At 36.7% G+C, this 144,179-nt stretch overlaps 2 protein-coding genes and 1 non-coding gene across 4 annotated transcripts; 2 read left to right on the forward strand and 1 right to left on the reverse strand.

Annotated features, from left to right (window-relative positions):
* Positions 1-8,203: 8,203 nt before the first annotated feature.
* On the forward strand, positions 8,204-73,423 carry LOC134744018 (homeobox protein unc-4-like). 2 transcript variants are annotated; one of them, XM_063677651.1, is made up of 4 exons: positions 8,204-9,008; positions 56,159-56,328; positions 70,737-70,876; positions 72,541-73,423. In XM_063677651.1, the coding sequence occupies exons 1-4, from the start codon at positions 8,795-8,797 to the stop codon at positions 73,046-73,048; spliced, it is 1,032 nt and encodes a 343-aa protein (XP_063533721.1). In that variant the 5' UTR covers positions 8,204-8,794; the 3' UTR covers positions 73,049-73,423. The 2 variants fall into 2 exon arrangements, with proteins under 2 accessions (XP_063533721.1, XP_063533722.1); XM_063677652.1 differs by having other exon boundaries at positions 72,550-73,423.
* Positions 73,424-90,937: 17,514 nt separating this feature from the next.
* LOC134744015 (uncharacterized) lies at positions 90,938-91,852 on the forward strand. The gene is made up of 2 exons (XM_063677648.1): positions 90,938-91,071; positions 91,151-91,852. Exons 1-2 carry the CDS (start codon positions 91,023-91,025, stop codon positions 91,498-91,500), a joined length of 399 nt encoding a protein of 132 aa, XP_063533718.1. The 5' UTR covers positions 90,938-91,022; the 3' UTR covers positions 91,501-91,852.
* A 48,038-nt stretch (positions 91,853-139,890) lies between these two features.
* On the reverse strand, positions 139,891-139,962 carry Trnaa-ggc (transfer RNA alanine (anticodon GGC)). Its single transcript has one exon. It is a non-coding gene; the product is annotated as a tRNA-Ala (tRNA).
* Between the last annotated feature and the right edge of the window lie 4,217 nt (positions 139,963-144,179).

Consider the following 144,179-nt stretch of genomic DNA (forward strand, 5'->3'; position numbering starts at 1 on the left):
TGTCACTTGTTTTGAAGTAATTTCTGGAGAAAATTGATTTCGTCTAACTTTCATTTACACTACTTCAAAGTCATAATAATAAAAATGTAGTCTGATAAACGTCAAGTAGAGGATATGTGTAATACAAAATTACCATGATTAGCCGTCCAAACTTTACGAAATTTACAAATAAGAGCGACAAAATCAGTACTTTACGCGCGTTTACCTAAACGTCCATCAGAAAAGCAAACATTACTAATTTAGTGAGTCTGTTTTCAAAAAATTTATCTGATAAAAGGTAAGATAAAAAGACGTGCTAATAGAAACCAGTACTTGTTATTTCAATTAGGTAACAAAAGGTGTACAATTTCACCGACTAAATCTATCAATTTTACATTTTTGCGACTAAAATCGACACCGGCCTCTTAACTATGTTTTAGAAAGTTGGTCACTCTGGTTTCCATAAATATTTAATTCAACCGGCACGTGTAGCTTCTGAATCTGGCAGTCACAATAGACACACGAAGGGCACTTTTTATTAGTGTTAAATGTACCCAAGATTGTGTAGTGCAGTTAGAAGTACTCAATATTTCACTGTTCCCAATTACCCGCTATTCTCAACGCCCTTCTTTCCCCTGTAGCATATAAGATATCGCACTTAAACTATCGTGAGACATATTTCAAAATATTTATCAGTACGGTTTTTACTCACTATTATTTTTAGTCGCTTTTGGCGACATGTTTCGGATTCTTTGGGAATCCATCCTCAGGCACGAGTGCAACCGCCGCGGACACTCGTGCCTGAGGATGGATTCCCAAAGAATCCGAAACATGTCGCCAAAAGCGACTAAAAATAATTGTGAGTAAAAACCGTACTGATAAATATTTTCATATAAGATATACTTAATGCGTAGTTACCCGAAGTGGATCTTGGCCTCTGCTCCGACACCAAAACCGCCATGCTTCTCTGTCCAAAGCCGTTTCTGTCCTGTCGACGCCGCCGAGATAAGATATAATATAAGCAAAGATAGATACAACTCCGTAATAGATGGATACAGTCTTAGTAAAAAACGTGCCTCGAAAATCAAGAAAATTTGATTCTCGATCAGATGGCGCCACTAATTTTGGCCTACTCTCGTATAGAGGGCGTTGACGGTTTCGTTTGTTATTTAACAATTTTAAAGCATATCAGTGAAAGAACATGGGTCAAAATCATAATAATAATTAATGCAAATAAAAAAAGTCATTTATCCATACTTAAATACATTTTATCGTATTTTTATAAATCTTTATTTTTAGTTTTAAAGTGTGTCGATAGATGGCAGTGAATTTACTGTGGTTACAAAATTTACTATGACAGTACCGCTCTATCCCATTATATCCTCTTTGATATAGAGGGGCCCACTGACTATCAGTCCGCCGGACGATATCGGCCTGTCAGTTGTTCGGAACTGTCAAATTTTTGTTCTAACTGACAGGCCGATATCCTCCGGCGGACTGATAGTCAGTGGGCCCCTTAAGTAAACATAGTAGGTACGTTTCGGTGTCTATTTGTCTCGTGTAAAGACGGTAAAGTAGTTGTAACGCTAAACGAAGGTGGTTAAAAAGCGGTCGCGTTCATAATCTTGTTAGCGCTCAAATTTGCATTAATTAAGGAGGCTGCAAGAGTGGGGGGTGAGGGGGTGGAGATAATATTCAAATGGTACATGTAACGACACCCGACGCCGACAGGCAATATAGAAGGTACGCTCGCGGAGAAAAGAGTTTATGGCATGTTAAATACATAAGACAATTGCCAAGTGCCGCAAATATGCATTTCTAAAAACTAATTATATATTTGCGGCACTTGCGATTGAAACTTTCGGTCCTTAGTCGTCAGACACCAGAAAACTAGTAAAAGAAATTTCTACCAAACTAGTCTGGGTGTCTGGCGACCTACGAGCGGGCGCATTTTTTGCGCAAAAGCTCAGCCTCACTGTGCAGAGGGGGAACGCGGCCAGTGTGATATAGTGCGACATAATGATTTATTGTAACTTTAATTCTAGACATAGTTTGTTTTCATTCTCAATTATGTGATGATAATAATTTATATTCTGATATTTGACATGTAATATTTTAAGAATATTATGAATAAATGAGTATGAGTTAAGGCGTTTGTGGAAGTAAATACTGTGAAGTTTCTGATCCCTTGTGGATGATTCGTGATCCCTCCACGTCGAAATCTCATATTAATCATTCATATGTGTGTGGTGGTCAAAAATCGTGGATTCAAACCTCGGATGTGCTGTGCTGAGCAGATTTTTTTTTTTCAAAAAAATCGCTAAAAGATTACTAAAAATTTGATTAAGATCTACTAGACGACTATACAAAATATAGGTAGAGAGATATAGATAACTACTTAAAAAACAAGTTAAATTTATTTATCGTAAAATAATATTATGCTTTAAAGTACCTATCATAATTTTACAGTGTAAATAGCTAACATATAAAACTTAAAAACTAAAACTAAAAATAAATAAAACTAAGCTTAAAATAAAATAAAAACTAAAAAATGAAAACTATTCCCCACTACTTAACACTACTTAAATACATAGAAAACATCCATAACTCAGGAACAAAATATTTATGATAAACACACATGTAAATATCCTTACCAGGATTGAAACCAGGCTGGACCGGGCAGGGTCACTACCGGTAAGACATTTATTTTATTATAATTATTACCAGCACAGTATCATATTAAGTAAGAATTCCTGATTATTTACCCAAAATATGTAGCTAGCTTGTATAATCAATATAACATAAGTAAATAAATCACGTCGTTTCAAGCATTTCGCCCGCGCCAGTCCTCTCTCCGAGCGTCGAGGGTGCCCGACAATTTCCTCCTCGGGTAATTCACTAGGATTTAATTTAAATTAGTTTTGGCTTGGCTTAATAGCTTCCCCACCCCCAGGTGGAGTGGGGGGTGCAGCTGGCTGTATTCTGGAGCGTCTCGAGTCTGTGTGATGGTTGGAAATGTATAAATATCTTTCTAACCTATGACTGGGTCAGCAAATAATTTTGTTCAATGAGGGCTAGCGTTTTTCTGCTCACCAGTTGGCGCCACTCTTGATGGTGGTCCAGAAAAACAGATCTCAAAATTCTTCTATGCTTATTTTTATAAAATCTATACGTTGTAAAATACACAAAGCTATTTTAACGTCTAAATTTGCCGTTTTTTTTTCAACCTGTTTATATTTGGATATAGTTTAGTTGGCACTTTTAGACCACACTAGCGCCGCTAGCGGCGAAATTGAGCGCGATAGCCCTCATTAATTTGGAAACAAAATGAAGAAAATAATTTTACAAGCATATACGTAATGAACCTAACCTGAACTTTCTATAGGATAACCTTACGAAAATCCTGTCAACGGTTTCAGTTTTAGGACTAATGATAATATGTATACATTGACTTAATGTTTTTGTGAAACAAAGGGACCCAGTAATAAGTTCGATTGCATAGTGGCGGCTAGGTCCGCGTGACTTAAGTTTCCAAGTCATTCATACATATACATATGGTATTAATACTTCTCTTCATCGTCTTGTAATTAAACAGGTACGTATAGAATAGAATAGAATTTCATTTAATCAAGTAGGATTTTACAATCTCTTTTGAATCGTCAAATTACAACTAAATACCCTACCTACCTACCATACCTACCTACCTACCTACCTACCTACCTACTATACCTACCTACTATGTATACCTACTTTAACCATAAATTTCTGAAACAACCGAATAAATATCAAATTAAACCCGTATTTTCATCTATCCCAGAATACGGCGATCATAAACGAACGACAGCCACTAAACAGTTGCCGAAGGTAATTATTTGCGCTTAGCGGAGCCAAATTATATAAATAAGGACTTTCCCCACCCGCTGCCCGGGCCCAAAGTAACTACTTTGCGCCCGTGTTATTAAATCGACCTGAGACAGTGTCTTTATTGTGATTGCGATTGTCTGATCGAACATTTCATTCAGTATTTTTTAATTGCGGAAGTATCTAAGGCACTTAAATATAAGGCATTGTTGGTAATTAAGGTCTGCTTTTTTATTCCGTAGACTAAAATGACGTTTCATGTGTTAGACATGACATTTCTTAGTACTACATGAAATTTCATTTTAGTCTACGGAATAAAACAACAGAATAAAGGTAAGAAAATTATATGAATATAAGCATAAGAAAATTATATGAATATTAGCATGCATTTTTTGCATTTTTTGGCAATGTGTAACTATGGTAAGTACTTACCATACCTTATTTTTTATTAGGTACCTACCATATTTTTATAAAGGGTCTACAAAAATCTAATATCTCGAAATATAATACTTTATTGAGTATTGTTTCAACAAGTCACCAACTTTATAGCATACACTCGTTCCAAGACGTGTTATGTGTTTCGGAACGAGTGTGTAGATATTTATAACACTTGCTAGTGTTGGTAGCAACCCGAGTCTTTTGAATTAAATTTGAAGAACCACTCCTTTTTAAGAGACTAAACGCTTAAAATCTAAAACTAAACTTCAGTTTTTATAAGTCCTGGGTCGAGTCCTTTTTAAGGGATCTAAAAGCACTCTAGCCTCCGAATAAAGACTCCGTTAACAATTTTATAGATTTTATTTAAATAACAGTAAAGAAAATATGCATTATTGTATGATTTATGACCTTGACCCACAGAAGTTTCATGATGACAATGCATTTTATACAAAAATTTAAAGTTCTCTGAAAAGTACTCAAGCTCTACAAGAATCGAGTCTGAAACAAGTTGAAAATTCGAGTTACGACTTAATTATAAGTCTGAAAAACTGAGTTGAGTCTTAAAACAGAGGACTCAAAAGACTGCTTCCAACACTCTTGCACATGAAGCAAAAGGCTTGCCATTCGCGGTACGTACGCGGGTAATGAGGACGGACGGCGCGCGCGTGCTTGGCCTTAATGCACGGATGCTCTTTTATTCTGTTATGGCGTATAAGAAATATTCGACGCTTTTCACGCTTTACGACGAATACATTTCAAATGGAAATGTGCTTTGGTTTATTTATATTAAGATATGGAATCTAATTGACTGTGAAAGAGCCCTTGAGACCTACTTACAGAATACATTTTTGAATTTTGAGTTACGAATTTTGAATTTGAATGATGTTTTTTTTCTGGATGGGTTAAATATTTCTAATTGTTGTTATTCTATCCCGTAAGCAAGGGAACAATGGTTGCATAATTTATTAGAAACTAGCTGACCTATTGGAAAAGAGCTTATCACTACAAAGAAATTAAGCTATTTAGTTACTAATTCAATCTATTTTTATTTTCAAGGTCCCAGAGATTGATCGTAGGTAAATCTCGTAGGTATTTGACCACTACATACCCACCTGCATAAATTGTAATAAATTACGAGGGCCATTTTATATAAGTTGTACAGTGTACACAATTTTTTTTTTTAGATTTGGGAATTTTTATGCTATTTCTACTCAAAATCACGAGCTTTTTCGATTCTATTTTATTATTATTAGCCTATTGTGTGTATTCTTCTACCAACTCGGGTAGAATACGGGCAATGGTGTTCCGTGGGTCCCACTCAGTAGCCATTTTGGCCCATCTTTCTATGCATATCCAGCCTCGATATAATAGGAGAAAATAAGTGTCCCAACATTGGAATGGAAATATCTTGGGACATTTTTTTTTCTTCTAGTAGGATGGATTAAACTCGCGATTCTGAGTAGAAATAACATAAAATTTTCCATTTAAAAAAATTTGTACAACAATAAATGGCCTAAGTATGGCCTTTAGGTATGTACCTAAATAAATAAATGGTAAACGAGTTCCATTTTTTCTATCAACATGTTTCTATAAAAAAATAAGAATATAATTAGAAAAATACTAACAGATTACTGAAAGATTAAACGAATTAATAAAATATAATGTCCTGTAATAATTCCTAATATTTATTCCTATTGTTTGTCTTATAATTTGTTTTGTGTAATGTTATAATATTTATTTATTTATTATAACATCTGTTTCAAACTTATTCTCATTATTTTTGCTCATGAAAATTATTTTAATTTAATTTTTTTTTTGGAATTATCAATTTGGAATTAAAACATTTTTTTAGGTACAGGTACCAATTAGCCACTAGGCCTAGGCCACTAGGTACTTTAAAGTTATAGAAACCTATGTCATAAATATAATATATGAAGTACTTATTCTTAAAAAAAATACTACTATTCTTTAAATAATCTGTCAACTAACTTAGCGATTTCACTCACGTATTTACGCTAAGTTAGTTAAGTTAATATGTCTAACGATAGTTTAAACTAATAAATTAGGAACAGGTGATTACCTATTTAGGAACGAAAAAAATAGATGAGACTCAAACAAATATTTTGAAGATAAATCTAGAACGTAACCTATCCAAAGTAGGTAGGTACATAGAAGTACATAGAATAGAATAGAATATTTTTTTAGAGAGATCAAAAAGATTCTTTCTCAAGAAACTAAAGGTAAATAAGTAACTATCGCGACCCAACAATTTATAATGATTTTATTTTAGTAGTTAGAAGAAAAAACAAAAATCTATCTCTATCTATCTAGTTACTTATTAGAGTTACTAGTACTTATAGACGTATTATTACTTAAATCGTTGAACCGATTTAGATGAAATGTGGAACGAAAATGGTTTGAGGCCCAAAAAGGACATAGGATAATTTTGATCAATCAACATCAAACATCAATCATTTATTCAGCAAATAGGCCACAGGGGCACTTTTACATGTAAATTTTTATAAACAATAAAATTAATCCAAAATGACAAAAAAAAACAATTACATAAATATAAATGTCAAATTACACAAAAAAAAACTAATAAAAAATATACAAACAACAGAAGTACTAAAGTTGTTTAGAGATGTAAAAGTCTCTAGGTGTCAGAGATGAAATGTATATAATAATAAAAAAGATCATCAAATTATCCACAGATGTAAAGGGTCTCCAAGACTTGAATTTTTATATAATTAATAAAAAGACAAGATATTAAATCAGACAAACAGACAAGAACCGAATGAAGTGCCTCACGTTAATGCCACTCAAAAGTAAAGTTACATAGGTAAAATGAAGCCCGTGTAAACTTAAACAGACCGGTCTCCACAATCATCATTATCCCACGCAGATGAAGTCGCAGACAGAATCTAGTATATAATATACCTATCTTAAATAAAAAATAAAATTTTAGGAATAATTGCAGTATAATGTAGCTTGTTCGTGTTTAAATAGGCATCCATTACAGCTAAGTTACCCCACAGTGTTGGTTATAAAAGATATGTACTTAAACCATACAGTAAAGTTAACTTCAGTTAACTTTAACTACAGAAACAAAGCTCGCTGAAAGCTCAGCGCCCAACTAATTACGTCCGCTAATTAAAAACTAATTAAATCCGAGAAAAACCGACATTAACTGATACTAATAAGATCGTCAAACAATTACCGCGAGAGCGGGACGGCAAACCCTATTTAACTTTTAATTTATACTCATTCCTTTATATCTTTTATTGCTTCGCCCATCGCTCCTAATGCGAGGAGCTCGTACTAATTAAATTCATGCCACACTAAGCCCCCCCCTCCCTAAAAAGGCCCCGCCTAACCCCCCACCCGCCGCAGCCAATGGCGCGCGTGCGCACCGGGCCGGCGCGAGGGGGCGTGGTTTGCTCGCAGTCGGCGCGCGATCCCTGATAGAGCTGTCACGTCTCGTTCCACCGTCTTGACATATTTATTATTATTTATGTCAATTAGGTTATTACTTTTTTGTTTAATGGAATAAGGTATTGGTTGTGAAATTGATTGCCTTTCAGTCGCTTATGATTCATCAATGTCAGGAATATAATCTTGTACGTGTTAATTTTGTATGATTGATTGTTCGTGAGTCATTAGGGAGGGAGGGGGGGTAATCTAGTTTTACGTAAGGCTATTGTGGGCGCCGTCAGCTGTCATGTCATGAGAAGATGACCACAATCGGACCGTTAGCTGCGCCTCATAATTCAATGTCATTATAATAGGACGATCACAATCTAACATAGCTTCTATTTTGTAACTGTCATAACGTAATATTCCAGGAAAAAAAACTATAGTTAGTAAATTTTCTTAAATAATACATTAAAATACAAATACCGCGTCATTCTCGACTCTTGACGCACAAGGCATATTATTGTGAACAATTTCAAAACACCTATTACTGTCACCGTTTCTAAACATTCAAACAACAACACAAAATCGTAAACGCATTTTACCTCAAAACACATATAACCTTTTATCACCCAGTACATATTCACAGTTTGCGGTGAACATTCCGCTCGCAAGATTCTTATTTTCTATAAGTATTTATGGTTCTATATGTCTGGAGCGCGCCATGCGGCTAAAAAAGATTATGACATCCCTCGCGAAGCGACAGCCCTATAAATCCTACTTACTTATTGCATCCAATCAAAAATACACCTTAAACAAACTACGATAGAGTTGGGTTTGATTCCTCACTTGAAATAGATACGTCGTCACAAATTCAATGATGCTCAGCTTAATTTATAGCCCGCTATTCAATATCGATCTGTAACTCCCGAGCGTATGGTTTATTATCGTTTAGCAGCGAAGTCTATCCTACTCGAATAAATCTATAATATGAAGGCGGGAGCGTGGTGGGGTTAGCGCCGCCCAGCGCTCGCCATGGCAGTGAGGTGCGAGCCGGCGCCGAAGGACCATGTGTTGTAGTGTTGTGTTCCGTGTGTGAACGATGGTGTTAGAAGGCGGGCTGCCGGCGCCGCTGCAGCTTTACGCGGCGGCGGCGGCGGGACTCGCGCCGCGGCCGGCTTGGCCGCCGTTCCTGCCATTTTTCGGCGTGCCGCCGCCGTTTCTGGCGCGGCCGAGGCTGCCGCACCCGTTGCCGGCGCGCGCGCAGCACGGGCCGCCCAGTGAGGACAGCAATGAGGATGGCGGGAGCAGTAAAGGTGGGTGGATTAATGCTCAGGGTGAATGGAAAAGTTAATAGGCCAGAAATGAGGCACATATGTACCTACACACCGTAAATAAATAAAAAAACATGACGAATATTATTAAATCCATTGTAAACGTTTCCAGTGCTTAAGGCCTTATTTGAAACACCTACGAAATGAACACACCTAAGTGTTCTTGACAGTGAGTGTGTTAAAATATCAAACCAATCAAATAAGAAACATTGATTTATTTCACAAAAAAGCCTGTGCACTGAAAAAAAAGACTACCACATTAAAAATGCACAAAAAATAGTAAACTACACTCCTAAATTCAATATTAGGTAATAATCACAATTAATTTTCAAAATAATCTCACAATAATATTCTACAAAAGACACAGAACATCAAACATTTATTCAGCAAATAGGCCACAGGGGCACTTTTACATGTCAATTTTTACAAGCAATAAAATTAACCAAAAATTACAAAAAACAATTATAAATATGGAATCAATCAAATATTAGATACTTTGTTAGATATGTAGGTATCCAGGTCTCAATGTCGAATTACACAAAAAAAAACTAATAAAAAATAAACAAACAACAGACAAGTACTAAAAGTCTGTAGATGTCAGAGATAAAATATATATAATAAAAAAACGATCATCAAATTATCCTTAGAGGTGTAAACGATCTCCAACACTTAAATTGTTATATAAGTAATTAAAAGACAAGAAATTAAATTAGACAAACAGACAAGAACCGAATGAAGTGTCACGTTAATGGCACTCAAAAACTAGATCACAGCTAAATATTTACAAATAGCAATGCACGTTTAATACACGATAAACAATGCAGTGCTACCAAATCCGATATCCATTAAAAGTCCAATTGGATACTTATGTTATGGTGTTATTCATAAACGCGATACTGGCTTGAATTTGCTATGAATCGTTTGTCTCTATCTGTCATTTAGACTTATGTATTTGTAAGAAAGGGATAAAACATGACTTAACTAAATCAGGCACGTAAAGTTTTATGAATAAAGGGGTTAGTGGTTAACAAATAAATAAAAATAAATAAAATAAAATATCTTTATTTCAGAACATTCAAAATTCCATACAATATTGTTAGTACCATCGTTATAGCTATGTGTTAGTAAATACATTAAAAATAAAAACAAAACTTTTAACAATAAAATCAAAATCCAATAAATTTAAAAATATTACATTTTGTTAAACTTACCTACATGAAAGCTTTAAAATAAACCCTGGGTACTGGTACCTACCCAGAAAAGTATTCGATCACATTTAAAAGGTTCCGTAGGTCCAATAAAATTTAGAAAAAAAAATAGATTATAGGATGTTGATTTGTGATACACTCAGCGTCAAAAAAATCCCGTCAGGCGTCAAAATCAAAATTATGCCCGTCCAGAATTGCACAACAAGAGACCCATTAAAATCGGATTACGGCCCTTTTTTAAACAAAACGCCTACAATATGTCTTCGGTTACCGCGATAGTTACACATGAAATAAAACTGAAAACGGATTATATCGCGTATCTTTACTTGAAAATAGTTGTATTGTATAACTAGCCTTATGCACCGATTTTGCATGTACAACCAGCCTTAAAGTTTGTAGTTTATTACGGTTCATGATTTTTGTATGTTGATATTTTTGCACATTGTATTTTTTCTTCAGTCACCCGTTGACCATGAACGCTGGGTTCGAAACGTCGGGATATAAATTCAATAAAACGCCGTTTGGCGATGGTTATATTTACGGATAATTGGGATTTATCTTTTTAAAGTTCATTTATTGCGCTTTCAAATGATACCAATATTGACAGGGTACAATACAATTACAGTTGTGCCATTCCCGGTAACATTCCCCATTTTGTATGGGGAAATTTCTCGCTCGGTAACATTCCCCATACAAAATCGGTAATGTTACCGGGAATGGCACAACTCTAAATAAAATGCATAAGATAAGAGCTATATTTGCTTAAAACTAATTTTTGGCGAGGTGCGATTTTGTTGACGACGAGTGTAATATGATATCCGGGGATTGAAAATCTGTTGCATGTAGGGCTAGGGATTATTATGGCGGGTATTGAAAGATGTTTAGATACCTACACTTAAAGGTTATCTGTTTTAATATATCATATTGTAGAGTTATATAGTTGAAAAAACAGGAAAAAATTGGATGAAACTAGCTACAGATAGAGAACAATGGCAGGGACTCGATTTTACTCAATAGGGATCAGTGAAATTAATAAATAATAGTCACATAAAAAAACTAAAATTATATTTACCAAAAACAGTACATTTATAAATTGTACAAAATTTCGCTGAAATAAATAAAGCTGTAATAATATTGTAGAGAAATGTTAAAGAGTTTAAATGATTAAGTAAAGCATGAAAATGTTTCGCCTAAAATAATGAGACGTTGCGAAAAAAAAGCAAAGTTAAACGAACTCCATTGACCGATCGATTACCAATCGAAGCGAAATTGTTAAAAAAACTTAGAGCGTGACTGATCTTACACTGATTAGGTACACTAAACAGAACCAAAAAATAAGCTATTATATTAATTTTTAACAAGCAGAAACGTCTGCGATCGATGCTATTAAGCTTAGAATAAATTTAAAAGTGGAAAAATTACTGCCTTGGGTGAGACTTGAACCCACGGCCTCTGGATCGGAGGCCGTGAGTTCAAGTCTCACCCAAGGCAGTAATTTTTCCACTTTTAAATTTATAATAAGCTATTAGTTTAAACAAATTCATGATAAAGGATAAAGTATAACATGTCAATATTTATCAATATTACGCTAAGTGACCTTGATGTTTAATCACGTGTATCTAATTGATTGTATCGGCCTTTATAAATATAATTAGTTTATATTAGTTCTATTTTATGATAAAAATATTTATTGATAGAGAAAAAAACAATGGGTGATTTGTAGGTATATTGTATAATTACTTGTTGTAGGCATACAGATAGAGATTTAAGAGGTTTTCATTTCTTGCATACAAAACGGAATTTAAAATAAGAGATAAATTAGAAATAATAATTAAATAATCTTGAATGCAAATAATATAACATTTCGGTACAAAGGTCGATTGAAAGGACATTTGCCTGAATTAATTGTCAATATTTAGTTATTTATAGGGTAATATTATATAATCCTCGTAAATATTCAAGAGTAGGTTAATTAATAATATTATGTGTTATTTTTTAAACAAACAAAAACAATCATGTTAAAATAAATGAGATGTGGCCTCGCTCTGCATTTTCTATCGCGTGTATAACGGGGAGTGCTCCGAGGAATTGTTCGGATAAATACCTGCCGCTTCTTTTCGCCATCGCCCTACGCGACAACATTACCATCCTCACCACTTAGATGGTTGGCAGTCCTCAACTGTGCGTTTCTCTAGAAACTTCCTGCCTCGCACAGCTAAACTGTGGAATGAACTGTCGCCTGCGGTATTTCCGCACCGATATGACCTTCAAACCTTTAAGAAAAGAGCGTACTCCCATCTTAAAGGCCGGCAACGCACTTACAACCCATGTCCATGGGCGGCGGTAATCGCTTACCATCAGGTGATCCGTCTGCTCGTTTGCCTCCTATGACAAAAAAAAAGCATTTTCATTTATTTTTGCATAAGATTTCTGCTTAAAATATGCCTAAAAAAAGGTTTTTTTTTTTGTTTTAAAATTACTGTCAGTTTATCTAATAGGTACTGTATATGAGTGTAGTAATATTTGGTAAGAGAAGGCCGTCCCTTCCAAATAGGTCCCGGCGGAACGAACATAACATCCACAATAACGATCGTTCAAGTATGATCTTGTTAAACTTGTTAGAGTCGTTTTTTTTTCGTTACATAAATGATTTTTACAAAATACAAAAAATACAAAATACAAAAATCTTTATTTGTTTTTAACACAAATTGCCATGATTTAGGTGATGGAGCCGCCCGGTAAGCAAAAAATTGCCTGTGTCGGGAGGCACCGCTCTTCCCTAGGTTAAAGCAAACTATTTGTACAAATAAAAAATTAAAATCTAAAGATTATTTTTTTACGTAACAGGAGCATTAAATTAAGCTGTAGGCTGTACTCCTCAAACTTGACTAACTCTGGATAATTTGATGATCTTTTTTATTATTATATACATTTTATCTCTGACACCTAGATACTTTTACATCTCTAAACAATTTCAGTACTTCTGTTATTTGTATAGTTTTTATTAGTTTTTTTTTCTTGTGTAATTTACATACATGCATACATATAATCACGCCTATTTCCCGGAGGGGTAGGCAGAGACCACGGATTTCCACTTGCTACGATCCTGACATACCTCTTTCGCTTCCTTCACTTTCATAACATTCCTCATACACGCTCGCCGGTTTAGGGTGCTCTTGTGTAATTTAACATTACATAAATATATGTAATTTTTTTTGTAATTTTGGATTAATTTTATTGTTTGTAAAAATTGACATGTAAAAGTGCCCCTGTGGCCTATTTGCTGAATAAATGTTTGATGTTTGATAAAATCTAAAAATTTCATAATTTTAAAAAGTTGTTGAACAAATGTTGGTCGGTTTGAGGCGTACAGCCTCCAGTTTAATTTATTGCCCCTGTTACAGGAAACACCATGTATATCCCTTACACCGCTGATTGGTTAGCACTGTTAGCAGAAGGTACTTTATTACCGATACAGTTGATGAGTTGACTGGTATAAAATACTGTACATATATATTAGTATTGATTGTAACAACTTTCAGAAGAGAATTTCTATAGGAAAAGTTCTCAAAAATTTAAATTCAGCTAAGAATGAAAACATGTAAAGAAAATTATAGATGCAGACATTATTAGATATTTCTACTGCCTGTCTAATAAATACTTTTTTAATTACCAAAATAATCTTACTAAGTGGAAACTTACATTAAATTCTCGTGTAAGTTTCCGAAAATTGTGAGAATGTTCCTGCGTTTTTTTAATGTTCTGTAATTTGTACGTTGCTTTATAATTTTTAAATACGAGTATAGACGGGGCATATTTTTATTCAGTAATTAATTTGGGGCATGTGGCTAATAATGAAATAAACAGACACATGTTATATTCTAGCCATAGTATTAGCAAACAATAGTTTTTTTTATTATTTCAAATGTCACAAGTTAATGTAGGTTAGTTAATTAGTGATATGTTTATTGTGTTAAGTTAGTTCAAAATTAACTATGAAATAAGTTTAAATGCAAAATTATTTTAAATATATTTGAAAGTGCCTATATGGTTCTATGATTTAATGTTAATTTTTATGTACAAAAATCTTATAAAATTGAATTATAAATAGGTAACAATGAAGGAATGTTAATTCCCTGTTAAAATGTTGAGTATTTTTGTACTATGCTCAAGTATTGAAAACCACATTAATGTTAAATCAAGTGAGTGCTAATTAGGAAATTATTTTCTATAAAAATAATTACATATATCTAGTTGTAGGTTAAAATAATATATATGTATCTACATTTGAGTTTATATTGTGATATTTACATATGCCACAAGTATTGATTTGTCTTCTTTCTTTTAATTGCTTTTATATACATTATATTTATTAATAATAACTACTGGAGACCTCGGGTGACCCTAGGGCTGGCTCATTCCTTGGGCAAAGAATAGGCATAGCCATCCAGCGGGGTAATGTAGCCAACCTCATGGGCACCCTTCCGCAGGGGACAGACTTGGGGGACCTTTCATAGGTGGGTATTTATCTATATTACTTTAATTTTTAAGTAGTTTTATTTTAATATTTGTTTAGTTTTAATTTGTTTAGATAAATAAATAAATATTATTTATATTATTAATAGGGAACATTCTTACACGAATTGACTAAGTCCCACGTCCCACGGCACGGTAAGCCCAAGAAGGTGTTGTGGGTACTCACTCAGACAACGATATATATAATATTTATACAAATACTTTATTAATTGTTATTACCATAATAATAAACTAACACTAGCTCGAGAGTCCCAAATCGCAATACAATCATACCCTCACTTGAATGTAAGACACCCGAGGGACCGCCAGAACATTTCAAGTTCAAAGCACAAAAAAAAAAATTTTTATGTGTTTAGGTATACTTATAAAAAAATATACAATTATTTGATCCCTGTTTTCATATTAATCTACCATACTATACTATTTATACCTGAAAAAATCCGCCCATATTTATTATAAGTAATTTTTTTTTGTAACTGAGGTAAGTTGTTTTAGTTATTTTATTTAACTAACATTAACTGAATATAATTTCTTTGAATTTTTTTCTCAATAGTGTCACATGACATAAGTACCTAATAGTCATATCTTAACTCTGTATGATAGGTACATATTTTTGAAAAAATTATAGTACATCTGCAATAATGATAGTGCATATACGAAAAATATGTCCCATGGTGTTTAAACTAGTCAATTTGCAGCACTTAAGCACGAGAATTTATGTACATAGGTAAAGTGTGATGTTATAACCATGACAAGCGTTTTTGCAAATGTCATCAAGACACTTTTACAAATAATTGCTCATGCAACATAATTACAAGAATTTAATCATTTTGTAACAAGAAATGGGGTTAAAATTATAATAATTAAGTGGCAAATGAGTTTGTAGTAAAATATTAAACTTTAAACAAAAAGTGAAGTAAGTATTTTTTTTATACTACGTCGGTGGCAAACAAGCATACGGCCCGCCTGATTTTAAGCAGTCTCCATAGCCTACGTAAGTACGCCTGCAACTCCAGAGGAGTTACATGCGCGTTGCCGACCCTAACACTCCTCTCCCTCGAGCTCTGGCAACCTTACTCACCGGCAGGAATCCAACACTATTAGTAGGGTCTAGTGTTATTTGGCTGCGGTTTTCTGTAAGGTGGAGGTACCTCCCCAGTTGGGCTCTGCTCTAGATCTGGAATGACATCCGCTGTCCTGTGCCCTACCACACAAAGCGAGATGTCATTCACAGTGCCCATACCTCTCTTTTGGACGTAGTTTAAGGACATACCCGGGTCCGAAAGTATTACTCGTATTACTTAAAACATTTGAAAATAAATAAATATTATAGTACAATTTTTCACAGATCGACTTAGTCCCACAATATAAGCTCAATAAGGCTTCAATTGTGGTGGGGGTGTGGATGACGATATATAAAATACATAATTATATATAAAAACATATATATGTACATAGAAAACATCCATATCTCAGGAACAAATATTTGTGATAAACACACAAGTAAATTACCAGTTGAACCCGAATAAAGCCGCAGCGCATGCCGACGGAAACAGCAGGCGTCGATTTTAGAAATATGATTTTGATATATCTCAGTGAGTCCCTCTTACACGTATCTGTACTACATGTGAGAAGCAGTGAGACTCATATCTATTATGTAAGTATATCTAATTCTAATCAGAATCTAATCTGATCAGATCGGGGAAATCCTGAAGAAAGACCAGGTCAAGAGCACCCGCCTAAACCGGCGAGCGTGTATGAGGAATGTTATGAAAGTGAAGAAAGCGAAAGAGGTATGTCAGGATCGTAGCAAGTGGAAATCCGTGGTCTCTGCCTACCCCTCCGGGAAATAGGTGTGATTATATGTATGTATGTATGTATCTAATTAAAAAATCTAAAAGTGCATATACATAACGCATAATTAATGTGAATTAATTATTAGGTATATTTAGAGCGCGTTGCACAGACATGTAATTCAGGTAGGCATTTTATTATATGGGATAGTTTATTATATTTAATAGGAGAATTTTTACTATCTACGTAATAAAATTGCATAAATTTATTAATCTTTTTACAATAACATCTGTAACCGTCTAGAACTTGAAATAACATCATTAATAATTATCAAGATTTTTATGAGTCATAAAATAATATAGTCTTACGTATTAGTTAGGTCCTAATTGTTGTACATCATTATTTAAAATTTAAGTACCTAAATACCTTTTTATTTAAGTGTATTGCACGAAAAAGTGAAGACCTCATATAATTTTACCATTAAAAAAATTACGGCCAAGTAATTTAATGTTTTCCCCTCAGAACGTACGTATAAATAGTACCTAGTGGTAGTACAAAGCATCTAAGTAAGTATTTATCATATTTAAATATTATGGTTATGTTACTAATTATATAAATAAATAAAAAGAAATAAATATTATAGGACATCATTACACAAATTGACCAAGTCCCACGGTAAGCTGAATAAAGCTTGTGTTGTGAGTACTTAGAACAACGATATATATAATATATAAATACTAAAATACATAGAAAACACCCATGACTCAGGAACAAGTATCCGTGTTCATTATTGAATAAATGCCCTTACCAGAATTTGAACTCAGTACCATCGGCTTCACAGAATTCAATTATGATTAAAATCATAAAAAATAGCATTTACACTTTATAGGTACACCATAAAACTATGTAATTAATATGATAAATGAAAGAAAGAAAGTACGTATAAGTATTTATAGTAGTGGTAGTACAAAGCATCTATGTAGTTACCTATCAATCATAATTTAATATTATGGTTATGTTATTAATTATAAATATATTAACCATGTTTAAAATCATAAAAAAATTACAGGACGATCGTGAGACCTGTTGTAATGTATGGATCAGAATGCTGGGCGACGAAAGTGACGGATGAAAGAAGAGTGCACGCAGCGGAAATGAGAATGTTGAGATGGATGTGTGGAGTGACGAGGAAGGATCGGATTAAGAATGAGTATATTAGGGGAAGTTTGAAAGTAGCACCAGTAACGGAGAAGATAAGAAGTAGTAGGTTAGCGTGGTATGGGCATGTGATGAGGAGGGATGAATGCCATATAGGCAAAAGAATGTTAGGGATGAATGTTGATGGACGGAGAGCGTATGGTAGACCCAAAAAGCGATGGATGGATTGTGTAAAACAGGATATGAGAAAGAAAGGAGTGAGTGCTGAGGTGACGAAAGATAGAGGAGAATTGAAGAGAAAAACATGTTGTGCCGACCCCACATGACGTGGGATAAGGGTAGGAAGAAGAAGTTTAAAATCATAAAAAACAGCATTTACACTTTATAGGTAAGTACATCATAAAACTATGTAATTAAAAGTGACGTTTTCAACCAAAAAGTACCACATTATAAGTTGTTGATAAGGGTGATTTTAAGTTAAAGCTATATGGAAATAGCGCCTTATTGACAACCTACAATTAGCACCCTTTTGGTTGTAAATGGCACAACAATATTTATTTTTTCACCAGCAATTCCATAATATTACACAAATGCTACTAATTAGTCTGAAAACCAGTTTATATAATTAAATTCATTACAAGCGCAGACACAACTTTTTACAATTATTAATGAGAAATACTTTAGTAATTAATAACTTAATTACAAATGGTAAAGGGGTAAATAATGTTTTTATTGCATTTTGCTTGTACCTCACTATTACTGGATTATTAGAATGTGACTAGCGAATGATATTAATTCATAATATAATTAAATGAACAATTATAGGTAAGTAGGTAGGTATAGGAATTATTCGATAATCTTAAGTGCAACATCGAGGGGCATTCAAGTACCTAAGAATTTTCATGAAATTACTATTGAAACCTAACTACCCCCACCAAATTATACAAAGTAGGTAATTAAGATTGTTTACTTTGGATATGTACATGTTATACTACTATCTCATGTTTTTATAACTACTATACAAAAACAATCTTTTTTAGGGTTCCGTACCCAAAGGGTAAAAACGGGACCCTATTACTAAGACTCCGCTGTCCGTCTGTCTGTCTGTCACCAGGCTGTATCTCATGAACCGTGATAGCTAGACAGTTGAAATTTTCACAGATGATGTATTTCTGTTGCCGCTATAACAACAAATACTAAAAACAGAACAATATAAATATTTAAATGGGGCTCCCATACAACAAACGTGATTTTTTGCTGTTTTTTTCCGTAATGGTACGGAACCCTTCGTGCGCGAGTGCGACTCGCACTTGGCCGGTTTTTTTTAAATAATAATCCTCTACCATACCTACTTCGTTATGTTTTCGACATATTATCTCAAAAAATAAAAAAAAATCTAAATAGTTTATTGATACAGTGAATCTTATGATTAAAACAAGGTTAAGTAAATTTATTCTAGTTAAACACTGCTAGATGTTGTTGTAAGATATAGAAATTGCCCGTGACACCTGCACTAGACTGCACTAATTGCACTATCCCTGTCTCGCAGGATGGCACTTTTCGTAGTTTGTCAGTTTTTCATAAACTCAAAAAAATTGCTATTTTTCTTAGTTATTTAGTCATCTAACTAATATAAGGACAATTAATTTCCTTCTTTTACAAATTTTAGAAATATCTTGAACGAACAGACACGTCAACAAATATTTCAATTTAAACCAAACGCATTATTTTATAATATAGAATATTTTGGAATGTATTCATATTAAACATACATCATCATCATAACTCTTAAGAGCCTGGCTCTTGTCGGTGGAGTAACCGGCACTCCGTTCTTCTTTCTGCCACTGTTTTGAGCTCCTGATACGTCACTACGTTGATTTTCTCTTTGACTTGGTCCAAAAACGCACGTCTCGGTCTTCCTCTGCCGCTCCTTTTTTTCTATTCTTCCTTCTATTATAGACTATGTAAGTATCGGTATGGTATAAGCTGGAAGGAGAGGAAAACGAATGCAGAAGTATTGGATTTGGTAGGTGAGAAGCGATCTCTGCTGAGAATGATTGAAAACAGAAGGGGAAACATGTTGGGGCACCTGATACGGCACGATTAAACATACAGCCACATTTTATCTTTAGCAAACCACAATCAACCGACACAAAAACACACTTATCCTAGACATAAATAACGTATTTAACACAATCCGTATTATTCCCGAAAAATCCGATCTCGTTCGAAGAATTTATAATAAAAAATATTGGAAAGGTGCGAAGAGCCTAACGAGGGTAATCCTTGGTGTAAGTTATCGCGCCGCCCGCTGCGCGCGCGTCGATCCTACGCCGGTGATTTTATCGACCTTTTTATCGAGCCTTTGTCGGCGAGCTGAGGTGTTACCCACGAAATTAGTATATTTTGTGGATGACGCATGGCTTTCGGGAATAGACTCGTCTACGATTATAAATTAGATTGTATGAAGTTGTAATGAAATTGAGCTTTGCTAGTAAGTCAAACAAGAGTAACCTCTATATCGATATCATGAGGGGTATCAAAACCGTATTTTATTTTATTATTGGTTGTAGGAAGCGTGTTGCAATTGGATTGAGGTACCAATGGATGTTTTTATTATGACAATTGGTTAGTTATTTAGTCAATCGTTTTCTGGATTAGTGGGAATATGAAAACATGGTAGGGGTGTAAATGTATACGTCAGTTATTTCAAAAGCAATAATAGGTTTGGTGTTTGTTTATAACTAATCCAAAAGTTTAAATATTTGTTAAGAATTGAGGACGCCAGAGCTCAATGTGTACCTTGCGGCAATCTTTATACTATACTTACATATAAATTATAAATATCTAAATTCATTTATCGTGATTACTAATGTGTAAACCAAGTCCTACGTTCTTTTTTTAACTGAGATACTCACTTTTTTTTACAAAATACGTTTAGTCCTTTAAATTAATCAGATATTTGAAAGAAATTCCAATTTATTTGAAAAATTCCTATTTGCGATTTTTTCATAATAGGGTAGTATGGTACCTATATGTTTTCATTGATCTAATAATGTGCATTTCGATGTTTTTATAATTGAATATCTGTTTTAATTGTAACACACGTGACATATATAAACCCCAAAGTTAGTAGGTTATAAAAATAAAATTATTGACATTTCTATTGTGTAACGAAAATGTATCAATAACTGTCATGTTTGTACCTAAGAGTGACAATAAGGCTCTAACTGTACCTTCTTTTCTAATAAATTATGACCTTACTTTTGAATGGAATACTACATAATTGTCAAAGTAAATAATAGGTACATGCAACAACATTAGTAATTAGATATCAGTCGGTCCTCTTGAAATAATTATCTTTGTCAATAAATTGATTGTTTTATTCGCCACTTGCAGCGATACGAGTGATTTGTGAATAATGTGAATTTAGCGATAGGTACCGCGCTTATTATTGAGGAAACATTATTATTATCAGTACCTAATTCATAATTAGATGTGTAACTGGATGCTAATTCATTTGGTTTGTCGTCGTCTGAAGAATAAATTCTAATTGAGATTGTAAACAATATTGTTAAATATTATTGTATAGTTAACGCTATCTCTACTGAGCTCGTTCACTTACCTGTACTAACAATGGCATTCTGTTAAACAAAAGCCATTATTTCTTTTGTGTGAGCGCGTGGCCTTTGTGCCTAAGCGCGTGGCCATTGTGTGAGAGCCTCAGACACAAAGGCCACGCGCTCACACAAAAGAAATAATGGCTTTTGTTTAACAGAATGCCATTGTTAGTACAGGTAAGTGAACGAGCTCAGTAGAGATAGCGTTAACTATACCAACCTACATAATAACAAATTAGCAACAATTGAATATAAAAATAATATTAGGAATTAAAACATTACCAGTGAAAATAAAAAGGATAATCAAAATCAGTTAGCACAAGGCAATGTATAGCCTTTATTGAAAAGATATTTAACAAAACATTTTACATTTATTTTATAGTAAACACATGTAAAAAGACCAAGATTAAGTTGAAGTTTTAATTTTGCTCGCCAATAGGCAAATAATAATTTACAAGAAATACTTTTAAAAAAATGCCGTCATTTTAAAATTGTGTACTTATTGTGTTATTATCAAATTATCATAGGTAAGTAAGGTAATTTCGTCTCCAATAACCTAGATCTTCATAATAAAAAACGAACACACCTAATTGTATAATAAAACTTACCAAGATTACAAAAACGCATTTAAAATTACACCAACGCGTCGTCATAAAAACAATAATTATCGTAAAACGTCAAAATGGCGTCCAACGCGCAAGTAATTTCTTAAAAACATAAAAAACCTAAATGTTCCAAATTTGAAACAAACGGTTAGCTTCCTTTAATCGTAATCGGGCGACGACCCGCCCAATGCTCTTTTAATTTTCCCAGTTCCCGTTTTCAAAAGACGTATTCACCTAAGCATTTATTTCTAAATAACAACCTTATATTGTTTGTGATAAAGTTGACAATTTAAAGGAAAGGAAAAGGAGATAGGAGGATGTGAAAGTAATAGTGAGTGGTCACAAAGAACGATTAGAGACAAAGAAATTAATTCGGCCGATCGACCGGAACGGGCGCTGTGGTCGCAGACAATATGGCGCCGGTTCAAGGGGCCGATTCGACTTGTTTTAGTAACTGCTTGTGATTTGACATCATTTACACTTGGATAGTTGAGAAGTATGTGGATTATTCAAAAGTTGCTATACAGACATGCATTACGTAAGTTATGGATGTTTAAGAAAAAGTTCGACAGCAAAATATAGTTGGTCAAACCAAATTGGCAGTAAATAAGGACAAAGAAAACTATATTCATCCTTTTCTTTTGGGTGCTAGTACTAGTGTAAGACAAAGATAGTATGATACTCTCTGTCTATGTTTGAAATGAGACAGTCCTTTGACAAACTATAGTTAGCTCTATATTTCACCATATGTTTTCTTCTTCTTTTTCTTCTTTTCGTCAAATTTATGATGATTTTGCCACTGTCAAATGTGTGCTCGTAGGGCATGACGTTGTTCGGTAGTTGAAATTAAAATGAAATGAGAAAATATTTATTTGCACACACAAAAATGGGTTTCACAGTATTGAATATACATGAAGTCGAGGTTGCATGCATACAGCGGTACTTTTATAGAGAACAGTATGAACAGGGGTTGGTTGGTTGCGGTAGTTTATAGAAGATTTTAATACACATCATGTGTGGTCCGGAATGAAATATTTTTAAGCTAGAAGTAGGTAAGGAAAGGTAGTTATTTTGGCGGAGATTTAATGGTTTTACATGGCGGTCTTTAGCTTGCATAAAGAAAGAGCTGTGTATTTTGACGAAAGTGCAAACTTCAAAAATATATAAGCAGGTTAGTGTTAGTATTCTACACAACAACACAACACCAAAAATACAAACAAAGACAAACACAAACCATAAACAAACAACCACACAAACCAAACACAAACAACAACAACGCAACACTTATAGCTTGATTGCGGATTTTATCTTTTACATTTTTGACGAAGCATGTGGCTGATTATCACTGATGTAGATTTGATGAAGTTTGTTGCGGATGCGGTTTAGTACCTACGCTTTTCACGAAACCTGCGCTGCGGATTTAGATGATGGTATGTGTGTTAGATTAATTGATGTTATATATTTTTCTGACATTAACTAAATTAATAACTTAATTAGATACTTTATGGGTGACAATGATTCTGGCGCAGGTCAGGGCTAATGTACTGTGGCTAAATGTACTACCTAACAGATTTTACCTTCTTTTCTACTTATTTTTTGTAATAATCGATCATATTCGTATCGATCCTCTGTTCTTGTGCTGTATGAACTTGTACATGTGTAATTAAGTTGGGCAATAAGCTTGTTATATTTTATTCCGTTTCTATAAGTGAAAACCTATAATTGGCTATCTAATTCTATTGTAGTTTGTTGATATGTTTAGCGCTGTTGGTTTTCCATGTACCAAAATAAAATAAAATAAAATAAAATAAAATAACATAATAGTATAAATCTTTTTTTTTATCCGTGCAATATTTCCGCCCAAGAATTCATGTTAACTCGGCCAATTATGACACGTTACTTCACGTAACTCCCATTTAACTGGAAGTACACTCAACCAAACCGCAAACTTTAATGCACTTTATAAAAAATGATCGCATTAAAGATAATAAACAATACATCATTGGCTACTTAGTTTATGTCGTGACAGCTGTGCCGGGGTCTTGGTTTTGTTTTAAATTGAGCGGGGGGTGTGGGACGAAATGGCCCTTGAAATTGGGTGAAGTGTTCACAATGTAGGAAAGTTGGACGTCAATGCAAACCATTGTATTGTGACATCGGAGACTATACAAGTTCTTCTGGAGCCGGACAAATATTTTAATAATGTATTGAATCTCCATTAAAAAGGTATGACATCCCCTCGCATGTCTTTTTTCCATAGAGTATTATTTTGTTTATAGTTTTATAATAACATACTCTAACCTACTTTAGATATAAACTTAATTTGTACAATACAGGTACACGTCAAATACAACTTTGTACAATAAACATAGAGATGACACAATTACAGAGTATTTCGACAGAAATATACACAACATTGTAATGTCATCAATTCACTTTAGAGATATGCATGCAATGCATGTTTTCATTGTTATTTAATGTTTATTTGAACATATTATTCAGAAATTGTTAAATAAAAATGTTTTATGTCTATGTTTATGTCTAAATTATATCTACATGCTTATACACAATATGTACTTGGTTCCTGATTATACAATTGTACAAACATGTTTAGCTGAAAAAAATTGGAGTATTTTATTTGCCTTAAGTGTCACAAATCACAATTGATTAAGAAATAAATCAGATAATGTCTCGAATCTTTCCAATCGATCCAAAATACCTAAGTCCTTATACTGGTCGGTTTTAAGGATCGACTCGCCTTCGCCTTCGCTCGAGGATTGTAACAACCCCCGACTTGCGCACCTTGCCTTACATTTTACATTACAACATTTACAACAGCCCCCATTACTAGCGTTTTTGGCCTTTTGTCACTTGTTTTGCGTAATGAGCTCGTTTTTTTTGTAATTTAAAAGGTTTAAGTAATGTTGGGACAATATTACCTGGGATATTTCCCTGTACTAAATGTTTTAAGCAGATTGAGCGTTGTTTTCTGTACAGCCACTATTAATGGTTTATTTGATTATTTTGTTAAATGAGCTTGTTTCTTGTGATTTTAAAGATTTAAGTGAAGTTAAGGCATTATTTATCTATACATTATATTTTAGGTGATTGTGATATTGACACTGAAATTGCAAAAATAATCTTGTCTCTCATGGTTTAAAAAATAAGTATGGTCGAGACAGTATTTCCCTGTTCTGTACATTATATTTTAAATTGTTTTAATATTTAGTATGACAAAACAAACAGACATTTACAAAATAATTCTTAAAATGTGAACATAAATTAGTTTCCTATATTACTGTATAAACTTTTACAAATAAGTAGATGACGATTATAAAATAATAATTACCCATTAATAATTTATATTATATGCAAATAGAGTAACAAAACATACAAAGAAGATTGCTAGAATTTATTATCATATAATTTATTAAAAAATCCATCATATAAATTGCACACCAATGACTTTGTTATACTCGTTAGTCCATGACTTTCAAGATCGCAATATCTTATCGTAGGGGAGAATGGGCTAATTTATGCGTGTTCCATTACGCGACCCCTCTTTATTGATGCTCTTTTGACTAGTTGTGATTCCTGATTATTACTACGTGTTGCCCGAGCCTCCCCTCGTGAATCAAAGCTGAATTAGTGTGGGCGTTAAGTGAGCTAAATTTTGTATTATGACAGGTGATGAAATTTTATTTAGTTTTTGTGGAAGATATTTTTGTTTAGGTTGGTGAATAAAAACAATTGCGAGAATGTTGAGAGCCTATAGTCGGTACTGTCAGTGACAAAAATATTAAAGGCTAGCTTCTTAGCGCGCTAATTCGTCTCTGTGGAACGATGATGATGATTAATGAAAACTAATCAATGTCCTTCCTGAACCTTACACTATCTCAAGACCAAATTTCATGTAAATCAGTTCAGTTACTTTCTCATTTATAATGTTAATTGTAGAATATTTAAATAAAAACATGACCGCCTTAATAGGTACTAGCCATTAGTACGAGCAAAGAGAATAGTGTATAGAGGGTCGCTTTCTAGGGCAAAATAGAACGATTTCACGGTGTTATGTTTGAAATCCACAATCACAGTGTCCCCCACTTCACCAGACTTTCTGAACAACTGTCATTTCAAGGCAATTTTCTCCTCAGCTGTCAGACATGTCAAACTACGACGTCTACGACTAGTCGCGCGACTAATCGCAGCTTAGGTCGCGTGCCCCAAAACACGCATTAGTCAAATTCGACGCGCTTTTTTAATATTTACTTTGTAACACCCCTTTGGAGGGATTAGACACGGGAAGCGGGTGCCAATATGTCGTTTAGGACGAAATCGGTCGCATAACCTACCACCACCTTGGACAAACCAATAAAAAATGTTATTACAACATCTGTGAAAATTTCAACTGTCTAAGCTAAGCTATCACGGTTCATGAGATACAGCCTGGTGACAGACAGACAGACATACATCAGACAGACGGACACTGGAGTCGGGACGGGACCTTAAAACACGAAAATATATGTAATTTACATCTATTTTCATTTGCATATCGATACCCTGTATACCATAGCAGTATAATTTTACTATAAAATATCTAGTGATATAGCCGAGGGATCTGACGAGCAAAATTTAGAGAGAAGTATATTTTCTAATTGAGACGAAAGGCGGCTATAGGATGGCTATACGTATCTTCCGTTACTAATTTCACGCGGCGCGGCATATCTGTTGTTTCCTTCTTTAACTATTTCCAGGCTTTTTATTATTATTTTTTATTAGCCTAATTTAGTGTCCCACTGCTGGGCAAAGGCCTCCCCTCGTTTCCTCCACTCGACCCTGTCGTTTGTAGTTCACCAGTCCGGATAAAATGCGTCCAAGTCGTCCCGCCATCTTTTCGGCCTGCCTGCACCCCGGCCAGCACCAGCTATGGTGTTCCGTGGGTCCCACTCGGTAACCATTTCCAGGCTGCCTCTTAATATAAAGCTATGAATAGATATGTATATGTTAGAATTTACGAAGTACCTACAGCACTAGTTATTGGTTGGTGTGATAGTTTGATGGGCATGTACAAGTAAGCTGACGTCGGGGAGTTTCCAGATTTGCGTGCCGTTATCGTTACGAGCAATGAAAGTTATGTTAATGTTTGAGTTGATTGTACGGATCATTTCTTCGTTTAATTATTTTGGTAATTTTGTGTCTAATACAAAAGAGATCTAATTTAAAATAATACATTTATATTTTAAAAGTCCCAAATCTAGGAATCGTTATAACTCAGGTACTGTTAGTGCTTGAAAATGGAGACCTAGACTCTCCGAAACATGTCGCGCGAGTGACTAAAAATACGTGAGTGAAACCGCTAAGTTAGTTAAATCGTTATAACTTTCGATCCAGGATATAAAAATAATAATGCAAATTATATTTTCCTGGTCGTCAAGTTTTAGTGTTATATGTATGCGTGTGTGACTCACAGGAAACGATTTTGATTACAAAATCGCTAATCGAAATACTTTTTTAATGCCTAGTTCGAACTCAGTTCTCAGACAAACTCACAAGTTTCTTATACACAGGCAATAACAAAACCTTATGGCATTAGCCGTAATTTTACGCAAATTGTCACGCGAATAGGTACTTCAACTATCTTAATGCTTTTCGAATAGCTACAATCGCTAGTGATATTACGTTTACGTTTAAAAAAACACTGATCGCAATGTCACGATCTTATCATACAAATGTAACTGTGCCATTATAATCACAATAAAAATAATAAAAAAACATTTTTTCACAGTACAATTACTATAATCAGCATAACTTTCAAATGAAACAAAGCATTTTAAAATGTTAATTAAGATTTTTTTTCTGTCGTAACCAATTGATTAAAGCCCGCGTGGGATTCCAACAAAAAATGTCACCCACGTTTTTTAGAACAAGAAAAAAAACAAACAACTAATTTCATGCCCCAGTATTTTGCATGAATAAATTATTGCGAGATTTTTTTGTCGTTTTTGCGTGGTTATAATTAATTGTCGGTATGGCGGATGTGTTTGGATGAGTAATGTGTTCGATGCGTAAAATTACAAGGTGTTTAGCGAGTGCTAAGTATGGATTATAAAACTATTTCTAAAGGCTTCTACACAAAAAAAGAGGTTGCAACAAATGGAATGCGATTATAGATAATTGCCGGCTACGTAGGAGCAATGAATTCAATCGATAAAATGCTGCAATATATCGCAAATAACATGCGATTGTCGGTGACGCTATTTAACACGTTTGTAACAAAATAAGATAACGTCTGGACGAGTTCCCATGTTCAACTTTGTAAAGTGTTTATGTGCATGTAAATGTAATGAATAGGGGATCGGAATAATCCAATCAGCTACTTTGTTTAAATGACTAAACGATTCGCTGGTAGTTAAGGAGTTGACAGAAATAATGTATATTATTGGCAAGGAATCGTAGGGATGGGCGTATGGCCACGCGTTGGGTGGACACCGGATAAACTAACTTCAGAGACTAAACTACGAGTAATATGGGGCAATTTCTATGAAAAGGGACCTTATTGTCGATGGCGCTTCCACCGCACAGTGTCGCGCGGCAGTGTATTTATATCGGAGCATCGTTAATAATGGCGTAAGCGCCCCATATAAGCCAACTTTACAGGCTAGCATACACCGCATTTTGCTGGGACATCAGTTTACCGCGACCACGACTCGCGATATACCCGATTTTAAATGTGATTTAATAGCATACATCGGGCTCAACGGCCCGATTCGAACTTTAAGAAACACCAAATATTACGTCTAGATATATGGATTAGATATGTCAGTGACAAAAGTGACGTTTTTGTTTGAAGAAACGCCGTAAGACAGAGCGGCTTGGAGAGCACTAAGTGAAAAGTACGACAAAGAAGAAGAGATCGATTACATAAAAGAAATCAAAATGATTTTACTGTTAATCCAAAAACGTATGAAAGGTTATTTCAAACAGGTGGATTTTAAGTGAAAACAATCCTAATGTTCAAAAATCTTTGTATACATAATGCCCATAAAATTGCACAACTAGGAGTTAGTCAAGATTATAATCGTTGATATGAATCGAAACTTAAATTATGTAAGGAAATAATCACGTAATTTTTCGTAGAATCTGCCATCGATTCCGATTTTCCGATACACATTTGTCGATGTACAATTGTCTTTTTGTGTAGGCCCCCAGGTATCCTGTATAACGAGTACTTACCTGACTACAATACAAAATCCTTTGCTAGTTGTTTTGGTACACTTACGTTTTGAGTTTTGACACCCACTCTGGGTATTTTTTTAAAATATTAAACTGATCGGCAATTGGCCCTAGTCACAACTGATGAAAAGTGAAGATAGTGCCTAAAATGCTCTATCTGTGGAAACTTCACTGCTTCTATGTTATTACCTAACGTGTTACTTCAGCTGTAAGTTTTCCTAATAAATAAAATAAAAAAATGGAGCTCAACGGTTCAGTAATAGCCTATTTCACTCTTACAAATATTTTTTCTTTTTCTTTTAAGTTTCTTTAAACCGAGGTCTTATTTGTTCTCCACCAAATGGCTAAAGACAGAGACAAGTGGAAATCGATGGAGGAGGCCTTCACCCAGAAGGGGTCTAACACACAGAACAAGAATATTTAAAAACTTAAAATTATTTAAAATAAATGTTCTTCATACAATATATGTAACTAGGGAAATTTAGTGCTTAGAATTTTATTGCCTTTTTTAATTTTATTTCAATTTAATTTATTTGTTTTTCTACAGAGCACATTTAAGTATAACTATACGGTGGAAACATATGGGAGTCAGTATACGGTTATTTTAGTGTCAGGGCATGCTAGTTCTGTACCCAAAAGACTCTTGTTTGCCAATAGCATAGTTTACCAACACAATGCTGAATGATTGGCGGCCCGCCTCCGGCAAATTGGACATTGTTGGCCGGGTGTTAAGGGCCCAGTCTAATAGTTGTATAAACGACCGAGCATAAACACTGTGGTGAGCTGTGCTTGTAGTTTGATGTCTCAAGTCTCAATGCTGTTAACATGGATCGAAGTGAGTTTAAATACATAATAAACATCTTAACTAACTTAGCGGTTTCACTCACGTATTTTTAGTCACTCGCGCGCCGCAGTACGTGACGCCCACCCGTTATGACCGCTACTCAGGCCTTTTTGCCTTCGACTGTACCTACGTCAAACAGAGGAAAAAGATACTTTACAATCTGCAGATAACCTTGTCATCCATAATCCTTGTCATCCTTATTATCCATAATAGTCCAGTTTTAACGTAAGAGACTTTTATATGACCGCCTAACTTTTATTTAGTTTCCTTTGAAAACAAACAGCCATTTACAAAATACGTCGGTACGTGACGCCCATCCGTCGTTGTCTGTGCTTGAAAATGGAGACCTAGGCTCTCCGAAACATGTCGCGCGAGTGACTATAAACACGCGATTGAAACCGCTAAGTTAGTTAAGTTAATATGTCTCACGATAGTTTAAATTCGATCATAATAAATATGTTAGCAGAAATAATAGATAGAAGGGGTAACGAAAATATAAATTTAATTATGTAAACACTGCCTATTCACTTGTTTGCAAATTCAGTTCACTTTACAATATTGATCACTATACGATAACTCGACAAGTAATTACTTAATGTACATTATGTTTGAAAATTGTATTGAGAGATAAATAAAGTAAATTAATCTAAACTTTATACCAATTATTTCGATACCTATTTACGGGTAATGTAATGTAGTATAGAAAGGAATATAAAATTACTTTGTACCTGGGTAGATCATAATTTAAGTGGTGTTATTTAAATATCATAAAATCATCATTTTAAGCTGTTTTACCTTAGACTACTCACCATAACCACGCCAACGAGTGAGCATATAACGTTGATATTGATACACCAACTTACATTTTATTTTTAGGGTTATTGGTTTTGTATCGGTATATTTACATACAAAAAGCTGAATTTTTACTATAATTAAAATTAATAATGACCAGATTTTTTCGTACCACATTGGTTACCACGGTACCAAATGCGTTAATTTCATTCCAAATCCACAAACAAGGTTAGTCACGGTGGGGCCGAATAAGCCCAATATGCCGCGGTCGAGATCCCTCGCGGATTACTGGCCATATCGCGGGATTGTGTGAGGCGTGACTTCTATTATCTCTATGATATAGGATTAGTTTTAATAGCTAGTATAGATTGTCTGATTTAGTTGGATATGATGGTTTTTATTAGGTTGATATGACTAATGGATATTTAGGTACTTATAATGAGGGAAAAATGGAAAAGTATGCCACATATTATTGTTAGTCCACCCTTGTATTGAGAAATGCTAAGAATTTTATCCTAAATTAATTTTTAACAAGCAGAAACGTCTGCGATCGATGCTATTAAGCTTAGAATAATAATCCAGAGGCCGTGAGTTCAAGTCTCACCCAAGGCAGTAATTTTTCCACTTTTAAATTTATTCTAAGCTTAATTTTATCCTAATTTAAAATGATAACCTGATAATAAGTTATTTTCTATGTTTTGTATATATTAATATCATACAGCCTGCTGCTGGGTTACATTATTTAATAACAATTTATGAAAACAAATTATAGACTAATACCATAGAGTAACTTATACTAGAGCGGTACTGTCATAGTAAATTTTGTAATCCCAGTAAATTCACTGCCATCTGTCGACACACTTTAAAACTAAAAATAAATATTTATAAAAATACGATAAAATGTATTTAAATATGGATAAATGATTTTTTTTATTTGCAATAATTATTTTTATGATTTTGACCCATGTTCTTTCACTGATATGCGTTAAAATTGTTAAATAACAAACGAAACCGTCAACGCCAATACGACAGCTAGTAGCGCCCTCTGAACGAGAATCAAATTTTCTTGATTTTCGAGGCACGTTTTTTCCTTAGACTGTATCCATCTATTACGGAGTTATATCTATCTTTGCTAATAATTTGTAACTATATCTGCATTTTCAATATTGATTTAAAATTGTTATCAAGGTGCGCTCCATTTTCTTTGAACAAAAAAATCTATCAAAAATGCCAGATGCTCAGTACAAGACACACACCTTCCCTATCCTATAACAAATATAATTTCCAAAACAAAAGGCTCATAAAATAAATAAAACAGTACATTTTATAATATTTTGTTAAAGCTATCGTATTTCGAGCAACCCCTTCGCCACCCTTCCTTAATGTAGCGGAAAATTAAGCGACGCCCCGTGGGGTGCAAACCGAGCAACCGAGCCTGGTCAAAAGGGCAAAAAAGGCAGTTTGCCTCGCGCCCTTGGTTAATGTTTGATGGAATTGTAAGTGGCTGGAAGTGGCAACATTACACCTTTCTTAGTCGGACAAAAAGTGCGTACAGCGGTCAACTTTCCAGAATGCTTTCACTGCAGATTTTTCTTGTTTGTTTTCGGTGGATTTCATATTTATACAAGTTTTTTTGGGAAATATTTTTTTTTATTATAAACTGATCGGCGATTGGCCCTAGTCACACCTGATGGAAAGTAAAGACAGGGCCTAAGATGGAGCTCACCGGTTCAGTAACAGCCTATTCACTCTTGTTTTAAAGAGACCGAGGTCATATTGATCAGGGAATACAGATGGCGGGAGCGCATTTCATTCCTATAATAATAAATAAGAATATAATATATATATATAATTAAGAATAAGAATAAGAATTGTTTATTGCCACATTATCAAGTACAAAAGAAAAAAACTAATTAATTGAGGCTTCAACGATTGTATACAGGTGTTTGATTATCCTTTTTATGTAAAATTATATTTAAAAATGACAGTTTTATCGACGGTCAATTTTGAAATATAAAATGGGTTCAATTGTTACTTAGCGCCACTTGCACCATTAACTAACACGGGGATAACCGGTTAAACCTGGAGGTTCATGTAAAAATAGGGTTTATTTCGCCAGAGTAAATGTTTTTTAGGGTTCCGTACCCAAAGAGTAAAAACGGGACCCTATTGCTAAGACTCCGCTGTCTGTCTGTCTGTCCGTCTGTCACCAGGGTGTATCTCATGAACCGTGACAGCTAGACAGTTGAAATTTTCACAGATGATATATTTCTGTTGCCGCTATAACAACAAATACTAAAAAAAAACCGACCAAGTGCGAGTCGGACTCGCGCACGAAGGGTTCCGTACCATTACGGAAAAAAAAGCAAAAAAATCACGTTTGTTGTATGGGAGCCCCATTTAAATATTTATATTATTCTGTTCCGCGGCTCCGCAGAAAACCAGCGCCGCGCCGTTGACAACGCTAGTCGTGCCAACTGCAATGCTGAGTGGAGGCCATTTCAGCCTCATATCTTTGTCTTTATCTGTGTTTTGTATACTTCTTCTTTCACATTTTTGTTTAAATGCATTTTGTAATGTAACTAATGATGTGTTGCCTGAATAAACATTATTATATTATATTCTATTCTATTCTATTCATTCTGTTCCCGTTTCAATCTCAGCCTCCAACAAGTCTGCTTTGTCTCAATCGAAAGTTAAACAAGCCTGATTAATACGGAGCTCGTAATTATTTCCCGTCTGATAACCGCCATAAATCTGCAGTAACGTGGCCCTCGTGTATCAGCCCTCACAACTTGCTAATGATAATTTGCTTTGTTTATATTGGATGCGTTTTGTGTAGTTTGATAAACTTTTGAACAACGCATTGAAGGAAAAATGAAAAAATTCACCGCTTTGGGTAAGACTTGAACTTGCGATCGTTCGGAACACCGGAGCCGAGCGCTCTTAGGCTTTTTCCTTTAATATAAAAAAATTAAGTATCGCTCGCAGACGTATTTGTTTGATAAAAAATAGTAATCACACATGACCAGGTAGCAAAGTGACGTCAGCGACGTCATAATGACGTCATAATTACGTAATTATGGCGTCATTATGACGTCACTGACGTCATAATGACGTATAAATGCTGTTAGGGTTGTTTTATAAAAGGGAATCCCACTACAAATGTGTACATATGGATTTTTGTATATGTGGTATTTTGTGTAAAAAAAAAACCTTATTGTCGATGGCGCTAACGCAATTATTAACGATGCTCCGATATAAATACAATGCCGCGCGAGGCTGTGCGGCGTAAGCGCCATCGACAATAAGGTCCCTTTTCATAGAAAATGCCCCAAATAATTACAACCATATTTATAAATCAGTAAACCGACTCATCTTTAGTACAGATCCATATAAAGCAACAACATGAGCTTAAATATAATAAGCACTCCTTAAAATACGCTTTTAACTGCTATTTTATGTAGAAAAAGATGTGGCGTCTCATAAAAATTTTATATTGTACGGAAATATTGATTGGCTCGCCTTGGAAGGTAACGACCAGTTTCGAAATGACTTTTTAATTGAGAAGCTTGATTTTTCGGCATGGAAATTTAAAAGAACTACAATAGGTTAAGTCCTCTTTATTCCGGTAGCAAATTTTTGTACAGTCACAGAATTTGAAGGTTTGTCACTTTTCTATTACTATGTAATGGAGGAGGCCTTTACTCGTCAAGAGGTCCTTAATAATAAAAATAATTAAAAATATTGTATAAAATCGCTACCGACTTAAACATGCATGTTAAATAATTTGATAATATTTAATTTAATTTATTAATGTATTACAATTATTATATTTTGAATTTAATAATGGAATATAAATATGTGTATAATTATTAAGGAATTAAATGGCTTAAATAAAATAAAAAAAATGTAATGGCATTAAGGTTTAAAGGTGACAAACCTTCAAATTCAGCGACTCTAAGTAACTGTATGTAGAATTTGTGTACCGAGCAATGCGCGAAGGGGCAACCAATGGAATTGGCCGGTCGAAATAATTAGCAAATGGCGCCAGCATAGCTTGCCCTGTCAAACCATAGAATTGTGTCAAATTTTTGTTTTTTTTTTTTAATGCCCTTTAAGCCAAATCTCATAGAAAACGGGGCAAGCTATGATGGCGCCATCTCTGCCTTCAAATCTTTGACAGTTGCCAACCCCATTGGCATGTTGACAGCAACAGAGAATCATGGAAATGATGGTTTCAAAGAAACTTATATGATTCTAAAAAATGGCCTAATTTCAGCATAAACATTAGGATTATTAATATTTTTAATAAAATAAATGCAAAATTCTCCAATCATTCATTTTGACTTTAACACCAATTAGAAGCGAACCAAACCGTGACGTCACCATTCCATGACATTTTTCTTTGAGCACAGACAAGACAACCTCATTGACCGTAATCCATACGTCCTCATCCTCACCAAAGAAATTGAATGTTCAAACGTACAAAAAATATTATTACACGATATAAAGTAAATATTTATTTGTTATTATATAAATAAAATGCTAAATAATAAATACGATATTTTAACAAAAAACTTTTTTAATTATTTGGCTGAATGAAAGTATCATGTTGGCTGTCGTAAATAGAAAAGTAAAAAATAAAAAGTAAAACCGGCGCCCGGTATTTTTACTTTAAATTTACATGTATATGGGGACTGTACAAAGTACATATGTATATATCTATCTTTACGGATAAAATCGTCCTTAAACAAATATCATGAAAATATGACCCGTGAAAATCTTTTTTGTTACAGAATAGTTGATTGTTTAATAAGTAAAGAATAAAGTCAAGTCTTAATTAACGGCGAGAAATAATGTATTTATTGAATTGTAGTGATTTAAATACGAGATATTTGTAAAACAGTATTGAGTAGGTAAGTTATAAAAATCTACCTGATTTTATATATAATTATAGGAATTTGGCTGCCGAAGTTTTTTCTCTAAAAAAATCGCTAGCGCAGGGTTTTTCTTCAATTTTCACCGAAAATCCTAATTTTTATCTTGGAAAAAAAATTCTAGCGCAGGGTTTTTCTTCAATTTTCACCGAAAATCCTAACAAACATCTAAACAACAAAAACACATAATCAAATACACATTAGAAACTCAATCAAAACATGAATCCAACAACAACGAACCAGCTGATAATTCCACATCTGCAGATACCGGAGAGTTATGGCCCCCGAGAGACCTACTTCTCTAGAACTAAATGACGTATGATAAAACAATTTCTATGGCGCTTAAGCCCTTCTTAAACGATTTATCAAATAGAAAATAGCGTATGTGGTTAGATAAGTCGCGGCGCTTAAGACCTTTTGTATAGGAAATGCAACCCTATGAATAACAAGCGACCCTGCCACGGGGTTTTGTTTAAGTTTGCCAGAGCACTTGACTTTTTGAACAAGTTGGGATTTGGTTTTATATGTTTTTTTTTGTTATCGACTTCAAAATAGGTGGATATTTTATTGGGGGGAAGTGTTATGCTTTATTTATTAGTATTATTTATTTTTTATGTTAAATATGACATATTGTGAGTAGAGTAGACTTGAAATATGCATGTTGTGTGTAAAACTGGCTGAAAATAAAAACGATAAAACGAATGAACGAAAAACTAAATCGGATGTACGAAAAAGACAAGCTAAGAATTTGTTGTATAATGGGTTGGTCAATTAATATATTTCGTAGGTGTATTAATGTAATTGTACTTATTAAGGTTTCTAAAGTAATCGAATTTAAACTACCGTGAGTCATAAAATACGGTTTAACTCTTTTCTAAAGTACTTACCTAAACAGGCGGCCTAACCAAGGTGACATTCGCTATCGCTTCGCCATCGAATCACTTTGTGTCTCTCTATCACTCTTCCATAGTGTGACAGCGACAGTGGCGTTTCGTTCGCTACGGAGCGTTAGCGATTGGTATCTTGTCTATGGGGCCTAGTATTATATGTGGTATTTTCTATAAAAAGGAATCTTGTCGATAGCGCTTACGCCATTATTAACGATGCTCCGATATAAATTAAATACAATGCCGCGCGAAGCTGTGCGGAGTAAGCGCCATCGACAATAAGGTACCTTTTCATAGAAAATGCCCCATATTTATTTACACATCTAGGTAAAGTAAGTACTCGTACCGACTAAAGTAATATGTAATATCTCCTTAATGTCTATCATCATGAAATTCCTTGAAAATATCCATCTTTGTCGGTCAAATACAGTTCTTATTATTAATCAGCATATACGCGATTTCCATACTTAACATAAAAATGCGAAACCTAAAGGGGTACTACCTAAAAAACATTAAGGGGATCCCATGCCCCAATGACCTTCGATTTGAATCCCTTAGTTTTCTAATGTTTTTTGTAGCTTATCATATTAACAGCAACGGATTTTAGCAATATAGTATCCCATATTTACTTCAAAGTTCATTGTTTTCGAAATATTTGGCATCAAAGTTGAACAATTTTAGGCCAAAAAATTGGTTTTCTGGCCATAACTTTTGTGTTAATTAGTTTAAAATTAAAACCTTAGACAAATTTTTAGAGACGTCTAAGACGAACCCAAATATGTAGATTTCGTATAAGTAAGATCTTTCACAGCAATCGTGATACGAAAAAAGTGTTTTTTTAGACAATGTTTAAAACAATCATAAATAAATAAGTATTCATTTTTTTTACAATCCGGTAGACAAAAATGGAGATAAAAGATTGAAGAACCGATAGCCGCTTGTCTTATAATTCTATATGTAGTGCAAAAGTAGGAGATACTATTTAAAACTTGTCAAAAATCGATGAAAACCTCAGGTAGCCCCTTAACATTGACATTGCTTATGAAAAACAATTCTTTTAGTTTTGGCAAAGAGGATATAATAGGATAGAGCGGTACTGTCATAGTAAATTTTGTAGCCACAGTAAATTCACTGCCATCTATACACGATTAAAACTAAAAATGAAGATATATAAAAATACCATAAAATGTATTTATATATGAAAAAATGTTTTTTTTATTTGCATTAATTAGTCTTATATGATTTTGACCCATGTACTTTCACTGATATGCGTTAAAATTATTAAATAATGAACGAAACCGTCAACGCCATCTATACAAGAGTAGGCCAAAGGTAGTGGCGCCCTCTGATCGAGAATCAAATTTTCTCGATTTTCGAGGCACGTTTTTTCCTTAGACTGTATCCATCTATTACGGAGATATATCTTTGGTTTTGGAAAATAAATACGGTCTATATCGTTTAAAATCACTAATAGGGCGAATTTAAGAACTTATTTGGTACTCTAAATTAAAGGCGTCACTTATTAAATATGCTTGTTACGATATAAATGAATTTGAAAACCTAAGTGATAATTTGAAAGAAAGAAAGAAACAAAGACATTTATTCCATAAAACACACATACACAGGACAATACAAAGAAAGAAAAAAGATGTTTAAAAAAGGGAATATAAAAATAATAGCAAAAACAAAAACAAAAATTAAATTATTTACACATTAAAAACATAAAACATATTTGCAGTATTAAGTAGTGGATTTTTGTTGCATGCATCTTTTGTTTGTAATTTAATCAAATCGATGACACTGACATTTTGTAATTATTCTATGATTATTAACTTGAACCAATAACTGACATATAGAAATTGTATTTAATTATATCTATCGTACATTTAAGTCTAATCTTAAATCATTAAGAAATATGACGTTAAAATTGTATTCTTTTTACCAATAAATAATCTGAATCTGAATCTGACTCTCCAATACCCAATAGTATCTGCCATATCCGTATACCTAATTGTCCGGCCGCATGTTCAGCCGTCACCGCCGGATTTATCCCTCCCCTGGGGCTAATCCGACCATAATGCAATCAATGCGCATCTTGGATCCTTGCCAACTTAGCTCGTTAACATCATCATTATTTATTGCTAGTTTCGGATTTACATTTATGGCGGCGGGTGCTTAGGTTTAAAACAGATAAACAGGTAAGTGGCAATTAAAGTTGTGTTAATTGTAATTAACGTTAGATTACATCGTTCAATATAAAGTAATTGTTTATCGTAAATTTTCTTACTAAAATTTGCAAATTGGCCTGATGACAAATTTTGAAATCCCCTTTTTAATATTGTCGGTACACTTGCATTGGTTCCGAAAAACATAATATTTCAGCTATGCTCATAAGTTTCAACATAAATAATTGCATTTTTATAGCCCAATGTAATACAATAAAATATTCTTTATTGCACACCAAAAATATGTATTTTATATTATAGTGAAACAGACAATAGGCGGTCTTATCATAGCCCGACCTTTGCACAATGTGTTGCTAGTTGCTACTTACCTACAATTATTGCAGAAATCACAACTTATTTAACCGAAGCCGTGCTAATTTGATACAAACTGCCATCTAATTAAACAAATTAACATTTATCTTAAATTAATGCTTAGGCAGCTTTGAATAATAACCATAACCTAGTCTACAAATTATGGCAAAAGCATCACCTAAACCTATAATTTCTCCATAGGCTGTTGTCATAAAGTTATAATCGGCAACTTAATGCAAGTGTAATAGGCGCTAATGCTTTAAAAAATGGTATGTATATTGGTAATAATTCTAAATATGGCGTAATGGTTGGCTGGCAATTAGTCGGGTGGGGCTGATAATGAGTCGTCTTGAGAAATGCCACTGGTGTACGACATACAGTGCGCGAAGAAACGAAGACATTTAATATAAAAAAATACAAATACAAAAAAATACAAAATTCTTTTATTTTTGAGTTACACGATAAATACGAATATAAGCAAAAAAATGGTTCTGTAAAGTCTGTTTACGGACCATAATTTTGCGCGATAACGTTATAAGAAAACATTGGTGAGAAAATGCATACAACGTGGCCGTAACGTTACCATGGAGATCTGTCCACAACGTTACCATGGAGATCTGTCCACAACGTGACACTTTTTCGTGCATGCTACTGGTATTCATCGATTTATAAGACGTTATCATGTCAAAAACTTGTATTGGGAGCCTCCGCTCTTCCTTACGTAACATTAGGTAAGTATAAATAAAGCAATGAATTAATAAATATATAACGATATATAATATACAGTTATATGTAAATACAACTTATATACCTACATATAAAGTGTTAGACTTTGGAACAAATATTTGTGACACAAATAAATGCCCTTACCGGGGTGTGTTGATGATAAACTATTATGTAATATATAAAATTATAATAAGAAATTGGAATTTGGGAGACTTTGATATGAGCGCTCCTAATGTTTTTCGTTCACTAGGTTTTCATTAATATCAAAAAACACCATTAAAGGTTAATTTGAAATTTGTTTTTGTATTCTGACACCAAAATATCGACTAGTTATGTATTGACTACTAGTTATGATACGACTAGCTATATTTTACAAATTTTAATTAGAAGTCCAATTTTAGCTTTCTTACTCGTAAATAAACAACCTACCTAATATACTCTAGAACCTGTTAAAAGATATATATATTTCATTTTTTCGTTTATTCGATTGATTTTATCGTTTTTCCGATTTAGGTTTTCGTCACCGATTTGTTCTCGATCTTGATAAATTAAATTAAATTTAAACTATAAATACATAGGAAAATGGGCTAAAAGTCCTTTTTTTGAACACATAATATGAAACAGGAATAACTTAATAAAAACGAAATTATTAGCATTAAATGCAACTACTACTTAAAAATTAAATTTATATTACTTAAATAAAACTATGTATGTAATATAAACTAAATTAAAGCTAACAGTCAAAAAGAATACTACAGATACTTATTTATACTTTAAAATAAAGTTATATGGTTAAAAAAAATGGCGTCTTTTTTAGATGACCTTTCGGTTCGCCTTGATAATAGTACTTTTATTTAAACGAGCATAGCTAGCCTACTGTCCCAGTCTACGGTCATACGCGGTACAGGTTTTCAAGCTTATGTACATAAAATCAATTATGGCGTATATCGCTTCGCAGAACCGTAATGAAGCCATTTATACGATGTCTTCATAAAAGTTCAGGCGAGCCATAATGACCCTTATTATGGATTTATGTGAAAAATTAATTATATTGGCGGATTATGCCAATTGAATTCTTAAAGCGTTAAATTATTGTCTGGTGGCCGGGTTCAGGTTGGTATAGCGGTTTTAATAATCGTAAAATAGTTATTTTTGGTTAGTTCATTATACTTGAAGTGGCATTGGCATTTAAAGGTGAAATATGGAGTTTACTTTTGTTGTTAATTAAGTAATTAACTAATTAATAAAACAATTTCATATAAGATTATATTTCTCATTCGGTTGGTTGGGTATACAGACTAAGAAATCATTTCGACCATTGTTCATGTGAGACCATTTCGTGGCACTTTTTCTTTTTTATATTTCTCTGTTTTGTATAATTTTCTATTTGTGTGTGCTATCGAATAAATTATTTCTATTCTATTCTATATTCTTTTCTATAAACTATCGAAATTATTTATAGATACATAACTACAGACGTAGTGTTTGGCCTCTATCCTAGTGTATTTTTGTAAAATTGTATGGTTCCTGTAAATGAATTGCATTATATAGTAAACTAGTATATTAAAAATACTGCGGCTTATTAATAGCGATATTCATAGCGACAAAAGGTCAATTATTCCTCGCTACTAAACGTATTCCTGCGCCAACGCGTGTCCCGAAAAGGCAAATTTCGGGCCAAATTATAAGTTGCTGATTGCCGGTGATTTTCGGAATTAATTTCTCGGGATCGCGGGCAAATTGCAGCCGGCGGTCGGCAATGTTGGCATGACGGTGTCTGGTTTACTACAAAAGTGCCAATACGTACATCAGGGACGTAAAATACCTATACCGAAGGACATGATAATGTCAATTTGATCTAAAATTAATTTTGACAACATGGGATTACCTATTGACTATACCACAGAATAAGTAATAGTATTATCATACAGACGGCCACGCACCGCCCCGCCCCGACTCGAATTACCTCGCCCCGCGACAGAAATCGGGCGGACTTCTGGCGTACTCTCAGTACTATTTTTAAGCAACTTACTCACAGGCTCACACTATGATGCATGACGCGTGTACAGACGTGCCGTTCACACATAAAAACGCAAGTGATTTTTGATGTATAGCGTGTCTGTGTCCTCCCTGTGACTATACTGCCTATCTATTCCATAGGTAGACAAAATAGAGTAGGATAGACCTCAGGGATAGACTCGGTGTACCGAGTTGTTGCTACCGGGATATCTCCGCGGTACCACTAATGTCACCTGGCTAATCTAGAGGGCGTTGTTTTCAGTTATTATATGGCCTTTACTCTATACTGTATGATATTCGTATTTAAATACACAGGTTATTATTTGTATCTCCATTTTGGATTTGACGGGCCTATAAAACCCGGTCTTTTGAAAGGCTTGCGTAGATCTATTGCGATATAGATCCAACACGTAGAGCCCCTTTCGAGAGCTTTAATGTTATGTTATTATGTTTATAGGTTATAAGTACCTATAAGAGTTACTTATATTTCTCTATGATAGTACCTAAATACTTACGTATAAATATGTGACGTTTTTAACCAAAAGGTACCACATTGTCGCTTGTCGATAAGGTTGATTTCTAATTGAAGCTATATGGAAATAGCGCCTTATTGACAACCGACAACAAGTACCCTTTTGGTTGAAAATGGCACATATGTTAATAAAAATACCAGCGGGTGTATGATTTTCAACAGTGCGCTTGAAAGAAACTGTTACTGTTACTATAATAATTATGCTGTCACGTAGACAGGTGCGATCAGTATATCGATACAGGTGACAATTAAATAAAACTAGTTGGTCTACAAACGCGACGTGTTCCTAAATACAGTAGGTAAATACCGAGTTTAAATAGATATAAACACCTGTAAACATGAATTGAGCGAGTGTACCGCTGCGCAGTGTGCGCTGTGATACTTGAATTAAGTCATTAGCGGTGCGCCTGCGCCGAACAGGTTCGGACTCGGCACACAATTATTTACGATTTATTAATCCATTTGCTGTGTTCAAAATGCGTCGCCAGGGAACTAAAAGGGATTACAAAATATGGATACTTTGTTGTCTTGTGTAAAAATATATATTACTAGATAGTATCTTATGTATATCTTGCTCGTTTGCTTGGCTGTTTGGTGGCTACTTTTATGCGTGTAAATCTTTGAATTAAACAAACACTATCACAGCTACGCATTTTTTTTGCTATAAACATGAGGCCAGAATTATTGATTTTGAGGTGGACCAGCATACTTTTTAATAATTGAATACTCAGTTTACCTATAGTATATAGAGAAACAGTGTTTGAAGTCCGTTCAAGTCACGCGACCACGTTACATTACAATCTAAAGCAATTAAATAAATTATGGTTTATTACGACAATAAAACCATCAACTAAGTGATATTTTTAATTTGTAAAAACGTTTAGTAAAACTGCACCCACGAAGCGATCAAACGAAACACGTGTGAATTTTCAGAAATCAACTGCAACTATTTTAATTCGATTCCGAAAATCCGGTCATTGGCGTGAACATTATACCTCATTATCGGGCTTGTTCCACATTAACAAAACAACGGTTTTAAAAGGGTGTAAGCTACTTTAAATTAGTAGGTTTATATGGCTTTTTAAATCGGTATTGTGATACAATTTCCCGAATTAAATGAGCGCGGTCAAGCCCGGTCCTGGGCTCGATTGATTCTTGGTAATATTCGCCGGGTTTCGTGAGACATGCCGTTTTATTGACACTTTCGGCGAAAACGTGATTAATACGGTTTCAGGAAATTGCGGTTTAGTTTCGAATAACTACAGTACAGTCAAGCAATTTAATTTCCTAAAATTTTTGTACTTTGTCACGGTGACAATAATATGAGGTCTCAAGCGACTCATATTGATTGCCACTGAAAAGGTACGAAATGATACTGAATTTTAATTGTTGGCGGTGTCGCTTGATATTTAACAATTTTAACACATATCAGTGAAAGAACATAGGTCAAAATCATATAAAGTAAATGCAAATAAAAAAGCATTTGTCAGTTTTTTGATATTTTTATACATTTTCATTTTGTTTTAATCGTGTGTCGATAGATGGCAGCATATTTCTTGTGACTACAAAGTTTACTATGGCTAACCCTCTATCCTATATATTTTCTTTGTTACTACCAAACCTTAACCTTTGTTAATATAAACATGTCACTTTCTATAGGTTGTTTTGGAGTGTAGGTCCTATCTTATGAACTTGAAATATTTGTATAGAACCCGCCCCTACTCTTCCATGTTTTATTATACTCTAGAGATGTAAAGTCATTAACTATATTCGGGGTTAAAGTTAAAACTATAACGCCGTCAGGTTAATTCATAATTTAGTGTATTAATTGTAATGTTTATCTAATGGCATAATACAGCCACTACACTAGTACAGAACAGGCTACGCACCGCCCCGCCCCGATTCGAATATTTCGAATTACCTCGCCCCGCGACAGCAGATTGACGATCTTTCGCCGACCGCTCAGTACTGTTTTTATTTTAAGCAACTTACACTATGACCGATCAAAATGGCAAACTTTGGAAGAGGCCTTCACCTGAGAGGGGTTCCTGTTATATACAAATTATTTAGTAAATATTTATAAGCAACCAAAAACTAGTATTTAAGCAAAAAAAAAACATTTTTTCTTTTACTAACCATCATAAAGCAAGAAATCGTTAATAATGTATCTGTAATAATTTAGCGGGAAATAAAAGGCTTTTTATTTTTATTTTATTTATTTATTACACACATGCCGTTCACACATAGAAACGCAAGTAATTTTTGATGTATAGCGTGTCCGCCCTGTGGTACAGCCTCAGTAGATACTAGAAATAAAATTGTGAAAGGTCAGAGACAACATATATAAATATGCTTTATTGAGCAGGTTTTACGCTTTCGGCACCAAAAATTTTCGTACGGCCGATTTAGTTTTTCGTTAATTTGTTTAGTTTATCGTTCATAAGATTTTTTTAGTTATATGAGTTAAAAATGTTAAACGTAAGATATTTTTTAGTAATAACAAACTATAGATAGTAAAATATCACGATTAAAATAGAAAACTTCATTAAGGCACGTTTTAAGTAATTTTTATGTAAACTTTTCGAATTGGTAATTTTTATATTATTTCCACTCAGCTCGTGCTGATAAAAAATTCTTATAAAAATTGCGTGCGTGCGAAAAATTCTTACAGGGAACGAAAATGTATTCAATTTTTTGTTTTCTTTGGTTACATTTTCAAATTTTTCAATTCAACCTCCCATAACCGTATCAAAACGGACAAAAAAAATTTGGGAACACTTTTTTCTCGTATTAGGAGCGAGAGAACTCGTGATTCTGGGTGGAAATAATATAAAAATACAAAATCTAAAATGCAAGTTGGGGTACCACTTTAAAAAAAATCGGCCAAGAGCATGTTGGGCCATGCTCAGTGTAGCAGCAGTGTAGCACTAACGATTATGGAGCAAATCCGCGGACGGATAGACGGACATGGCGAAACTATAAGGGTTTCTACGAAACCCTAAAAATGCCCTAAAACAAAGCAAAGTTAGCATTTAAAATGAAGTCAGGCGCCGTGGCTAAGTCAATTACGAAAATCTCCACGCCATAACCCGAAAGCGCGACCAGGGGCTCATAAAAAACAGATAATCTACCAACCGTCGACCAACTTTTTGAAAATAGAATATAATTTCTAATTCTCCCGCTCTCCCGATGATTTTAATTAAAAATGGTCTCCAGAGAGAGATGGGTATACGCGCGGAGCGGGGGTGGGACCGGGATGGCTATAAATTACGGAGTTTGGCTCGACTAAATAAATTAGAAGTGATTAAGAGAAAGCGCTCCTGTTTTGGTAATAACTGCTTTAACGTAACGTGGGTAATTAAAATAATACAATGTACTGAAATAACACGAATTTTGTGTATGGACGATAGGTCATTGGTAATAATTTGAAAAGGGTTTTAAATGAGTTTTTGGTGGAATTTTATATTTTTAGACAAAAACAAAGATTTCAGATTAAAAATACTATAGAAAAGTAAATTGTTATGGTTTAATTAACACAGTTATGTAAATATTATTTTGTCTAATATTTTAGTATGTACCTATCTATGCTAGAACTGTTTTTTTTTTACTTGTCCATTTTCATTGAAAAAAAAAACTACAAGAGTTATTTAGGTAATAAATACAATGAAATGGGGCCTGTCTTCTGTGTGTATAGGTAAAAAACTTATAAAATGATACACAATTGTACAGATGTCTTAAATATAACTAACGTATCAATATCATATCCGTGAACCTAAACGCTTCCAAATGAATTTTCCAGTAAAAACATCCCAATGCGTTACGGGCTGTCGCCTTAACAACCAAATTGGGCGCGAGCGAGACGACACTACACGCCCACCTTCAAGAGCGAACAAGACGAGAGACATTGTATTAAAACAAACGACTGCCTTGGGCAGTCCGCAATTCTAAAGCAATACTTCACTAAGACTAGACCAGGTTAAGCCTGACCCCTGACTACTCATAGTTGTAATGTAAGTAGAGTTCAAAATGTACTGGTTATTGAAGTTAGGCAGTTTCGGCGCGGTTTAATTTGGTCTGACGTTTTAGGAGGGGGCGAAAGTATCTATTTGGGGGTGTAATGTGGTTAATAAATCCGAACAGTTAATTATAACGCTTTGTTTTTGTCTGATAGATGATTTTTAGGGTTCCGTACCGAAAGGGTAAAAACGGGACCCTATTACTAAGACTCCGCTGTCCGTCTGTCCGTCCGTCTGTCACCAGGCTGTATCTCATGAACCGTGATAGCTAGACAGTTGAAATTTTCACAGATGATGTATTTCTGTTGCCGCTACAACAACAAATACTATAAACTGAATAAAATAAACATTTAAGTGGGGCTCCCATACAACAAACGTGATTTTTTTGCCGTTTTTGCCGTATTTTGCGTAATGGTTCGGAACACTTCGTGCGCGAGTCCGACTCGCACTTGGCCGGTTTTTTAAGTTGATTTGATAATACGAGGTACCTACTTTAAAGTTATTTCTATGCCAGTAAAATTGAATAAGTACCCTGGGTAATTAATTAATTAATTAATTAATTAGAAATATATATTGGTTTATATTATTATTATAATTTTGGGGTTTTTGTCAAGTCAATAATTACAGCAATGTAGATTTTTAGATTAATACCAAAAACCTCGGTGCTGTGTATTAAATATTACATGTATTAAGCTTTTCAGATACATTTTTCATTACTTTGTTACATAATAAGGAACATATGTCTTATGTCAAATAAAACGTGATCAGATGCATCTTTTCCCAATTTAAAACATTACTCTTACCATTACTTGCCATTACGATAATTTTCTTATGCCCGATTCAAATTGTCGTTGTCTGATTTAGTTTTTCGTTCGTGCGTTTTAGTTTTTCGTTAACTCGATTTCGTTATTTCGTGTTTAAGTTCGATTAAAAATAAATAAATAAATAAAATAAAATATCGTTTATTTCAGGCTTTCAGCCCATAATACAAGCACATGACGACACAAAATAATAATAAGAGCAAAATAAAAAGAAGAATGTCGACAATGATTACTAAATTGAAATTGAAATTGAAAATATTTATTTCAGGCACAGAACAGAATCCATATAGTGTTAGTACAAAAAATATAATATGCTACCTATATCTATGTTAGTCTGTACACTATGTAGTAAAACAATAAATACCTAAAAAAACTGGGTACCCTACCGGACGGCACAGACCTGGGGCCAATTTTTTATTTATAGGACTTTTTAGGTAGTTTTAGTTTAGTTTGTTTAGTTCATAGTTTCATTTATTTTTGTTAGTTTTAATTTGTTTTTATTTATTTTATAAGGTTTTAGTTTTATTTTAATTTAAGATTAGTTATTGTATTTTAAATGTAATTTGTATGTGAAATAATTGTTATTTAGTATAGTTAATTGTAATTTTAGTCTCAATCAGTAAGTACGAGGTAATAAGAACTCTGTAAGGCCGATTCACATCGTGCCGACATCATAGTCACCCTAATGAGTTTGACAATGTTTTCTTGTATTTTTATCGTAAACTAATTATTTCGATGATGATGATGATGATGTGACTAAAATATAACTTAACTAAGTATATACCATACGTCATTTAGCCCAGTTATGGGACACTGGTGCATGCAATGACAACCAGTGTCCCATAAATGGACCGTCAAGCCTGTCGGCGACGACTGCCAGCGCCCTCTTGCGCATGGTGGCGTAAAAACAATCCACACGCGCCTCCGCGAACATTCCCGAGGCGCTGCAAAACCTCGGCAAACGCAGCAGCGCCCTTAACGCATTATTGTATTGAACACGGAGAGCGTTGTATGCCTTCTGTGTGTATTTAACCCACAGGCTGCTCGTGTAAAAAGTGGTACAATATGCACGGAAACGTGTAATTTTAACGTTTAAAGAACAACGAGCAAACCTGCGGTCTATCATATTGGCTCGGACTGACAACGCTATTAAAATTGATAAAAGATCAATGTTACTCAATAAAAACCGTACTTGAGTTAATAAAAGGCGTTAAAACATTGGCAATTTAGATTACAGCACAGTCAAAGCGTGACTAAGTCCATTTTGCAATACAACTACTGTAACTGTAACAACACAAATTGGCTCACAAACACGAAACTGTTTATATCTGGGCTCATTTTTTTTTAGTTTTTTTGTCCGATTTCGATAAAAGTTGGTGTAAAATTTGGTGGTGTGGTGGTTTATTAGTTTTATTACCTATTTATTTGTGCCGCTTTCAATCAAAAGGGTACTTATTGTCGCTTGTCAATACGGCGCTATTTCCTTAGCTTCAATTTGAAATGAACCTTATCGACAACCGACAATTTTAGTTAAAAACGTCACATTTGTCAATTGTCTACTGGATTATTTGTTTCTCCTTGCACCACTTTTAGTCTGTTCTCCCTATGGCTTACTGGTAGAGAATGCCTTTTGGCATTAAGTCCGCCATTTGTATATAATTAAATATCTTTTTGGGGTTCATCCTTTGATTACGTCACACGAATTTTGAGGTTTTTTGACCCCTCCCCCCCTCCTTGTCATTGTCACACTTGGTCACATTTGGCAAACCCCTCCCCCCTGGTGTGACGTCACATTTTTTCAATGAAATCGGCAAATTGAATTAAGTATTATTAATATTTTATCAAAATATTTTTGACAAAAGAAATATTAATAATTTTATAATCCAAAACTGATTAGGAAAGAAAATTAAACGATTAAAAACGATTATCGTTCCAAAAACTTTTTATATGACTGTACAGCAAATAAAATAATTTAACCTAGATTACGGTCTAATATATTGTTGTATGTCCTCACAGGACGTCTTGGACTGACTTTCAGAATTGATGTAACACCTAAATTATAAAATGTATGTATAGGTACATGACTTTTCAATCAATAAATGAATGAAATGAAATGAATAAGTTAATGTGACGTCACAAAGGAAGGCATGGATGAACCATTGCGATCAAATCAGGTCCATACCGGAAGGCATGAGACTTACAAAAGCGTTAGCCACAACGAAGTCAGTTCCGCTCACTTCAGTTAGAAGAAGTGATGGAGGAATGACTGAAACGGGGTTAGAAACCCTAAAAGTCATGTGTAACACACACTTCCCAGGCTCGATAATACACCAGAGCGTAACGGACGATATAGTAACTAGTGTGGTGGAACAACCCACTAGCACTACCAGGTACAACTGGGACACGTCTAAAAAGGTAGTAGATCACGATAAGATACAATGGGCACTATCAACATTTCAGCCATACAAAGCCCCGGGGCCAGATGGAATCTACCCCATACTACTACAAGAGGGCGCCAATGTACTAATACCACACTTAGGTAGACTGTACAGAGCGTGCATAGCCTTCGGACACGTGCCACGTGTGTGGAGGATGGTAAAAGTAACATACCTGCCTAAACCAGGCAAAGCAGATTACACAGAAGCCAAATCGTACAGGCCGATAAGTCTGTCATCATTTTTCCTCAAAACATTGGAGAAACTGGTAGACAGACATATAAGGGATGGTCCTCTTAAGAGACATCCACTGCACCAATTGCAATGTGCGTACCAGCCGGGTAAATCGACTGAAACGGCACTGCACCTGGTGACAACCAAGGCAGAGCAGGCGATAGAGAACAAGGAACTATGCCTAGCCACTTTTCTAGACGTGGAGGGGGCATTTGACCGCACCACGTATCAGGCAATCAGCACTGCAGCATCTAAACATGGCATAGAACCGACAATCTGTAGATGGATTGGTACTATGCTAAATAGCCGACTAATAAAGTCCACCCTCATGGGAGATAAAATATTAGCCACGGCCACGAAGGTTTGCCCACAGGGGGGGGTTCTTTCACCGACTCTCTGGAGCCTGGTAGTGAACTCACTGCTGGAAGAACTAAACAAAGGCCCAATATACACGGTAGGGTATGCAGATGATTTAGTGATTCTTGTAAACGGGAAATTCCCGGGAACGGTATCGGAAATCATGAATACAGCACTGAAGCAAGTGGAGAGGTGGTGCAACCATCATCAGCTCTCCATCAATCCTGGCATAACAGTAGTAGTACCGTTTACCAGGAAAAAGACCCTTAACGGCATGAAACAGCTGAAGCTTTATGGAAGGGTTCTGGAAATGTCCGATGAAGTGAAATATCTAGGTTTAACACTAGATAAAGAACTGAACTGGAAAAAGCATGTCGAAACTACCATAACCAAGGCACTGAGGGTGTTTGGAATGTGTAGAACGGCATATGGCAAAACGTGGGGTTTAAACCCAAAGGTACTGAGATGGATCTATACCATGATGGTAAGACCTATCATTCTGTACGGATGCCTGGCATGGTGGCCAAGGACACTAAAGAGCACATGCAGGGATGCCCTTACGAAAATACAAAGAACGGCGTGCATGGCTATTACTGGCGCGTTTAGAACGACGCCAACAGCGGCGATGGAGGTACTACTAGACCTCCCGCCGCTGCACCTAGTGATACAATCTGAGGCGCGGAAATCGTTACACAGGCTGGCTTTGACAGGCCTCTGGAGCGATAACAAGCCAAAGACTAAACACACAAACATGGAATGTGACAATTTCATGAAAAGGATTACGAATATGGGCTGCGATAAGATGCAACCCAAGTTTGTGTTTCGTAAGAATTTTAATGTTAAAGTTCCAACAAGGGCTGAATGGACCGAAGGTCTTGAAGCACCGATGTCTGATGAAAATGACATCATATGGTACACAGACGGGTCCAAGACAGATTCTGGTACTGGGGCAGGCATTTATGCAAATGACTTTAGTAGTAGCATAAGCATGGGCAATTACGCCACTGTCTTCCAAGCCGAGACATACGCTATAATTGCCTGTGCACATGAGAATATAGTTAGGCAAACCCAAGGAAAGAATATCTATATTCTCAGCGACAGTCAAGCTGCACTCAAAGCGCTTAAGGCGCCTAGAGTGGACTCTAGACTGGTATACAATGTCATCCAAGCTCTGAACAAGCTTGGAAGGCAAAACAAAGTGCAACTGGTGTGGATCCCAGGGCACGAGGGATTCATGGGCAATGAAAATGTAGATGAACTTGCCAGAGCCGGATCTGCAAACAACCTTATAGGTCCGGAACCATTCGTGGGGCTCTCACAGGGAACCATCACAACGGCTATCAAAGACCTTACTAAGACCAAACACCAGGAAGAATGGGACAGTCTGACGGGTCTAAAGCACTCAAAGCTCTTTATACAAGGGGTAGACTCTGGTTGGAGCAAAAAGCTTTGGAAACTTAGCAAACGGCAACTCCAAATAATAACGGGGGTGTTTACTGGCCATTACGGGGTCAAGGGAATCCTGGCCAAGATGGGGCACGCTGACAACACCGATTGTCGTATGTGTGGCGAAGAGGAAGAGACAATAGAACACCTTATGTGTGAATGTCACGCCCTCGCCAGACAAAGAATGAAGGACTTTGGAACAGGCTACCTGGTACCAAAGGAATTCAAAAAGCTACCCATAAGGTCCATCATCCGGCATATGGAGATGGTGGGGAAGGCTCTTGAGTAGCGGACGGATCTTTCCTAGGGGGTAACTGCACAAAAGATCCCTATGGGTCGAAGTGTATCCGTAAGGGCCCCCGAAACCATAAGATAAGATAAGATAAGACGTCACAAAGTTTGTGACTCCCCCCTCCCCCTTGTCACAAAATGTCACATTTTCTTGACCCCTTCCCCCCCCCTAAAACGTGTGATGTAATTAATGGATGACCCCTTGCAACAAAATGTAAATAAATAAATACTGTACAATATAATCAAAATTTCACCGTAAGTATGTCCTAAAAATCATCAGAATTGAAAAATTCAACCAAGTAATTGAATTTTTCAATTCAACTACTGTATCTAACTACAACTTCACAAATTAACTCGCAAACACAAAACTGCTTATATCATGTATTTCAATAAAAGTCTGATTCATATTTCTATTAGATACAAGCGACTGATAGCGAACAACAGCGAATTATTGTTATTTATAGCCACAGATAACATCTTTATTTGTCTCTGTGCGATTGCTTTTTCATAGACAATGTATATTGATATCTATTGAATTGAGTTGCCGAAATATTAGAAATATAATAAATAAGCTTGAGATATTTTATGGTTATCGACGTATATCTTAATTGCTTTGATTTCTGTAAGAAGTTGGAGCCATACAAAATTTGTGTTTAGTTTCGGAATAATAAAAACCGGCCAAGTGCGAGTCGGACTCGCGCACTAAAGGTTCCGTACCATTACACAAAAAAACGGCATAAAATCACGTTTGTTGTATGGGAGCCCCACTTAAATATGTCTATGAAATTAAATGTTTTTATTTTATATTTGAGTTGATTGAATTGCGGTTTACGATTTATTACGTTTTAAAAAAAACTACTTACTAGATCTCGTTCAAACCAATTTTCGGTGGAAGTTTGCATGGTAATGTACATCATATATATTTTTTAGTTTTATCATTCTCTTATTTTAGAAGTTACAGAGGGGGGGGACACACATTTTACCACTTTGGAAGTGTCTCTCGCGCAAACTATTAATTTTTGAGGACCTATCTAATTATCTAGATATTTTTTTCGAGTTTCAGCTCTAAGTATGGGGAACCCCCAAAATTTATTGTTTTTTTCTTTTTTGTGTGAAAATCTTAATGCGGTTCACAGAACATCTACTTACCAAGTTTCAACAGTGTAGTTCTTATAGTTTCGAAAAAAGTCGCTGTGACATACGGACGGACAGACAGACAGACAGACATGACGAATCCATAAGGGTTCCGTTTTTTGCCATTTGGCTACGGAACCCTAAAAATCGTGTCTAAAGTCGAATAATATTTCGGTCAATATAAGTCTAGTGAAACTAACCGTGAATCATTCAAAACTGTTATCCCGTCATAGTTATTCTGCATGGCACTTGCAATGACATTCATGTGGTAATTGTCATTATTATTAATATCACATTTCTATGAAAATACGATAATGACACTCCGCCACTTTGTCCTATTCAATTGGGGCAAAATAATCTACGTAACAAAGAAGCCGCCATTTTGAAATAGTACATTACGAAATTACGATACAAGTGCGAAAAGTAGGAAATGCGCAACGAGCGATAAATTAAAACTCGACCTAAGGGAGTGTTTTAAATCGACACGAGTTGTGAATTACCTTTTCGCACGTGTATTGTACAACGTTTAACAGTACATTGGCCCTTTAAATTTTCGACACACGCACGTATAGTGCTAGTTATCGCACTAGGGCGGTAAATTAGCACCATATGTACTTACTGTAATAGTTATTTACGATACAAGTGCGGAAAAGAGGAAATTCGAAACGAGTGGCGATAAATTAAAACACGACCGCAGGGAGTGTTTTAAATCGACACGAGTTGCGAATTTCCTATTCGCACGTGTATCGTACAACGTTTTACAGTACATATGGCCCTTTAAACTTTCGACATATGCACGAAAAGTGCTATTTGACGCACTAGTGCGAGAAAGTAGCACCATATGTACTGTAAAAAGTATTTCATTCTTTTGTTCATCATACCTAGATTTTAGGGTTCCGTACCCAAAGGGTAAAAACGAGACCCTGTTACTAAGACTCCGCTGTCCGTCTGACCGTCTATCCGTCTGTCCGTCTGTCTGTCACCAGGCTGTATCACACGAACCGTGATAGCTAGACAGTTGAAATTTTCACAGATGATGTATTTCTGTTGCCGCTATAACAACAAATACTAAAAAGTACGGAACCCTCGGTGCGCGAGTCCGACTCGCACTTGACCTGTTTTTATAAGACATAAGGAATCAAACACACTATCAAGTCATTAAAACCGCGTTGTTATTTTACAATTATAAATTATAAACATTTATTTACATACAAGATATATACAGTGGTACTACGTAAACGAAATTAATAACTAGCTTACATCTAAAATAGGCCCTTGAGGCATTGTACCAAGGATGCTGGCGGCATTTCCCCGCTGTATCGCAATGCTGATACGTTGTGCGAGAAAGCCGCCAGCTCTTCGGTCACCAGTTACGTCAACCAGACGCTTCGCGATTTCTGCAAACAACTTATGCGCGCTGGGACCCCATGGACCTAGAGTTTCAACTCCAAATGGAACGAAATGTCAAGTCATTAAAACCGCGTTGTTATTTTACAATTATAAATAAGAATGAGCTAGTTTAATATCAGTAGAAACGTGTCATAATCATAAAATCGTTTTATGACTTGATGTTATTGAATAGAACGGGCATTAGGTCGCTAGTATGGCGTTAGATAATGTTCATATTGTTTATTTTATTGTTTATTTCATTATGAAGTTCAACAGCGCTCATGTGAAATAACAGCATACATAATCAGCATGTATTGTATACACATTAGGTATTATTATATTGAAATTGAAATTGAAATATTTATTGCAGACCGTGGTTAGTATAGGTACAATTAATATTTACATGTAGGTAACATAGGTAATTAAATTATGGTTAGTTATTACATAGGACACAAAACAAAACAAAACAATTACAAAACAATTACAAAAAAATACCTAGACTGGGTAGGCGCTCTAACATGAAGCTCCATCCAGTGCTTCTGAAAAGGACAGTCTAGTCTATTGCTCACTACGGCTATATTCATATATAGCCAAAAGTTGAACTTCCCTCAAGTAATTTGAATTACCCAGAAAACCCTGGCTCGTACCATCTCGTACCAATCAGTTTTTCGGGGCTTATGTAAGTACCTATACGTGTAATATCATATGATATTTACCACTCGCTTTTCGGTAAAGGAAAACATCGTGAGAAAACCGGACTGATCCCGATAAGGCCTAGTTTGCCCTCTGGGTTGGAAGGTCAGATGGCAGTCGCTTTCGTAAAAACTAGCGCCTACGCCAATTCTCGAGATTAGCTGTCAAGCGGACCCCAGGCAAAATGCAGGGACAACGCGAGGAAGATGATGATGGAGTCGGACCAAGCTAACTCTGCATAAACACAAAATGCACAAAATGAAATGAAATGACAATGATAGTGTCACCAGGAAAGTCAAATTCCTATGAATTATGACGTTTCGAAAATTTGTCACTGCAAAGTGGATGTACCTCTAAAGTTCGTTTAGACCTGGGCATATGAAACGATGAAATAGCCCAGCCAGGCTAGCACCATGCTGAGTCGGGACCATTTCGTGGCTTATATTATTTATGTTGTGTTTCCTATGTACGTGTTTTCCTCTTTTTTGCCACGAATAAACGCTATCTATCTATCTAAATACGAGTATCCTGACAAAAGTTCGGACTCCAGCCTGAAAATCCTGTCATTTCCTAAAAGATAATTTCTCCTACCAATATGGTCTCTTTAAATAGATCTCCGTATCTCGAAGTTTTTCTAAAAACTTTTAGCTCTGCCAAGAAGACCTATAAAAACACACTCGCCCAGTCCCCCCAAACCTGACAAAGGATCAAAACTCCTGACATATCAGGAGAAATCCTAACATATCAGGGGAAATCCTGTCATATCAAGGGAAATCCTGATGTATGACAATCCTAATTTAGATAGAACAAGATTCCCATGTTTCTCCGAAAAAAAAGCAATTGTAAACAGTAAACACAATCTAAACTCGACCTATTCCACACCAGGTGGCGTGGACGACGACGGAGACAGCGGCAAGCGGCGGCGCTCGCGCACCAACTTCAACTCCTGGCAGCTGGAGGAGCTGGAACGGGCTTTCCTTGCCTCCCATTATCCTGACGTGTTCATGAGAGAAGCCTTGGCGATGAGGCTGGACCTTAAGGAGAGCAGAGTAGCCGTAAGTACTCTTTAAATAGCTGGAACGAGCCTTCATTGGCTCCCTCTACCCTGACGTGTTCATGAGAGAAGCCTTAGCTATGAGGCTGGACCTTAAGGAGAGCAGAGTAGCCGTAAGTACTCTTTAAATAGCTGGAATGAGCCTTCATTGGCTCCCTCTACCCTGACGTGTTCATAAGAGAAGCTTTAGCTATGAGGCTGGATCTTAAGGAGAGCAGAGTAGCCGTAATTAAAGAGCTGGAGCGGGCCTTCCTGGCTTCTAACTACCCTGACGTGTTCACGAGATAAGCCTTGGCTATAAGGCTGGACCTTAAGGAGAGCAGAGTAGCCGTAAGTAAACCTGGAACAGCTGAAACTTTTCTTGGTAAAATTTTAACACGTACATGAGAATTGCAAGCTATTCAAAGCTTGAGGGAGAAGTACGTGGATGTAAGTATACCAACAGCAGGGAGGCCTGGAGCGGGCCTTCCTTGACTTCCACTACCCTGACGTGTTCATGAGAGAAGCCTTGGCTATGAGGCTGGACCTTAAGGAGAGCAGAAAAGCCGTAAGTACACCTGGAACAGCTGGTAGGTTAGCCGTAAAACATTATATCTCTAAATGGCAAATTAAATTAATTTAATGATTAACATAAGTAACATGGAAATAACAAAAAATCCCGATACAAAATATGTACTGTCGACCCGCCCCGGCTTCGCACGGGTAGTTCATTTAATTTACACAAAACCTTTACAAATTATACATATAAACCTTCCTTTTGAATCACTCTACCTATTAAAGAAAACCGCATCAAGATCCGTTGCGTAGTTTTAAAGATCTAAGAATACATACATAGACAGACAGCGGAAAGCGACTTTGTTTTATACTATAGTGAATATAGTGATACAATATTTTAGGGAGAAATAAATACCTTTTCTAGTATCCTCTAAACAGCTTCACTTTATATTAGATTAGAATGTAAGAAAGCTTAGATAAATATTAAATTAATAATTCATTTTATTACCTACACGAGTCAGCCGCGAAACTAAACGGCCATAACCCTCGGACAACAATAGCCTTCTTTACGAGTGCAGTCGGGTAATTAAGACATAACCGCTAATACGAGACGCAGTAACAATGCGTAGAATGGATCGCAGACGTTTTGCTACTCCAGTCAGTGGGCCCGTTGACTTTGACACTAAATCATCCAGTGAATACTCCGACCACTACTACACAAACAGCACACTACTAGCACAACTACACAAAGTAACAGCTACTTAACACAAAGCAAAGACTATGTAACTCCGTATTAGATCCGACCCCTACGAGTTTTGTTTGGTAAGTAGCAGCTACTTAACACAAAGCAAAGACTATGTAACTCCGTATTAGATCCGACCCCTACGAGTTTTGTTTGGTAAGTAGCAGCTACTTAACACAAAGCAAAGACTATGTAACTCCGTATTAGATCCGACCCCTACGAGTTTTGTTTGGTAAGTAGCAGCTACTTAACACAAAGCAAAGACTATGTAACTCCGTATTAGATCCGACCCCTACGAGTTTTGTTTGGTAAGTAGCAGCTACTTAACACAAAGCAAAGACTATGTAACTCCGTATTAGATCCGACCCCTACGAGTTTTGTTTTGTAAGTAGCAGCTACTTAACACAAAGCAAAGACTATGTAACTCCGTACTAGATCCGACCCCTACGAGTTTTTTAAAGACAATTCACTCACGTTTCACATTAAAAATGCATTGTTAAAAATTGTGTAATATACGGAACCCTTGGAACGCGAGTCCGACTCGCACTTGGCCGGTTTTATTTATGAAAAGTGTTTATATACCATAGATTTTATTTTTTAATATTATTTTTCCTTTTATTTTTATTATCAATTTAATGCGCATTGTTTTAGTTTTGATTACATATTATTGTTGACATGTAAAATATAATGTTTATTTTAATTAGAAATAAATGAATTTAATCTAATAGGAAGCTTGAACTCGACATAAAGCTGAAATGTGACCTTTTCAACCAAAAGGTACCACATTGTCGCTTGTCGATAAGGTTAATTTCAAATGAAAGCTATATGGAAATAGCGCCTTATTGACAACCGACAATAAGTACCCTTTTGATTGAGAATGGCACAAATAAACTCGGAGTACCTGCTATCCGCTGCGCTCTAACGCCATATTGCACCTAAAAAGGCACAGCAGGTCTACGGCAAGAGGTCTGAAACTTCAAAAGCTACCCGTATAATTTATACAGTTCCGAACACTTACAATATCCTCTTTTACGAGTGCAGTCGGGTAATTAAGACATAACCGCTAACACACAAAGACTCGGCAAAGCGTGGAACGGATCGCAAATGTCCGATAGCCCAGTCAACGAGACGAAAAATATATAATTGTCAATAAAATAAAAGTCGGCGTTTTTATACTTTTTATAGACAGTGCGGGGTGCCTAGCCAAGATACCAATTACCAATAGTTTGCGCTACGTCAACGAAACGCTTTTTGTATCTCTATCACTTACTTATTAGTGCGATAGAGACAGATAGCATTTCGTTGTCATAGCGCAAACGATTGGCACCTTGGCTAGGCACCCCGCTCGCATGACGTGGAACTCTTGTCTTACCTAATTCATACCCTATATAAAAAACCGGCCAAGTGAGAGTCGGACTCGCGCACTGAGGGTTCCGTACTTTTTAGTATTTGTTGTTATAGCGGCAACAGAAATACATAATCCGTGAAAATTTCAACTGTCTAGCTATCACGCATCATGAGATACAGCCTGGTGACAAACAGACAGTGACAGTGCTCCGAGGAATTGTTCGGATTAATCCCTGCAGCTTCTTCTCGCCATCGCCCTACGCGACAACATTACCATCCTCACCACTTAGATGGTTGGCAGTCCTCAACTGTGCGTTTCTCTAGAAACTTCCTGCCTCGCACAGCTAAACTGTGGAATGAACTGTCGTGTCGCCTGCAGTATTTCCGGACCGATATGACCTTCAAACCTTCAAGAAAAGAGCGTATTCCCATCTTAAAGGCCGGCAACGCACTTACAACCCCTCTGGTGTTGCGGGTGTCCATGGGCGGCGGTAATCGCTTACCATCAGGTGATCCGTCTTCTCGTTTGCCTCCTATTTCATAAAAAAAAAAGACAGACGGACAGCGGCAGTAATAGGGTCCTGTTTTTACCCTTTGGGTACGGAACCCTAAAAACACAGGTGAGTATCTTTCACCGGGTTATCCAATTATTTTTTTCAACACTGTGTTGATTGGCGCTAATAGTAACATCATAACATAACGCCCTTGTAATTTCCTGTGACGTTTTATGTCGTCATGCTGACTGGCAACATTTGGTTCGGCAAATCTGAGGTTGTGTTCGGAAATCAAAATATAATATCAATGTTATACCGATCTGGGCTACAATTGGGAATAGTTTTTAGTTATTTATTTTAAGATTAGTTTTATTTATTTTTAGTTTTAGTTTTTAAGTTTTATAAGTTAGTTATTTAATTTAGAGGTGAAAATGTATATGCAAAATATAATATTTTCATTGAATGATTAAAATATTTGGAAATTAACACACAATACCAATGTAATACAGGGCATCTCAAAAATAATTTGACAATAGTGGATAATTTGAGTAAAGATTTGTGTTTGTGTATCAAAGCTCAACGAAAATGTTTTGAACATAATACGTTTTGTTTTAGTTAAATGATTGTAATTGTTTGTAATGAATGTTCAATGAAATTTGTAAAAACATCTAAGTAAGAAAAATATTCCTAAAAATATTTTAGTCAACGTATATTTGGGCCATCCTTTATTCGGAAACGAAAATATGAAGAACGAAACGAAACGAAAATACGAATATTGGTATATTGATTCAATTCGAAAACTAATTGGTTGAAATAGGTATTTTGTAATTTTGTGCTCTTACTCATTTAATAATAAAATTTACAAATTTTACAAGTGTATCATTCATAATAATATACTTAAATATGAATTTAAATTTATGTATGCAAATTCGGGAGGTACAGTTCTAAATCTATGCAAAGCTAAACAAATGTATTATCAAATTATTGAAACATTTCAACCAGATTGTCAATAAATTAAAATTTATTAGTTTGTAAATAATGGTAATCGGACACGTGGTAAACAGTTACAACAATAGAAATAGCTTATTTTATTGAAATGAGATTTAAATTATTGACAAAGACGATTTTTTTTAATTTTGAACTACATATAATGGAATATAAATACATTTGTTAAAAACGAATTTATCTATAAAATAAAAATAAATTAAAACTAAAACTTAATAAAACTAAAATACATATAGAAAAGTGGCCCCTTTGGCAATTAATAGAAAATGAGCAATTAATCACAATGAATTAAACGCAAAAAATTAAAATAATGCCAAAATACAACTCAAAATTTAAGTTTCTTTTTAACTTCCAGAATAAAAAATAGCAGGTCCCATTTTGATTCCTCACATTGAACTTTTTAATATCTCTTGAAAAACTTCCGAAACGCACAAGTCACAAACAAGTACCCAACTAACCCAACAAATATATACAGTATCTTTATTGTCAAGGTGTCAGGAGCGTGTTCGAATTTCGAACCCTCTATTCAACGTATTCACCGTACTTGTTAAAAAACTTGTACCGAAGCGTCGGGAGGGTGACGTGTAAACATTTGCTTCGCATCATTTGTTGTAAGCAATTTTATTTTATCGCTCGTTTTGGTTGTTAAGTCACTTCCGAAAAGTTTATAAGTAACGGTTTCTTTACGTTACGTGGTTCCATTTTTATTTTGTTGTAATTCGTGAAATTTTGATAAAAGGTAAATAGATAGAATACCCTATTGTAGCGTCTGTCGTCGTCCGCTATCTGTCGAGAACTAGTCGTCAACTGGTCTTGTTGGCTGTCATGTGTAATTTTGAATTTAGATGTCGGTCGTTCCAATATTCCAAATAATATGTATGTTAGTCAGCCAGTCAGTCAGTCGGTCTATGTCGTTAGAAGCCCCGACACCTATTATGTACATATAAACGCAATTTCACTATATGTTCTACAAATCTTCCTGAAAGTTACAAAAACGTATGAAAATTTTGTTACTCAACGGAAAATTACGTACATATTTTTTGTCGCAAATTGTAGAAATAACTACATATTTAAATAACATCCCTAATAACAAACATTCGTGATAAAAAACACAAATCAATTATTTTAGACTTAGGTTTGATCTTAAATAACATTACTGTGATAAAATTTGCTGAAATTGTTAAACAACACACCAACACCAATGATTCATCCTTCGATTTTTTTTAGGTCACCTACATTTCGAGACGTCGAAAAATGTCAGTTACTTGACAGATCAAACTGACAAATGCGTCTAGACAGTGCTAAAGGTCAAACTGAGACCGTGAACTTTTAATTAGTAATCACAATGAATTATAGTAATTATTTGTTTAGACATATCACTGCGATTAGTCACGTCATGCACGCAAGGGATTGAAATAATCATTGGTTAAGATAAGACTATTGTACCCTAAAGAGATGTCAGTCATTTTGATTTATAAGAGCTATGAATTAGATATGATTGTGCAAGATAGTGCATGTTCTATAAATAAATATAAATATTATAGGGACATTCTTACACAAATTGACTAAGTCCCACGGTAAGCCCAAGAAGGCTTGTGTTTTTTTTTTTTTTTTTATTTAGTTATTTACGTGTTGTGGGTATTCAGACAACGATATATATAATACTTATACAAATACTTAAATACATAGAAAACATCCATGACTCAGGAACAAATATCTGTGCTCATCACACAAATAAATGCCCTTACCGGGATTCGAACCCAGGACCATCGGCTTCACAGGCAGGGTCACTACCCACTAGGCCAGACCGGTCGTCTTCAAGTCGTCAAGTTCATAATTTAAAACTAATACGGGACTTTATACGGGTTTATTTATGGCCCGACGTTTCGAACGTGACGTTACGTTCGTGGTCACAGGCAGACTGGCGAGGAATTGTATCAACATCTTCTTGCCGCGCGGGTTTTGCGAACTACCCGCACTTGATCTTGATTATTAACTTGTACGCTAGGGTTGTGACTTTGCCTACACAACACTTACACTTCCAATGGTATGTGGCGGGATGTTTTTTCCCCCTTACATTTGCTAATTACTGGATTCTACGAAGACGAAAACAGGGGATTTTGATTGAAATTTCGATGTTTTCTGATTTCAATTCCTTCACGTCCCGTATTAGTTTTAAATTATGAGTGAAAATCGTGTTAGTTTAAATCAGTATATAGTGCAAGTTGTATAAGTATGAACATATTATCAGGTTTTATTTATTCTTAAGAATGTCAGGCTTTGTTTACTTTAGGTACCTACTTTGCTAAAATATAGCAATTTTAATAGTTTATCAAAAGCTTGTAGCTTAATTGTAATATAAGTAAACGGCTTAACACAATCTCAAAAAGGCATGAATCATAAACAGAACTTATATTCCTTTAAGCCCCTTTTCTTCTCGTTTATTGAAGGGTCCCTGTCCCTTGCCAACCTTAACCGTTCCATTCTTCGGGGACCTTCGGTCAGGAGTGTTTATCTAAAACCAATTTTGTAAATCTGAAAAATTGGGGATAAGTCCGCAGCAAGCTCGGTTTTCCATACAAACGTAGTTACTTACGCTTTCATTATAAAACGACTAGCTAGATTGCTCTGAAACTTTGTACTTACAATAGGATAAGGTATATCTATGCCTGTAATCAGTTTCTGTAGCTTCAGGTATCATAGTTAAAAAAATACAGCGAAATTAAGTTTTTCATACAAAACTATTTTTTGCTATATTTCGTTTGTTTTATAAGCTGGAGCTATATAAACTAATTACAGGCATAGATATACCTAATTTCATTGTATGTGCATAGTTTCATTACAATTCAACACTTAGTTTTAAAATGAGAACGCAACTCCGTTTGTATGGGAAGGTGCAATTCGGCCCAGCTTGCTGTAGGTTAGGTACCTAAAATTTTGGAAAAAAACGTTATATTTGGGTCATACACAGGCAAAAAAAAAGGAGAAACACAAAAAATGTTCTCTCGGTACGTTAAGGATATAAGTAGCCTAATTTCTGGTTGTGACTTACGAGTACTGCAATCATCAGTCCTGTCCTGACGAAGTTTTTGAGTACTTATATCAATTGTTGGCATTTATATCAAAATGTCCTTAACTTCTCGGTAAAGAAAATGGAAACACTATGTTAAGGTTCCCTGTGACCTTCCCTACTACCGTTTACATACTTTATTTCATCACCGTTTTCAGAGGCCCAAACCTCTTATTAATACAAGGTTTGTGCCATAGCCTCCACGCCAACCCAGCGTCGATCAGTGACTCACACGCACAATAGTAATTTATAACGTTAAGTACTGCCATCTACTAATAAAACAAGGAGTCAAATGAAGCGTTACACCCACCAATACCGCAACTGACAAATGAAAAGAAATACCTCTTATTATTTAGTTCATTTGTCCGTAAACATGCTCTTATACAGCATCAGTATCAGTATAACCATTCGTATAATAAGTACTAACGCGAACAGTATGCAACAGAACAGTTAAAACCGAAATGGCTTATCTTCTATACTTAAGGCCGCATACTCTGCCTCTAATGTAGTGAGCGCTACACACTTATCGGCAGATCTCGTTCGAGAGACAGACTATCCCGCCGCTCTCCTAATAGTTGGTATAAATCAAAAGATTGCAATCTCGGTGGCACCCCTGAGACACGAGCGAGACGGCACGATTGAATAGCATAGATTTAAATGCGCGGGTCAGATAAGGACGGCTACAGATCGCGCGGCTACCTCCCCGCCGGCGAGCAGGGACGTCACAATTCGATTACAGCTCAATAAAGTTAAAGTGAGTTGTTTGCGTCTGTAAAGTGGATTTTTTCCTCTTTCGTTTCTCTATTTTCCTGCGTTCGCTCGAGGTCTAGAGGTTACTTTGCTATCCTTTTTCTGATATCAATTTTTATAGTTTCGTTTGATGTTTTCATTTTTCTGACCGTCGATCTTGTCTGATCATTTATGCCATAAATTACTTATAGAGTTGGAACTAAGTTTGATTAATTATAATTATCTATCTTTCCATTACGTATCTATAACACAAACACATTTAGGCATTTAGGTGTGGTTTAAAATCTAAATTATCTTCAAACATAAACACCTGTCTGTGATAATGTGCAAAATAATGGCCGCCAAATTCCATAAAGACACCACGCAAGCCTTTAAAACCCCATGTTTTACCCAAACCGTCGTATTCTAATCTAATTTCATCCCTCCGCCAAACTTGGAACCACGGAAGTATCGACTGCATTTTAAAATTCATAGCATAAAATTTACATTTATATGCCAATTTCATTCCCTAACAGTACACATCAGTATTCCGAACACATCCGTTGCTGGCTGGAAACTAAGAAAAAAGTTACATCCTTCGCTTGGTTGAAAAGAAAAAAAAAGCGCGTTTAAATATGGAACACTAAATGGAACGCTTAGGCGACAAAATGCGGATAGAATATAAAATTTAAGGATTCCTCTCCATCCCTTTCATTCGCGTAACTTTATATATATTCCCTGTCCTGTTTTCTCGTTGGTATGAATCGCCCTAGGCTTACAGTAAAAGATAGACATGGAGCCTGTTCGTAGGGTTGCCAACGGCGGCAAATTATCGCACTTGAGTAATCTTCTCACTTGAAAATGTAATGCCCGTATTAAAGTGATTTAATGCTGTTTTGCGGCATGCGGCGTTCTGTAGATACTATAATTAAATAGTGCACAATCTGTAATGGAATCTTTATTGTCATTAATAATAAGGCTACAAGTTGTAGTATGAGATGTTTTGCTGTTTGAAAATCGGTAAATTTTAGCTTACTGCAAAATCTTTAAATACAGCTATTTTAATAAATAACTGGGCATCGCATGAAAGAAGTTTGTCTTGTTATTATAATAATTTATAATAGGTATGCAAAATATACTTTATAGAAATATCGGACGTGTACATTTCGTTAATTCCTATCAAAAGTTTTTGACATTTTAATGAACTGCCGTTCGGTTTCGATTTACGAATAAAATAATAACACATTCTAATCAGTATAGTCACAATCTTAGTTTTTCAGACATATTGCATTTTCTTTTAATTTAATCAGTACCTAACTACCTAATCAAAGTAACCTACAGATTTTTTATGTATTTTTTTTATTAGCAAGAAGCGTTAGTAAGTATTAGGACATTCTATATCAAGATGTACACCTTTCTTTCTGATTTGGGAATTTTAATGTTATTTCTACTCAAAATCATGAGTTCTATCGTTCCTAGAAGAAAAAAAGCATACCAAAATTTCCATACATTTCTCGTTCCTTGCATTCCGTTACCGACATACAAAGTCTATAAAAAATGCTATCGGAAAGAAAATTAAAATTTTGGGACACGTTTTTTCTCCTATTATTAGGATTGAAAGAGCTTGTGATTCTGAGCAGACAACATTTTCCAAATTAAAACACCAAAATGTAGTGTACTACATAAGTTGTACAACTTTACATAAGTTATGTGTGTGTAAATGTAGTGTACAAATGACCTCGAAGAAAATCCCTGAAGATTATCAAAAATACTCACCCTTTAAAGTCAAGTCTCTATTTAGAATTGTTCGCTTAATCAAACTAATAAAATTGTTATAAAATACAATAGCTATAAAGCAGTCTACCATTCAACCGACGCCATTCAATTGACAGTTCAATTACGCCAATCAAAACAACACCCCCTCAGAGACAACCCTAACCAAAATTCGCGTCTAACGAAACGCACGCTCCAAATACATGTAAACGCTTTTCGACCTTACCCCGTTGTAATACGGCGAAACTTGTATACATATCTTTGATCTGTGTTAACTGTTTTGCGTGAGCATGTGAAATTTATATCTGTCTCTATCTCACACTTCCAATATCAATTTGAAAAGCTGAAAGAAAAGAGATAGCGTTATTGCTCTGAAATACAGCGTTGTATCGGATAAAAATGTGTTTTACGTGTGAAACGAGCGTTGAACACAATAATTTAAGGTTTTATATGTCGTTTGTCGGTTATTCAGGGGGATTTCACATAAATTAGGGCTCACAGGCATGATGTGCACAATTTCAGCTTTGTAAAAGATGGATATAAGTTGAATACATACCTATAAACCTAATTAAATATTTAATTTAGATAGGTAAGCATGAAGCAAATAGGGTGACTGGCTGACTGTTATAGTTATTGGCCCAATATGTGCCGTTTTCAACCAAAAGGTACCACATTGTCGCTTGTCGATAAGGTTGATTTCAAATTAAGGCTATGTGGAAATAGCGCCTTATTGACAACCGACAATAAGTACCCTTTTGATTGAGAATGACACATATGTTCTGTATAAAAGATTTTAAATTTATAAAAACTGTCGCAGACCTGCATGGAAATAATACTGATACGAGTACGTATTCATTCTTATACTTCACTGTATAACAAACTGGACCCAAAAGTGGACACTTTTATTTCAGCCACATCAAAATAAACTTTAGACGAAGGAAGAAGTTTTTTTTTTTAATGCCCATTTCTATTTCCCAATTAATATATTCAAATGACTGGATATATATATGTAATAACTATCCTAGACACCCAAGTTGTAATTTCCACTCAAATTTCGAAAAACTAAAAAACTTTTTTTAAAAACACCATCGGACTATTTTTACAACTGTCACCACAACAATTCGCGGCACTTTCGTACCTACCAACCCCAACTTGTTTAAACCCAACTATCCCCTGCGAATTGCCTTAAACAGCCCAAAAAACGGGATTCATACGAAAACCATTTGTGGAAATCGTATCGTCCAATTGCCGAGGCTCCCCTTCGTGTAAATAAGCATTTTTCCCCCATGTATTCGCCGTATTTACCGTTGCCCTTGGAAAAACGCCTTTTCGTATAATCCTGTCAAATTAAAAAGTCCTGTATCTACGCAATGCGTGAGCATGTAATACTTTTTGCTTTTAGTCGAATTATTTGAAGCTGATCAAAGTAGAGACGTCATGTTATCTTCGTGTTTTATAGTGACTTAAGATATTTTGGTTTGTGTAGAAATTAGTGGTTAGGCGTGTTTTATAATGCAATTGATGTGTATCTGATTTTGGGGCTGGTAGACAAATTGGTTATTCTTTTCTGTTATTTTATTGTAAACAAAAGGGTGTCATTATTTCGGGGTGATCGGTTTTTAGCTTTAGCGACGGGGTTTTCTGGAAATCAAGGTGATGAAATGTAAATTGGCCGATTTTCATTTTGTTTATTTTTTCGTCAATGTAGATAAAATTTGGATTTACACGAAATCCCAAGTTGGGACAAAAAATAATGTAAATTTTAGGGTTCCGTACCTCAAAAGGAAAAAACGGAACCCTTATAGGATCCTCGTGCGTCTGTCTGTCTGTCTGTCTGTCCGTCTGTCACAGCCTATTTTCTCCGAAACTACTGAACCAATTAAGGTGAAATTTGGTACACATATGTAAGTTTGTGACCCAAAGATGGACATGTAACGTAAATAAATTAATTTTAAACAGGGGGGCCACTTTTGGGGGGTAAATGAGAAAATTAATAAATAAATTTTGTCAAACTATATCATATATTAAATGAAAGAGCTCATTGTGAGAATCTCGAATATATATTTTTTTATAATTTTAAGATTACCAGTTTAGAAGTTATTCAAGAAAATAGGCAAAAAATGACCATTCCCCCCCTTTATCTCCGAAACTACTGGGTCAAAAATTTTGAAAAAAATACACAAAATAGATCTTTACCTATAGATCACAGGAAAACCTATTAGAAGTGTGCAGTCAAGCGTGAGTCGGACTTAATTACTTAGTTTTTGATCCTACTCCTACGGGTTTTTTAAAGACATTCACATAAAAAATACATTGTTTAAATTGTGTAATGTACGAAACCCTTGGAACGCGAGTCCGACTCGCACTTGGCCGGTTTTTTTTTTCATTTGAGTTACGATAATGTATAGAACATTTACTAAGCTACCAGTACGGCCATCACGACTTACTTAAAGTAAGTTACACACACGCTATCGAATATCTCAGTGCCAGGTCAGTGTCAAAATCGTGGTAAGGGTGCTGTTCGCCAACCAACACACACAACACACACTTAATGCATCGACTAATGGCACCATTGATTAGAAACGGAATAGAATCGAAACAGCCACATAATGGCGTCGCTCCCCCCCCTAATGAGCCCCTCCCCCTTGAGGGGAGACCATTAGTACAGCCTCCTTGGGGAGTATTGGCATGTTTTGCTCGGATTTGATTTATCTTGGAAAATGTGATTTTTGTAAATATTTGTTGTTTATTGCGTGGTATCGATTATATTTCTTTTATTTCCTACATATAATATTATGTAGTTATAGCAAAAACTACTACGTAGATACAGATCGTTTCAAGAAAGCTGTCGCAAATGGAATGAACGAAACTTTCATTGAGTGAGTGACACATGCAGCGGTATTCAGAGCCGCCATTTTATTGGTTAATGTCATACACCATAGACATACTATAATACAAGTAGTTATAGACGCGCCACCGAGCGACCGGGGGTACGAGAAAGAATATTCATATACAATTTGGGCAGCATAGGATTTTTTCACTTTCACTTATAAATTTCGATATTTCGCCATCGCCTCCTACCTATGATGCCACGTGGTGATAAGGACAAAGCATGGCACTATTTTCTCTTTCCTCTTATAGGAATCGCAATAAGACTATCTTTCTCTATCAAAGAGTGTCAAGCCCTTGTCATACACACATAAATATTTTCATTCACTCATTCGTTCACTCAGGTACCTGTAGGTAAATCTTAACGGGCGGTTATAATGTTCGAATCTGCAACCTGTCTTTGACAAAAAAAAACCCTATTCAACATTATTTTTAGGGTTCCGTACCCAAAGGGTAAAAACAGGACCCTGTTACTACACTGTCCGTCTGTCTGTCTGTCTGTCCGTACTCCGTCTATCTGTCTGTCACCAGGCTGTATCTATCATGAACCCTGATAGCTAGACAGTTGAAATTTTCACAGATAATGTCTGTTGCCGCTATAACAATAAATCGGTCCGTCCGTCCGGTTTTTATATAAATTGATTCTCGTTAGATTGAATATTTAATCCCGCAGACGCCGAGATTATCAATTTCTCTTATATTACCCACTTTTTCTAGTAAAACAGATCGTGTGACAACGTTTCAAGAACAATGCTTCATTACAATAACTCGTAAATCTATCTAGTCATAGTTAGGGCTAATCAAAAGGCGTTTAGCTTCGTAGAAAAAGTTGTCTGGAGTGTTGTGCTCGGTGAACCAGTAGGTATACTGAGGTGAGTTGTGACAGAGGAGAGTTGTGACAACGTCGCTTTTTGGGAACTTATTAACTAGCAAGCTCGCAACAGCGCGCGTTTTTTCAGTTCAAGTCTCGAGCTAGCGAACGTGCGCTCTTGCGAACTTGCTAATAGTTGATTAAGTTCCCAAAAATCGACGTTGTCACAACTTTCATCTGTCACAACTCACCTCGGTCTCCCCTACGAGTAGAACCTCGATTATCCGAACTAATTGAGATCATGACTAGTTCGGATATGAGTGATATGACGTCTATTTCAGTTTATATCAAAGGTACCTATTTTATAATCTGTAATCTAAATATGTGTTTAAGCGCTGGTAGCCTAGCGGTAAGAGCGTGCGACTTGCAATCCGGAGGTCGCTGGTTCAAAGTGTTCAAACCCCGGCTCGTACCAATGAGTTTTTCGGAACTTAATGTTCGAAATACCATTTTATATTTACCAGTCGCTTTTCGGTGAAGGAAAACGTGAGGAAACCGGATTAATTCCAATAACGACAACGCGAGGAAGATGATGATGAATCTAAATATGTCAATTTTTTAACATGCAGATACGTCTGCGAGCGATACTCCAAATCCTGCCGGAAGTGTGACTTTTTTCCATTTTTTTCTTTAATATAAACATTTCGAGTATCGCTCGCAGACGTATCTGCATGTTACAAATTTGATTTAGTATGGGTTACCACATTGTTACTGGTGAATTCTCAATGCAACTTGAGACTCCGGCTCCGGTGCCGTTAAAAGATGTAATCGTCTTTCGGAAGATGTTGCTTTACGCCACCCCAAAGGCGTGTATACATAAGGGAAGGAATGGAAAGATTTGCAAGGTTCTGGTAGGCTTCCGTAGCTCAATTGGTTAAGAGCAACGCACGGATTGCGGAGGTTGCGGGTTCAAATCCTGCCGGAAGTGTAGCTTTTTCTATTTTTTCCTTTAATATAAAAATTTGGAATCTAAATATGTGTTCATTGTCCACAGGTATGGTTCCAAAACCGACGAGCGAAATGGCGGAAGAAGGAGCACACAAAAAAGGGTCCAGGACGGCCGGCCCACAACGCGCACCCGCAGTCGTGTTCCGGAGAACCCATACCACCACACGAGCTGAGGGCCCGCGAGAGGTGAGCCACTTACGGTACTTAAAGGTCACTAGGACCCTTGACAGACTCTTGGAGCCCACAACGCGCACGTACAATCTTGTTCTGGGGAACCCATACCACCACACGAACTGAGGGCCCGCGAGAGGTGAGCCACTTGCGGTACTTAAAGGTCACTAGGACCCTTGACAGACTCTTGGAGCCCACAACGCGCACGTACAATCTTGTTCTGGGGAACCCATACCGCCGCACGAGCTCAGAGCCCGCGAGAGGTGAGCCACTTACGGTACTTAAAGGTCACTAGGACCCTTGACAGACTATTGGAGCCCACAACGCGCACGTACAATCTTGTTCCGGGGAACCCATACCGCCGCACAAGCTCAGAGCCCGCGAGAGGTGAGCCACTTACGGTACTTAAAGGTCACTAGGACCCTTGACAGACTCTTGGAGCCCACAACGCGCACGTACAATCTTGTTCTGGGGAACCCATACCACCACACGAGCTGACGGCCTGCGAGAGGTGAGCCACTTACGGTACCTAAAGGTCACTAGGACCCTTGAGAGACTCTTGGAGCCCTCAACGCGCACGTACAATTTTGTTCTGGGGAACCCATACCGCCGCACGAGCTCAGAGCCCGCGAGAGGTGAGCCATTTACGGTAGGCACTCACTAGGGTTTGCTCCCGGGAAATATCGATACCGAAAGTACCGGGAATTCCCGGGATTTAGAGCCAAGCAAAGAACCGGGATTTTAATTTTGAAATCCTGGGAATTCCCGGTACTTTCGGTACCGATATTTCCCGAAAGCACACTCACATAAGGACCCATGATAAAACCAGAAAGTACAAAAACTAATTGATCAGTAGAAAATGTAGGCGCGAAGAATAAATCTGCTGTTTTCGCTGATAAAGTCTGTGCGGAAAGAGAAGTCGTGGAATATAAGGTAACCAATACATTTCACGACTTCTCTTTCCGGACATACTTTAAATTATTTTATCAGACTGAATGACTACTGTAGAAAAATGATAAATGACATACTTAACATGTGTCTACATTCTCGAGACTTAGAAAATATTAACATATTAATAACGGATCACTCACGTATTTTAAGTCGAAAAACGCTCGACATGTTTCACTCCGTACCGAGAAGGTCATCAGGAGCTTGCGTTGACGGTGACGGGTACGTGAGTGACCCGTTATTAATATGTTTAATATGTCTGTGTCTCACGGAAGTTTTGACTTAGAAAATGTTGTATAAATACAAAGTTTATAGTTATACATACTACGAGTATTATATCATTACAGCCAAGGTAAGGAGTCTTCATCATTTCAAATGACTTATTCGTCTAAGACGGTAATCTGTTAAACAAAAGCCATTGTCTCTTTTGTGCGAGCGGTTGGCCATTGTCTGCCATTGTGTGTGAGCGCCGCACGCGCCAACACACAATGGCAAGGCCGACAGCTCGCATAAAAGAGACAATGGCTTTTGTTTAACAGATTATCGACTTGGACGAAAAAGTAATTTGAGATCATAGTCAAATGCACATCTTTGTTACCGTAGGACAAAGGATGTCAGATGTGTTGCGATATTATTTCCCTATCCCTATCCCTTTGATGTTTTGAATCATTGTCATTAAAACCTGTATGATAGGTTCTATACTAATTAGGCCCTATTGATTTTATCACCAGGGCGAGAAGAAGAAAGAAGCTGGCCAAAGCGCTCGACCGCCAAGCTCGGAAATTGCGCGCCAAGGGAATCGCCGTAGACCTCGAGGCCCTCAAGGCTGAATATCTGGCTCAGCACAGGAACAGTGGACTGTATTCTGACTCAGACGGAGATGTGGACGGAGAGGAGTGCATGATCGATGTGGTAGGAGGAGACTCCTGCCACGATTCCGGTCCTGAAGACTTCTCTCTGTCTAGTAGACTTCGAGCGCCTGCACACGGAGATGTTATCAACAACTCAGACAGCTCCACTTCAGATGCACATTCAGGAAGAAACTTCAGCCCTCTCCCGGACCCTCAACAGGCGTTCTTCAAGCAGTTCGGACCCTCAAACTTCGAAAAATTTGACTTTGATTCAGGCCGCGCGGTATCTTTAGACCTCAGCGGCGGGAGTACGGCAGAGCAAGACCTGTCAAAGAACGGAGGTAGGAAGTACAACCCGTTCAGTATAGAGTCCCTGCTTAATACGTGAAAGTGACTTTAAATAGTGACAAAAGAGGCTCTTAGTGCCCAGGTGTGAAGAGCCTGTTTACTTGTGTGAATAGCGTTTTTGACGTTCCCCAATAATGTGCATATAGACAAGATATCCATTTCATGACGAGTAAGTTCTAATTATAATGTATTAACTTAATATTGTAACAAAGTAATGACTGTTATATCGAACGCACTTGAACTTTTGATTGTATTTGGAAAAGGTTTATGTCACCCTTTATTGTGCATTTAGAGATAGATACGTCCTAACTTAATCTTACATGAGAATGTTTAGGCGCCTATTTCATAAATTAAGCAAGCGATAGAATAAATATGACAATTTAAAACGTGTAGCTTCTATGGGACCCAGTGATGTACCAACAAACAAACAAAGTAAATCGAGGTATGATCAAGCCGATCTAATTTTATAAAAAAAAAAACAGACTTATTTGCCCATATTAAGTATATACAATAAAAATACAATAAAATCAGAATTGAATATACAATAATAACAACGAATGAAAAATGCCTAAAGAAACTATCTAGGGAATCTATCTATGTAGAGATCTTTTTGTGATTGGGCAGGAACAGTAGCTGCAGAAATAGTTGACCCCCATTGTCAAGGGGTTAACTATAATAACTATCTCTGCAGCTACTACTGGTCACTATTTCTTAAAGTTCACTTATTAGACCATAGTCCCAAACACAGTACCAATTTTCTTGATCATACTTATAGATTGTTAAAGTGACCGCGGAATCTTGGATAAAATTTGAAAATTTATGCAATTTGATTATTTATATTGCAATAAATTTGTACTGAGGCCAATTTTTCATAGTAGCATCGCAAATTCATGTGTTGTAAATGTCGAATGCACACTGTCTTCTATCACCTTTTTCATTTTTGAAATAGCTGGCGGTTTTGGAAAAGCGCTTGTTTGATACAGTAGATAGGTTGTTCATACCGGGACTCAGTATATTGATGAAAAGTTTGCTTTAATATATAAATGATTATCATTAGTTCTACTCTGCTTCAGTAAAGACTTGATAGAGCAGGCAGAGGATGCATTTAATTACCATTTTGTAGAGTATACGTTGCTGTAAGGTTTTTAACAGGCATATTAAACATATTAATAACGGGTCACTCACGTATTTCGTCGAAAAACCTCCTCGAAAGTCCTCGGTGCGGAGTGAAACATGTCGAGCGTTTTTCGGCTTAAAATACGTGAGTGACCCGTTATTAATATGTTTAATATGTCTGTGTCTCACGGAACTTTTGTTTTTAACAGGCGTTTTTAGAAACTTTAGTTAAAATACTATTGCTTTAAGAACTTTACTTCTCTTCTAATGCATATAAAATTCGCTTGATATAAAATCGTATCGAAAATTCACAAATCAAACTAGAGATGGCAGTCAACAAAAGTTTCTGAAAACGCTTAAATGGTACTTAAATGTGACTTAGACCGTATCCATAGGTGACATTCGGGCGTAAACTGCAGCTGCAATACTGTTGCGTTGTTACCGCTACTGTCCCTAACAGCATTCCTACGTCATTATGACGTCAACGACGTCATTATGACGTCGCTGACGTCACTTTGCTACCTGGGGTATCTGATAAGTGACGTTCGCCGCCGCCACTGCCGCGATTATGTCGTTCATTCCGTCACTCATTTTATTAAGGAAATTGACAGATACAGCGGCAACAAAGACTCCGCAGTAATGCAGCTGCAGCTGTCATCCGAAAGTCACAAAGATAACATATCCAGTGTAAAAACTAGGCTAATTGTATTATATAGTTAGTAGTGTATATATAAACCTATTTATTTCTCTTCAATGTTAATACTTTAATCGGGGCAATAATTTATATTTAAAAAGGTTGTTGATGTAGTTGTTTTCTTGACACTTTTATATTTTATTTGGAATTGAAAGATCTTATTATAGGCTCTGCTGGCGTATTTGCGAAGTACTTGTATTAACCGGGTTTATTCTTACAAAACAGGTTCTAATCGTGTATATTTTTATTTATTTTATTTTAGTTTTCTTGTGTCAAGTGAATAAATATAAATGAATATAATTGTATGCGATTAAATCCCATGATTCAGTGTCATTAACATCTGCAAAATTGTAATGTCGGCTGTACACACTCGTAGGGAGCCTCTCGCCGAGTCTCGGCCTGTCTCGGGGTCTCTCGACGAGTGTGTACCTACAGCCCGCATTAAAGAAAATTTTATAATTTGACATTACATTTGAATTTATAATTATACAAAATTTGAATTTTTGAAAGATATGTATTAGGTAATTGTATTACCTATGTAGGTACCTAATCAGTTTAGTTTTTAAGTTATAAGTAACATCGTATGCATAGTACAAAATATTTTGAGACTACTGGAATTAGCTCCACTGATTAACTAATAAATGAACAGTGTAAAATATAATTGCCATACGATAAATAAATAAATAAGCTCCACTGAAATACTGCGCAAACGCACCAGGCTGAGTCTATCTTTTAACTACATTGTATGCGTATTAAATATATTAATAACGAGTCACTCACGTATTTTAAGTCGAAATACGCTTACCGTCAACTCAAGCTTCTGATACACTCCTCGGTACGGAGTGAAACATGTCGATCGTTTTTCGACTTAAAACACGTGAGTGACCCGTTATTAATATATTAAATATGTCTGTCTCACGGAAGTTTTGTTATTAAAATTACATTGTAAGCGTGTTATTAATCTTCTAGAATAGCACAATACTTAACATATCTTACTATTTATTTTAATGAAGATCAAATTTAGCCATACGATCCTTTGATATGAATTATCCTGTACCTAAATTATAACTGATCACTTTTTCATATATGAAAGAAAAAGTGACCAATGGAACCCGAAGCAGGGATCAAGCTAAGTTTCGAAAAAATGCAGGAGGCCTAACCAAGATAACAATTGTTGATAGAAGACACCCATCGAAACTTAAAGAGTCCCCGGCAAGCTCGGTTCTCCATACAAACGTAGTTACGCTCTCATTTTAAAACGACTAGCTAGATTGCTCTGAAACTTTGTAATTACAATAGGATAAAGTATATCTAGGTCTGTAATTAGTTTATGTAGCTTCAGATACCATAGTTAAAAAATACAGCGAATATAAGTTTTTCATACAAAACTTGTTTTTGCTCTATTTTGTTTCTTTTATATACTAGAGTTATATAAACTAATTAAAGAACTAGATATACCTAATGCAATTGTATGTGCAAAGTTTCAATACAATCCATCACTTAGTTTTAAAATGAGAACGAAACTCCGTTTGTATGGGAAGGTGAAATTTGGCCGAGCTTGCCGGGGACTCTTAAATAATGTATGGAAATAGTCACGTGACTTTTCGTGGCATCTGTCACCCCGATATATTTTTTTCTTTTCGTTTGGCGGTTGTCGATTATAGGTTGTCATGTTGGCTAGGTCCTAGGCACTGAAAGCCTTGGTCACTTTTTCTTTCATACATTAAATTTATTTCGCTTTTTAATTTACGTGGTATATCTACTTAACAACAACACAAATTAAGATATTTAACAAAATAATCTTATTTATTTCCTAGTTGTAGCTAATAATATTAATATTTTATTTAAATTTGTTTTTTCATGTGCTGTTTAACTTAGCCTTGTAAAAAGTTAAGTGTCAGGAAGTGAAGGTGTGTAAGAATTTAATTTCAGTACCATTTCGTACCTTGTCACAGTGATATTAGTATGAGGTCCCTAGCGACTTTCATATTAATTGTCAATTTATAACGAGGTATGAAATGGTACGGAAATTAAATTGTTTGATTGTACATAGTAAAATACTTAATTTATTTTTCTAGAAGATTAAAAACACGGCAATTTTCGACCCGCTCATATCATTTTTATACTTACAGGTTAAATTAATATAACTGTTATTAATAGTACCGATACGATCATATAATAATTATTACGAAATACATGTGTGAAATCTGTATGGTGTTTTAATTTAAATCATTGGAAAGCTTGGAAAGAGTAATAATGACGGGCAAAGTTGAAGGCACGAGACCTCAGAGCCCTCCTCCCACTAGATGGTGTGCTTAAATCACTGCACCTATGCAATTAAAACTGCACGAGGCCATGCGCTTGGCGAGGAACAGAACCCTATGGAGGAACCTGGTCTTCATCAGAAGGACATGACGTCACGATCTGAGGATCGAGCATTGAGGGACCGACTGAAGAAGACTTAATATTTAATGTTAGATATAAATAAATAAATAAATAAATATTATAGGACATACACAGATTGACCAAGTCCCACAGTAAGCCCAAGGAGGCTTGTGTTGCGGGTACTCAGACAACGATATATATAATATACAAATACATAAATACATAGAAAACACCCAAGACTCAGGAACCTTACCGGGATTCGAACCCAGGACCATCGGCTTCACAGGCAGGGTCACTATACCCACTAGGCCAGACCGTCGGAGGTCGTCGTCACCACCTATCACCGCTAGGTCATAATATGAAATTAAATAACTGACAGACAGACTCGCATTTATAATATTAGTAGCGATTTGTCACATAAATGTTCCCAAAATCTGTTTTGCCGTTTTTGCGTGATTGCATCCCACTAACCCGAGGTTATCCGGTTAAACCGTTAACACAGTGTCCAAATTGTACTGGTAACCATGATAACTCCAGGTTTAACCGGTTAACCCCGGGTTAGTGAAATGGTGCAAGTGGTGCTAACCAAAAACACTAACCTAGCCGCCGCCATATAATGGAAGGTACTCTCTCATTTTAAAACGATATTCTGAAATAAAATGAAATTTTACATGAACATTTAAATATATACACGGTGTTATTTGAGCCACTGAAAACCTGAGACACCCCAACAGATTTTTTTATTTTAAACTCATCTTGAGTATTTATTCTTTAATTCGATGAATATTTAAAGAAATAATCGTTGTTTAGTTTTCTTAACAATTCTATTCGAAATAAAACTATGAAAACGGATTATATCGCGTAAATTCAATATACGCGATATAATCCGTTTTCATAGTTTTATTTCATGAGTAACTATCGCGGTAACCGAAGACAATTCTATTCGACTGGTAATTCTACACAAGATGCGTCGTCGTTTTAGTGACATCAAACAATTGCTAGTTACCATCGTAAATCGTAAACACTGTTAACCGGCCATTTGCATACCTTACTGCAACGAGATAAGGGTTACCAATGGCCAGTTAAGGGTGTTGCTCATTGACAAATAACGTGTCAAATGCTAGTTATTGATATTGTTGCATTACAAACTTGTAGACTGAGCATGTTAAAATAATAAAAAACAATAAAAAAAATTACCTGCATTTAAATATAGCGCAATCGATTCTCCTATCGATTCTGAACAAACAGTTTTTAGGTTTTCAGTGGGTCGTGAAACACCGTGTATATGCCTGGTTAAGTACTAGTTATATGGCTATTATAGGCCTACTAGCTTTTGCCCGCGATTTCGTTTGCTTGGAATCAGTAACAGCAGCTAGAGTAAGTTTAGCGCCTGGATAAAGTATAATAGCAATCATTCAATTTGAGCATAAACTTCATTGCTTGACATTAATTATCAGGCAATTAATTAAATCTCTCAATTTCACCCCCCTTTTCACTCTCTTTAGGGATGATTTTCCGACATAAAAAAAACTGTCCTAATATGCCCTTCCCCGGGACTCAAACTATCTCTATGCCAAATTTCAACTAAATCGGTTCAGCGGTTTCAGCGTGAAGAGGTAACACACGGACAGACAGACTTTCGCATTAAATTTATAATATTTAGTATGGACTAGTATGGATTATAGGTTAGGTACAGTCGCCATCAGATATATCAGAGCGCCCGAGGTGCTCAAAATATCTGAACACGCACTCTAACGCCTTGACAATAGAGGCGTGTTCAGATATTTGTGAGCACCTTGGCCGCTCCGATATATCTGATGGCGACTGTACCTATAGAAAGAAACGTCAAATGTGTAGTGTAAACTTTTCGCCGTTACAAAATTTAAAACTTGTTTCTGCTATAGTGACGTCACACACTAAAAGAAAATGGTTTTAATATTATTATTTTTATTTATTGAGAAACAAACAGTCTTAAAATAAACATAAGCAACTTAGCTAATAGCTACAAATTGATTTTTTATAGACCTATAGTTTCCTAATTCACATATCGAGGTACAATTAAAAAGTAATGATAAATAGTGCAAACTTATAGTAATTAGTAGTTGTACATAATCAAAACAATAGTATACCTAGAGTTTTGAATGATTCACGGTTAGTTTCACTAGACTTATATTGACCGGGATATAGACCGTGATTACCTTTTGTATTATTTGTGAGCTCCCGATATTTCGACGCAGTTACATGCATCATGTTCACGGGTATATCCCGGTCAATATAAGTCTAATAGTATACCTACTAATAACAATTGTATATAAATGTATAAAAAAGAGAAAAGACTTATACTTTTCACTTACTTAAACTTAAATTACTAAAATTACAAGTACTTACTATCGGGTTGCTTGCAACATTTCACCCTTATTTTAATAAAGTTTATATATAGAGTTCTTTTAAACAAGCCTAATGAACTGCTAAACAAATCTGCGTCCATACATTTTTCATTGTACTGCCTACACGCGCGCCCAATATACGAATGCCGTGCGTGTTTTGTTCTGCTGTTAGGAATGCTAAATAATAAAATATAAATAACATACATTCATAATTAAATGTTGAAAGATATAACTACCTTATTGTAATACAAATAAATTATAGACCGAGTAGAAGTTTAACATAGGGTGCGTTCGGATAAGATTGAACGGGTTTTTCACGGGGTAAGACAAAAAATCGTCCGTATGCCGAAACATTACGGGCGACGTTTCATCTTACCCCGCATGAAAAACCCGTTCAATCTTATCCCAACGCACTCTAAAAAACTTTTTCTCAAAAATGGACGGCAAAGACGACGTTGCCGGTTAAAAAGTAGGTCGCGAAGTGCGTTGTTTATGGTCAGTCAAAAAATTACAAAGTTAAAAACATTGCAGTCTCGATTTCGGGACTGCAATGTTGCATACAAATTCCATTATTTGTCGAGTTCCAAACTTTTTAAAAGTTGAAGTGGCCATATCAAATGAAGGCATAGGTCCATTAAACAGCCAAACAGATGATCAGCTCTTATTATTATAATGTGGTACCGCGACTATTTAGGTGTCTCAAATAGGTTGGCGTATTAAAAAAATAAAACGGCGGCAAAGCTAATCTTTTTACTTTTTTCAGTGAAAATATATACATAAGAATGTTGCTTCTGTAAAATATTTCTATTATATTTGCATTTATTGCGCCATTTTTGAGAAAAGCACTATATATGACTCGGCTGGAAGGCTACTTGCTGGCTTCGGATTCAATTAAACGGACTCCCAAGGTCGTCCGTTTAAAACGAATCCTCTGCCAGCAAGTAGCTACTTCCGAACCTCGACAATAATGTACTATTATCAGCTCTATTTTCTTTGTAAGACAATTTTTAGTAACTAAAACTAGTAACAGACATATAAGTAAGTAACGTAAAAGTTCATCACGTTTTAAAATGAAGAGCGTTACTTCGATTGTGGGAGCATTGTTTTTGTCGGGTTCGTGTGATTTAAGCTGCCATACATCCATATTAAATATATTAATAACGGGTCACTCACGTATTTTAAGTCGAAAAACGCTCGACATGTTTCACTCCGTACCGAGTAGTGTCATCAGGAGATTTGCGTTGACGGTGACGTGACGTGACGTGATTGAGTCATCGGGCGCGGAGGGCTGCGGCCCGCAGTCTGCGCCGGTCCGTCACCGTCAACGCAAGCTCCTGATGACCTCCTCGGTACGGAGTGAAACATGTCGAGCGTTTTTCGACTTAAAATACGTGAGTGACCCGTTATTAATATATCTAATATGTTTGTGTCTCACGGAAGCTTTGTTATAAAAATTGCCATACATCCCTTCCAAATCCTTTCCCTACTTAACTTAATGTCATGTCACGGCTACATTACAGTTTCATTACATTACATTAATGGTCACATTACGCAACTTTGCCGCTTTGTTGCTTTAAACGCTCAAATTATTTTGTTGTGACAACGCTTTAACTTGGCAAAGTGACGCATTAGTCAGAGGTTAATTGGGTAGGCTTAGTTTGACTGTAGGGAAACACGTCCTTTGTGTAAGTATACCTTACTTATTCTCTGAACAGATTACAACCAAACTAAATAAATAAATAATACATATTTGGGGACAATCTTACACGGACTGACATAGCCCCAAACTAATCAAAGACTAACAGTTTTGAATGATTCACGGTTAGTTTCACTAGTCTTATATTGACCAAGATATAGACCGTGATTATCTTTTGTATTGTTTTTGAGCGCCTAATATTTCCCTTCTCCCCCTACCCCTTCGTGCGCGAGTCCGACTCTCACTTGGCCTGTTTATTTATTAATTAATGTACTACTATTGATTTGAAACCTTAACAACTTTAACCACTTACAATTAGTAGGTACTAATTGTAATGATAATTATTGGTACGTACTAGACTTATATTGACCGGGATATAGACCGTGATTACCTCTTGTATTATTTGTGAGCAGAGATGGGCATTAATCGATTAATCTTTTAGTTAACTAATCAATCGATTAAAAATATCAATCGTCATTTTTTAATCGTGATTAATTTAGTTGCGATTAAATTAGTTGTGAGAATGTTCGACTAACAACTAAATTAGTTTTAGTTTCAATCGACTAAATTTCACGATTAAATCTATATTAAAACTACGTAGTCGCCCGTTTTTGCATTTTTTATCTTGCAATATGTAACTACAAGTACGTATGTATGTTACATACGGAGGTACTCGTATGTTGTAACTATGTTAGTTTGGGTAGAATTTTGCGACTTATTTTGAAGCAGATATCTTCATCCGATTGAGCTAAAATTATGTATACACGTTTAATTTGAAATGCTTGAATGACAATGCAAATAATGCCATAATATTATTATAACGATATATTGGTAATAACGACAAATAGCGAAAAACTGCATTGTTTACAAATCGCAAACAATAAAGTACGTTGGTGCATTATTAATACTATGAATTATACGATACTGAGTAAATCTTAGACATAGAAACTATCAATATTTTGCTGTCTCTGACAATAGTAAAACTCTTATAGACACCTGTATATTTTACGAAAATTAATATTTTTTTTTTTAGTGTCACGCGGTGACAAAACAACCTCATATAGTTTAACTAAATACATATCATGGTTGCTTTTATATTTAATATACAAAGTTTGATTTATATAATTGTGTTTTTTTAAGTGTTATTCTACTAATGCACAAAGTACCCAGTTCTTATTTACCCTTAGATAAGAGAAATTTAATCCAATTTCAGAGAGATGCACTACTTTAGTAGCAAAATAATAGTGAGAACAGATCTCACTCCTTAGAAACGGTCAAAATATCGTAAGTAATACATGACTATTTTATTTTTAAACATCCGTTAAGATGTCCTAATCAGTCTGTCAACATAGCCATACCGAGGTATTCTATTCAATTTGCTTCTAACATTAGTCGCGAGAAAATAGTCTAACTAATTAGTCGATTACAAAATTTAGTTGTCCGAAATCAATCGGCAACTAATGTAGTTGCAACTAAATTAGTTGCACTCTATACAACTAAGATTGATCAATCGTCGTTTTCAATCGTCAGTCGCAATTAATTCTTGTAATCTTAATCGTTAATCGTTAGTCGATTACATTTTGCCCATCTCTGTTTGTGAGCTCCCGATATTTCGACGCAGTTACATGCATCATGTTCACGGGTGACCCGTCAACATCGCCGTCGCCCGTCGGCGAGTCACCCGTGAACATGATGCATGTAACTGCGTCGAAATATCGGGAGCTCACAAATAATACAAAAGGTAATCAAGGTCTATATCCCGGTCAATATAAGTCTAGTGAAACTAACCGTGAATCATTCAAAACTCTTATTGGTACGTAACTAACTAACTACTAACATTACTCTATATATTATGGTAGGTATATATTGAACTGAAAGCAAATAATAAGGTACTAACATCGCCATTTTCTCTTACTAATTGGACGTCTTATCGAGTCACATAAAAGTACCAGAGTCGATCATAAACCGACCGGTCCTGACCACAGAGATGATATATAGACAGAGTAACGCGCTGCTACAAATCGCTACCACATAAAACTTGGAATGTACATACTTACGTAACATATGTACTGTATTCAGGGTAAACTCGCATTATTTGGTGACACGCCTAATTCGGTGATATAAGTTTTGAAGCATGACACCCAGGAAAGCTAGTGAATTAGGGCCTTTTAAATGGGCCTCACGGCAAAGCCGCCGAAGCCTGGGTGTCATGCTTCAAAACTTGTATCACCGAATTAGGCGTCACAATATTTTTTTTTTTTATAAATATGTTTACACGATTTTACAGTAAACCAATACGTCATGAAACTAACACATAACAACATAAAATCATTACACTAAGTATTACATTACATTTCACACACGGATAACAAACATTACGTTACACTCGAGGGCCTAGCATCCATCACTTCACAGAACCTCAAGCATTCGTTTCTCACAGCCACCCATCGCCATGCAATCAGATCGCATTCCGGTGCTGACGCCAAGAGCGCATTAAGTAGAGAGAGAGCGCGCGGCAGTGGCGAGTTTCTTCGCGACACAGTTCGCGCAGCCGGCACAGCAAAAATAACCCCTACCCTATGTTTTCGTTGCTAAAGATTGTTATACAAAGTAAATGGAGCGAATATAAGTTTTATTTGTGTAACTTTTGAAAGATAAACAGAGGTAGCATCTCAAACTGAAATAGATGTCATATCCTAAAGAAAATGGACCCAGTCTTTTAGTGGCCGAGGCCGGATTCGACACAGCGTCTTCAGCTTTTGCGGCTAACATCAAAACCTCAATTTCACTTGGATTGCTAATTAGGGTTCCGTACCCAAAGGGTAAAAACGGGACCCTATTACTAAGACTCCGCTGTCCGTCTGTCCGTTTGTCCGTCCGTCTGTCACCAGGCTGTATCTCATGAACCGTGATAGCTAGACAGTTGAAATTTTCACAGATGATGTATTTCTGTTGCCGCTATAACAACAAATACTAAAAATAGAATAATATAAATATTTAAATGGGGCTCCCATACTACAAACGTGTTTTTTTTGCTGTTTTCTTCCGTAATGGTACGGAACCCTTCGTGCGCGAGTCCGACTCGCGCTTGGGCGGTTTTTATTTTTTCTTTAGTACAAGTCATCTATTACAGTCATACACAGAAAATAAAAATATATATAAAATAATTTGGTTTGTTCCCCTGCATTATATCTCTGCTTGTGTTTTAACTCGGTGGTGTGGACGATTTTCTGCGGTGTTATATCAATAATTGACAAAGAATTGAAACTAATTCGTTTCCTGCGAGTCAATTACTGCGGTAATTAATGGTTTTATGAGTGTGTGATTGTGTTTTGTTATGAGGTTTGTTACGGTTGGTTGGTAATATGTACTTAGGTAGTTTAGGTACCTATATTGTTTATTTTAAAATGGTTCATATGTACAGGGTGGCTAAAAAATAAGTGCCTTCCCGTTGCTTGGGAGGTTTTGGGATTATACTGAGCAACTTTTACTGTAGGACTAACCACGAAATCGCGAAAAAAAAATTTACCCTCCCATAGAAAATGGACCAGCCAAAATGTATGAAACAGCCAAATTTTTTTTCGCGATTTTGGGGTTGGTCTCATAGTAAAAGTTGCTTTTACTGTTTTTCACAATCCATATACTATAACTCCCGCGAGAACAATATACCTTGCCTTTGTCCTTCAGTACACCTGCATGAAATAAGATCTATTTCAAGCAAGTATGATGAAAAGTATTTTGTTCCAATTTATTCGTCGGAGGACCCTTTGTCAGTACCCATACTAAACTTCGTTTCTTTTGGCTGATTCTTGTACAAAAACTGGTGACACCACAGACCTAAAATTTATGCTCATCCTAGTTCTGGGGGTGACACGGTTATTTGACATATGTAAGTCAAGAAATTAAAAACAAAATGCCATCCGAAACGGAAATTTCAACCCCGCTTCATTGCGTAAATTTGCGTGTAACAATTATAGCCATATTACACGACTATCACATATCAAAGCGGGCCGTTTCACAAACCAACAACTTTGACAAACTCGTATCTCGTGTAAAACCGTTTAAAATTAAACCATAACGCGAGCTAGTAAAGTCGTTTTTATACAAGAAAGAACAGCGTAAGAGTTTGTGTGAGTTAGGCTGTATCAAGAGCATGTCAAATCAAAAGTATTGGAGACACGTTTTGCCGTTTCATGCGTTGATCTTATGTGCATAAGGGAGAAAGAGAGGGAAGAAATGTACATAGAGTTGCCAGCTTCTTAGTTTGTAATCTACATATTCTAAGGGTAGTTAGTAATATATAGGCCCCAACTATAGTTGGTCAAGCAAATCTTGTCAGTAAATAGGAACAAAAAAAACTATACTCATCCTTTTCTTTTGGGTGCTAGTACTAGTGTAAGACAAAGATAGTATGATTCTCTCTGTCTATGTTTAAAATGAGACAGTCCCTTGACAAACTATATTTCATATTTTATAATACACGCTGTTTAAATATAAATGGACAAAAAATTTATAAATATTAATTTTATACACTGATGTGAACTGCCGAAAGTCTATAGTAATTTAGTTGATTTTGGATTTTATTATCTGTTATTCAGAAAACGTGTTAATTTTAACTCCTTTAGGATGACTCACGTTAGACCGGGCCGTGTCCGGGCCGGAGCTTCCGGCGCTTACTTTTCTATGACATGACAGGTGATCACGTGATGCTTTCCATAGAAAACGAAGCGCCGGAAGCTCCGGCCCGGACACGGCCCGGTCTAAAGTGAGTCATCCTTTTTCATTAGATAATACATATTATATGTTTTAGGTAATCCAAGTCACTTATTTCGTATAAATATCTATCATAAGATACACTATTATTTTTCCCCTATAGACTATATTGTTCTTTATGCTGACTAAAAACTGCAAAAAAAAACACACTAGCGGGACATGACAACAATAGATTTTCATACAACTTTGATGGCGTAAGCCGGCAAAACGACATATATAAATTGCCTGTTTTGTTCTCACACTCGGATGGCTATTTATTATTTTTTCCCCTAGACCCTTCAGATTTTCCTCTACTGGCAACATTATCCAGAATAACTCCGCATAAACGTATGGCGTATAATTTGCGCACATTTAAAATGGTTAACGCGACTCTTGGCGATTCGCCGCGGCCGCGCTTTAAAAATAAAATGGCTTTGTGTTGATTTTACGAGTATTTATACGTATTTGCTGTTATTGTTTGCAAAGGGTATAGTCAGCTGCAGAGAAAAGGGACCCCCCCTTGCATAATAAGTTTGTATGCAAAGGTGCTAAGCGAATAGTATTAGTGACTACTTAACTATTGTTATAAAAGGTGTATCTAGGAAATTAGAAGCAAGCAAAAGGTTTGGCGCCGCGCGAAACTTTTGCTACGAAAGATATGATCGTCGCGCAGTTTTTAGGGTTCCGTAAAGGGTAAAAACGGGACCCTATTAATAAGACTCCGCTGTCCGTCTGTCTGTCTGTCACCAGGCTGTATCTTACGAACCGTGATAGCTAGACAGTTGAAATTTTCACAGATGATGTATTTCTGTTGCCGCTATAACAACAAATACTAAAAAGTACGGAACCCTCGGTGCGCGAGTTTATTATTTTATTATATCACAATTACCTGCTACTCTGTAGTAGAACCATAGAGTAACTTATACTAGAGCGGTACTGTCATAGTAAATTTTGTAACCCCAGTAAATTCACTGCCATCTGTCGACACACTTTAAAACTAAAAATGAAGATTTATAAAAATACGATAGAATGTATTTAAATATAGATAAATGATTTTTTTTATTTGCATTAATTATTTTTATGATTTTGACCCATGTTCTTTCACTGATATGCGTTAAAATTGTTAAATAACAAACGAAACCGTCAACGCCATCTATTCGACTGTAGGCCAAAATTAGTAGCGCCCTCTGAACGAGAATCAAATTTTCTTGACTTATATTGACCGGGATATAGACCGTGATTACCTTTTGTATTATTTGTGAGCTCCGGACATTATATATAATATATCCCGGTCAATATAAGTCTAGTGAAACTAACCGTGAATCATTCAAAACTCAAATTTTCTTGATTTTCGAGGCACGTTTTTTCCTTGGACTGTATCCATCTATTACGGAGTTATATCTATCTTTGGTAGAACAAAAGTGAGGTAGTGTCATTACAAACCTCATATTTTCATACAAATTTGACACTAATGATTACATAGCCATACATTGTCATTGCAAATGCCACACTGAGTTAGCAGCTGGAACACAGGACTCTACCCCATGTGATAAACGACATAATAACATAGAGTAACTTATACTAGAGCGCTACTGTCATAGTAAATTTTGTAACCCCAGTAAATTCACTGCCATCTGTCGACACACTTTAAAACTAAAAATAAATATTTATAAAAATACGATAAAATGTATTTAAATATGGATAAATGTGTTTTTTATTTGCATTAATTATTTTTATATGATTTTAATTTAACCCATGTTCTTTCACTGGTATGCGTTAAAATTATAAATAACAAGCGAAACAGTCAACGCCCTCTATACGAGTGTAGGCCAAAACTAGTGGCGCCATCTGATCGAGAATCAAATTTTCGTGATTTTCGAGGCACGTTTTTTGCTTAGACTGTATCCATCTATTACGGATTATTTGATAATAATATCGGATGAACTCACGTCATCCTTAAACATTTATCTTATAATCATAATACTTTATAAACCAGGTGATAATGCTAACCACATCACATAGCATCCATCTCGCTAAGTTACCGCCATCATTGGCTAGCACTCGCTCTCAAAGAACTAGCACTTATGTCGTAAAATTACATAATAGGTAGGTTCCTCTCAGGAGTGATAGTTATGTTTATTGCTGATATGCTTGCACTTATGTACCTTACTATGTAGGTATTGTAGGTATAGGCAGTATCAAGTATATAGGATCGCAATCTCTTATGGCAGAATTGTTGTAAAAGTGACCGCGTTAAGCTTTAAATAATAGTTCCTAATCTCTCCGGTGGCGCTAGTTAGGCAATAAGGCAACAAATAACCCGACCAAATTACGTAGGTTGTTTTTGGTAGTATTTCGGTGTATGGTGGCGCCGCCTAATTACTGTTTTTTGATGGACACTTTTCATACATAGAGATTTGGCTCCTTTATACAGTCTCCATGATCAAGTAGATAAATAGATAGATAAATAATTTATTTGGCAAGTAGCGGATGAAATAACGCTCCAAAAGTATCTAAGTGATTTGCCTTCTAAAGTATCTGTCACAATCAAATTGTGTTACTTACAGGGACTTTAAACTAATATTACGGGGCTTCTCGAGGTTTTCATAGATTTTGACAAGTTTTGAATCATATCTCCGACTTTTGCACTACATATAGAATTATAACACAAACGGCTATTATTCTTCAATCTTTTATCTCCATTTTTATGGAATGAATACTTATTTATATATGATTTTTTTTTATCGTCTATAAAACACTTTTCTCGATTGCTGTGAAAGATCTTACATATACGAAGTCTACATATTTGATTCAGATCGAAGGTTATTGGGGCATGGGATCCGCTTAAACTAATTTTACGGTTTAGACACTTGTTTTAGTCACTCGCGCGACATGTTTCGGAGAGCCTAGGTCTCCTTTCTCAAGCACTAACAGTGCGAGCAGCGTTCACGACGGCCGTGCGTGGGTGTGCACTGTGCAGGGACTTAAACTCGTCATCAATAGAACTTGCAAATAATCTAAGCAAACTCCTTAAAGCTAAAACATAAAGTAAATTATTATTTTCATCAGCCTTGATTCAATTTTCGATGTTGGTTTGAAATAACATGCCTCATCATCTAGATAAGTTAAAAATAAATATGCAGTAAAAATATTAAACTAAAAATTTTAAACGGTAATATTGCGTGGCTTTTAAAAATTGTCTAAATCCTTCCAAAAAATACACTGACTAATTTAATTTAGTCCTAGAACGCTCAATGGTTTAACATTCAGCAGATCCAAACTATTTGTATTTTTTTTGTCTGTATGGTGGTATTTAGTTTATCCAAGTTTATCTTATCATCTTCATACTAAATGTAGCCAAGTTACTGAAATTTTATATGCATATTCAAACATACTTTTAAATAGAATGTAAACTGTTGTGAAACATACTAACATTAAATAATTTCACGGTTTAGACACTTGTTTTAGTCACTCGCGATGACCCTCGATACCGGGCAACCTCGAGGTGTATTTTGCCTTGTTCCAGCAAGCGGGGCTCTGCTGGCAACCGACACTTTTTTCCCTAGCTTCTCGTGGGATTTGTATGGAGAATAACAATAAAAAATCTGAAGGTACCCTGGAAGACCTATGCCAGGAACTAATGCCCCTGATGGTAGGCGCGGAAAACTCTGCCCAAACATCGGAGCAAGCCATGGAGGGAGTGGAGAGCGCCGACACGGTTGAAAGGAGCGATACCCATCGCCCAAGCAACCTAACGGAGGCTCCCAACCCTGAGACACGCAAGTCCGTCAAGAAACTGACGGGCTCAGCGAAGGGCCGCTATAAAGCTCTTAGAGGACTAGGAGTTGCGCATGAGGAGGCGCTACAACTGTCCGCAAAGGGTTTCGCGGAGCTTAAAAAAATGGGGTACAAGTTCGGGTCCACACATTCCAGGCCCGAGCCAAAATCGGCCAAACGGCCGCGCTCGGAGGAAAAATCACCACAGGGTAACATGTGCAAGAACCCAAGGGTGACTGTGACTCCCCCAACCCAACCCCAACCCTCACAACCCTACAACGAGGTCCTCAGCCAAGTCCGAGTCGGAATCAAGGACTCCAAGCCGATGAGTGTCGCGCAACTGGAGTCCCTCTGCAATACCATCTTGCAAAAGATTGCGACCCTGGAGATGGACGAGGGACCAAAGTTCAAGGGTTACTCATACAAGCCAGGCTGGTTACTCATCACCTGTAGTGACCAAAGGTCAACAGCCTGGCTTGAACTAATAACACCATCCCTAAAACCATGGCCGGAAGCCAATCTCGGGGTTATCCCTGAAAATGAGCTTCCCAAGCCTAATATAGGGATGGTGTTCATCCCAGAGATAGACGACTCCAAGGTAAAGCAGTCGCTATCTCTGCTCTATGCACAGAACCAGGGGCTGTACACAGAGCACTGGAAGATTCTCCACACCAAAGTCGAGAAGAGTGGGGCTATGGTAACCCTATCTCTGGACGACATGTCGGTGGAGAATCTACAAAAAAAGGGCCTAAAGGCAAACTTAGGTTTCCGGGAGGTCCAGTTTCGGCTAAAGGGCCAACCAAAAACCCAACAGACCGAAACTCAACCTTCCCTAGACCCACCACCGCAGGATGCAAACCCTAACCCACCCAACACCTTATCCCAAACGCCTGCCCGAAAGGTGCCTTCAGGTCCAAAACGGGCGGCTCCTTCGACACCCAATCCCAAACCAGGATCATCGGGCGCGCAGCGGTTTCTCGCCAACCGGGGAGGCCATAGGGGCAACAACCGCCCAAGGGGTAAAGGGGACAGAGGAGGCTACCAAGGGCGCACCAGTGCCCACCGCGGTGGCAAATAAACACGACGCATTCGGGGGTAGGGGGGTGATGTTCCTTCAGGCCAATCTCCACCACGCCATAGCGGCCACAGCGGTCGTTGAAAAGCTTTTTGGCGAAAATGGCCTGGACATCGCTCTCATTCAAGAACCATGGATCAACACCAAGTCCATGGCACCAGGACTGAACAGGGCAGGAAAGGTACTGATCTACGAAAAAGGTGCCAAACCGACAGCCTGCATCGTATTTCACAAAAATATTAACTTCTTGCCTGTTACAGAACTATGCAGTGAAGACCAAGTAGCTGCCTACGTCGATCTCAAAGGGAGAGGAGCACGCAAGGTAATAGTCTGCTCCGCCTACCTGCCCGGAGAGAAGCAAGATCCCACAGAAGAACTGACTAAAGTGCTAGAGTACGCTCAGGCACAAAAGGCAGAACTTATTGTGGGATGTGACGCCAACGCCCACCACACCATCTGGGGGAGCACTGGAATCAACAAAAGGGGTGAGTTACTATCCCAATTTATCTTTACTAATTGCCTGCACTTGTTGAATAAGGGCAATACGCCCACCTTCGTAACTAGAGCTAGGCAAGAAGTATTAGATATTAGATATAACCTTCGCTACTGAAAAGGCGGCGAGCTGCCTAGCCGACTGGCGTGTCAGCAGCGAAAATTCAATGTCGGACCATAGACATATTTTGTTCAGGGTAAAAGGCTCTCTAGATAGGGAACCACTTACGCGTAGAAATCCAAAAGAAACGTCTTGGGAAGCCTACAAGGCCGACCTCGAATACCGTCTAAAGGATGTCCCAAAATATGTCAAAACCCCAGATTCTCTCAACTTGGCAGTTAATTTAATATCTGAAGGCATACGTAGGGCCTACGAACAAAGCTGCCCACTGAAAGAGTCAAAAACTACTAACACAACGACGTGGTGGAACAAAAGGCTAGAAAATCTCCGTAGGTCCACACGTCGCATATTCAATCACTCGACCACACCGAATGAATGGGAAAGGTATGGTAGAGCGCTAACTGAATATAATAAACAAATCAGGAAAGCAAAAAGAAGGTCATGGAGGAAGTTCTGTGAAGAGATTGCCCAAACTCATAAAGGAGCGAGAATTCACAAAATACTCTCCAAGACACCAACCAACTATCTCGGTCTTCTTAAAAGACCAGATGGCACATTTTCGAACACAGAAGAGGAAACTCTGGACTTGCTCAGAAGCACCCACTTCCCCGGTTCGTACTCAACCAGTAACACACAACTTTGCGCCCAAAGGAATTCTCGAAACCACAGGGCAAGCAATATCGACTGGAATTTGGCAACTAACATTTTCAGACCAAACAAAATTAGATGGGCATTGGATAAATTTAAACCATTTAAATCGGCAGGAGAAGATGGAGTATTTCCGGCGCTTTTACAGCAAGGACAGGAACTCCTCCTCCCGCATCTGGCCAGAATATTCCGAGCAAGTTTTGCATGGGGAATTATACCAGATGAATGGACTAGGGTCAAGGTACGCTTCATACCAAAAGCAGGGAAAAAGGACTATTCACAACCTAAATCCTTCAGACCTATTAGTCTAACATCGTTCCTACTCAAAACGATGGAAAGAATCATTGATCAACACATTAGAGCGAAATACCTGGTGGATAGACCACTAAGTGTAAACCAACATGCTTACCAAAAGGGGAAATCTACGGAGACTGCCCTACTCGACCTGGTTGACAAGGTGCAGAAAACCCTAGAGGAAAAGCAAACCGCTCTATGTGCGTTCCTTGATGTCGAGGGTGCTTTCGACAATACGCCCACAGAGACCATACTCAATGGTATGAATTCAAAGGGAGTAGACGAAACCACCACCAGATGGGTACATAGCATGCTCTCGAACAGAGTAGCCACTCTGACCCTCAATACCATAGAGCATGAATTTTATACCACAAAAGGGTGTCCACAAGGAGGCGTTCTATCCCCACTATTATGGACCCTAGCAGTGGACCAACTTCTTGCAATTATGTCAGGCCATGACTATGACACACAGGGATATGCCGACGACCTGCCGGGCTATGATGCTTTGTCACCATTTCATTTATCATTGTATAAGTGAAAAGACGGCATATCTGATAAGTGATTTAATTCGGTATAAAGTCGCGAGGATAACGTATAAGTGACAAATGATAGCGATGAGGTTTTGAAAAATCAATTTTAAGCTCGATGACTTAAGGTGTATTTTAAAGAATAGATTGTTAAATCACATTCTACCACTTATCCATGTACAAATGACATAGACAGTTATAAATTATCCATGGTTTGAGCTTTTGAAAAATCAATTCTATACAAGTTTACTTAAAGTGTATTTTAATGAATATTTGGCTAAATGACATCCTATCACTTATCTATGTACATGTGATATTGATAGTTAAAAATTATCCATGGTGTAAGCTTTTGAAAAATAAACTCTAATTGAGTTTATTTAAGGCGTTTATTAAAGTAAAACTTTTATACCGTCGCCTCAAATTTAACCGTCTTTAGCATGTCGCATTACAGCAGTAGTACAATTCTACTTTAATCATATAATATATATATGTAAAAAGGTTCTTTTAAAATGGAAATATGCAATGTAAGAATTTTGTGCTACGGTTTGAAATTGTGTTACGATTACGACCCTATCGAATTCATTGTTTACCGATGTCCCCGAAGGCGCCTGTAAAAAACTAGGCCTACCCATTGGAGTGCCGGCTTTCGCCTGCCGTAAGGCCCCTTTCGTTTCGACGCCCTGTCTGAGGCCTAGCGCTCCGGCTCCGACCAAGTCCCCGCTGCCGCCGCTAGTCGCGACGGTGCACCGTGCACCACACATCGAGAGAGTATCGACTCTGCAGTATCGTGCCAGACGTTAATTGTGAATTGTTTAGTTAGACATAATTATATACTGTGGTTTGTGTTTGTTATTTGATATAAGTTTCTCATTTACTATGTTACTATTTTATGGTGTTAGATGCAATGAGTTCTCTGTCTGAGTCGTCGTGCCCCTTACTGTCTTGACTCGTCGCGAGTGTTCACATCCCGAGGTCTTAAGTCGCATATTACTCGTAAACACAAAGATGTTCCCCACCTTATGCCTCCGCAACCCGCCGGCGAGGCCTCTATTCGCTTTAATATCACACCACCAGCTCCAGCTTCACAAACACATAGCTGTAGCCTAGACCAAGTTGTTTCATTAAGGGTCAGTGCGAGTTTTCCCCACATTCCAAATGGGGCGAGGAGTATCGCCGCTAGTAACTGATGTAGTATCATTGATAATTGCATTACAATTAATGGATTGAACGAATGGTTAGCCCTCCTATCTTTTTCCTACAGAGCCCTACGAACGCCTGTATCAGAAGAAGCAGGATTTCTTACCGCCATGCCATTTTAAATGCGTCTATCTTTCTCAAACATGCATGAATTAGGTATTTTATTTAGTAACTAGCTTTTCCATGTGACTCTGATCCTATTAGCAGATGCTTTTAGGGGTAAAAGCTATCCTATATGTTTATCTTATGAATGATACTTTTTGTTCCGCCATGTAAACAGTAATCTTCATTTAAGAGTCCCGGGCAAGCTCGGCCGAATTTCACCTTCCCATACAAGCGGAGTTTCGTTCTCATTTTAAAACTACGTGTTGGATTTTAATGAAACCTTGCATATACGATAACATGAGGTATATCTAGGTCTGTAATTAGTTTATATAGCTCTCGTAAACGTAAACGAAATAGAGCAAAAACAAGTTTTCTATAAAAAACTTATATTCGCTGTATTTTTTTTACTATGGTATCTGAAGCTACATAAACTAATTACAGCCGGGCTAGCACATGTTTGGCGCGAGAGTATCTCGTCACGACATAAAATACCCGACCCCCTTTAATTCATACAGAAAGACGGGTAGTCTATCTCGCGGCGAGATACTGTCGCGTCAATCATTAGGTAAGGGAAATTAGCTAAAATTACGGCATAATTAATGGAAGACTTTTTTAAATTGGAATATGTACGTTATGGACCGAAGTTATTTTTCATCTACCCTGCCCATCCCTCCCCCCTCTGCGTCACCCCCCCACCGGGCCCGGGCCCGTAACCCGGTTTTTCTCAATTTTTAAGGAAACCGTTCAAGATACAGAAAAAGTGTGTAGGAACGAAGTGATCCTTAATAAATTTGCTATTAATCTCTTATACACACCACAGTGCTATCACTTATAGTTTTTGCGCAATCTGTCACCAAAGATGCAAATTTTTTAGCATTTAACGTTTTTTTCTTTTTTAAGATAACTTTTCTCAAAAAATACTCACGATACCGCCTAATTTTATTTTATTTAAGTAAATATGTTCTTTAAAACGAAGTATTATTTATTATTAAACTCCTTCATTTGACGATTTTATGCCATTTTGAAAATACATCCTCGTCAAACATATTCAAAGTCAGCGAATATCCTTATTAACCACTTGTCTGTATGAAACGGACCCTAACCGAAATTCATACCTAAAGCACAAGCCGAGGGTGAACCCACAATTTTCGACCACCACATACATATGAAAAGTAATGAGCGAAAAAGATATAGATAGTTGGATTTTGCTGTTAGGACACTCTTTACGAATGGGAAATGTAAACATTTCAAAAGTTCCCTACGTGTGTCCAATGTATATGGTTCCGTGGTTACTTTTTAGGTTTCCGTACCCAAAGTGTAAAAACGGGACTCTATTACTAAGAATCTACTGTCCGTCTGTCTGTCACCAGGCTGTATCTCATAAACCATGATGACAACACGTGCGTTTGTTTTTTAAGAAATTCAGCACCTGAATAGATATTCAGGTCAATTTGGTATAAATTCAGATATTCTTTGTCAAATAAACTGGTCGGAATGTCTATCCTATCTATTCATAAACTTTGTCTTAAACTGAAACTGAAAAGTCCAGACTCAAGGTTTGTCAGAGAGCAATGGAACGCAGCATGCTGGATGTTCGTAGAACCGACCAACCGAGCATATTACATATAAACACCGCACTGCGATCCAAAACCGGTATTGTGGATGTGGGCATGAAGGTCGCAAAGCTATAAGTGGGCTAAATGGGGCTGGCCAGGGCACGTTGGCCGAATTAACGAACTAGCCACATACTGGATCCCACAGGATGGACCTCGGAGCAGAGGAAGACCAAAATAGAGATGGCAGGATACTTATTTAGAAAAGAAGTGGGAGTGTGCATTGGACAATTTGGATAGGACTAAATAGCGGTGAGAGGGAAGGCCTTTGCCGACCAGTGGAACACTCTTATATATGTATAGGCTAGTAAAAAACACACAAAATAGGTGACATAGACAATAAAATAAGTCCGATTGGTCTAAATTAATTCCGTGACCATAAGTGCTGAATATCTGAAAAAAAGGCATAGAGCATGTCGGGCCATGCTCATTGTAGTTCTCCGTAGTTACCCGTCCGTCACAATAGGCTGCCTTGAATGGAGCCTATTAGTACGTAACAACATAACATAACAGGCAAAAGGGAGTAGGTGCATACCTTCGCAACGCTTTGTACATAGGTACGTCTTTTTACTAAGAAGGGAAGTTTTAGCGATAAGTCAAAAACGACTTTTCATTGAATGTCTTTCTACAGCTCTACATTCACGATTATTTTTTTTTGAACCCATGGTTCAAATGATACATAAGTCTAGATATTTAACTCCAAAAACTGGTATATTTCACAATTTATATTCCACAAGTCTTTTTCGCTAATCTTAGCAGAACAAACGAAAGATGTACTATCCTCACAAAAAGACCTTAAACCAAACTTCACGGTAGAATATGATGGAACTTGCATTAATTCTAACTTAAGATCACATCAATGTACTTCTGACAAATAAATACTTTTCATTTCATTTCATTTCAAATCCCCTTCTAGTATTCAAGTCCATGTGTTTCCACTTATCGTGCCCAGTGAGCACTACGATAAATTAATCAAAGGCTAGCCGTCAAAAATCGACTATATGTCTAATTATCCAACAATCGTAGCCATTTACCGGCTATTGCTGTCAAAGTGGACAAAAGTGTATAAAAATGTATAAATTTGGATAAGTGTCATATATATCATTTAACTTATCCACTTATCATCAAATTTTAAGGTGGAAATTTAGACAAATGACATATTATCCAACGATCATGTTATGCAGTATATCATTTACCGGCTATCGTTGTCAAAAGTGGATAAGACGTCAAAACTGGATAAAATGTCAGTTTTATCATCATTTATACAGCTATATCATTTATACAGTCGAGCATCATAGCCCGGCTGGTAGTCATTGTCAAAGGCCCTTGCCTCCACACGATTTCCAACCTAATGCAAGGAGCTCTAAACACTATATTCAAATGGTGTAGAGAAAATGACTTGTCCATTAATCCGAGCAAGACTGTAATTCACAATGAAACGAAAGCTGGAAAAGCTTACACAACCAAGACTTAATGGACAAATAATACCGTTCTCAGAAGAGGTCAAGTATCTAGGGGTCACTTTCGACCAAAAGTTAACTTGGAACCCTCACTTGAGAAATATTATACAAAAAGCAAAAATGGCCATGTGGTCATGCTGTCGAATGGCAGGAGCAAGATGGGGCATAAGACCCCAAATTGCTATGTGGTTGTACACAGCGGTAGTGAGGCCCATTATCACCTATGCCTCCGCAGTCTGGTGTAACAAAACCAGCCAAAAGACGGCGATAGATACTCTAAACAGCCTGCAACGCACGGCTTGTTTAACCGCAACAGGCGCCTTCTCCTCGACACCGGGAGCGGCCCTAGACGCACTGCTGGACATTACACCACTCCACCTGCACGTGCAAAAGGAGGCCAAGCAGTGCGTCTACAGAATATGCACGCTAAACAGGACAAAATGGCGCTCTCAAGCACTAACCAAACTAAAGGCCTGGGTTTTTGCAAATAGAACCCTTAGCATGCCCACTGATGACACGCACACCGAATGTCATTTTACCAAACTGTACACAGTAGAAATCCCTCCTAGAGACAAATGGACCAACGACCAAATGTACGTCGAAGAGGGAAGCCATATTTGGTACACGGATGGTTCCAAGAAAGGCAATGATGTAGGATGTGGGATCTATGGTGAGAGACCTAAGCTCAGAGCTAGCGTCAGCATGGGCACACAGGCATCAATCTTCCAGGCAGAAGTCTTCGCCATCAACAAATGTGCGGAGCTTAACCTGGATAGAAACCTAAGACACCATCATATCTACATCAACTCAGACAGCCAGGCTGCTAACCAAACTAAAGGCCTGGGTTTTTGCAAATAGAACCCTTAGCATGCCCACTGATGACACGCACACCGAATGTCATTTTACCAAACTGTACACAGTAGAAATCCCTCCTAGAGACAAATGGACCAACGACCAAATGTACGTCGAAGAGGGAAGCCATATTTGGTACACGGATGGTTCCAAGAAAGGCAATGATGTAGGATGTGGGATCTATGGTGAGAGGCCTAAGCTCAGAGCTAGCGTCAGCATGGGCACACAGGCATCAATCTTCCAGGCAGAAGTCTTCGCCATCAACAAATGTGCGGAGCTTAACCTGGATAGAAACCTAAGACACCATCATATCTACATCAACTCAGACAGCCAGGCTGCTAACCAAACTAAAGGCCTGGGTTTTTGCAAATAGAACCCTTAGCATGCCCACTGATGACACGCACACCGAATGTCATTTTACCAAACTGTACACAGTAGAAATCCCTCCTAGAGACAAATGGACCAACGACCAAATGTACGTCGAAGAGGGAAGCCATATTTGGTACACGGATGGTTCCAAGAAAGGCAATGATGTAGGATGTGGGATCTATGGTGAGAGGCCTAAGCTCAGAGCTAGCGTCAGCATGGGCACACAGGCATCAATCTTCCAGGCAGAAGTCTTCGCCATCAACAAATGTGCGGAGCTTAACCTGGATAGAAACCTAAGACACCATCATATCTACATCAACTCAGACAGCCAGGCTGCTCTGCTGGCACTAGATTCCCTCGAGTCAAACTCAAAACTAGTCCAGAACTAGAGTTTTGAATGATTCACGGTTAGTTTCACTAGATTTATATTGACCGTCAAGTGTGAATGCGACCGTTGGTAACGTTGAAAGTGAACGCAGCCGACGCGCAAGAATGAGGGTAGACAGAGCGCTGTCTACACAACTTTGACACCCACCCGCTATCTTCAGTCACCCGTGAACATGATGCATGTAACTGCGTCGAAATATCGGGAGCTCACAAATAATACAAAAGGTAATCACGGTCTATATCCCGGTCAATATAAATCTAGTCCAGAACTGTAAAACAAACCTAAATGCACTGGCTAACTCCAACAAAGTCATACTTAGATGGGTACCAGGGCACTCCGACATTAACGGAAACGAAGAAGCGGACGAACTTGCTAGAAAGGGCGCAGACACACCCCTGGTCGGCCCAGAACCGTTCTGTGGAATCACAAAACGGGATGCATACTCTCTGCTCAGCAACAGAAAAAACGAGAGCAATCGATTGGTGGAAGTTCGTCAAAGGACAAGAACACTCGAAAGCTCTAATCAAAGGGTTCAACGGCAAAACTGCTAAGGAGCTTCTAAGGCTCAAAAGATATAAAACCTGCGCAGTGACTAGAATATTGACTGGACACTGTAAGTTGAACAAACACATGTTCCGAATTGGGAAGAAACAGGATGCGACATGCAGGTTCTGCCAGGAATCAGAGGAGACTGCAATGCACATTCTCTGTTCCTGTGGACCACTAATGTCAAAAAGAAGTATCCACTTAGGGCGGCACATACTGCAACCCTATGAGGTACAGAACATTACGGCCCAAAGAATCTGGAATTTTCTGGACTCAACGGGCATTAGTAACGAACTTTAAAGGGCCGTCACAATAGATCACTGCTTGGTCGACGTGACACTCACAGGCCCACAACACCCCAACAATAAATAATAATAATAGTCACTCGCGCGACATACACAATACACGGTTGTCGTGAACGCTGCTCGCACTATTAGTGCTTGAGGAAGGAGACCTAGGCTCTCCGAAACATGTCGCGCGAGTGACTAAAACAAGTGAGTCTAAACCGTGAAATTATTTAATATTTTTAAATGCCTTCACATACAAAATATCGACGTTTAAGTAAAAGCTGGTGTAACTGACTTCCCCTACGCCAGGTGCCTATAAGCACCATATTATAGTTATACTACTAATATGGCTATTAAAGTAGCTATAACACTTAAAAACTAAATTAACATCAGACTGACGTTTAAATTAGCTAATGACGAAGATGGCGCGCGTCTAATTTTCGAATTCACATTTTTTTATTGCACATATGTTACGATTATTAGGAGTGTGTGAGTAATAGTAGGATATATGTGTGAGTTATAGTAGGAAATAGCATTACAGAAACACTCTGTCGACATTAAAGGTGGTTTTTGCACAATGAAGTATTCAATGTTTATTATAATAGTTCAATATTTATGTAAAGAGTGCGCTAAACATACTTTTAAGTATACAGATACCAACACTATCCCACAAAAAAATAAAACCTGAAAATTTGCGAAAGTGACGCCATCTAGCGGGGTTTAAGATTTGGGTAACCTAGTCGAACCACCTTAAGCTTTATTATGTGTTAGTAAGATTTTTAACATACTCTGTAAATGAAGAATACTGTTTAAGATCTTGATTATCAGTTATTTAAGAATAATATTTGTCGTCGGCTGAGAATACGTTTGTGCCATATACATTTTTGAGAAAAAACGTTTTTAATGATTTCTAAAAAAATTGACACTAATCGATTTAAAAAAAAAATATTTCAACAATGTGCCATATTATAAGGTTTTGGTTCAAGTACCGTTCCAAGATTCAGTGATTTTTCATGGCATTATCTTTCTATTAAAATGTGTAAAACGCAAAAATTCAATAAAAAAATTACGATTTTGCATTAGCTCCCTACGTGAGTATATAGGTAGGTATATATAAATTCTTTGCTCCCTACCAATAGAAACTTTTTAGGGTTCCGTGCGCATAGGGTAAACGGGACCCTATTCGGGACTCCGCTGTTCGCTGTCCGTCTGTCCGTCTGTCCGTCTGTCCGTCTGTCCTTCTGTCCGTCTGTCCGTCTGTCCGTCTGTCCGTCTGTCCGTCTGTTCGTCTGTCCGTCTCTCTGTCACAGATGAAATTTTCACAGATGATGTATTTCTGTTGCCGCTATAACAACAAATACTAAAAAGTACGGAACCCTCGGTGCGCGAGTCCGACTCACACTTGGCCGGTTTTTCTTATAATGTTACCCGCATTTATTACCGACAGCAATTCAAGATTAGCTATGAAATATGCACGAAAACTTGTCCGGATACCTATTTATTTCAACTACTTTCAATTTCCATATATTCATGACCGTGTTCACAAACCCGTAAAATAAACAAGAGTGTAATATATAACTTGGAAGGCATAATTTACAAACTAATTACGACATATGGAAATGAAGGCATTAATAAATTCGGAGGCGTCGGAATGATTCAATTCGGTTTGGGTTTTCATTTGCCGGTTATCGCGGCCATCTTTTTATTTGATCGTTATTTTTGGTTAATGTGGGTGTGGGTATGCTAGGCGTAGTGGAGTTTTAATTATTTGCGTCACAAAGATTAAGTTAGTAGTGTAGTGTAGTGTAACCTAGCTTACCTACGTACCTACCTAATGTTTAATTATCACTACGCAAGATTTTGTCTGAGAAAAACCCGTTGCCGAAATTGAACATTTTTTTTCTGCGAGCGATACTGCATTTTTTATATTAAAGGAAAATAGGGAATAATCCACCGCTTCGGGCAAGGCAAGACGCGAACTTGCGACTGTCATGATTTTGTAGTAATTATATCAAAAAGTGCAAGCAAATATGAATTTTTCTTGGCAACATTCTTAAAATATCTGAATTTAATATTAGGGTGATGGGTAATGTTTAATGACTTACCTGGCAACACTAAGCGGGAGTTAAAGAGACGGTGGTTCAGACCCGGCCACTTGGATTGGGGAAGTCAAGGAGACAACATCTTGATGGTAACGGGTGAGCAAAGTTAAAGAGGTACCTCCACTTTATAACACGTGCAATCAAAGAGATATGTCTTATAATACGACCAACTAACCTAACATTTCTAAACCAACGTAAATCCCTAGTAGCTAAGGTTATTAGCATTAGCACCTATCTTCACCTTAAGACATACTTTTTTTTTCAATCTAGTTTTTAATTCACTAACTGGTCGCCCAAGATACAGGCTATGCCTAGTTTTGGGACCCCTGTTCATACTGTTATTAATGTACCGCTGTATGCGCGCAACCTGGACCTCATGTATACTCCATCTGCAAATTCCCATCTTTGTGTGCAAAATAAATATATTTTTCATTTTTCATTTTTATTTTCATTTGAGGCATATAGAACCTCTATATGTTTTGCGTATGTTAAAGGTCTACTTTTAGGAAGGAGGAGAGGAGGAATTGATATAAATTAACCAACCATATATTTACCTATAACTAGAAATATACTATTATGTACCTATAGGTAAGTAATAAATAAAAACGACGGCACAAACCATCACAGTCATAATTAATCATAACTTATCTTGCCATCTAAAAACTTCATTAAACTCCAATAATCATAGAAATCCATTAGGATATGAAAATGGCTTCATAAGCTGCCATTAAGAAAGACATTAAAAATATATTTCGTAACCGAGGTTAAGCTGGATCTGATAAGGGTGGGTCCACATGGAGACGCAATTATAAGCGTATTAGCGTAAATACAAACCTTCAATGCCCACAAATTGATATAATAAAAATAGGCTCGGTCAGCGGGGTGGTGGCAGGGTTGGCAGGGTTGGCGATTGAGAAATAAGGAAAACTGTTAATAGGGTAGTTGACACATAATGAATTTTATAACTAAATCTAGTTAAATAGATAAAAAATGAGTAATTTATCACAATAAATTGGAAACTTAAAGAATATATTAGAATAATAAAAAAATACAAGACCTCAAAGTTTCGAAAAAAACTTTTTTTAAATTCTTGAACAGGAAAAAAATAAAGGTACCATTCTATTCCTTACATTTTATTTAAAAAAAAATTGTACAGTAACAATATACATACGCAACATTTCACCGACAAAATCGCAATTTTCTTGTTTTCCATACATCGAAACGGCTTCTAAGTGACACAGTGACGTCACGATGTGTTGCCATTTGTGTTAGAGCGTTTGCTCAGTAAAGTGGCGATGCCAGACTTTGACCATCATTTGTGACTTGTATTGCTTTAAGACAATGGGTCCTATACAGACATTTGATCCTCAAAACAAACCTGATCGACTGATACCAAAAAAAAAAATTTGTCAACTATTTAGGAGATTAGGTAAAGCATTGGTAAAATACACACGAAATTGGCCGATTTGGATAAATGTTGCTATTATACATTATATCACAGTTCCCAGTTTCACATACTTAGTGATAAAGGATGATAGAATTAATAAACTAAGTAAAATATTAAGAAAATTTGGTTTTAGTACTACAAAGCTCGTTCGCTCTACAGGCTCTCCTAATAGACAACCTTATGGTAGCAGAATCCTACAATTGAATAGGTTGCTATTACGTAATAAATAAATTTCCGCCAGCATCCTTGGTACAGTATGCCTCAAGGGCCTATTTTAGATGTAAGCTAGTTATTAATTTCGTTTACGTAGTACCACTGTATACCTATATATCTTGTATGTAAATAAATAAAATGAATAAATTTCTACCTATATAACCCATCTAGATCTAAACTTTCTTATTTATATAATTATAATACTTGTTATTTAAATTTTCTAGTTTTCTAAAATCTTACTGGCAGTGGCACCCCTACCTACTGTGCCAAGGTGTCGCCCAATAATTAAGTGATTACGCCAGAACGCGTGTCGGCCCGATTTGTATCACTGTTCGGCCCACATTACTACGAATGGCTACATTGGGTACCCGGACCCCATTTTATAAGCTTTTATTTAGTGTGTAGGTACGCCAGTTTGGGTCAAATCTAGGAAATGAAGAGGCTAAGGAGTTAAGAAACAGCAGTGTAGAATGAACTGTCGCTTAAATTAAAAAAATTTTATAGAAAATAATTTAATTTGTTCTTAGAGTAATTATTTTATAGTTAGCATTTTAGCTATGTATGTTGAGTAATCTCTCATTGTTGATATAATGTCACTCCTTTTAACATGTGTAGCTTGACTGTAAGTGTTTCAATTTACCCAAAGACAGTTACTGTTGCAAACTAAAGTTTCTTCATTCCTTTCTGTATTTATTCAGAAGGCCATAATAAATGAACTGCGAAAACAATTTAAGTCAGTTGCGTGCCGTACACGGTGAAAAGAAATGGCTTCTAGTCATGATATATAGCGGATAATTTCAATAAGAAACTATGATTGCTTAGTCAAGAATCAAATGTAGGATTTTATAATAGGTTTGTTAGTGTAAAATGAAAGATAGTGGCAAAAAACGGTCAAGAATGCGTTGGATCACAGTTCTAAATATTTTTATTGTTTATAAAACTCCCGTGAAACTCAAACATATTAGATTATATTAAACCGGGTCACTCACGTATTATTAAGTCGAATAGCTCGACATGTTTCGGTCCAATTTACGAGGACCGTCTTCACGGAGACCGACCGAAACATGTCAAGCTATTCGACTTAATAATATGTGACCCGGTTTAAAATAATCTAATATTTTTATTGTTTATTGTATTTTACCTTATTTCCAATTTACATATAACAATGCATAACAATTAACATTTAACGTAGGTATTAATGGATAAGGCATCACTTAAATTATTCTACATATAACTTTGTCTAATTCCTCATTAATTTATTGTACCATAGTCGAGTTTTTTCCATTCGAACCGCCGGTTCAACAGCCCAGGAGGGCGAGGTAACATTGGTAACTTTTCTAAAAATATTATTCTAATAAGGGCGATCATTTCTAATAATATTTACCTTTTAAGCCTCGTATTTTTTAAATGATATCCGAGTAAAGAAGTTTCACTACTTAATTTTACTCTTATTTTGCGCTAAAACTTTTTTTACAGTCAAAAGGAAAGCACTTCATCGGTCCAAATTCACCATTTTCATGATGCTTCCTACCCAAAATTATCGGGAAAATGCCCTAATAATAACACGACATTAAAACAAAATCGTATAAACAATTTCAGCGTAGTACAGGATCTGATAAAATCACGATATTAAGAAATTTAACATATAATATTCTTATCGTTTTCACGAAAAACGTTCAGAAATTGGCAGTACGGAGGCCTGAAAACCTGTGTTCATAATAACACAAGTGTGTTCAATAGTTTGTGACATTCCTTGCAAAAAAGGACCTTAGAAGAGTGGGCATTTACGTCGATAAGCGACGCAAGAGTATTGGGTCACGGTTTATAAGAGCACAAGCGACAATAGCTTTTTAGATCTTTTTTCTACGGATCTATACATATGTTTATGAGACTTTTTGGAGCGGAGTGGACGTAGTAAACCCCTATCGCACCATCGCGAACTTAACAAGGAGTAATTTTTAACATTTCCTACTCTTTTCTAGTACGCGGAAATAGGGGTGACAAGGCTTTGAACAACTCTGGGAAGCGCTTAGTCTGTAAGAAATTTGAACATTTCTTGGGCGCTACTATACTATTTGGACGCTACTATACTATTTGGGAGCTACTATACTAACTTGCCAAATCCTACTCGTACCTAATAGAAAATATCACTCGCTATACTTTGCTGGAACTTCTGTACGACATATTCTTTTTGGTATCAATTGTGGTGGTAAAAAAGCGAAGGTTGGCCTAGTAGATATATAACGCCCGACTTTCAATCCGGAGGTCGTGGGTTCAGGCAAAAGTAAGCCCTGGGCACTGAAGGCCTTAGTGACTTTTTTTTTTTAAATAACATTTCAGTTTATAATTTATATCATCATCATTATCATCATATCATTTTATCGTCCACTGCTGTGCAAAGTCTTCTCTGCGAGTACGCCACTTGTCCCGGTCCTGAGCTAATCTCGTCCAGAAGTAAGTCGCAATCTTCCCAATATCGTCCACCCAACGAGCCAACGGACGCCAGGCGCACCTGCCATCACTCTGTATAGCAACATGTCTCGCCCAACTCCATTTTAGTTTGGTAATGACGTATCCCACATCCCACGTCTTGCACCTTGGTGCGGAATCGGATCTCGACATTCCTCACTCGGTCTTGAAGCTTGATGCCGAGCACGGCGCGCTCCATTCCATGGCTCTCTGCGCCACTCAGATTTTATGCACAGCCAATGTTATAGTATAGGTAAATAGTAAGTAGGAACTATCCAAAAGGTTAGAGCACCGGTGACCGCAGAGCTGGCAGCTTAATCGCTCAAAGAATTGGCCTAGCGGTACAGCGAGGAAATGTTGCCAGTGCCAGCATCTACCTACGGCACCATGCCGCAGGGGGATATTTTTAGTATTTTATTTATCTTTTAAGCTTTATAGTTTAGTTATCTTTAATAGTAAGTTAGTATATAGTAGAATGTGGAATGAGTTGCCTCTGAGGTATTTCCTTTGCGCTACGACATGAGACTTCAAAATGCGGGTATTTAGGGTCCTCCAGGGTTAAGTGGCTCCTGTGATTTGCTTATGTCCACGGGCGACGATGACCGCTTCCCATCAGGCAGCTCGTCTGCTTGTTTGCTGACTATCACATAAAAAAAGTAGTGCAAAAGTCTTTGCTAACCCTAGGGCACCCTACAACAGGCGAGGTGGCTTCCGGGTAGTAATGAAGTTATTACGGCACCTCGGCAGCCGCACGATTTTTCAATTATTGCCTCACTCCGTTTTCATGTCCGGAAATTTCCACAATTAACCGATATTATAATGAAAATCATACTAATTAGAGGTTTTCGCGCATTTTGATTGATATATGATGTTTTTTTTAAACGTAATAAATATAAGAGCATCGTCCCATAGAACATTTGAATTTCGCGCCTTTTTCTAGTGGCAGAGTAGTTTGACCGGCTATAGATTTACACCTCTTTCGGTGTTAATACCCACATTGTAAAAACACAACCACAGATAATAAAACAATAAATAAACCACGGAAGCATGGCAATAGCCCTAATAAACACTGAATTGACATGATTTACCGACTGGCTATTATCGGCCATTACTTTATAAAGCCATGCATAATATTTATTGGTGTTTATTATGCTTAACAGTTGCTTATTGGGCCAATTGAGGTATCGAAGTGGCTACTATATCATAAGACGGATAGGTAGTTAACCCTTAAATGCATATTGTTGCCAAATGTATACAAATCATTGGATAGCTCACAGATTCAACAGAAAAAAGCTTAACCCTTAAATAATTTTTTTTTCCCAACCAAAAGCAAAAATCATGCATTAAGGGTTAAGGCCGTTCCATCGGTTCGCCGCTGTCACTGTCATATTTCGCAAGAAAGAACGGGAAAGATCACGCGCGCCAAGTGTCAATTTTGAACGAATTTTGTCGATTTTTATTTATTTCAAAAACGTTACTTACAATATCGAAATTCGAATATATAAGAAATTACGGAGCTGGCGGCTTTCTCGCACAACGTATCAGCATTGCGATACAGCCGGGGAAATGCCGCCAGCATCCTTGGTACAATGCCTCAAGGGCCTATTTTAGATTTAAGCTAGTTATTAATTTCGTTTACGTAGTACGACTGTATATATCTTGTATGTAAATAAATTTGTGAATTTTTAGAAATTACTATTTAAGTTAAGATTGTTTTTCCTTATTTTTTTGTTTATAGTATCACATAATAAATAACCGAGTAACGTTGGATTAAAAGTCCGAGTTAGAGGTTGGGAATTAATTGTATCGACCGAAGTTTCATAATTCGTGTATCGGAAGCTATGTTATTAAAGATAATATAGTCAAGAACTACATATATTTTTTCCACGTCTACGAATATCAACGCCTCTTAGAAAAACATGATCATATAAGGAGATTTTTCGCCTTCTGGCTCAGGGAACGGTCTTAAGTAATGGCAATTCATAAGTTGCAATACATTGGTCGCTGCTTGCTATTAAATATTCTAAGCAGCAATTTAGACAAAATATGGTTTATTGAATTAGCCATTTAGATATTTACTTAACAGATTTAGGCTAAAAGCAGTCAGAATATTAATGTCTTAGTTTGTTTTATTTTACCTAAGGAACAGAACATACACCGTAACCGTACACAATCATAAAGTGGATATGCACTTTTGCAGTTTACAGTAGGTATGTAATAACACTAACAACTTAGATTTTTTATTTTTAGCACCTTTTGGTTTGTTGACAACGACAATTATTCGTGATACTGATAATAAATAAATAAATAAATATTATAGGGACATTCTTACACAAATTGGCTAAGTCCCACGGTAAACTCAAGAAGGCTTGTGTTGTGGGTACTCAGACAACGATATATATAATACCTATACAAATACTTAAATACATAGAAAACATCCATGACTCAGGAACAAATATCTGTGTTCATCACACAAATAAATGCCCTTACCGGGATTCGAACCCAGGACCATCGGTTTCACAGGCAGGGTCACTACCCACTAGGCCAGACCGGTCGTCAAATAATGATTTATACAAAACAATTACTAAGAAATAATAAAACTAGAAATAGTTTATAAATATTGGGTATGTGAGCCTATATTTTAAATACTTAGTGTAAACCTACACTTGATAAAACGACCAATTTAGCCACGTGTATGTACATATGGCACACAAACGAATTTGAATTTATTCCAACTTCACTTATTAATTAAAATAATTCATTTTAAAGTTAAAATTATGTTATCAGAGCCCATAGATAAATACCCTATAAATCACCGCTAGTCAAAAACATTGAAACAATAACAAAAACTAAAAAGCTTAAGTCCCTTGAAAGTTCAATAACACAAAAGTCTATTTTTACTAACAAGGCCACAATCCTTATCTGAACTTTAAAAAACAAAACTGACCTAATTCAAAATCTTTACAATTTCTTATAAAATTTAAGTCAATTGGCCTACGGTTTAAATTTCAACAGTTCTAAACCTAAATGCAGTCACTTTTCTAAATTTTGTAGCCAAATAATTGTATCTAACGACCCTAACCTATAATCAAAACCGTATCAACCGAAATCAATATCATCGAACGATTTAAAAATTATCATACAAACCGGCTCGAAGCAACCAATATAAAAAGACCCGAAGCCAAACTCTGTTACTATATATTTGATGCAGGGATGTTGCGGATTTTTGAAGGCTCACATCCGCGGATGCGGATGCGGATGCGGATGTCGAGATTAAGCACATAAAAAACGTCAAATATTACACTTTAGTAATTTTTATTTAAAAAAAAACGCAACTTTTAGTATTTGAACAAGAATATAGGTGCCCCACAATCGCATTACTATACTAAAGTCCAAAAAAATCATACTTTTCACTGGCTAATGACGAAATTACCTAGCACTTACAACGCCGCTAAGACGTACCTACCTGTTCCATATCCGCATCCGAATTAAGCTCCGCATCGATTTTATGCGGATGCGGATGCGGAGGCGGATGCGGATGCGGATGTTAAAAATAATGCGGAAGTTCCGCGGTTGCGGATGCGGATGCGGATGCGAATATTCGCAACATCAATCCATTTTCGAATCATTTCTCTCGTTTGTTCGTCTATTTTCCTCTCTATACCTCGAATATGCAAGACAGAGCCACAGACAACGAAATTTTCCGGCCCTCTATTCTTTTATTATACCCCTTGAGGAACGGTGGAAGGTTATTTTTATCTGGTCGGTTAATAATTACTTAACATGTATACAGTGCTAACTGTGGACCAATAAAATTGATTTAGATTCTCGCAGCCATTGAGATCACGTACAGAGCAAATTGGTAGGTATGTAATGGCGGCCGGCACCTTAGATGGATTCTAGGATGTAATTTGAGATGATTTAATTACTTTTTATATCAATTGGCCTTCATCGATAGCTTGAATAACACGAGATAAATACAGTTTGGCTTAGAATTAATGGCAAGGTCAAGTATTAAGTAATTAATCAAATTACTATAGCCAGTATCAATAGTAGCGGATAAAACAATGCGCCAATCTCTACCCAGGTAGCAGTGACGTCAGCGACGTCATAATGACGGCATTATTACGTCATTATAACGTCGCTGACGTCATAATGACGTATAAATACTACCTGGGAAATCGTGGAGGTGTCATTCATTCAATTTTCCTTGCCGCATCCGGCAATGGCGACCCCATCTTACCATAAAACTAACTATTTTTGTCCCCATCTTGATATAATCATCGCCTCTTTTCGAAAAAGGTGAAATAAAACGTTATTACTGTTAGCGCCACTTGCACCATCCCACTAAACCGGGGTTAACCGGTTAAAACGTTAACCTAGTGTCAATTTATACTACATCCCGACGTTTAGAACCCCGTTCGTTCGTTTCTTCAGTCACCCGTTGACCACGAACGCTGTAAAGGGTTCGAAACGTCGGGATGTAGTATAAATTCAATACACGCGACATAATCCGTTTTCATAGTTATATTCCTAAAAAACTTTTTTTCACCATACAAAAAGGCATCAAATGCCACTCGGTAGCGCCGCCGCCAAGTTCGTGCAGCAACTTTATCCGCGCGCTAATTTACTCGTCACCCGTCTCAATTACAGCGCCTTGCAAGGAAGAGTACAGTTCACACTTACACTCACGATTGTACTTTGTGTTCAACGGATTCGTTTATTGTTACATTAAGTTAGTATAGTCTGTTTTATCACTTAGGGAATGCTTCGACGACCGATCTGGCCTAGTTGGTAGTGACCCTGCCGGTGAAGCCGATGGTCCTGGGTTCGAATCCCGGTAAGGGCATTTATTTGTGTGATGAGTACAGATACTTGTTCCTGAGTCATGGGTGTTTTCTATGTATTTAAGAATTTATATATTATATATATCGTTGTCTGAGTACCCATAATACAAGCCTCCTTGGGCTTACCGTGGGACTTAGTCAATCTGTGTAAGAATATCCTCTAATATTTATTTATTTAACGCTCATTTAGTTCTTGCATAGAAAATGGATGGCTAGCACTGTATAGTTGAAAAAAAAAAACTATAAATATAGTATGAATTTTCTCAAATGATTTTAACGCCTAAGACCAGTTTCTTTTGTGCTAGCGATGGGCTACCGTGTCTGAGCGCGTGCCAAAGCAAACATGTCGTTTAAATAGCGGCTGTATCGTGGTGGTTTTAAGATGGTGTTAAGCTATAATGTATACTGTACAATCGATTTGTTCTAAAGACGTTGGTGACATAGGCAATATTTTTACTGAAACTGAAAGAAAGAGATTATTTTAATTTCAATCAGAAAGGACCAAAGGGAAGAATTGGGAAGTAAAAGACGTGATTCCAATAGATTCCTTTTTTAATAAATTCAAGAATTTGTGGTGTTTCAACACTGTAAGATACTCTTGAAGAGATTCTTCTAATTCGGATTTAGAAGAATTGGTCAGCATAAAAACGTCACTACAATAAGTACACAAGTGAGATACTATTATGAATTTGGAAGAAACGATTGCTAATCAATAGTTATTATTGGTGGTGACCAGAAGTAGGTATTTTTATTAAAGAATGTCCGCAAGCGTGGAAACAATCACAACCGCCACGCGAGCAGTCGAGCACACAGAAAAACAGTTAAATAACATATTACATTCCAATTTAAACATCAAAACACATAGAATCAGCTACGTGACGCTATAAAACCTCGTATAGAAACGAAACGCAACCGACAATTTGCCCACCATCACATTCAATCACTAACTACTAACGACAGGCAACAAAAAACACACGACAGACTCTCAGGAAGTCGGACAATAAAAAAACAAATAAGACCCGAGCAAATTAAGTTATAACCTAAAACACGTATGAAGCCATCATCTCAACGTGTAATCATATTAACGACTACAAAAGGAGCGGCAAAAAACGTAAAAATTAGAGGATCGGGAAATGTGGGCCAAACAAAAACGCATCGGATAATTATAGCCCTTGTTGGAAAAAACAATTTTATGTGCGGCGCCGCGCACACGGGCCGGTCCGGCTGATCTACATAATAATAGGCGATTGAGTCTTTGTTACCCGACTGAGAAAGGATAGGTTATATTTTTACAATATACGCACTGCCTCCAACAAGATGGAGCGACGACCTGGTGAAAGTCGCGGGAATTCGGTGGATGCGAGCGGCACAAGATCGGTCGGAGTGGCGAGCCTTGGGGGAGGCCTATGTCCAGCAGTGGACGTCTATCGGCTGATATGATGATGATACGCACTGAAGTTATTTTGCGTCTCGTGACTTTAAATCGTCGCAACGCCCAGGAGTTTTTGAAACATGGGAGCCCTCCCGCTGATTTGGCCTCCAATACAAAAACTAGTTCTTTTTAGATCAGAAACCCAGTAGTCTTTAAAAAAAGATGTATACCTAGTACATACCTATTGTGTAGCTTTATTTAAGCGATTTTCTTTAGCCCTCAGGGCTCGACAGATTCAAATGTGGCAAGCGTATGTCTTTAATCTCGTTTTCGAGTTATAAAATTAAAACTTAAATTTAATGAAAAATGGAAATCGGTAAAACTATGAAAACTTTTTAATACCTAATAAGGTTACGGTGCCGAGACATGGACGCTCACTAAGGAGGCTGTGCATAAAATCCGCGTAGCACAGAGAGCCATGGAGCGCGCCATGCTCGGTATCAAGCTTCAAGATCGAGTAAGGAATATCGAGATCCGTCGACGCACCAAGGTGCAAGACGTTGGTTTCGCCATTACCAAACTAAAATGGAGTTGGGCGGGACATGTTGCTAGGCAGAGTGATGGCAGGTGGACTAAAATGTTAACGGAATGGTGGCCGCTTTCGAATGAAAGAAGCCCCTGGCGTCCATCGGCTCGTTGGGTGGACGACATCCGGAAGATTGCGGGTCACTTCTGGATGAGATTAGCTCAGGACCGGGACAAGTGGCGTACTGGAAGAGAGGCCTATGCTCAGCAGTGGGCGATAAAGGGCTGATATGATGATGATGAAGATTTTCTTGTTTCAAAACCTCTAAGGGCCACTTGCACCATTCAATAACGCGAGGTTAACCGGTTAAACCTGGAGTTACCATGGTCATCAGTACAATTGGGTGAACGGACACTGGGTAAACAGTTTAACCGGGTTAGTGAGATGGTACAAGTGGCGCTAAGATGCAATTTAAGGACCTTAACCTGGTTTAACAAAATCGCCCCGTGTGCGCCCGCGCGCATCCTTTATTATTTCGACGTGTATATTCTTATTTTCGTTCCTCCACGATTATTATTTATGAATTATTATTATTTGGGAATTTATTATTACCCTCTTTCGAAGCGCGTCCTTTTCAATTTGCCTGACGCAGGTATGAGGATCCTTTTTTTTTCTCGGCATTTGTTTTCAGTGCGCCAATTAAAATGTTCTCAGACGTACAAATTGGTTTTTGTTATAATTTAATTAAGATCTTAATGCGTTTGAGTTGTTTTAAAGGTGTTTTGGTAGATTAAAATGTTTAGGGACTGATGTGTGTAACGGGATCGGGAGATAATACAATACCACGGCTATAAATGTGTTATTGTTTTTTTCGCCATCGAATAATACGATTACTTTTTCCGCTTTTAAGAAGATACTAATATTCTTCTATAAATTGGCTCTTCCGTACTCCGATTATAAGTATAACCTGCTTCAATTCATGGTATAAAAGTAGGTATTCCTCTTGATTAAAATAGTTAACTTTTCTACAGTTTAGTCTTCTACGGTCGAGTTCACAAACATCTTTAAAAGTAGAGATGTGGTAGAGATGCACCGGATATTCGGTTACTATCCGGTATCCGGCCTATTCGCCCCTTATTTCAATATCCGGCCGGATACCGGATAGTAACTTTGCTTGATTTCGGAGTAAACAAATTGGATGAAACATAAAACAGTCACGGTCATAATATTATAATTTTATTGATTTCCTAATCCACTCTCTCTGGAACAGCAAAGAGTAGAAAACTTCCGTATGGTGATCGCCGACATCCGATAGGATATTGGTACCATAAAAATAATAACATAGCTTAATGGAAGTCGAGATTCTGCCGCAGTAGTTTCGGAGATAAAGGGGGGGAATGGTCATTTTTTGCCTATTTTCTTGAATAACTTCTAAACTGTTTATCTTAAAATTATTAAATAAAAATATATATTTGAGATTCTTACAATGAGCTCTTTCATTTGATATGTAACACGTTACCCCCCAAAAGTAGCCCCCGTGGGTAAAGTTAATTTGTTTACGTTACATGTCCATCTTTGGGTTACAAACTTACATATGTGTACCAAATTTCAACTTAATTGGTCCAGTAGTTTCGGAGAAAATGGGCTGTGACAGACGGACAGACAAACAGACAGACAGACAGACGCACGAGTGATCCTATAAGGGTTCCGTTTTTTCCTTGGTACGGAACCCTGAATAGATGTATACCTAGTAGTAATGTAAAATACTATGTTATAAATGCTTGAATCTTGAATAGTGGCGTGAAAGCATTCGCGTTATCATTTAATAAAGAACAGCTATTTAATTTGCAGACGGTGAGGTGTGTGTTTGAGAAATTACCCCTCCGATATTGCACATTGTTATTCGTTGTTATAAATTACTTGATCGGGCGGAGGGGCTAAATACCCCATTGATTTTGATTAATAATGACGTGTAAAAATTTAGCGTATACCGTCATTTTCTTTGAAACATAGGGGAGCTATTCATAGAGCAATTATGTTTTAGAAAAACATAACATGTCAATTTGTGCACACACTTTTCAACACATCATATATTTACTTATCTACCTTTTGGATTTTAATACTTTGAGTAGTTGAAAAATGAAAACGAATATTCAATTAAAATTATACAATGACTTGCTTAATAAATAATTGGAAGTTTAGAGTTTTGAATGATTCACGGTTAGTTTCACTAGACTTATATTGACCGGGATATAGACCGTGATTACCTTTTGTATTATTTGTGAGCTCCCGATATTTCGACGCAGTTACATGCATCATGTTCACGGGTGACTGAAGATAGCGGGTGGGTGTCAAAGTTGTGTAGACAGCGCTCTGTCTACCCTCATTCTTGCGCGTCGGCTGCGTTCACTTTCAACGTTACCAACGGTCGCATTCACACTTGTTGGTCCGGTCGCGTTCACACTCGTTGGTCTGTCCAAACACACTACACTCAGGGTGTCACTACGCGTGTTTGATCCGAATCACACCCACCCGCTATCTTCAGTCACCCGTGAACATGATGCATGTAACTGCGTCGAAATATCGGGAGCTCACAAATAATACAAAAGGTAATCACGGTCTATATCCCGGTCAATATAAGTCAATTGGAAGTTTATTCTAGTTAACTTTTAAGCTATAGTATTGAGTTAAAATCTCTTGCACGATAAAAGAGATTATGCTACGATAACCTACTCAAAGGTACTTTTTAGGGTTCCGTACCCAAAGGGTAAAAACGGGACCCTATTACTAAGACTCCGCTGTCCGTCTGTCCGTCTGTCACCAGGCTGTATCTCATGAACCGTGATAGCTAGACAGTTGAAATTTTCACAGATGATGTATTTCTGTTGCCGCTATAACAACAACTACTAAAAACAGAATAAAATAGAGATTTAAGTGGGGCTCCCACACAACAAACGTGATTTTTGACCGAAGTTAAGCAACGTCGTACTTGGATGGGTGACCGTTTTTATAGATAATGGTACGGAACCCTTCGTGTGCGAGTCCGACTCGCACTTGGCCGATTTTTTACTTACTTATTATCTATACTTACTTCGCTGGCTCAGCGACCCGAAGTGGATCTTGGCCTCCGATACTAGGTCACTACTACTACTACTACTAGGTACTACAGGTACAGCAGGTACATCACACTACAGACAGGCTACAGGTAGGTAGGTAGGTAGGTAGGTCTACTAGGTACTAGGGTACTTATTATCTATACTCATACTTTTTACTTACAAATTCTATGATGTTTCTACTCCTTAGATACTCAATCGTCAAAAACGGGGTGGTAATCGTGTGCACTTACGTTTATTATTTGGCCTGACGTTTCGAACGTGTCCCGTTAATCCTGCTACAGTTTTAAAATTATGAGTGAAAATCATCTTATTTTAAATCAGCATAAATTATACATAGTTTGGTATTGTGTTAATTCTAATATTAATATTGTAGCATATTTTTATTTGACATATAATTCGTCTTTGCGAATAAGAGTCTGAAGTACCTTGAGTATTAAATATTATAATTACCTTACAGAAAACCGCAGCCAAATAACACTAAACCCTACTCATAGTGTTGTGTTCCTGCCGGTAAGTAAGGTTGCCAGAGCTCAACGAGGGAAAGGAGTGTTACGGTCGGCAACGCGCGTGTAATATCTCCGGTGTTGCAGGCGTCCATAGGCTACGGTAACTGCTTACCATCAGGCGGGCCGTATGCTTGATTGCCACCGACGTGGTATAAAAAAAAGTACTATGAGTATTGAGATAATGCCCAGTGTCACCTTTGGAGGTGTGAAAATGAAAAGCTCACAGTGAAAATATGACAGTAGGTGGCAACCACAAGAATTTAGAAATTTAGACACCATTTCGTCAAGAGAAGTATTTTGTGCTAGGATATTGCCCTGTACGGTGGTGGTGTGAACAGCACCGCGGCCGCTATCTGCCATCGCTGCGTCTGCGCAGCGCACGCCCCTCCATCAATACAGAACCCCCCACTTTTACTAACGTAACGATACAAGTGCCATAACATCCACACAGTTCAAATATTACAGTAGTAGTTTAATACTTTTAGAAACAGGAAATCATGCCCTGCCCTTAAACTTACTTAGATAGTGTTTTTTTAGGGTTCCGTACCCAAAGGGTAAAAACGGGACCCCATTACTAAGACTCCGCTGTCCGTCTGTCTGTCTGTCACCAGGCTGTATCTCATGAACCGTGATAGCTAGACAGCTGAAATTTTCACAGGTGATGTATTTCTGTTGCCGCTATAACAACAAATACTAAAAAGTACGGACTCCTCGGTGGGCGAGTCCGACTCGCACTTGGCCGGTTTTTATTATCTCTTGTTTTATATTTTAATAATTTATTTATGATTGATTTGTAATTTGAGTTTTGAATGATTTACGGTTAGTTTCACTAGACTTATATTGACCGGGATATAGACCGTGATTACCTTTTGTATTATTTGTGAGCTCCCGGTATTTCGACCGGGATCGGGAGCTCACAAATAATACAAAAAGTAATCACGGTCTATATCCCGGTCAATATGTCTAGATTTGTAATTTGGTTTAACTGAAAGCAGGCGCTGTGACGCCTGTGACATTGTTTTTTTTATCTAGAGTTAAAAAAATATGTTTATTGTAATTGTTGCTGTTCCTGTATCTAACATGTCTATTTTGTATGTCCAAAATTCGTCTGGTGTATGAAATTTGTATGTATGAGCTACGTGATAAGTATGTTAGAGAAGTCAAAGTAGTCAAACTGCCTCCTCTGTATAGTTTAATTAATAACATAAATTGTATAATTCGTCGTGCAAAACTAAGTGAAAAGCATCCTTGGTTCAATGCCTCAAGGGCCTATTTTAGATTTAAGCTAGTTATTAATTTCGTTTACGTTAATACCACTGTATATATCTTGTATGTAAATAAAGAGAACTAAAAGTGAAAATTGTTTATCTTATTTTGGAATATTTGTTTAGGTGATTACTATGTGTGTTCGACGTTCAAGCCGTTTTATACGCGCCTGCAATCTGAAATACTGAGGGCCTAATACCGCGAACCACGTTCGACGTGTTGCCTCCCTGTCACACTTACATACGAATTTACGACAGAGAGGCAACACGTCGAACGTGCTTCGCGGTAGGCCCTCAGGCCTCAAAACACATCTAGTTTTTAGAAACTGACTTGCGCTTGGTTTACAGGTTACACATGTTTATAAAACTGCCTCATGTCCATCCTAGGCTTGAAGTTCGCTTTTTAGATTCAAAACTTCTTTTTCTGCCTCTCTATCGCTCAAATATGCAAGAGCGACAGAGAGTTAGAAAACGAAATGTCGATTTTCGTTTTACGCTCACATAGTTTTAAATATTTTTGATCTCGCGGGTCGCGAGTATACCTATAAAGATGGATTACTCTATATAAATTTACTCTGACACTCCACTTACATCTCTCTGATTTTGAGGTTAGACGGTGGATGTTTAACACTAGGGTTATACTTATTTTAATACATTACTCTTCAAAATGAGGTTTACACGTATTAAGTTAAACTGCAATGATCAAGGAAGTAGACGCAAAGCGGTTATGATGCACTTGGGTGCAACAAAATAAGTTAAATTCGTGTTTACCGACCCCTTTGACCCGACTTACAACCCCTCTGGTGTTGCGGGTGTCCATGGGTGGCGGTAATCGCTTACCATCAGGTGATCCGTCTGCTCGTTTGCCTCCTATTTAATAAAAAAAAAATAACAATTTATTTAAAAAAAATTAACATGCAGATACGTCTGCGAGACTGCGAGCGATACTTCAAATTTTATATTAAAGGAAACAAATGGAAAAAAACGAAATGGAATGGATGGATGGATTGGAATGGATGGAATGGAAACGGATTGCGGAGGTTGCGGGTTCAAATCCTGCCGGAAGTGTGTTTTAAATTTTTTCCTTTAATATAAAATTTAAACAATTTATTTGTCAAAAGTCCATTTGTACACATATAAAAGTGACAGTAATCCCCACACTAGGCACAGCCTGTATCGTGGGGACCCGCACCGGACAGAGTTCCCAAAACATATGCGGCACGCTAGTAAACAGTTTCAGGTTCAAATAATACTACACATTGTCGACTGCCAGCGTATTTCGGAACGGCTTGACTCCTTGGCGCTGCGTACTCTGCGTAGAGATGTGGCCTCGCTCTGCATTTTCTATCGCGTGTATAACGGGGAGTGCTCCGAGGAATGGTTCGGATTAATCCCTGCAGCTTCTTTTCGCCATCGCCCTACGCGACAACATTACCATCCTCACCACTTAGATGGTTGGCAGTCCTCAACTGTGCGTTTCTCTAGAAACTTCCTGCCTCGCACAGCTAAACTGTGGAATGAACTGTCGCCTGCGGTATTTCCGGACCGATATGACCTTCAAACCTTCAAGAAAAGAGCGTATTCCCATCTTAAAGGCCGGCAACGCACTTACAACCCCTCTGGTGTTGCGGGTGTCCATGGGCGGCGGTAATCGCTTACCATCAGGTGATCCGTCTGCTCGTTTGCCTCCTATTTCATAAAAAAAAAAAAACACATGGCAATGCATATATACTTACTCAACCTCGTATCTGCAACACTCATTTGATGACAAAAACACCCGTATTCCGAATGAAAGAAAATCGACATTTCCATCAAATGATTGTTGCAGATATGAGGTTGAGTAAGTATAGCGACAAGGAAAAATATTGTAAACGCGCTATAAACTGAAAATTCCTTTTCTTATTGTGTAACAATGTACATTCGCCATCAGATATATAGGAGCGGAAAAGGCGCTCATAAATATCTGAACACGCCTATATTGCCAAGGCGTTAGAGTGCGTGTTCAGATATTTTTGAGCATTTTGGCAGCTCCGATATATCTGATGGCAATTGTACAATAGTCCGCCTCGTTTTTGCTGACAAATTTCGAAAGTAATTTGTACCTTACATAGTTTGAAAACTATAATTTCTAGCAATTAACGTTCAAAGGCAACTATAGGGAATTTGATAAAGAATAAATGAAAGAAAATTTTTGATTGGTAGTTTTCTTGTAATTTTAAACGATTTTTTTTTTCAGATGCAATTTTCTTAATCATAAATTGTGACGTTTTCAATCAAAAGGTACCATATTGTACCGTACCATAAGAACAAAAATTGCTCAGTCAGAGCGTCCTTATGACAAGCGACGATGTGGTTTTGGACCTTTTGTTTGAAAACGACACAATTTGTAATTTTAAATTTATTTAATTTTGATTTAATTTATAACGAATTTTAACTTCATTTTAATTGTAATGTTTAATTAAATCTTAGCTTTTTTATATATTTAATATAAAAAAGATTTAAAATTATCACACGTTTTACACATTACAGATAAAGTATTGGAATATTTTTGCGCGCTTCGTAGAGCAAGATACAAATGGCTGTGCCTATAAAAGATAACACATCTTATAAAATTTGCCCAATAATATTCCGCAATTCTAGGTTGTAGACGGTAATATCAAACTATTGTTAGATATTTTCAAAGACTGTTCCTATTAGTAATATAGACTGGTTCAGTTGTAGGCTTGACAGCCTACACTGAGCCTAAAGTAGTAAAGTGAGATAGACATATATAGCTCTCTGACGTTGAGTGTATCTAAAGAGTTTATGGTATTATTGTAATTGAATCTTTTATAAAACATTATCAACATTGATATAAATATTGTTAATATTTAATAGTTGAATAATACCAGTAAATGTCTAGTATTGTATATTAGCATACCTAAAACTGTTGATTAAAACAAAACGCCATTTTTATGAGGAAGAACGAAACGCAAGTGTCAAAAAAGGGATATATAATATAAATGAGAACATTTAGAACGTTTTGTAAAAATAACATTAAACTACATATCATTCAGCAGATAAATGTAGTTTTAATTGGTGAATCCGCCAGTTGTTATTATCAGAAGCGGCATAAAAAATTTACGTCCACAAGATATTCTGATTCGCGAAAAAGCCGTAGTTTACCCGCTCATCCAAATGGACGCCAGCAGTAAGGAATCTATTCTTGGCACTCAACTTTTCGTCAAGAGAGAGAACCTAAGAACTGTTCCGCAGCGGGACAGTGGCAGACGAGCCGATATTCCTTCCTAGCAGCAGTCGGAGAATGGCATATGTCCAGATATGTGCAAAATGGAGTTTGGCACACGAAGGGTTATGAAGGTGTACATAACCTTGGTTAATGGCGTCACTCTTGCTAAATACGAAAAATTATTTGGTATACGACGTATGGTAAGCTAGGTATGATGAAATGATGTTCAAGCCATGTAAGTTATAATTTAATATTTTCTGTAAGCAGTTCTAGAACCAAGTGCCATAGTGTCAAATCTTGAATATTATTGCACAATCAAGGAAAACCTGTTAAGGTTGTGTTGTAGGTTAATATTTCACATATGCAAACACTTTACAGCCTAAAATCTTAGTTTTAATGGCATATACAAGAATATTCATGTCGATAACAATGGACATATATTAATCTTAAAACATGCAAAGAAAGGCAATTGCAAATAACTAATAAATAAAAAAAAAACATAATGATTATGACTGCCATCTAAACTAGATATAATATTTATCCTGGAATCTAATTTTATAAAAATCACACATCGGTGACAAGTATAGAAATACTGTGTCGAGATGTTATATGATATATCTATATGTTAGATGTTATATGTTTATTATATGGTAGTTTGTCTTCTGATTTATTGTTGAGTTTATGTTAAACACTAAAGGCTATGGTTGTTATTGGTAAGTTCTAGTATTAACAATAAAAATAATTTGATTAAGTATTTTACATGTTATCAATATAAAAGTTTGGTTATTAATAACTTTTAAAAGTGAGAGAATTTTTCTTGTTAATAATATTTTAAGCATTCTAAGATGAAAAGTAATATAGTTTGAGAGTATGTGGTGTGTGATTATGATTACACTTTGAATATTATTGTCGTGAATGTGATAGAGCACCTGTGCTAATTATGTATGTTTATGCAATTGATGTCATGGTAATAATTGTCATTTCAGATAAAGTTGTTGCTTCATTTATATTTTCACAGAATAAATTTCTGCTGGAGGTACCATATTGTTTAACAGATCATGCTTTATGTCTGCATACCCACACAGGCCATGCATAATGATTATACACAAATGAGTAAGTAATACTGCCCTGTGTGAAAGGTTTTGATTGATTGACAAATACAATATTGAACAAGGTAAGACCAAATTACACAAGTTTTTACGTTACGACGTTCACATAATTTGTAAGTAATAATATAGCATGGTAAAAATTGGACAATTGACAAGTGAGTATTAGGTATTGATCAGATAAAATTGAATTATACAAATGCTTAGCCATTTGTGACGTATGTTCCCGAGGGATTGAAATTGTACACATGATATGATTAAAATTTGTTATATTTGTTAACATGTTGCAAATAAAATAGCCAGCATGGACACTAAAGGCATGTGATGGTTGAAGTGATATGTGCCATGAACAAGGACATACTCTTGACGTTAACCATATGATAACAGACAGTTTGTTCAGAAGTGAATTAATAAAATAAGGACAATAGATATGGTTTTAAATTATGGTACTTGTATATGTGCTAATTTTAATTATTTACTATTCATGATCATATTTTGTTGTCGAATGAAAATTGTGTCCATCTAAATAGGACTATCAATGAAGTCTTGGTTAGTCATGGACATGGAAAACTTAGTCAATATTACTTTTATAATACAAGAATGATTAGAATAATAACTGAATGCCTTGTTAAAGGATAATAATATTTCTGAATGAGTTTGTTCCTAAGTTAAGCTTCATATTACAAAAGTTAATTCTTACAGTGCAATAATTTTATGAGGCATATTGAAAAAAAAAAAAAAAAAAGTGAGAAGATCACATGTTGCTGTTTGTTAAATGTTGCATGTTGTGTGTTGTTAGAAATGCTCAAATGTCTTCACAAATGGCTACTGCAGCTGGGATGGGAGTCCTCACCGAGCTGGATGGTGCAGGAAGTTCCTTGCAGTGAAGGAAATCTGCGGTGAGAGATGACTGCAGGTAGTATGTCAAGTGTTACTGAGTTGAATGCTGTATGTACCACTAGGAGAGAAGTTAAGTATTCTCAACACAAGATCTTTGTTTTAACAAATTGAAGTATTTGGTTTTTTTTATGCAAGCAAATCTTATACTGTTACATTCCATTTTTGGCATATCATGGAATGATGGCGGTAATTTATAATGGCACTACATATGTGTTATGAAAGATAAAATATAATAGATTATTGATGTATTGACATGAAGGTAATAAACTTGTGCTTATGGGAAGAATTAACATAGAAAGGTGGCTTACTATAAATGGAACAGAATAGAATAAAAACACTGACAAACTGTGTACAGAAGATGACACAGGACAGCCGTAGAATTTCCCCAGTAGATAATTCCATAGGTAAGCAACCGATAGATGTTCCCATGCATTTCTAGTGATTTCTTCTGAGCATGATTCAGATAGTATAGATAGTGTAACATTGACTAGATATGCTTTTATTGGCAAACTGGTTACAGTTTGGCGATGCATAAATTTTGTTTGTAAGCATGTACCCTTTGTGTAAATAAAAAAAAAAAAAAAAAAAAAAAAAAATTATCTATATGGGATTTCCAGTTACATGTGGGATAAATTTTGCTCCCAAAAATTTAATGCTGTCTGTAGTTCAATAGCAACCCTTGCTTCACTAATATTTAATGTCATTGGGATTGAATTGAAACTTCTGAAATGTATAACATATGTTTTGGTTAAATTTAGGGTTAGTTTTCCTAGCCATTCGATTTATTTATTTTTATTAATGTACAATTTATGTTGTTCTCCAAATTGAGACATTTGACTTTGCATTGAAAAGAAAAATCGTTACGTCATCGGCGAATAGTACACAGTTTGTAGACAACCTTCGGGAGTTCATTCACGTAAACCGAGAACAAAAGAAGTCTTAGAACGCTACCCTGGGGCACGCCTGTAGTTGCTGTCTCATGTTCCGATTGATATTTTTCAATTGTTTTGGAATTATTACAATATTTTTAAACAACTGTACATTGTTGTCTATTAGAAAGATAGTTTTCAATCAGATTTAAAGCATGACCTCTTACGCCTGTGTTTTGTAATTGCCTGAGTAAAACTTTGTGAATGAGACAGTTGAAAGCCTTGGACATATCGATAATTAAGGCTACACACAATAATTAATTGTCATTTATTCTATCCCATATGTCTTTGAAAATAATAGCTCATACAGCAGTATTGACATTATTTAATTCTCATAAAACCAATTTTGAATATGAGAATCTCGATAGATATATACATATGTGACTTGTTATATAAGTGTGTATTGTATTTTGATATATGTTGATGTTGTCGGTGTATTTGATCATCATCATCAGTTTTATCAGATGACGTCCCACTGCTCGGCACAAGCCACCACCGTTAGATCATGTTCAATTCATTGTGATCAAACATTTTAATAAATTATAAAAAAAAAAAAAAAATAGTAAGCAAGGATAGTTCAACCGTAATTTGAAATGTCGAATCGAAAAATGCTATGTTATGACGAACACAATTATTGCCCTGACTTATGTTTACAGAATGTACTGGCAAAAATTTGCGCGAGTCTGCACATCTGAGCAGCGCGCGCAGCGGTGCGAGTCTCTGCCACTGCGTGGTGGTGCAGTCCTGCACACCTAAGCGTTCTTGTGAGTCTGGTAGGACTAAGCGGCGCACAGTCATCGGATCGGAGACATTGTAGTTGCTGAGCACCAATCAGCTACGTCACAACACAAGTCCCCTGATGTGACTTGGGAAGACGTATGAGGCGCAGAAGTTATGTGTTATGCAAGCAAGAAAACGTGCCAACTTTCAGAGCTAACCTAACTGATAACCGATTATGAATGGCTTGTTCGAATGAAGCCCGATGTTCGATGTCACCTATGTGGTGATAAAACAAGGGAAATGCAAAAGTGTCTAGGTTATTGATTGTATACAGTCATGCATACCTAAAGTATAAGGTTATGATAAATGATATGTGAATGATTCAGGTTCAACAGATTAATTTAAATATTTTTGATTTCTAGATTTCTTCTTCTTATTATATGTTGAATTATCTCAAACAAAGAAACAGATAGCGAGAACAGTGGCAGCCTGTTGTTATCTAGTCTTCGCCTTATATTTCACTTCTTTTCAACTTTATGGTGCATAATATAGTAAGTAAAATATAACTATTTGTTTGAACGAGATATTATTCCACCGAAGTAATTCATGTAATTAGTACAAAAAAAAAATGGAGGTCAATGAAAATGATTGTTGTTTATCAAAGTGTCATGTTTATTTGTTAAAAGAAAGTAATGACAATTTTGCTGTTATTTGTTGATAAATATGTTTGACTTGGTTCTGAGTGATGAGGTTCGCATGGCTGTACTGGTGACTGGTGTGGTACGGAGTGAAATGTCACATTAGGTGAATATTTGCAACAGTAGAGGCTAATGTAGCGAAGGTTGAAATGTCACATAATGTAACTGAGGTTAATGAAACAAAATTCTTGATGATACACTAGAGACTAATGTTTGTTAAGTAAAATGTTACAAAATGCTAGTTCGGAAACAGACAGTGAGAATGATAAGAAGTAATTGTGATTAAATTAATTAACATATTGTCTGAGATCGGCTTTAGTTGCTAGAGTTAATTCAATTGAAACATTGCAAATTATTAGCATTTATTATCAAATGTTATACTTAGATATATCTTTTAATTGTAAAAGGTAATATTATTAGTATAAAAAGTGTTATGACTGTGACAACTGTGTGCTACTTATAACATTCTGGTGAAGTCCACGGAGCAGTTAAGGCTGTAAGCGTTGGGTGACCGGATCAATTGTGAACTGGTGAAGTCCACGGTGCAGCTGGGGCTGGAAGTCGTGGGTGGCTAGAACCAGTTGAGAAGCTCATAGTGCGGTATTAGTATTATTAACTTTACGCATAGGATGGGAAATATGACTGACTGCAATGGGTTGGCATATTTCACATCTTAATGAATTCATGGTATGGGAAATATGACTGACTGCAATGGGTTGGCATATTTCACATCTTAATGAATTAGTATTATTAAATTTACGCATAGGATGGGAAATATGACTGACTGCAATGGGTTGGCATATTTCACATCTTAATGGATTCATAGTATGGGAAATATGACTGACTGCAATGGGTTGGCATATTTCACATCTTAATGAATTAGTATTATTAAATTTACGCATAGGATGGGAAATATGACTGACTGCAATGGGTTGGCATATTTCACATCTTAATGAATTCATAGTATGGGAAATATGACTGACTGCAATGGGTTGGCATATTTCACATCTTAGTGAATTAGTATTGTTAAATTTACGCATAGGATGGGAAATATGACTGACTGCAATGGGTTGGCATATTTCACATCTTAATGAATTAGTATTATTAAATTTACGCATAGGATGGGAAATATGACTGACTGCAATGGGTTGGCATATTTCACATCTTAATGAATTCATAGTATGGGAAATATGACTGACTGCAATGGGTTGGCATATTTCACATCTTAGTGAATTAGTATTGTTAAATTTACGCATAGGATGGGAAATATGACTGACTGCAATGGGTTGGCATATTTCACATCTTAATGAATTCATAGTATGGGAAATATGACTGACTGCAATGGGTTGGCATATTTCACATCTTAATGAATTAGTATTGTTAAATTTACGCATAGGATGGTAAATATGACTGACTGCAATGGGTTGGCATATTTCACATCTTAATGAATTCATAGTATGGGAAATATGACTGACTGCAATGGGTTGGCATATTTCACATCTTAATGAATTAGTATTATTAACTTTACGCATGGGATGGGAAATATGACTGACTGCAGTGGGTTGGCATATTTCACATCTTAATGAATTCATAGTATGGGAAATATGACTGACTGCAATGGGTTGGCATATTTCACATGTTAATGAATATGAAAATTGTTTCACATTTGTGTAACTAAAATTATTAAGTTTTTTTTTAGTTCATTGTTAGTATTTTGTTTAGGGACAAACAAATGTTTATCAGGAAGGCCGACTGTTAGATATTTTCAAAGACTGTTCCTATTAGTAATATAGACTGGTTCAGTTGTAGGCTTGACAGCCTACACTGAGCCTAAAGTAGTAAAGTGAGATAGACATATATAGCTCTCTGACGTTGAGTGTATCTAAAGAGTTTATGGTATTATTGTAATTGAATCTTTTATAAAACATTATCAACATTGATATAAATATTGTTAATATTTAATAGTTGAATAATACCAGTAAATGTCTAGTATTGTATATTAGCATACCTAAAACTGTTGATTAAAACAAAACGCCATTTTTATGAGGAAGAACGAAACGCAAGTGTCAAAAAAGGGATATATAATATAAATGAGAACATTTAGAACGTTTTGTAAAAATAACATTAAACTACATATCATTCAGCAGATAAATGTAGTTTTAATTGGTGAATCCGCCAGTTGTTATTACTATTAATCAGCGAGAAATGTAATAAGCTTTCCATATTTCACACACAAGATTTGTTATTACAGTTAAGGCGATTAAAGTTACAGGAAATTCAAAATTCAATTTCCAATAAAAGACGGCAAGCACCGAGCTATTTGTCTCATAAATGGGACTTATGAAAAGGGACTTGTCGATGGCGCTTACGCCGCACAACGTCGCGCGGCATTGTATTTATATCTCATCGTTTATAATGGCGTAAGAGCCATCAACAATAAGGCCCCTTTTTATAGAAAATACCACAAATAATGTACTGATAGGTTAGATTAGGTTCCGGATGCTGACATATTTACTGATTAGTTGATCAAGTTTATCAAAGCCACCTTCTTCTGTTCTTTGCCTGTCCCTCTTCCCAGTTTATCTGGGGTCGGTTTATCAAAGCCACCATGTCTGCTTTAATTGTGTATATCGTTTTAGTATTGTTACTGTATTTGTGTGTACTGTAACGAGTATGTAGTTTTTTATTTTTACTGTATTTGTTTTATTTGTCAGATTTTTATTGTTATTTGCATCTTAATATAATTACGTAAATGTTAGGAAGATACGACCTTTTGCTAGTATGGCTTATTATATAGTATGAAGGTACGGAACCCTCCATTATACGTAGCCAACGCCCTTGACCGGTTTTTAGGGTTCCGTACCACAAGGGTAAATACGGGACCCTATTACTAAGACTCCGCTGTCTGTCTGTCACCAGGCTGTATCTCATGAACCGTGATAGCTAGACACTAGAAATTTTCACAGATGATGTATTTCTGTTACCGCTATAACAAAAAATACTAAAAGCAGAATAAAATAAATATTTAAGGGGGGCTGCCATACAACAAACGTGATTTTTTGCCGTTTTTTGCGTAATGGTACGGAACCCTTCGTGCTCGAGTCCAAATCGCACTTGTCCGGTTTTTATTAAATCTCTCTCTCTCTACTAGTATTCTCAGCGCAACCCCCCCTTAACCAGTATCAACCATCCCATTATTTTTCACGGTAACTGTTATGGCTATGACCATTATGCGCGTTACGGCGCTTAACAAACTATTAACCTTCCAGCAATGCCTTATTATTTTGATTCAAACTCCGATTGGCCTTTCTTCTGCTTTTCAGTTGAGAGCGGGTCTTTATTTTTAAGGTTTATAGACTACAAGACGACCGGTCTGGCCTAGTGGGTAGTGACCCTGCCTATGAAGCCTATGGTCCTGGGTTCGAATCCCGGTAAGTGCATTTATTTGTGAGATGACCACAGATATTTGTTTCTGAGTCATGGGTGTTTTCTATGTATTAAAGTATTTGTATATTATATATATCGTTGTCTGAGTACCCATAACACAAGCCTTCTTGAGTTTAGTGTGGGATTTAGTCAATTTGTATAAATTAATGTCCAAAATTTGAGTTTTTTGTTTCTTACACTCAGAGATGGAGCTAAACAGATGTTTAAGACAAGACAGACACAGACACAGACACAACACACAGAGGGTTTAAGATTTAAAGTTCTTATTTCTGTTGCCGCTATAACAACAAATACTAAAAAGTTCGGAACCCTCGGTGCGCGAGTCCGACTCGCACTTGGCCGGTTGAAACTACTACAAGTGTATCCAAAACACTTCGAAAGTCGAGAATAAGGAAACTTACCTACTCTGAACTCCCATGAAAATGATTGACAGAGGAATAACAACGAACCATTTTAAACCGGGAAGTAATCCTTACTTTAGATTAATTCTTCGTATATATTTGCAACATAATATTATCCTTTTAATAATATTAATGACCGCCAATAAACCAAAGCGTAAGTATTTCTATCGGAGCCGTGACCTCCGATTGCTATCACACTGGCCAGAGCGGTAAACGCAACTATACCACAACTAAAACATCATAAGTTACTACCAATTCTATATGCACTTACGTCGTTTTCCTACCAAGCATGTCAACTTGTTTCGTAATGAATAAATGTAACATGTAGCTATGACGTTTAAAGGCGCTTAGGCCTTTTATATCAACCGTAATAGCTTCAGGAATCGAATATATTTTCGCAATAACGTATGAGGAATACGTTTGACGGGAGTGTGATATTTATTCGTGTTGGAATAAGACTGGGTTTTGTGTATAATGTTGGTGAGATAGGAGGTTGTGTAAATTGGGGGTGGGGGCGAGAAATAATGATGCTCATTGCTCATTAACAATTAAATAGCCTGCGTGGTTTTTGACGGCGCGGGATTGGGTGGTGCGCTCCGCTTCCAACCAAGATATGTACTATTTCTTAATTAATTTGAGGGCCAAGCTATAATAGTTAGAGGTGGATAATTAGATTCTAAACAAGCAGTACCTATTCTTATCCTTTTTTAAATGTTTAAGTACTCTTAAGAGGGCGCGTAAACCCAGCAAATTGGACAGGAATAAAAAATACGGCGCGCTGTGAGAAACTTGCGCGACGGAAGATTTGATGATAGCGCGGATTTTAATGTTTTTCCTCGATAACTCTGAAATTATGCTTCTGATTCAAATTTCGTTGCACAAATCCCTCGGCTATATCACTAGCTATTATATACAAAAATTATACTGCTATGGAATGCTGGGTAGTGATATAAAATTAAAAATAAATGAAAATTAGACATGTTTGCGTGATTTTTTTCTATCGAGCCAACTTTAATCTTTTAAGGTTTCTCTTGCAGTCTGCCCTCGATAATGTAGTCTAGTTTCTATGATTTTTTTCATTGCATTTTCCATTCATTAAAACGTGTAAAAATTTAAAGTAAAAACTGGAATTTTTGTTGGAGCTCCCTCTTAACCTTTTCGACGCCCGCCGTGTCAAATAGGTACAAAAGCTGTCACTCGGACCGAAACACCGAAGTGACAAAACTGAAATTGAAATTTATGCCAATTCAAATTAAAAAAAAAACTAATATTTTATACAGACAGTTTGTTTCCACTTCTCTTATTTTATTCTTCCTAATTCTGGGTAGGGTCATTCTCAAAAAATATGTCTGCGGGCTAATTGCCGCGACCCACACAAAATGTATGAAAAGAGTCGTGGCAATTAGACGCAACCGCAGACCTATATATCTCATAGAGAATCACACATAAGTTCAAAATGCTCTAGTATTTTAATTATAAAGCCCCAAGCGGCGCAAGCCGGTCGCGGGTCACAATAACACTTCGCAGCGGCAAATGAAACGCTTTGGTGTAATTGACCGAGAGCGCACAGTGGGCCACATAGTGGTCAAAGGTTGAATCACTTTTTAATCGAATTTCCCATGGTATAATAATATAGTCCGCCTGGTACTCTCTTCCGAGACTCGCGAACCACGTGTCAGTCACGTGGTTCGCGAGTCTCAGAAGAGATTACCAGGCGGACTATATTATTATACCATGGAATTTCCTATGACTGTGTAGATAGAAGTTTTGGCGACAGGTTTGTGTGACTCCTAAGTTATAGTTTGTCAATTCAAACATAGACAGAGAGAATGATACTGTCTTTGTCTTACGCTATGACTAGCTCCCAAACGAAAAGGAGGAGTAGAATTGAGTTAACAAATTGGGCTCGCCTGACTATACCTACTTATTTATTACCTTGCTCTATTTGAAGATTCTGCGATCAAAAACGTCCGCGTAGGAAAATTAACATTTCCATTTTCATCCCCATTATTGGTTTCAACAATATATAAAAAATACAGTGTTTCCCATTAAGAAAGGATAGAGATTCGAGATTTCGAGATTTCTCGGAATTATTTAAAAGCAAGATATCACAATTTAAATAAAATCTGTGCCCAGATTTTGTAATTCGATTAGAAGACGGTGGAAAACAAGCGCACGGCTGCCTTTTAGTAGGCAGATACCGCAGCCTATGCACGCTAGGGGTACTTATCTAACTATACTTTTACGTGATTGTTTCACCTAATGATTTCATCAGAAGATCAATACTGGAAGTCGCGAGCATCATGCTGAAATGTGACGATTTCGTAGCACTTTTTTTCCTCCTATGTTTTTCTGTTTTTTATATTTTTTTCTATGTTTGTGCTTACGAATAAGTCTATGCGTTTTTTTATATTATATTCTATTATTTATCCTGTAATCTGTGCCCTGACAACAGGGTTACCTACACCACTGTGCAACGTAGGCGGGGCGCGCTGTTTTTTACGATTGGCATCGAACGTGCTTGCGCCCGCGCCTCTTATCCACCGAAAACGACATATTTGCATATCATTTACATGACCCTTACGCCCTTCTTAACAACGGCAGCACAATGCTACATGCCTTTGTAATAATTAGTTCTTTTCTTATTAATTAAAGGTTTAACGGTGCTAAGGCATTTAGTATTGCTAATTTTGTTTTAATCATTTATTTAAGGTCAGTTTGGGAGAGAGAAAAACTGCAGGTAGGTGTTTACGGTATTTTGTTAGTTTTCAGTTACATTGACATAATATGCGTTTGGAAAAACTAAAGTGTAACGCAAAATCAAAAGAGCCGCCTTAGAAGAGATACGCATAACTCAATGTCCAAAAATTCGAAAACGTCTGTCTTAAAACATGAAATATCTCTTTAACTAAAGACATTTTTTTAAATTTTGTTTAAGTATTATGTAAAGCATAGTGTCTAGTTTCATTTTGCACTGGTTAGGCGTATCTATGCTATCTAAAGATAGCAGAGATACGTTTGACACGGCAGGGTCCATAGTGCACCTTTAAGGGGCCCACTGACTATCAGTCCGCCGGACGATATCGGCCTGTCAGTTGTTCGGAACTGTCAAATTTTTGTTCTAACTGACAGGCCGATATCGTCCGGCGGACTGATAGTCAGTGGGCCCCTTAAGACTTTTGGCATGTTAACCTCTAGCTTGTAACTATAATTAAAAAAACATTATTCTTTATATCAAATCAAATAAAAAATCATTTATGTCAGACAACTAAGGCCTTACAAACTAACATTAAGGCGGTTCCCTGAGCCAGAAGTCGAAAAATCTCCATATATGACCATATCACCTATTTTGAGTTGAATCTATGAATATACTAGTATTTAAGTATAAATTGTATATTTACCATTGTATAAAACCAATTAGCATAAGTTTTAAATGAATAAATATTATCTTATCTTATTATCTTATCTTATATTTTTCTAAGAGACGTTGATATTCGTAGACGTGGAAAAAATATATGTACCTCACGAATTATGACACTTCGCTCGGTACAATTAATTCCCAAAGTAACCTCTAACTAGGACTTTTAAATTTTAATCCAACTTTACTCGGTTATTTATTATGTGACACTAACAAAAAAAAGAAGAAAAAACAATCTTAACTTAAATAGTTTACCGCTTTTGAATTTCGATATTGTAAGGCAACGTTTTTAAAATAAGTAAATAAAAATCGACAAAAATTCAATCAAAATTGACACTTGGCGCGCATGGTTTTTCCCGTTCTTTCTTGTGACAGTGATGATAGCGGAAAACCGATGGAACTATGGATGGTATAGAAAGGATGCCAATCTCTTAAGGCAGAATTGTTGCAAAAGTGATCGCTTTTAGCAAAGATAGATATAACTCCGTAATAGATGGATACAGTCTAAAGAAAAAACGTGCCTCGAAAATCAAGAAAATTTGATTCTCGTTCAGAGGGCGCTACTAGTTTTGGCCTACAGTCGTATAGATGGCGTTGACGGTTTCGTCTGTTATTTAACAATTTCAACGCATATCAGTGAAAGAACATGGGTCAAAATCATAAAAATAATTAATGCAAATAAAAAAAATCATTTATCCATATTTAAATACATTTTATCGTATTTTTATAAATCTTCATTTTTAGTTTTAAAGTGTGTCGACAGATGGCAGTGAATTTACTGGGGTTACAAAATTTACTATGACAGTAACGCTCTAGTATCAGTTACTCTATGCTTTTAGCTTTAAATAATAGTTCCTAATCTCTCCGGTGGCGCTAGTTAGGCTCTGGGACATAAGACAATAAATAACCCGACCAAATTACGTAGGTTGTTTTTGGTAGTATTTCGGTGTATGGTGGCGCCGCCTAATTACTGTTTTTTGATGGACACCTTTCATACATAGAGATTTGGCTCCTTTATATAGTCTCCATGGATGGAACTTTCTTAACGCAATAATAATAATAATCTTAAAAACCGGGCAAGTGCGAGTCGGACTCACGCACGGAGGGTTCCGTACCATTACGCAAAAAACAGCAAAAAAATCACGTTTGTTGTATGGGAGCCCCAGTTAAATATTTATTTTATTCTGTTTTCAGTATTAGTTGTTATAGTTATAGCGACATACATCATCTGAAAATTTCAACTGTCTAGCTATCACGGCTCATGAGATACAGCCTGGTGACAGACGGACAGGCAGACAGACAGCGGAGTCTTAGTAATAGGGTCCCGTTTTTACCCTTTGGGTACGGAACCCTAAAAACTAAGAATTTGGGTGAGTATTTAGACCGATCAAATAAACATTTTGTCGTTGTATGAGATATATACTCACTACACTTTATAAAACAGTCCCCCGCCGCGTCTGTATGTTCGCGATAAACTCAAAAACTGCTAAACGGATTTTCATGCGGTTTTCACCTATCAATAGAGTGATTATTGAGGAAGGTGTTATAATTATAGGAAAATTATATACCTAATAAAAAAAATATTTTTTTATTTTACTTTGCATACTTCCTGTCCTCACCTACGGTGCTCGGACTTGGTCTTTGACGGAAGCTCAGAAGTCCAAACTCGGGGTTTGCCAGAGGTATGAAGCGCAGCATATTAGGTGTGAAACTCGGAGATCGCATCCGGAACACCACGCTGCGCTCTAAAACTCAAATAATAGATGTAGCTCGGAAAGCGGACAAGTTAAAGTGGGACTGGGCTGGTCATGTCTGCCGCATGCCGAATGACATGTGGGCCAAAATAACCACAGAGTGGGTGCCCCATGAGTCAAACCGGGGATCCGGCAGACCTCGTCGGCGATGGCGGGATAACTTGGACTCCTTTTTGAGTGACTGGCCAGATGTTGCTCGAAACCTGGAGGAGTGGAAGAAGAGGGGGGAGGCCTTTGCCCAGCAGTGGGACACAATAGGCTCGTAATAATAATATCATGCAATACAATATATCGTACAATATCATGAGAAACATACAATTCACATTATGGCTTAAGAACTAGCACGAAATCAAAAACAAGTGTACACAGCATGTTTTAGAATTCAGCGGAAATGTTACAAGTTAATTTAACTATCATAACTACAGTTAAAAATATCAGAGAACAAATAACTAACTAAACATTACAATATAGGAGCTTCTTCTTCTTCCTCGGTCCCTCATTGCTGAGGATCGCGACCATGTATGCTCCGTCTCCATAGTGTGCGGTCATACGCCACATGAGTCACGCACTGCATGTTGCCGCCAACCACCCTCTTCACACCATCAGACCATCTCGTGGGTGCTTTTCCTCGCCCGCGCTTGCCATCCATTTGACCCAAGATTGGCCTTTCTAGGTCATGCTTCTTAGACCGCATGATATGTCCAAAAAAGCTGAGTGCGCGTTCTTGACATATTGTAGAGAGCCGCGTGGTGATTTTCAGCTCCTCTAGGATGGACTTATTGGTTCTCATAGCCGTCCAGGGTATGCGTAAGAGTCTTCGCCAACACCACATAGGAGCTAGACTTTACATTATTAAGGTTAAACTACACAAATGAAATAAACTTAAAGGGTCAAAGCAGATGTCATCAGTCAGTGAGAGAAGAGAAGAGAATGCCAATTTGTTAAGGTTTTGTGGGACTTCCGGTTCGAGCGCCATCTTGATAGTTAGCATCGTGATTAATTACTTTGTTTTTTGCTCATTAATATTGTTTAAAGTGTAATATCGATAGCTTATTATACATTAAACTAATGTGGTAGTGTGCAGTAAATGGAGAATTAATTTTGAAGCGCGTTTAACCACCATCTTGGAGTCAACGGCCGGTAGTCCACGTGCTTCTTGTAAAGTCTAGCTATCGATTTACAAGAGCTAACAAATCACCGTACACTGTCTTGTACAACCGTACAATTTTTGTCGTTTTTAAACCTCTTAATACCTTGATACTGGCGAAATAGTCCCACTGGGCTGAAACCATAATTTTAAAAGAAGAAGAAGAAGAAGGTTTTGTGTAACCGGTCGCTAGTCTTTTATATATAAAGTTTGCTTTGTCGAACTCTACACGATCGACCGCATCAAAGTTAAACCTAATAACTACAAAATTGAATCCTTTGCGAACAAAATCGTAACATCGGAATGAGAGATTCCACGAAAACATAAACTGGACTCGAACTGACCGCAAAAGGAAAAATTACTCAGACAGCCGCCTTCTTATTTCGAAAAGGACCTCGGTTAATACTTTAAGGTGCAGTTGGTTCAGCTAGAACTTTTTGAAAAACCGGCCAAGTGCTAGTCGGACTCGCGAACCAAGGGGTTCCGTACCCAAAGGGTGAAAACGGGACCCTATTACTAAGACTTCGCTGTCCGTCTGTCTGTCACCAGGCTGTATCTCATAAACCGTGATAGCTAGGCAGTTGAAATTTTCACAGATGATGTATTTCTGTTGCCGCTATAACAACAAATACTAAAATGTACGGAACCCTCGGTGCGCGAGTCCGACTCGCACTTGGCCGGTTTTTCTATACGTTTGGCGTTTGTCCACGTACGGTTGTAATCTTGGATAGCCCCCCTGAACTCACTGCACCTTAACTAAAACACTTACGTTTGATCTTACAAGTTGGCAATATGTAATTAAATTACGTTAAGTTGCTCCGACGACTTAATTAACTGCAGGCTGTAATTGAATTGTTAATTTATTGTAAATTACTTGATTACATTTGGATAAAGGTGGTAATAAAAATAGATTTGTGACCTTTGATGTAGTTAGGTACTTAACAGGTTTTTTAAGAAACCTTTTATTGATTTTGTTCTAATTGTTTATTTCAGTGTTTAGTTCTTTCTTTTCAGGGTTCCGTACCCAAAGGGTAAAAACAGGACCCTATTACTAAGACTCCTCTGTCCGTCTGTTCTTCTGTCCGTCTGTCCGTCTGTCTGTCTGTCACCAGGCTGTATCTCATGAACCCTGATAGCTAGACCTTTGAAATTTTCACAGATGATGTATTTCTGTTGCCGCTATAACAACAAATACTAAAAAGTACGGAACCCTCGGTGCGCGAGTCCGACTCGCACTTGGCCGGTTTTTTTTAATAAGCGCTGGTTAGCCGGCATGCGGCTTTCAAATCTAAGATAATGTTTTCATAACCCGGTGTGGACTTACTTACCAATTTTTTTTTGCTTTTTAGAAATTAGAAACATGTTTACCATTTGCTTTTCGACAAAGGAATACTCATAATAATAACAACTTGAGGAAACCTGCATACAAATACGAAGACTCAAACTCCTAAATAAATTAATTTTAAATATTACGTCATCTAGAGTTTAAAATAGACCGCGTGGCCAACATGCCAATCGCTTACGCTCCGTTAGCGATCGAAACGCAACTGTCACTGTCGCACTATGGAAGAGTGATAGAGCATAGCAATAGCGATTGTTACCTTGGCTAGACCGGCTGTCCCCTGTTTTTATAAGCATCCGTTTTTTCTTAGGCAAGCAAAGTAACAGTTTACAGCGGTGGTCACTCGACAATGTTTACTGCCAAGGACAACCAAATGTTGGAAAGTTAAATCCTAAGATGAAAGAATTCGACAAAAAAAATGTTCTATTTATAAATTCACAAACAACTTCTGATGCTTCCAATTTACCAACGCCCTACGCATGGATTATAGACGAATCTAAATAACTACACCCAGTCATTAAAATTTTCGCCGTTTGGGTTGCAAAACGATACGAAACATCCAAAAGATACGATAAACATTACTCTCCAATCATCGTTAGTCAATAAAAACTAAAAAAAAACGCACTGTATCTTGTTTCAACAAATTACAACAGACTTCCAAACAAAAGTTAACAGACTGGTTATAATGAAGAGATCGCCGTTTCCAGTGTAGTAATAAAATATTGACAGCGCACAATAGGCTGTAATGATTGAGCCGGGGCCCTCAGTTATTGAATCGGACAATACTCCGATTAGGTAGAGGAGGCATGCGAGACGAAGCGGAGGCGAGGCGGCAAACATGAGTGAAGATTAAATTGAAACTTTGAATGCGTCGGAAAGACTCCAAAATTGCCAATCTTTACAACATAAAAATATCTTTGAAATTTTGCTGTGGGAGCTTTCCAATTTTTTTCTATTATCCGGGAGTTTTACCAATATTTTAGAAACTTTCTACGACATGCTTTAATCCTGTAATAAATTCCTGATATGGTCTGAGTTCCTAAGGTGTTTTCGTGAGTTCGAACTTCGTTGCGTACCTTCGGCATTACCCCAATAAGACCTTTAGGTTCCCAGATGCTTTAAAATTCAGGTGGCAGTTGTTTTTGTTAAAAGCAGTGCTTTCGCCAATTTTTAGTATTAGATTTCCAAAACTAGATGCTCCTTTGGGCTGCAATGCAACTTCTTCTTTGACGGTCCCTCATTACTGAGGATCGTGACCACTTGGTTTTGCAGCTTTTGTGATTTGCAATTACGAAAACGCTAAAACTGAGCGTATGGCTATTTTACTAAAGAGATGAAACCGTTTTCATGTGCAATAATTTTTCCACAACGCCTGATTTAAAATAAAGATACATGATTGATATGCTCAGAAATTTGCACATTTCAATCCGAGGCTGTCAAGTCCGTATTTCATTCATACAAAACTAATTGGCGAATTGCCGTATAAGTACGAATTTGTATACGAAATATAAATTAAAGAAAACAGTTACCCAAAACTCCCAAAAGTAACCGGGCCCCGGGCACAAACATAAACCAGTGTAGAATTAAATTTATTACGAGTAACTTCGTGCGTTATCTTCGTACATCTCCGTTGAGCGGCGCTCGCGCACTTACAAAGGGAATAACACTTTAGAAAGTCGTATCTACACTTTCCATGCCATTTGGAAATGAACCTTATCTTTTACATGTTAGGGTTGAATTTAGAAGTGAGTGTAAAAGTGATATATGTTGTTTTAAGGAGATATGATTGAGAGGAAAGCCAATTCGGTCTCAAGGTGTGAAGCTGTCATGGCAGATATGATGACTCCATTATTAAGAGAGGTGCTCAGACATTTATGGGCTCGTTTATGCGTGTTTGTTTCTCACTCACACTTGGGGAGAGAGAGAAAGATGGAGGTTTCATGTCTTTTTGCGGGAACGCTAGACATTCCTGGCTTTAGTAATGTAAGGTTGGGAGAGTTTAGTTTACTCGTAAACTAGGTTTTATGCTGGAAACTACCATTATTATGCGGATTTTGATACCAATTCTAAGAAGGTTTCGTTGAAAGTTGATTTAATTAGAGGGCGTCCATTGATTCCGTGAGGTGTTTATGAGGATTTGTTGACCTCACCTCCGGTGAGATGTCTTTAGATTTGCCTAGAATACCTCCCTACGTCCCTAATCTCGTATTTTGAGAATAAATACTTGCATTTATTTAAAAAATTAGCATTGTTATTTTATCCCACTAATCCGGGGTTAACCGGTTGAACCGTTAACCCGGTGTCAAAAAACGGGGGGTGCTTGACCAAATGTCATAGAGGGACCCTGGCAGTTTTTGAAGCCGCCATTTTTTTAAATGGCGGATTCAAAATGGCGGCCAATTTTGAGCACGGAACACCTTGAGAGGAGAGGAGACCCTCACAATTTCCCAAGCACGCGAGGCAGAAGGCCGAGCTGCGGGAATGAAGTAGTCGCATGCGGATCTTTTCTTTCTAGGAAAAGTACAAATTCATTACTTTTTCCCTTTGGAAAATAAAACTACTACACAAAAACTACCGCACCAACAACAGCACAAATAACACCAACAACAACACAAAGACCGCGGGGCTCTCGGCCCCCGCGCACAAAGCAAAAAACTAGTTTTTTCTATTATGATCGAAAGAGCTCGTACAAATTATAAAAAATCCCATATTAAATACAAATGGTGTGTACAACTTTAAGAAAATGGCAAAGGTATGTTATTTAATAGATTAGGTATGGTCACAGACTTTAATTGTTAATCCATTTAGGGTTCAAGCTATTAATTTAGTTGTCAATACTCGGTATGAAATGTCCAATATAAAGTGAACCCTAAATGGCTCAACAATTAAAGTCCCTGATTTATAATAGGGGCTCTTTATTGCTACGTATTTCTTGTTCTGTAGACCATTGTAACTGTTATTTATAAGACCGGCAGAGAATAATTATTGTTTTATATTATCGACAGTTAGTGCAATATTTCATATAGATAATAATGTTTTATATTTGTATTTTTATTAATTATTGGAAATTTTAAATGTGTTGATTATTATCTATAAATTGTATATACAGATGTCAATCACAATGAAAAAATCAACGATGATCAACTCTGGTCAACGTGGGACTCGAACCCACATCCTTGGATTGCCGGTCCAATGCGTTACCAATTGCGCCAGCTGACCATCCGTCAATCGACGCGAATTTAATCATTGCAACTGTGACGACGTCACTAGCGACATCTGCATATTAAGGTTCACAACAAGGTTTTTTTCATTGTGATTGACATCTGTATATACAATTTATAGATTGTAATAATGTGGTACGTCCCACAATAAAAAAAAGGAAAAATATATTAACATTTGTGTTGATTATTTTTATATTGTATTATTTTACTTTAATTTAATTAATGATTATTTGAATGAATTGAATATATTATTTATTTATTTATTTATTAAAAAAAAAAAAAAAAAAACAAAAAAAAAAAAAAACAAAAAAAAAAAAAAAAAAAACAATTATGACGTGTAATATGAAATATTATTATAAATAAATGGGTATGGTATGAGTATGATACAGATGTAATGTAGTATGTTTTAACTGAATTAACTCTATATTTCTTGATTCCTAGTAGTTGGTAAAGCTAACATAACCTAATTAGGTCAAAAGTTTTCACTCATTATCAATGTTCTTGATAGGACGTTTGTTTGTGAATCTGTACTTAACAACACTAATTAATAACCAATATAATCAAGCACTTAATTTCACTTTAACTATCCTCGCTCAGCGTGAAGATACTCTATCGGTGCTAAACCTATCCTCGCACAACTCTGGTGGAAACGTAGCCTTATAGGACATAAACTAAATACCTACCTATGGAAATAATGGAAAGTAATATTTAACTAAGAATTGCAACATTTACATAAACGATAGATTGAAATCGTTTGACATCATCAGAACGCAATCTACCCGTCCGCATGACAAACGACCACTGATGATAGTTGATTAAATCGCACAATAGTCATCAGCACATCATTAGCACCCCCCCTTCCCCTTTCTCCCTTACAATTAACGATGCGCACTGTCACGTTTTGTTTTCGGCCACGCCCACCGCGCGCTCGACCAATGGCGTGGCTGCGCGGGCGACGGTTATCTGTGTAATTAAAATGGTTTAGATTTAACAGTTGGTAATAACTGGATTATGGTGGATTGAGATGTTATTTGTCTTTCATTGTTGTTATTATGGTTGTTAGTTTGAGTGCTGGGTTGGATTTTATTTCACTGCTTTCGTGTTTCGCATTTAATTATTTTTGAAAGTTTTTACAGAGTAACAATAGGTAGTATAGGCTGTATAGGTAGTTTAAATGAAAATCACTTTACGATCGAGCTAAAGCTAATATTAAGTAAACTTAGAATCAAAAATTTATAAGTATTTATAAGTTATCATATCATACAGTATTGCCCTTTGCCCTAATGGTTGAAGAAACATACAACCCTTTTAAAGCCTTACAAAGTATCTTGCTAAAGTTTAAATTGACCACTGTTTTAAAAGCTTTGTTCGGTATTAAATATAGTTACTCTTATTATTATTTACAACGACGGGACTTAATCGCGTAAAATAAGTATTAAACCCACCTCCGACGTTTCGAGGACGGCGTTGTCCCCGTGGTCTCGGTGGTCGGGGTCTTCTCCGAGACCACGGGGACAACGCCGTCCTCGAAACGTCGGAGGTGGGTTTAATACTTATTTTACGCGATTAAGTCCCGTCGTTGTAAATAATAATGAGTAAAAATCGTGAAAGTTTAAATCAGTGTAGTTACTCTTATGTACCAAAAAAACTGAAAACCAATGATCGAAATAGAATAGAATAGAATAAGATTTTATTCGTAAGCACAAACATTACATAATATAAAAGAAAACATAAAATAAGATTAAAGTGCCACGAAATGGCCTCATCTCAGCATGTTGCTGGTGACTTCCAGCGCTGATCTGAAATACATACATATACTCGTGGAAACTTTTTTTAGAAACGTTAAATTTAAAACCAATTTTATTTTTACATATATATATATATATATTCAATTAAAAGTAAAACTAAAACTAACTAAGAATAAGGCCCCCGCGGCATTGTGCCAAAGATGCTGGCAGCATTCCCTCGCTGAATGGCAATACTTATGCGCTGCGAGAGAAAGCCGCCAGAAAACCAATTAGATTTCATTTTCATTTCTAAGACTTTTCGTGAATCGAGAGATTTATTTATTTAAATCAGGCAACAATTAGGCCCGTATTAGAAATACCTTACAGACTAACATATTTTTTTTTATACCACGACGTTGGCAAACAAGCATACGGCCCGCCTGATGGTAAGCAGTCACCGTAGCCTATGGACGCCTGCAACACCAGAGATATTACATGCGCGTTGCCGACCCTTTAAAAACCTATATATGTATGCATGCATATATAAACTTAAAAACTAAACACTATTGTAAGCGACATAATGGCGTGGCTTCGTTGAATGGTCCATCTTGTGTCGGATTCGGCAGTTAATTTAATTTCATCTTTATGAATTATCTTCATGTTCTCATTTCTTATCTCCTAGGCTGCATTAAGAATAAAACGAAAAAAAACTTTTATTAAATTATTCTAAATTAATAGTAACATAATTTAAGACGTCAAACAGATATACAATGACGTCAAACAAAAAAAATCTTACTTCGCAATTCAAAAAGTCGCAAATAGCTTCAGATTACTAAACGATTTTCAGTTCTATCACAGGTAAATAAGGTTCAGATTAGCGTGTCTCCATCTGTCAGTTAGTCGTTATGGTTTTAATGTCGAATGACAAAAACATCCTTTGTGATGATGATGATCCCGCCTTGTTTGGAATGCAAGCTTTAGGGTGTGGCCCGGACACAAGCGGAAGCGAATAGCGGGAATGGGTCACACAAATTTTATTGTATGAAAGACGAAAGTGGACGACCGCCCCGAAACCGCCTTTTCATACAAACGTAGTCCCTATTTTACCTCTAAGGATATTACCATAATTGAAAACATTTTGACACAATTTGAAGTAGTATATCAACTGCAGCTAGTTTTTTTTTAATTTCATATATTATCCTTACCTTTAAACGAGCAATTCTTGTATATATGTATATTTATTTCGGGGATCTCGGAAACGGCTCTAAGGATTTCGATAAAATTTGCTATATGGGGGTTTTCTGGGGCGAAAAATCGATCTAGCTATGTCATATCCAGGCATCGTAAACTGCGAGCGAAATCCATTGAAATGACGTACTTTGACTTGACTAATCTAGTACTTCAATGGATTTCGCTCGCAGTTTACGATGCCTGGTCATATCTCTGGGAAAACGCGTATTTTCAGTTTGTATATGCTTTCCGAGCAAAGCTTGGTCTCCCAGATATTTATAATATGTACTATTAGTTAGCATTTAAAATTTTGTATGGAATTATTTGTTTTTCGCTTCTAACTCTTGGTAATCAAGAAATCGGAAATAATCAAACGAAGGAGCTGTGATCAATATACATGAAATTGTATAAACATATAGGTACTTTCTACAATGATAATAACCAGAGAGGTAAATACATCACATACTTAACCTACATATATCAGAGCTGCCGAGATTTTCAAAAATATCGGAAACATGCACTGACTATAGAGGCTTATTTACTGACAATTTGGTTTGCCCAACTATACCCATCTTAAAGGACGGCAACGGACTGCAACTGGTGTTGCAGGTGTCCATGGCCGACGGCTGTTTACCATCAGGCTATTCCTCTGCTCGTTTGCCTCCTATTCCATAAAGAAAAAGAATCATCACTTGTATGACCTCAGGTCAAATTTCGGCTGTCACCAAACCGAATCAAAATTTATAGCCGCGACACATTTGTCCCTTTTTTCACCCGCCAGGCATAATGAGGTTCACAGGTGTGCGTGCGCAGCGGGGCGCGCCGCGGGGCGCCTCGTTATTAGCACCTCGCGGCTCAAACGGGCCGACAGTTAATGTAGATGTTGGATCGAGCTAGGTTCACACGAACGTTCACTTCATATTTGTGAAGCGTCCAGAGTGGTCAAGATCTAACAAATGCGCGAGTACGCAGGTATGGTGTAGATTTCCCGTTTATACCCTTCGTGATTGTTTCACCGGTTGAGATGTCCTCCTCCTCCTTGCTTCGTTCTCCTCAGTGCTGAGGGTCGTGACCTCCTACGTGGAGCACATGATTCCGGATAGCAGATTTCCAGGCATTTCGATCTCTTGCGACTTCTAAGGCATCATGGACCTGAGACAGCTGGGTTGAGATATACCTAATTACATACATTAATAAATGTGCACGGCGAGCCGCCCGCTGCCATGAGCAATTGAGCAGTCTGTGAGGCGGTGGACGT

The sequence above is a fragment of the Cydia strobilella genome, chromosome 9 (assembly GCF_947568885.1).
Source record: "Cydia strobilella chromosome 9, ilCydStro3.1, whole genome shotgun sequence".
NCBI classification, from domain to species: domain Eukaryota; kingdom Metazoa; phylum Arthropoda; class Insecta; order Lepidoptera; family Tortricidae; genus Cydia; species Cydia strobilella.

Excerpts from the sequence above, each read along its gene's own strand:
- LOC134744018 (XM_063677651.1), top strand. The coding sequence starts at position 8,795 with ATGGTGTTAGAAGGCGGGCTGCCGGCGCCGCTGCAGCTTTACGCGGCG. Across the intron at positions 56,329-70,736 it reads TTAAGGAGAGCAGAGTAGCC|GTATGGTTCCAAAACCGACG; the intron begins GTAAGTACTCTT and ends CATTGTCCACAG. Across the intron at positions 70,877-72,540 it reads GAGCTGAGGGCCCGCGAGAG|GGCGAGAAGAAGAAAGAAGC; the intron begins GTGAGCCACTTA and ends TTTTATCACCAG.
- LOC134744015 (XM_063677648.1), top strand. The coding sequence starts at position 91,023 with ATGGATCAACACCAAGTCCATGGCACCAGGACTGAACAGGGCAGGAAA. Across the intron at positions 91,072-91,150 it reads GACTGAACAGGGCAGGAAAG|AACTATGCAGTGAAGACCAA; the intron begins GTACTGATCTAC and ends TGCCTGTTACAG.